General features: G+C 41.9%; 3 protein-coding genes, 1 long non-coding RNA gene and 1 other non-coding gene across 5 annotated transcripts in view; 3 read left to right on the top strand and 2 right to left on the bottom strand.

Annotated features, from left to right (window-relative positions):
- Positions 1-273: 273 nt before the first annotated feature.
- On the bottom strand, positions 274-6,065 carry LOC124138838 (protein CFAP95-like). The gene is made up of 5 exons (XM_046505721.2): positions 5,847-6,065; positions 4,540-4,645; positions 3,549-3,673; positions 1,634-1,763; positions 274-924 (listed from the first exon to the last, which is right to left on the bottom strand). Exons 1-5 carry the CDS (start codon positions 5,954-5,956, stop codon positions 730-732), a joined length of 666 nt encoding a protein of 221 aa, XP_046361677.1. The 5' UTR covers positions 5,957-6,065; the 3' UTR covers positions 274-729.
- A 505-nt stretch (positions 6,066-6,570) lies between these two features.
- Positions 6,571-6,642, top strand: Trnap-ugg. Its single transcript has one exon. It is a non-coding gene; the product is annotated as a tRNA-Pro (tRNA).
- An 11,335-nt stretch (positions 6,643-17,977) lies between these two features.
- Positions 17,978-60,506, top strand: LOC124138837 (excitatory amino acid transporter 3-like). The gene is made up of 9 exons (XM_046505720.2): positions 17,978-18,114; positions 20,959-21,894; positions 46,860-46,902; positions 48,252-48,414; positions 49,054-49,231; positions 56,924-57,157; positions 57,736-57,930; positions 58,677-58,811; positions 59,644-60,506. Exons 2-9 carry the CDS (start codon positions 21,383-21,385, stop codon positions 59,807-59,809), a joined length of 1,626 nt encoding a protein of 541 aa, XP_046361676.2. The 5' UTR covers positions 17,978-18,114; positions 20,959-21,382; the 3' UTR covers positions 59,810-60,506.
- Positions 60,507-68,255: 7,749 nt separating this feature from the next.
- Positions 68,256-102,977, top strand: LOC124138834 (excitatory amino acid transporter 1-like). Its single transcript, XM_046505715.2, has 9 exons — positions 68,256-68,434; positions 78,643-79,122; positions 90,414-90,456; positions 92,363-92,483; positions 97,219-97,399; positions 98,010-98,243; positions 98,654-98,848; positions 99,221-99,355; positions 100,224-102,977. The coding sequence occupies exons 1-9, from the start codon at positions 68,262-68,264 to the stop codon at positions 100,477-100,479; spliced, it is 1,818 nt and encodes a 605-aa protein (XP_046361671.2). The 5' UTR covers positions 68,256-68,261; the 3' UTR covers positions 100,480-102,977.
- Positions 98,095-121,896, bottom strand: part of LOC124138836 — a 128,237-nt gene continuing 104,435 nt past the window's right edge. Inside the window, exons 2-3 of the long non-coding RNA XR_006861693.2 lie at positions 98,632-98,900; positions 98,095-98,387 (exon numbers count right to left, since the gene is read on the bottom strand). This is a non-coding gene — a long non-coding RNA (uncharacterized LOC124138836). The remainder of the gene's footprint in view (positions 98,388-98,631; positions 98,901-121,896) is intronic.

Raw genomic sequence — 121,896 nt, 5'->3', positions numbered from 1 at the left:
GTTACTCAAAAAGGGTTGATTGGGGGATATGGCTGGCAAACCAGAGTACTGAGATCATGGGTTTCACCAGGGTGGTAAACGCCTAGGACCTGCATCACTTCTTGCTTTCCTCACACACCCTGATGTGTATTGTTTGAATACGTGTTAAACCACACACACTCGCTCACTTCATGCTGGCTGTTTTACATGCTCTCAGACCTTTCTAAATGAAGTTATACTGGTCATTCAGTCACGGAGGAAACAAAGTATTATTGAAAACAAAGTAAATGAAAGTAGAATTTTGCATTTATTTATATACATTCCTCAACAAACATCTTCATATCTGCAACACATTTAAATTTAAAAAGAATTCTATTTTGCTTCTAGAGACCTCCCAAAATCAATGTCTTTAGTAAAACACGGTCGGAAAGTGATCAAGTAAAATTAAACTATGGTGATAGACATTCCTAAAAGGTTGTGCTGACTCACTGAGTCACGTAAATATGCAAGATTTTCATCTTCATCAATTTAAACATTTCAGACATTTCATGACTATAACATTTATCCTATGCAAACTTGCACCAGATGACCCAAATACACCTATGTAATATAAACAGATAATTCAATACAACCCCTTGGTGAGGAGAGTATATCTCTACATGATAGAGCTGTAGTGTTGACTTAGACAAACAAGAGGTTTTGTGTAAATATGTTTCATATATACATTAGCACACACATGTGATGCTGACACTACTCCAGCTGTACTGTACTTGGAATGGTGTTGGTAGGTTTGTACACTTGTCTCTTGTAGTGGGTGTTGCTGTAGATTCCGCTCTCATCTTGCCATGTGTTGCGTCCAAGACGCCGGTAGTCGACCTTGTCTGTAAACTGGGAGTTGCACTTTCTGTATGCTGGAGATAGATCTTCAAAATCTGGAGGCCTCTCCTGTTAAAGTATATTGAGGTGATGCAGTTGAAGAATATAATTGAAGAGACAATGGTTTCAACATGGTATGACTTCCCCATAAGGTGTTCAGGTTCCCGTTCCACAACCAATCTAAGCGCTACAATTATGAAAAAGTCTTTGTTAGATAATTGAAGTTGCCATAGTCATAACTTGAGCTGTAAAAGTGTACTTCATTGGGATACAATACATATCTCAATACCTGAAAACATGATATATTACATGTGTTTAGGAAACGTTTCTATCAAAAATGGAAGTGAATAGTAGTAGCTCAACTAAAAACCTATTTAGCAGATTTGAATCAACAAAACACTGGCTTGAGACCTCAGGTATACACAAGCAGAAAATAGTATTTTTACACCATTACATACACTTGTATTTAATTTTTTATCGATAGATGATCTAATTGCCATAATAGTTAACACTAATATCACTTGGTCCTATGATTTATAAAAACACAATTTGGCAGAATCCAAATTCAGCATCATACTCAATTTTGCCCCCATTAAATGACTTAATCATTACAAAATATGTTTCTTCTAAATTATAATCATATGATGACAAATATGGGACAAATAGAACCCAGGATCCTGGCACAGCCAAGGAACAATAATCCTGCACTTTTAGTTAACTGGGCTCCAGTGCCGCCATGGTAAATTTTGATGTATCTGGAATAATTGCATTCACATACCGGTGCAGGTTCATAAGGAAATGGTGCTCCGAAATCTGCCTTGTGTGTGGTTTCCATGTACATCTTCTTGTGTTCTGGGTCATGAAGAGGAAGGACAGAACCAAATCCTTCCTTCGGTGTGCCAGTGTCCCTAGACATGCAACAAATGAGCATTCAGAAATAATTAACTGATGGTTATCGTGAAGTGTGCTCTTCAGGCATTAGAGTGAGTGAAGTGGAGGCAGTGCCACTTTAAACAGTACTTCAGCTTTATCATCTTGTCTTAATGTCATCTTCCCAAGGCAAGTTAGTTAACTGACTATAAAAGAATTTCCAGGCTCGATCGTAGTGCCACCAGTAGCTGTTACGTTTAATATCCCTCCTATTGACAAAACAGATCTGTGAAGATCCGGGTTAGAATTGGTCTTCACCAACCCATGCTTGTCAAAAGGTGTGACTAATGGGATCGGGTGGTAAGGCTCGTTGACTTTGTTGATGCATGTCATCATACCTCAATTGTGTGGATCGCTGCTCATGTTATCAATCACTGGATTGTCTGGTCCAGACTCAATTATTTACAGACCACCTTCATATAACTGGAATATTGCTGAGTGCGACATTAAAGAAACAACCAAGACAAACCAAACAGATTCCATCACTCATATCACTTGTATTTGCTTAAAACACAATGGAGCGCCTAGTGAAAACAATCTGACTGATAATCAAGATCTATACGATTACAAACCCAAGAGTAAAGGTTTGATGCTGAACCTGAGGATCACAAACGGGGCAAAAAAATCTCATCCTTAATTATCCAGTGTTTACTATCTCCATTCTAATATGACATATACCCATCTATACATAACTTCTATTCTATACCCCAAAAGACGTTAAAAGATAGTACTTGTTGTTACCCTGTCTGGCGCTCAGCATTAAGGGGCTAAAACAAGGACTGGTCGGCTCGGAGTCAGTATACTGTGTCTGAGTGGGGTATTCATGTTAAACTGCGGCACGGTATCTCAGTGAGCTAGCACTTTAAATCGGCATCAGTCCGAACTAGTACAAGCAGCCAGACAAACACGTACATGCACGTCGCTATATAAGTGCAATAATCTTGGATGCGATGTTAAACCCCATGTCACCTCACCTCTATTCTATACTAACCACCAAAAGAAACGCAAACCATAGTAACGTATAGAGTAGTATGTACGGTAAGAAGAGATTAATGAGAACACTAACAATCCGTCAAGTGTTACCACAGAGTGATTTTATTCTTAGCACGATATGCTGCATATGATTCCAAACTTTACACACTAATCTTACACGAGCCTAATGGTGCATCTCCAGTCATGGATGACGTTACATGTGATGCATTCATAAGCATTGGTTCACACAACATACCGGTCTGTACGTTTCTATGAGGAACCAATCTAAAAACTCTTGAATATGAGTAAGTCTTCATATATTAACCAACATATATGATATTCGCGATACTTTTGGCAGTGAGTGTACATGGTATATGCCAGCCAAGACCTGCGTCAGTTCAAGCTCTCCTCCCACATTAAGCTGACATGCTGTGATATAACTCGAATTCTGTTCAAAGTGGTGTTAAACCCTAACTCACTCAGACTACCTCACAAAGTTTGTTTGTTGTTTTACACCGCACTCAGCAATATTCCAGCCACATGCAAATAATTGAGTCTAGACTAGGCAGTCCAGTGATGGACATCATGAGAATCAATCAACGCAATTGGGATGCGATGACATGCATCAACCAAGACAGTGAGCCTGACCACCTGATCCCGTTAGTTGCCTCTTTGAACAAGCATAGTCGTCTTTTATGGCAAGCATGGGTTGCTGAAGACCTATTCTGACCGGATCTTCATGGGTCCCTTACAAAGTACATACATGTAGCTTCATCATCTTGTCTAATTACCTGTCAATGTGAGCGTGTTCTAGTGTCTCCATTGTTATCATTGGTTTGCGGGTTTCCCTCTCTTCAAAGTTCTTCCTCAGGTTAATCTGTTGTGCATGGTCCTGGTAAGTTGTCATAGGCAGGGACTGAAAAATCAAGCATAGATCTAGAAATCATTACACGACGGGTACATGCCGGTATGCATGAAAACTGGCTGGTGAGTATTGTTTTACACTGCTTTTAACAATATTTCATCAACATCTTGACACAAGGAACAGGCTTTAAACATTTTACCAATTTGGGGAATTGAACCTGTGTCTTAAGCATGACTATGACAAGCCTATTTTCTTACCACCTAGAGTGCATGAGGGGCCCAGTCATCGAAGGTGCTACAATTCAAAGTGCAGACTTGCATCCCTTGGGCATGCCAGATATGTATTATCTAGGGTTTGAATCATGGTCGCCCTGATAATGTTTCTAGGTTTGTCAACACCATACCCATGCTCGTGGGTTTCACCAATGTGGGTTTCATCAATTAGGGCTTTCCCCCACATAAATGACACACAATGATAAAACTGCAAATCCGCATTAAACCCTACTCACTCACTGTTCCACTAGACTTCCCCACTATAAGCCTCCTAAAGTAGTATTTTCACGTTCTTATGTCAGTTAAGTACAAACATTAATGCTTAACTGGAATCACTTCAGTCAACAGGTAATGTCCACAGATGCCGTGAACAGGTTTAAATAAGATGAATTATAAAAAAATATAAACATGTGAATTAAATTTACCAAGTTTTCATTTCAAAGGTCTCATAATACTGTTTTTTGTTTGTTAGTTGATTACATGTTTTACGCTGCTAGATCACATCATCCTGTTAAAATGGTGTAATGAGCATCATCCCCGGCTGTTTGGGCATGTTGAGATGAAGTAAACCAATCCTGTCAACCCTAAACAAATTAAGTGATGTCTAACCACAAACAAAAGACTATCTGTGGTTTAATGACTTACCCCATCTGTTACGTCTCCGATCCTCCTGTATGTGGCTTTACACAAGTCTCTCTCAGGATTTTTGCTGATGTCATAGTCTTTGGGTTCAGCTTCCCTGGCTTGATGCCTGTCAAGATAAAAAAGAGTCATCGGCCACACATAAGGTTTGTAAGCTTTGGAGGATGAGTAAAAACACAAGGTATTTACATAGAGCGAAACACCCAGCTCCTATTGAAGCCCATCTGTGGAAAGAAACACAACTTATTGGCTCGGCAAGAGACCATTTATGTTGTATATTTCCATTTACCAACACAGGTATGTATACACTATAAAGCCTAAGCCTAAGTTGATCAGCGGCAGGAAACTACAGGCAGTGCATTGTCCACTCACCAGGAACAATTCTACTTGTATGAAAAATATACCCTTTGGACATACATCTTTTTATATTATTGATAAATCTTTGTTTTGGTGAATCTGTTAGCACTGACAATAGCTCTTGGCTACACTAATGACCGTTTGGAAAATTTAGTTGTTTTCCAAGTTAACTTACTAACCTCTTAGACATGATGACTTTTGGTGAAAATCTGATTGAAAACACAAATTATCATATCTTTTACTCGTTTAGAACAATTGTAAATACATGTAGTTAAAGATTGGGCTCTTGGATTATACCCCACAGTCTGACTGATAGTGTCAGATCTGGGTACCATCGAAATGTACCCTGGGTACAAATTGATATATTAAACTGTACCCACACTTCGGCAACCATGTCGTTTTATACCCTGTCCATATCTATTTGTAACCAGATTTCCGAAATGTCGCGACAGGCTATGTTGTAAACTCATACACATCCGGTTTACAGCATTGTCCATCATGTCCACTCCTGCACGTGTAAGACAAAAAGAACTTGCAAATACTTTACGATCAATAGAGGATTGATGTCGTAAAAGTTTCCCGCAGAGAAAAAACAACATGGGTACAAATAGATATGGGCAGGGTACAAAACGACATGGTTCCTGAAGTCTGGGTACAATTTAATATATCGATTTGTACCCTGGGTACATTTCGAAGGTACACAGATCGAGAGTGACCCTACAGGCCACAGTCTGTTGTCAATTTTTAATAGTATGAAAATGAGACTTGTCTCTATGTTATGTATTAACACTTAGTTTGATACACAGTGTATCAGATAAACAAAGTGATGTTTCAACTACTTCAATCCAAATTGATTAGGACCCTCAATTTACCCGAAACTACATAATCCCCCTTCAAGCATAATGAATAAAAACAACACAAAGGATGAGGATAGCAACTTTTCAATGTCTTACCAGTTTGAGGTGAGTGTGGCCCTCCCATAATTCATATCATTTGAGCGGAGAAATAATGACCCTTTTCTTTCTACACCAAAATCTGGTATATCCCATGTTTGGGAGGCCATCCTTTCTGTATAGGTTGTTGCAGAAATAAATAACTGGAAAAATTCTGTGGTGGTTTACATTGACAGCGGAAGTAACCCAACAACACACTTTTCACTCTTCATATGACTCCGACTGTAACATAGTTCCCTATTTAAAGGGATGTTCTTTACATATGTTATCTATTCTCGAACAGATATCTATCCAATTCAGTTAAAAGTAAATAGAAAGTAGATGTTAATGCAATCAAAACATTTTGAATACTTATATATTATTGCGCGGATAATAGTTCGTCCCTTAGCAACAAACACCCAACTAGGATCCCGTCTGTGAAACAGATCAAATGGCGCAAGATTTTTGGCGTATAGTACTAAAAATATCCAGTTTCATCAGCGCTCTTGTAAGTGATGTCGTTTGCACAGCGGTATTATGTTGTTTTCACTGAATTCAAGCTTTAAACATTATTGTGTTGGGGATATTAAATAATTAAAAGTCTAAGTCTTTGTTATGGTTGGTAAATAAATTCTATTACAACTGGATAAACTCCAAGACTATTATTAGATTTTTAGTTGCGTGTGACGGAAGTAGACTCCATTGTGTAGCTAAAATCCTGTGTGAACTAAAGCGTTGTAAGAGCGGCTCGTTGGTCTAGGGGTATGATTCTCGCTTTGGGTGCGAGAGGTCCCGGGTTCGAATCCCGGACGAGCCCTCATATCTTTTGCTCTTTTTGTATAATAACACTGTTGAAACCCTGATAACGTTATCAATACAAATTGAAGGGCCCCAACAAGCGTGAATTAATTGCCGACCGTTTCATGACAGACTAAAACAAACGTACTGCAGTGATAGACACCAAAAACAACAGCTCTTATCGTCATAATGAAAATGAACAGAATCAGTAGCGAAATATATGAAAGATAATTCCAGATTTAAAAATGACCTCCAAGCGTAAATGACATGTAAATATTTCCCTATGAGGATTAATTACCTTCTTCGTTGGACACTACGAATTCATCCCATTTATTTCCGTCCCTTAGTAGACACTGTTTGATAATCATCCGAGTGCAGAGCGTTTATTTGTATACACATAGCAAATGTGTTCGTGTGTATACACAGTAAATGTGTTTACGTGTATACACATAGTAAATGTGTTTACGTGTATACACATAGCAAATGTGTTTATGTGTATACACATAGCAAATGTACTTACGTGCATACACATAGCAAATGTGTTTGTGTGTATACACATAGTAAATGTGTTTACGTGCATACACATAGTAAATGTGTTTGTGTGTATACACATAGTAAATGTGTTTACGTATATACACATAGTAAATGTGTTTGTGTGTATACACATAGTAAATGTGTTTATGTATATACACATAGTAAATGTGTTTATGTGTATACACATAGTAAATGTGTTTGTGTGCATACACATAGTAAATGTGTTTACGTGCATACACATAGTAAATGTGTTTATGTGTATACACATAGTAAATGTGTTTACGTGTATACACATAGCAAATGTGTTTATGTGTATACACATAGCAAATGTGTTTACGTGTATACACATAGCAAATGTGTTTATGTGTATACACATAGTAAATGTGTTCGTGTGTATACACATAGTAAATGTGTTTACGTGCATACACATAGGAAATGTGTTTATGTGTATACACATAGCAAATGTGTTTATGTGTATACACATATCAAATATGTTTACGTGTATACACATAGCAAATGTGTTTACGTGTATACACATAGTAAATGTGTTCGTGTGTATACACATAGCAAATGTGTTTATGTGTATACATATAGTAAATGTGTTTACGTGCATACACATAGCAAATGTGTTTATGTGTATACACATAGCAAATGTGTCTATGTGTATACACATAGTAAATGTGTTTATGTGTATACACATAGTAAATGTGTTTACGTGTATACACATAGCAAATGTACTTACGTGCATACACATAGCAAATGTGTTTATGTGTATACACATAGTAAATGTGTTTACGTGCATACACATAGCAAATGTGTTTACGTGTATACACATAGTAAATGTGTTCGTGTGTATACACATAGCAAATGTGTTTATGTGTATACATATAGTAAATGTGTTTACGTGCATACACATAGCAAATGTGTTTATGTGTATACACATAGCAAATGTGTCTATGTGTATACACATAGCAAATGTGTTTATGTGTATACACATAGTAAATGTGTTTACGTGCATACACATAGCAAATGTGTTTATGTGTATACACATAGCAAATGTACTTACGTGCATACACATAGCAAATGTGTTTGTGTGTATACACATAGTAAATGTGTTTACGTGCATACACATAGTAAATGTGTTTGTGTGTATACACATAGTAAATGTGTTTACGTATATACACATAGTAAATGTGTTTACGTGCATACACATAGTAAATGTGTTTATGTGTATACACATAGTAAATGTGTTTACGTGTATACACATAGCAAATATGTTTATGTGTATACACATAGCAAATGTACTTACGTGCATACACATAGCAAATGTGTTTGTGTGTATACACATAGTAAATGTGTTTACGTGCATACACATAGTAAATGTGTTTGTGTGTATACACATAGTAAATGTGTTTACGTATATACACATAGTAAATGTGTTTGTGTGTATACACATAGTAAATGTGTTTACGTATATACACATAGTAAATGTGTTTATGTGTATACACATAGTAAATGTGTTTGTGTGCATACACATAGTAAATGTGTTTACGTGCATACACATAGTAAATGTGTTTATGTGTATACACATAGTAAATGTGTTTACGTGTATACACATAGCAAATGTGTTTATGTGTATACACATAGTAAATGTGTTCGCGTGTATACACATAGTAAATGTGTTTACGTGCATACACATAGGAAATGTGTTTATGTGTATACACATAGCAAATGTGTTTATGTGTATACACATATCAAATATGTTTACGTGTATACACATATCAAATATGTTTACGTGTATACACATAGCAAATGTGTTTACGTGTATACACATAGTAAATGTGTTCGTGTGTATACACATAGCAAATGTGTTTATGTGTATACACATAGTAAATGTGTTTACGTGCATACACATAGCAAATGTGTTTATGTGTATACACATAGCAAATGTGTCTATGTGTATACACATAGTAAATGTGTTTATGTGTATACACATAGTAAATGTGTTTACGTGTATACACATAGCAAATATGTTCGTGTGTATACACATAGCAAATGTGTTTGTGTGTATACACATAGTAAATGTGTTTACGTGTATACACATAGCAAATGTGTTTACGTGTATACACATAGCAAATGTGTTTATGTGTATACATATAGCAAATGTGTTTGTGTGTATACACTTAGTAAATGTGTTTACGTGTATACACATAGCAAATGTGTTTACGTGTATACACATAGCAAATGTGTTTACGTGTATACACAGCAAATGTGTTTATGTGTATACACATAGCAAATGTGTTCGTGTGTATACACATAGTAAATGTGTTTACGTGTATACACATAGCAAATGTGTTTATGTGTATACACATAGCAAATGTGTTTGTGTGTATACACATAGTAAATGTGTTCGTGTGTATACACATAGCAAATGTGTTTACGTGTATACACATAGTAAATGTGTTTACGTGTATACACATAGTAAATGTGTTTACGTGTATACACATAGTAAATGTGTTCGTGTGTATACACATAGTAAATGTGTTTACATGCATACACATAGTAAATGTGTTTGTGTGTATACACATAGTAAATGTGTTTATGTGTATACACATAGCAAATGTGTTTGTGTGTATACACATAGTAAATGTGTTTACGTGTATACACATAGCAAATGTCTTTACGTGCATACACATAGCAAATGTGTTTATGTGTATACACATAGCAAATGTGTTTATGTGTATACACATAGCAATTGTGTTTATGTTTATACACATAGCAATTGTGTTTATGTGTATACACATAGCAATTGTGTTCGTGTGTATACACATAGCAAATGTGTTTACGTGTATACACATAGTAAATGTGTTTGTGTGTATACACATAGCAAATGTACTTACGTGCATACACATAGCAAATGTGTTTACGTGTATACACATAGCAAATGTGTTCGTGTGTATACACATAGTAAATGTGTTTACGTGTATACACATAGCAAATATGTTCGTGTGTATACACATAGCAAATGTGTTTGTGTGTATACACATAGCAAATGTGTTTGTGTGTATACACATAGGAAATGTGTTTACGTGTATACACATAGCAAATGTGTTTACGTGTATACACATAGCAAATGTACTTACGTGCATACACATAGCAAATGTGTTTATGTGTATACACATAGTAAATGTGTTTACGTGCATACACATAGCAAATGTGTTTATGTGTATACACATAGCAAATGTGTTTACGTGTATACACATAGTAAATGTGTTCGTGTGTATACACATAGCAAATGTGTTTATGTGTATACATATAGTAAATGTGTTTACGTGCATACACATAGCAAATGTGTTTATGTGTATACACATAGCAAATGTGTCTATGTGTATACACATAGTAAATGTGTTTATGTGTATACACATAGTAAATGTGTTTACGTGTATACACATAGCAAATGTACTTACGTGCATACACATAGCAAATGTGTTTATGTGTATACACATAGTAAATGTGTTTACGTGCATACACATAGCAAATGTGTTTACGTGTATACACATAGTAAATGTGTTCGTGTGTATACACATAGCAAATGTGTTTATGTGTATACATATAGTAAATGTGTTTACGTGCATACACATAGCAAATGTGTTTATGTGTATACACATAGCAAATGTGTCTATGTGTATACACATAGCAAATGTGTTTATGTGTATACACATAGTAAATGTGTTTACGTGCATACACATAGCAAATGTGTTTATGTGTATACACATAGCAAATGTACTTACGTGCATACACATAGCAAATGTGTTTGTGTGTATACACATAGTAAATGTGTTTACGTGCATACACATAGTAAATGTGTTTGTGTGTATACACATAGTAAATGTGTTTACGTATATACACATAGTAAATGTGTTTACGTGCATACACATAGTAAATGTGTTTATGTGTATACACATAGTAAATGTGTTTACGTGTATACACATAGCAAATATGTTTATGTGTATACACATAGCAAATGTACTTACGTGCATACACATAGCAAATGTGTTTGTGTGTATACACATAGTAAATGTGTTTACGTGCATACACATAGTAAATGTGTTTGTGTGTATACACATAGTAAATGTGTTTACGTATATACACATAGTAAATGTGTTTGTGTGTATACACATAGTAAATGTGTTTACGTATATACACATAGTAAATGTGTTTATGTGTATACACATAGTAAATGTGTTTGTGTGCATACACATAGTAAATGTGTTTACGTGCATACACATAGTAAATGTGTTTATGTGTATACACATAGTAAATGTGTTTACGTGTATACACATAGCAAATGTGTTTATGTGTATACACATAGTAAATGTGTTCGCGTGTATACACATAGTAAATGTGTTTACGTGCATACACATAGGAAATGTGTTTATGTGTATACACATAGCAAATGTGTTTATGTGTATACACATATCAAATATGTTTACGTGTATACACATATCAAATATGTTTACGTGTATACACATAGCAAATGTGTTTACGTGTATACACATAGTAAATGTGTTCGTGTGTATACACATAGCAAATGTGTTTATGTGTATACACATAGTAAATGTGTTTACGTGCATACACATAGCAAATGTGTTTATGTGTATACACATAGCAAATGTGTCTATGTGTATACACATAGTAAATGTGTTTATGTGTATACACATAGTAAATGTGTTTACGTGTATACACATAGCAAATATGTTCGTGTGTATACACATAGCAAATGTGTTTGTGTGTATACACATAGCAAATGTGTTTACGTGTATACACATAGTAAATGTGTTTACGTGTATACACATAGTAAATGTGTTTACGTGTATACACATAGTAAATGTGTTCGTGTGTATACACATAGTAAATGTGTTTACATGCATACACATAGTAAATGTGTTTGTGTGTATACACATAGTAAATGTGTTTATGTGTATACACATAGCAAATGTGTTTGTGTGTATACACATAGTAAATGTGTTTACGTGTATACACATAGCAAATGTCTTTACGTGCATACACATAGCAAATGTGTTTATGTGTATACACATAGCAAATGTGTTTATGTGTATACACATAGCAATTGTGTTTATGTTTATACACATAGCAATTGTGTTTATGTGTATACACATAGCAATTGTGTTCGTGTGTATACACATAGCAAATGTGTTTACGTGTATACACATAGTAAATGTGTTTGTGTGTATACACATAGCAAATGTACTTACGTGCATACACATAGCAAATGTGTTTACGTGTATACACATAGCAAATGTGTTCGTGTGTATACACATAGTAAATGTGTTTACGTGTATACACATAGCAAATATGTTCGTGTGTATACACATAGCAAATGTGTTTGTGTGTATACACATAGCAAATGTGTTTGTGTGTATACACATAGGAAATGTGTTTACGTGTATACACATAGCAAATGTGTTTACGTGTATACACATAGCAAATGTACTTACGTGCATACACATAGCAAATGTGTTTATGTGTATACACATAGTAAATGTGTTTACGTGCATACACATAGCAAATGTGTTTATGTGTATACACATAGCAAATGTACTTACGTGCATACACATAGCAAATGTGTTTGTGTGTATACACATAGTAAATGTGTTTGTGTGTATACACATAGTAAATGTGTTTGTGTGTATACACATAGTAAATGTGTTTGTGTGCATACACATAGTAAATGTGTTTACGTGTATACACATAGCAAATGTGTTTATGTGTATACACATAGTAAATGTGTTCGTGTGTATACACATAGTAAATGTGTTTACGTGCATACACATAGGAAATGTGTTTATGTGTATACACATAGCAAATGTGTTTATGTGTATACACATATCAAATATGTTTACGTGTATACACATAGCAAATGTGTTTACGTGTATACACATAGTAAATGTGTTCGTGTGTATACACATAGCAAATGTGTTTGTGTGTATACACATAGTAAATGTGTCTATGTGTAAACACATAATAAATGTGTTTATGTGTATACAGATAGTAAATGTGTTTACGTGTATACGCATAGCAAATGTGTTTATGTGTATACGCATAGCAAATGTGTTTATGTGTATACGCATAGCAAATGTGTTTATGTGTATACACATAGCAAATGTGTTCGTGTGTATACGCATAGCAAATGTGTTTATGTGTATACGCATAGCAAATGTGTTTACGTGTATACACATAGCAAATGTGTTTACGTGTATACACATAGCAAATGTGTTTACGTGTATACACATAGCAGATGTGTTCGTGTGTATACGCATAGCAAATGTTTTTATGTGTATACGCATAGCAAATGTGTTTACGTGTATACACATAGCAAATGTGTTTACGTGTATACACATAGCAAATGTGTTTACGTGTATACACATAGCAAATGTGTTTACGTGTATACACATAGCAAATGTGTTTACGTGTATACACATAGCAAATGTGTTTACGTGTATACACATAGCAAATGTGTTTGTGTGTATACACATAGTAAATGTGTCTATGTGTAAACACATAATAAATGTGTTTATGTGTATACAGATAGTAAATGTGTTTACGTGTATACGCATAGCAAATGTGTTTATGTGTATACGCATAGCAAATGTGTTTATGTGTATACGCATAGCAAATGTGTTTATGTGTATACACATAGCAAATGTGTTCGTGTGTATACGCATAGCAAATGTGTTTATGTGTATACGCATAGCAAATGTGTTTATGTGTATACACATAGCAAATGTGTTTACGTGTATACACATAGCAAATGTGTTTACGTGTATACACATAGCAGATGTGTTCGTGTGTATACGCATAGCAAATGTGTTTATGTGTATACGCATAGCAAATGTGTTTATGTGTATACACATAGCAAATGTGTTTACGTGTATACACATAGCAAATGTGTTTACGTGTATACACATAGCAAATGTGTTTACGTGTATACACATAGCAAATGTGTTTACGTGTATACACATAGCAAATGTGTTCGTGTGTATACACATAGCAAATGTGTTTATGTGTATACACATAGCAACATGCCTCTCAAAAGAAACATAGGCTCACACACACACACACACACACACACACACGCACACACACACACAGACAGACAGACACACACAATCACGCAATTTATCCTTGTTGACGCAGAAATAAAGTTCCTCAAAATTTGCTAACTATTTTGTAACCAAATCAAACAAATAATGAAACATTCACATTATATCAGGTTGGACATTGATGTTAGTAATTCGAAAGAAACAGTACTCATCTTTATATCACTTGGAATGTAGATAAGCAGCTTGTGTTTTACGACGCTTTGGACATTATGTTAGTTACAATGCATAGCGCGGCATGTTACCGTGACGGGATGACAAACTAAAAATTACCGACATACACGACCACACAGCGGCTGATGTCGCTAAAAAGGGACGCAACTCTGCAGACCGATTTACGGCCAACCCTATCCCGAGCTATTACATATCCGCTGTTCCACGCCGTTGTTTTGTTTGGTTGTTGATGTTTTACGCCGCTCTCAGCTATATGACGGCGGTCTTTAAATAATCAAGTCTGGACCAGACAATCCAGTGATTGATATCATGAACATCGATCCACGCGATTCAGATACGATGACATGCATTAGCCAAGTCAGCGAGCCTGATATGACCACCCGATACCGTTAGTCGACATTTTGATGTAGATTCTTACAGCGTTATCAAGTTGGACTGACTACAACCAAGTGAAGAGAGGTATATATGAATAACAATCTCATTAAAATCAGATCTTAGTTCTCGCTGCGCTAAACAAAGATCTGAGAACATCCCATTACGGGTCACATCAGACCGACCTTGCGCGAACTTTGACCGACCAAGTCGACATTAGCCAATCAGAAGGCAGCTTTCTTTACGGATTCATTTGTTAAGCCCGTAACTATCGTTCTATTCGGAATATCCCGTGTTACAGTTTTCGAGGTTGCATGATTTGAAATCTCATTCCGACTTTCACTTTCATGATCTGGTAAGCGACGCTGTGGTTGGTCGGATGAAAGGTCGGCCTGACGTTATCCCCAATGGGATGTCCTCAGATCTTTGTTTAGCGGTAGTGAGAACTAAGATCCAATTTTAATTAGATTCATATGCATAAAGTTTTGTAATTAACAGACTGGCATTAACAACAATAGGTAATTGATAACGAGTAGCACACAGACGATTGGCTGAAGCCAGATGGAAAACTAAGTCTGGATTCATCTCTACACTTACCGAAAGAGCCAAGAACTTCTGCTCCAGCAACCTTGACCTTCACCATGAACTTCCAATCTCAACCAGTATCCTATACCAAGCTAGTCGAGAAGGACCATCTCCAAACGCCGTGGCCATATATTTGCTGCTCAGGTTTTGCTATCAGAACAGAACAGAACTTTAGGGCGAGAACCTCGGCACAGGGGGTACAAAATACAAGGAGATTGTATTGGTGGACATAGAGGTTAGCTGGATTGTTTTACAATTTTCATAATAATAACTGTAAATTTACATTACAAGTTGCAGCAGGACCACGAGGGGTACAATATAAGTTGCAGCAGGACCACGAGGGGTACAATATAAGTTGCAGCAGGACCACGAGGGGTACAATATAAGTTGCAGCAGGACCACGAGGGGTACACTATAAGTTGTAGCAGGACCACGAGGGGTACAATATAAGTTGCAGCAGGACCACGAGGGGTACAATATAAGTTGTAGCAGGACCACGAGGGGTACACTATAAGTTGTAGCAGGACCACGAGGGGTACAATATAAGTTGTAGCAGGACCACGAGGGGTACAATATAAGTTGTAGCAGGACCACGAGGGGTACAATATAAGTTGTAGCAGGACCACGAGGGGTACAATATAAGTTGTAGCAGGACCACAAGGGGGACAAAATCTCTCAGAAATAGTTTTTGAGTTTACAAATGTCTTCCATCTAAAAATATACCAAAGACACAGTTAAATGTGTTCAATCATACTGCATAATTCCGCACGTCCCGATGTGCTTTAAGTTGCATCTGAAATGTATGTAATATATTGGGAAAATGTGTGATCCATTACGCAACGAGTTGACAATTGTTTTAGGTATGCCTGTTTGCGCTGACGGAACCCGTTCGCAAAAAATGGCCACGAGAGGGGCACGAGTCGCTTTTCGGCTTGTCCCGGAATAACACGAGTAGGTTAAGAATGAGAATATAATATGACGCCGCTTTCCAATACTCGTAAATCTTTCACGGCGGGAACACCAGAAATGGGCTTCACACATCTTACCCCAGTGTTATTCAAGCAAACTACAATGTAAAATTATCTACATAGAATGAATCTGTATGTGGGTTCGAACGTAGTTGTACAGCACTAGGATCGTGCTATAATTAAACACTAATTAATCCTATGTAATTAACTGCAATTAGTACTGCAGGACTTATCGCTGATGACAGCAAGATATTAGTTAACAACTCTTTATTTGGTTTATATTGTTGTGCAGTGTATTCGTGGGTAGGGCGATGGGAATCAAACTGGATTCCTCGGCATGACGAGCGACCGCTTAACAACTAGGCCACCCTCCCGTCCCCGGTGTTCCCTGTATAGTTATATATACCTGGCTGTTTGAGAATTTGAACAATGGATGTCTCTTTTAATGCGCACAAACCCATCGTTATGAGCGTTTGTTTGTTTATTAACGCAGCACTCAGCAATATTCCAGCTATATGACGGCGATCTGTGAATTATCGAATCTGGACCAGTCAAACGAGTGATTGACACCATCGATCCACGCAATGTTGGGATCAACCAAGTCAGTGAGTTCGACCACCCGATCCCGTTAGTCGCTCTTACGACAAGCATGGGTACTGAAGACCTTTTCTAACCCGGATCTGCAGGGTCTGCTATATGCGTTAGTCCAGCAAAATTCCAAAAATATCACGGGCTTCACAAATTTTGCATTTTGACGATAATCGAACTCGGATTTTCGGCATGACAAACGAATACCTTCACCACCAGGCTACCGAAATGCCGGCTGTTACGTGGTGTTTTGATGAATAAGCGGTTTGTCTCAAACTGCGGTCGTCCCGTACAGGAGGCTTCTTGGCTGACGAGGCTCAAGTGTTTACAGCGACTCGTGCTTATGACATAGTACTATCGAGTCATTAAAGGAGCCCCAACGCTTAATCCGATCCATTGTTTGAACACGAACATAACGATATCGTAAATCATTCACACGTATTTTCACACATTTGTGATGAAAATAAATGCTTGAACATTTTGAGGACCACAAGATCTCTCATTGTTTCTCGCTTCATTCAGACTTGAATGCGCATTGTATGTTACTCCAAAATACACCTTTGCTGCTTTGTTAAATGAAAATATACATTAAAACATGGCCCTGTACACGATATGAATATTAAACTTTCACGTATATTGAGTAAATTAAAATACAAATACAAAAAAAAGTGACGAAATTCGTTTTATAAACATGATAATTCCAAGAAATGACGAAACCCACACTCCCTTATATTTACGAAAGTGCTCATGTGCAAAAACCTGGGGGGAAAAGATGTCAAAAATCCCGCACTTATTTCTGGCCACGCGTCTATCACCTTTGACCCAGGTTCTTGCAGCAAGGGGCCATTTTAAGGTATATTTAGGGTTCCTTTAGCTTCAACGGGACGTGCTCGTTATCCCAAATAAAACCGTGAAAAGTCACATCCTACAGTGTGCCCCAGCAGGTTCAGTATTGTAATAAGGATTGTCAGGTCATGACTGACATTGTACGCAGGTTTATGGCAAATACAAGACGCAATTAGACACGGACGTCGGATCCTTTTTGTCATCACTTCATTCGGTCGCTGCTTGAGGTGGACGTACTTGCAAGTAAGTGTTCTGCTTTGTCTAGTATTCAGATTAATGCTAAATGGTTCACTGTCAAAGTCAGAATATAATTGGTTCAAATCATGTCGAAGTTCAACAGCAATACATTACATGTCCAGTGATCATATACTTTGTGTTTTGAGAGTGAAATATTATTGGAAATAACTTCCGTTATTATTCGAGAAAATATCGATCATATACGCGAGTCGACATAATGTTTGATCTCGTTATATAAACATGTAGATATAATCATATTAGAGAGTTTTATACACAGCCTTTAATACCGTTATATATTGTGTGGTGTGTGATCTGTTTGTTATGTTCACGTAACACAACTGTGGTGTGTAGGCCTGTTCTGGCCCAAGGTGGTGATGTCTGTCTTGAATGCACACAGTAGACTTAGTCACGGTGTAGTTCAGGGCAGATGACAGAGCATGCAGGTCTAGACGTTCCCGTCCTGTTCCCTGCACAAGGAGTAGTCGTATTTCAACGAATTATACCGGTTGTATAAAACAAAGACGTGACACTGATTTATAACGCAGAAATACACTATGTATATGAAACACACAAAAGAAACCAGTTGTATACAACCTAGAAACACTGAAATGACACAGTTTTAAAATGACACAGTGGGGTGAGACAGGATTGTCTTCTCAGTCCGTAACTCTTTCTGGTATTACAGAATATGTGTCATCAAGGTACTGACCAAATTTGATTTGTATGGGTTGTCTGTACTGTGTTTAGAGAGCAATTTATCCTGTATCACGTCTACTGATGTGTGTCTGCGCTGTATCTAGACGCTAATATATCCTGTATCACGTCTACTGGTATGTGTCTGTAACATGTCTATAGGTCAATATATCCTGTATCACGTATACTTATGTGTGTCTGTACCACGTCCAGACGCTAATATGTCCTGTATCAAGTCTACTAGTATGTGTCTGTACCATGTCTATAGGTCAATATATTCTGTATCACGTCTACTGATGTGTGTCTGTCCTGTACTACTGATCTGTAAGTGAGTGAGTGAGTGAGTTAAATTTTAACGTCACATCGGCAATATTTCAGCCATATCGTGACGAATGATCTGTAAGTACCATGTCTATATATATCCTGTATTACGTCTACTGATGTGTAAGTACCATGTGTATAGGTCAATATATCCTGTATCACGTCTACTGATGTGTATGTACCATGTCTATAGGTCAATATATCCTGTATCACGTCTACTGATGTGTAAGTACCATGTCTATAGGTCAATATATCCTGTATCACGTCTACTGATGTGTAAGTACCATGTCTATAGGTCAATATATCCTGTGTCACGTCTACTGATATGTATGTACCATGTCTATAGGTCAATATATCCTGTGTCACGTCTACTGATGTGTATGTACCATGTCTATAGGTCAATATATCCTGTGTCACGTCTACTGATATGTATGTACCATGTCTATAGGTCAATATATCCTGTGTCACGTCTACTGATGTGTATGTACCATGTCTATAGGTCAATATATCCTGTGTCACGTCTACTGATATGTATGTACCATGTCTATAGGTCAATATATCCTGTGTCACGTCTACTGATATGTATGTACCATGTCTATAGGTCAATATATCCTGTATCACGTCTACTGATGTGTATGTACCATGTCTATAGGTCAATATATCCTTATCACGACTACTGATGTGTATGTACCATGTCTATAGATCAATATATCCTTATCACGTCTACTGATGTGTATGTACCATGTCTATAGGTAAATATATCCTTATCACGTCTACTGATGTGTATGTACCATGTCTATAGGTCAATATATCCTTATCACGACTACTGATGTGTAAGTACCATGGCTATACGTCAATATATCCTGTGTCACGTCTAGTGTCTGACTACACTTGATATATAGATCTGAGATGTTACAGACCATATCGGTATTTTTTAATATGCAGACTATATCTGACTTAATTAAATTTGGAGTCTGTATCTAACTTTTTTGAATATGCAAGCATACTGTTGGAGTCACTTTCGAAAGGAAGTTATGTGGAAATGAGTCTAAGGTTATTAACAAAACCGAATGGGGATATAATACCCTTGACAATCGAAGATGAATACAGGGAAACATTAAAGTACATTTTGCTCAATACTAGCCCGAGGCATATTTAAACATGCACTTAAAGTTGTCTGTTAAGACATCATCAAAAGTATATAACATGCTCGAGTGCGCAATAATAGTCGTGAACGCTAACCCACACAAAGAGCAATTTCAACGCAGTACAATATGTCGCTGTGATCTAGCGCATGCAATACACTATCTTTATATTTATTCTTATTCATATGTACATTGTGAGGTTATGCAGATGTAAGCGAATGAATATATAGTTTTACGGCTGGTGGATTGCTCATAATATATCACTGTTACTTGAGGCGTTAGCAACTCGTTAGCTTATACTGTTATTTTGTATTGTACGTGTTGCAATGATATCTTTCACTCTCTCAACCAAGAAACTTGCAGACATTGAAATCATGTATACGTACTGGTGGATTCGAATAACGGAACAATGCAAAATATAGGGAAATAAGCTTTACTGTCAGTTCATTTGAAATAGCGCATACAAATGTCAGCATGAGACGTGTCTGTGTGCAATGTTGTCAAAGCGTGTTTGGTAGATGAGGCTGGGAACCCATGATAGCATATCATTTTACGGTGTCTAAACCTAAGTGTGCCCTTATTCATTTCCATCAGTACAGGTAGGTCCTATTTCACTTTATATGACAGGTTATTCCTTATCGGAATGTAGAAAAGGAGATATTAAATTATAATGATAATTTATTGTTTACAGCTTCGCACTTTGAATCCTCCTCTGCCTTGAAGCCGGCGTGGTCAGCCTATCGTACACATATTTACATTTGCAAGCCCTTGTGCTTGTTCTCGACAGGGGCAATATTTGCTTCAGACTTAACAATCCAAGCCGAGGGCCAATAAAATGTGGCCATGATGTTTCCTTGCGTGTAGACCGACATACATTAGAAACCCTTACTGTCGATTGGTTGGTTTCACCAGGTAACGGCTTTACCCAGGGGTTACCTGTGACTGTTGACGGTTGTCACTCCACTTGCTCGCCTCTTGTCAAACGGACTTAACTCGGGGAACAGTTCCGATCCACGGAAGGAGAACCGAGATTCAGGTCTAGCTGACCTGAAATTTCTTTACTGTTAGAAAATCAGACACAAATCATATTAAATATTAGACTTCACAACTCCAAAATGGAAGACAGTAAAATCAACGGTGAGAAGGGGAAGTTCTCCCCAGCGTTCGTAGACATCCAAACTGCCGAGGTTGTTGAACCCCCTCCCTCAATGGGGAGAAGGATTTTGCGCATCTTCAGGAAGAATCTCTTGATATTCCTTCTGATCCTGGCTTTATGTCTTGGAGTGGGGATCGGGGCAGCGCTGCGGACCGTGGAACCAAAGTTTGATTACCGACAGTTGATGTACCTCAAGTTCCCCGGAGACTTACTGATGAACATGCTAAAGATGTTGATTCTTCCTCTCATCGTGTCCAGTCTCATCTCTGGACTTGCCTCCCTGGACACTAGATCGTCTGGCAAGATGGGGGGTCTGGCCGTGGCCTACTACCTCATCACCACCTTCGCCGCCGTCGTGCTCGGCATCATCCTCGTTGTCAGCATCGGGCCTGGTTACAAGGGGGGAGATGCAAAGAGATCTGGTTCGTCAAAAATAGTCAACACCGCCGACACCTTCCTTGACCTCCTCAGGTAAGATACACATTTTACACTGGAATTTATTGTTTATGCCTTTCATTTGTATGCATTTCTATGACTTTACTGAAATTCTAGTCATGCCACGAAGGCATGGTCATGGCATGTTATGTATGTGTAATGTACGTGTCGCATGTCATGTAATCCAGCTGCTGTTGTGGCGTCTGGATACGTCTCCAGTTATTCATTGATATCACTTATAAACTGGGGGCACGGGTGGCCCAGTTGTCTAAGGCGCCGCGATTCGCTGTGCAGAGTTGCGTCCCTTGGGCACGCCAGAAACTTATGATTGTGGGTTCGAATCCCGGTTCGCCCCGATTATGTTTCTATGTTTGTCAGCACCATACCCGTGCTCGTGGGTTTCACCGAAGTGGTAAACGTCTGAGACCTGCATCACTTCGGGCTTTCCTCCCACATTAAACTAACACGCCGTGATATAACTGGAATACTGTTAAAAGCGGCGTTAACCCAACTCACTCACTTATAAACTAATCTGAAAATGCAAGATGCTTCTTTACAAGATACATTTCAGCGGCAAATAACAGCTTACACATTCAATGGCTGCTGTATGAAATATGTATATAAGATGTCATCGCCGTGATATTGCGGGAATATTGCTAAAATACGTCGTAAAACAATAACCACTCAGTCACTCATTGAAAGCGCATTTCGATAAACTAGGCACCTTTAATGTCTGTGTCAGGGGTTGCTAGATTTGTACAGTAAGTGTCAAACTATATATGCTCCGTTTTACAATCTTAACCACAATGGCGTACGAATGTCTAGGACTGCAAAAGTATGGCGTAATGAAACAAAGCGAGCTTAGCGTTCGACTAGTCACGGACCTCTATATAAAACCGAGGAGATGTGTAAGTCCATGTCAAGCGTTACACCAGTCTAGTCTTAGCTAAGATCAGTTTGTTCTCGTAGGTTGTCTGTGTATAGCAAACTCCGCCATGTCGTAATATTAGTTTGTATTGTTCGTTAGGTGTTAAATGTGGGCAAACATATTGTATGATTACCCAAAGATCGCATAATGAGGTCTCAGTGTACAGGTCGTTTGTTTGATGACTTTATTTGTCCCCCGAGATCTTCTTATAGATCTTCACTCTTCCTGGAACAAACAGCAACTTCAAAATTCAAGCTGAGAAAACAATATGTGACGATTTTAACGTTAGATCCACATTAAAATGACTTGCGCGCTGTACGTGTATGGTGGTCTTCATTGAAGTCACCTTCAGAATGTTTTACCTTACTATATGTAACTTTATGTTAACCCCAAACACAACTAACGCAAACAGTTACTTTTACTACGAATCTGGTGCTTACACTGACGTCCAGTCTTTTATTCAGTAAATGAGAAATGCCATTATTGTGGAAGCAAGCTAATTGTTTGAAGCCTATTTGTCCACACTTGACATAATAGTATCAAAATTAGAAGATGTAAATTATTTCTGGATTTTCACACTTCGTACACCTGGACAAATTTTCCCATAATTTCAATGAAGACTGGGGTTAGAAACGAATTTGCATCCATGTAACCCTTCACGTGTTTGAAATGTACATTTGTACCAAAAAAAATCCAAATATATTAATTTCAAAGCTATGATCTCTAAGATACCTATCAGCAGTTGTGTATCATGCGAATTATGTATTTTAACATTTAAAAGTTTTAAATCAAACTATATTATGAAACATAAGACTACAAGCAACAAACAAAACCAAAAATATGTAGAAGTATTCTTTGAGTGCTGACCAAGCGCCAGTACAGTTCCTTTTTAAGATAAAATATCCCTAACTTAAGATATTCTCAACTGACAATCAATCATATAATAAAATCAACTGAAGAGTGTTTCTGTTGCTCCCTGGTTTATGTGCAGTAGACAATCTGTAGCCCCGTGGCAATGACCTGTCCGTTTCTTTCTTGGTGGTGATTTATGTATGTGTTGTTCACGTTGTTGATAATATTACATCCGGCTTGATTATACTCTGTTGTTATGTCCGAGAATTTATGCGTCTTCTATAGTGCCTGGTTATATTGATAGCACTCTCGTGGTCCCACCACCTGTTGGTTTTAGGGCTCATATTTAGATCAAAATACTTTCAAACTTTTCAGCACACCTTTTATCGCCGCATTTTACTTTATGATTTCGCAATAATCCATAAATATTGCAATTTATTTAAATTCGTGCTATAAACAGTATATGAAAAACCTCGATTAAGTAAGTTACAAGAAGGCAATTTATATTATAAGAGTTACGTCCCCTAGTATAATTATCATCCGTTCGGTCAAATATCCCGAGTAGACCCGATTGAGGTGAGGTGAAATGGGGTTTAACGGCGCTTCGAAGATTATTGTACTTACATTATATAGCGACGTGCGTGCACGTGTGTGGCTGTGGCTGCTTGTACTACTCTGTACTGATGCCGATTTATAGTGCTAGCTCACTCAGATGCCATGCCGCAGTTTAACATGAATACCCCACTTAGACACAGTAAACTGTCTCCGAGCCGACCAGTTCTTGTTTTAGCCCCTTAATGTAGAGCGCCAGACAGGGAAACAGCAAGTACGTCTTTTGGTAGACCCGATTGAATACATTTAAACTAAACAGGGAGGCCAGTGGCACCCAAATTATACAGGGAGGGCGGTGACGGTGTCACGTGCCTTGAATACATGTGCACACTCACTCATTCACTCTCTTACTATTGTGTGTGTTGAGCAAACCATACCCTTGACCCCTTATTTTAAACATATGTATATGAGTGTCTGCTACGTATCCACTCAAATGATCTGCAAAATCGTATCACTTGAGAAGCAGGCTACATATGTCTTATCGCTAGCAAAACTAAAAAACCGATACAATTTCAGATTTCTGTCAACAATCAGGGCACCACCACCCCTATAGCTAATTGTTATTTTCTGATAAGAGCAGAAATTTTGCAAAGTTTATACGGATTTTGCTGAGCTTAGAAGTTTCTTAACGAACATAATTTTTTTTTACCGTTTCAGCATGGTGTACAATTTCTCATGATTTTCACAGCACATGCAGAAAAAACCTGTTTGCGCTGATTTCGGACACTCATTTCTTGTCAAGGCCGGAGTAGTTAATAGATTGAAGTGCAACTCTCGGCTGGGCGCGTCTTCGTGTTCGTATTCCTGAATTAAGGGCTCATCGGGCACAATTATTAGCTTTAAAGGACGAGTTGCGTAAACTACTTTCTGATTGGCAAATGTCGACTTCCTGTTAGTCGTTTCATTGGTCGGTCAAAGTTCGCGAAAGGTCGTTCTGACGTGACCTGTAATGAGATGTCCTCATACTTTTGGTGTAGCAGTAGCGAGCGCTAAGATTTGAATTTAACTCACACACTCATCATAATCGGGGCTTTGATGGCCCCTGCATTATCGAGTATACACACATACGTGTATATTGAAATATGACAGAAGTGAAATACTGTGGCGTTAAACCCGATTCACACTCGCACTCACTCGCCGATTGCGGAATCCCCAGTAGCACTGAGACGCGACTGTCCCTACAGGTATATGACCTGGTCATTTCTCCTGACGGGACCTCGTGGAAGGAATGCCATTGTCAGTTTGTATGGACAGCACGTTGAGAGAGGAGAGCTTAACTTTAACATTTTTTGTTTGAGGTTTGGCGACGCACCTAAGTAAATGTCGCTGTTTTCTGGCCTCGGGAAGCACCTAGGTGTAAATCCTGTAGTGTGATGTCTGACGGTGGGTCAATTAGCACAAGATGACACCAAATCTTTTTACAAGAAACGAAGAACACCTTATCAGCTTACATCGACAGACTGAGCATTTAAATATATCATGCCGGTTTTGCATCCTGGGAAATATGGTAAAGAGATATTCTCAATAAACGGGAGTAAACATAGGATCAAATAGTAAAGATATGTTGAAATAGTAAAGTATGTTGAAAAAAGAAATAGAAAACAGATGTTAAAAAAAGTAAGCAGATGTGAAAAGAGAAACATGTTGAATAACTTCTTTAAGTGATAATTAGAAGAAGGTTGGTTCTCTTGGAAGTGTTTCGGTGTAGATACTAACACCGTTACTATGCAAGTGTTTCGTTGTAAATACTATCACCGTTATCATGCAAGTGTTTCGGTGTAGATACTAACAGCGTTATCATGCAAGTGTTTCGGTGTAGATACTAACACCGTTATCATGCAAGTGTTTCGGTGTAGATACTAACACCGTTATCATGCAAGTGTTTCGGTGTAGATACTAACAGCGTTATCATGCAAGTGTTTCGGTGTAGATACTAACACCGTTATCCTGCAAGTGTTTCGGTGTAGATACTAACACCGTTATCATGCAAGTGTTTCGGTGTAGATACTAACACCGTTATCATGCAAGTGTTTCGGTGTAGATACTAACACCGTTATCATGCAAGTGTTTCGGTGTAAATACTAACAGCGTTATCATGCAAGTGTTTCGGTGTAGATACTAACACCGTTATCATGCAAGTGTTTCGGTGAAGATACTAACACCGTTATCATGCAAGTGTTTCGGTGAAGATACTAACACCGTTATCCTGCAAGTGTTTCGGTGTAAATACTAACAGCGTTATCATGCAAGTGTTTCGGTGAAGATACTAACAGCGTTATCATGCAAGTGTTTCGGTGAAGATACTAACACCGTTATCATGCAAGTGTTTCGGTGAAGATACTAACAGCGTTATCATGCAAGTGTTTCGGTGAAGATACTAACACCGTTATCATGCAAGTGTTTCGGTGAAGATACTAACACCGTTATCCTGCAAGTGTTTCGGTGTAAATACTAACAGCGTTATCATGCAAGTGTTTCGGTGAAGATACTAACAGCGTTATCATGCAAGTGTTTCGGTGAAGATACTAACACCGTTATCCTGCAAGTGTTTCGGTGTAAATACTAACACCGTTATCATGCAAGTGTTTCGGTGTAGATACTAACAGCGTTATCATGCAAGTGTTTCGGTGTAGATACTAACACCGTTATCATGCAAGTGTTTCGGTGTAGATACTAACAGCGTTATCATGCAAGTGTTTCGGTGTAGATACTAACAGCGTTATCATGCAAGTGTTTCGGTGTAGATACTAACACCGTTATCATGCAAGTGTTTCGGTGTAGATACTAACACCGTTATCCTGCAAGTGTTTCGGTGTAGATACTAACACCGTTATCATGCAAGTGTTTCGGTGTAAATACTAACACCGTTATCATGCAAGTGTTTCGGTGTAAATACTAACACCGTTATCATGCAAGTGTTTCGGTGAAGATACTAACAGCGTTATCATGCAAGTGTTTCGGTGAAGATACTAACAGCGTTATCATGCAAGTGTTTCGGTGAAGATACTAACACCGTTATCATGCAAGTGTTTCGGTGAAGATACTAACACCGTTATCCTGCAAGTGTTTCGGTGTAAATACTAACACCGTTATCATGCAAGTGTTTCGGTGAAGATACTAACAGCGTTATCATGCAAGTGTTTCGGTGAAGATACTAACACCGTTATCCTGCAAGTGTTTCGGTGTAAATACTAACACCGTTATCATGCAAGTGTTTCGGTGTAGATACTAACAGCGTTATCATGCAAGTGTTTCGGTGTAGATACTAACACCGTTATCATGCAAGTGTTTCGGTGTAGATACTAACAGCGTTATCATGCAAGTGTTTCGGTGTAGATACTAACAGCGTTATCATGCAAGTGTTTCGGTGTAGATACTAACACCGTTATCATGCAAGTGTTTCGGTGTAGATACTAACAGCGTTATCATGCAAGTGTTTCGGTGTAAATACTAACACCGTTATCATGCAAGTGTTTCGGTGTAAATACTAACACCGTTATCATGCAAGTGTTTCGGTGTAGATACTAACATCGTTATCATGCAAGTGTTTCGGTGAAGATACTAACAGCGTTATCATGCAAGTGTTTCGGTGTAAATACTAACACCGTTATCATGCAAGTGTTTCGGTGTAGATACTAACAGCGTTATCATGCAAGTGTTTCGGTGTAGATACTAACACCGTTATCATGCAAGTGTTTCGGTGAAGATACTAACACCGTTATCATGCAAGTGTTTCGGTGTAGATACTAACACCGTTATCATGCAAGTGTTTCGGTGTAGATACTAACACCGTTATCATGCAAGTGTTTCGGTGAAGATACTAACAGCGTTATCATGCAAGTGTTTCGGTGTAAATACTAACACCGTTATCATGCAAGTGTTTCGGTGTAAATACTAACACCGTTATCATGCAAGTGTTTCGGTGTAGATACTAACAGCGTTACTATGCAAGTGTTTCGGTGTAAATACTAACACCGTTATCATGCAAGTGTTTCGGTGTAAATACTAACACCGTTATCATGCAAGTGTTTCGGTGTAGATACTAACAGCGTTATCATGCAAGTGTTTCGGTGTAGATACTAACACCGTTATCCTGCAAGTGTTTCGGTGTAGATACTAACACCGTTATCATGCAAGTGTTTCGGTGTAAATACTAACACCGTTATCATGCAAGTGTTTCGGTGTAGATACTAACAGCGTTATCATGCAAGTGTTTCGGTGTAGATACTAACACCGTTATCATGCAAGTGTTTCGGTGTAGATACTAACAGCGTTATCATGCAAGTGTTTCGGTGTAGATACTAACAGCGTTATCATGCAAGTGTTTCGGTGTAGATACTAACACCGTTATCATGCAAGTGTTTCGGTGTAGATACTAACACCGTTATCCTGCAAGTGTTTCGGTGTAGATACTAACACCGTTATCATGCAAGTGTTTCGGTGTAGATACTAACACCGTTATCATGCAAGTGTTTCGGTGTAAATACTAACACCGTTATCATGCAAGTGTTTCGGTGTAGATACTAACACCGTTATCATGCAAGTGTTTCGGTGTAGATACTAACAGCGTTATCGTGCAAGTGTTTCGGTGTAGATACTAACAGCGTTATCATGCAAGTGTTTCGGTGTAGATACTAACACCGTTATCATGCAAGTGTTTCGGTGTAGATACTAACAACGTTATCATGCAAGTGTTTCGGTGTAGATACTAACACCGTTACAATGCAAGTGTTTCGGTGTAGATACTAACAGGATAGTAATTGATGTTTATACAAGCTTGAATGACGACAGATTGATGTTGAATGGGCATCGATTGATGTTAACACAACAGTTAAGGTTGAAGTATAAAGCCTGATTGATATACATATTTGGATTAATAAGGCATGAGTCAGTAAAACAATACAGTGACTGAACATGGACAATTTAATTGGAAGCCAGTACTTATAATACTTATATATTTACATATATATTTACGGTGAGGCATAAAACAACATACACTTCCCGACTCTATTAAATTACTGAAGTGGGGAAAACTATACAGTGTAGGTGATGTTTTCAGCTGGTCAGGAAAAAGTGATGGCAAAATAACTGTTCAGAATAGAATTGATGGTTTCATGGTAGGCGCTGGGATGGTATAACCTTGATCTATGTTGATGGCTGGTTGGTGTCTTTTGATGTTGATGGCTTCTATAGTTACCTGAAATAGTTGAAATAGGAAACAGAGGCTGGAATAAAAAACAGAAGGTTAAATATATTAATTTATGCAGTGTAAGATTAGTATTTGTCCCGAAGGCGTTTTAAGTTTAAATCATAAAAAAGAAATTAACATCCTATATGTTAACAGTCAGATTATTATGTGAGTCACCTATATGGGAGATACACCGTACGGCCGATACGCCTGTTAGAATGAGCGAGTTAAAATTTAACGACGCATTGGTAATACTGCTGCCATATGGCCAGGTCCTTTCAAAATGAATTATTTAAATGAGAAGACTGTAACAACAACGACAGTAATAATTTTGTTCAGACCAATGTGTTTCCCAGAAATGCGTGTTTTGATTGATAGTAGCATAAAATAACAGATTTAAGTCCGATTGGGCCAAGCCAGTTTATCAATTCTGGAACCTACTTGATACACGACCTGTTGTCACCAATCGCCCCTTTCCGTAATCTGCAAGTAGAGATTCACTTGTCCCGAAATGACACGAGTGAGGACATGACTTTTCCAAGGATCAACTCACCAGTTCAATATCGGACAATATTCCCCTTTGAGATTCCCGAGCATATAGTAAGTATCGACTAAAGTAATTGGGTGCTTTCAGTGGGTGACCTTACTGATTGCATGTCGCCGAACCACGACGGTGTGGATCGATGCTCATACTTTCAACCATCGGTTCGCCTGACCCAGACTCGTTTATTTACATGCCACCGTAATATGCAGCTGGAGTAGAGTTGCGTACGTTAATATCACTGGAACAATGTTAGAGCAGCGTTAAAGTGAGTTTAGCAAGTGTTTTTAACGTGAATATTCCAGCCATATTGCGACGGTGACAATTTCAAGCGGCGTTTAACTCGATTCATACACTCGTGCCAGTTACATCGACTCATCAACGCTTATGCCTAAATATAATTTTGATTTTGTTCTGGTTTCAACGAATATGACACTTTTGTTCTATTTTGAGTCTGGCTGACGATGGACTGTAGAGCATGGTTGACGGTGGACTGTAGAGCATGACTGACGGTGGACCGTAGAGCATGGTTGACGGTGGACTGTAGAGCGTGGTTGACGGTCGACTGTAGAGCGTGGTTGACGGTCGACTGTAGAGCATGGTTGACGGTGGACTGTAGAGCATGGTTGACGGTCGACTGTAGAGCGTGGTTGACGGTGGACTGTAGAGCATGACTGACGGTGGACTGTAGAGCATGGTTGACGGTGGACTGTAGAGCGTGGTTGACGGTCGACTGTAGAGCATGACTGACGGTGGACTGTAGAGCATGGCTGACGGTGGACTGTAGAGAATGGTTGACGGTCGACTGTAGAGCATGGTTGACGGTGGACTGTAGAGCATGGTTGACGGTCGACTGTAGAGCGTGGTTGACGGTCGACTGTAGAGCATGGCTGACGGTGGACTGTAGAGCATGGTTGACGGTCGACTGTAGAGCATGGCTGACGGTGGACTGTAGAGCATTGTTGACGGTGGACTGTAGAGCGTGGTTGACGGTCGACTGTAGAGCATGGTTGACGGTGGACTGTAGAGCATGGTTGACGGTCGACTGTAGAGCGTGGTTGACGGTCGACTGTAGAGCATGACTGACGGTGGACTGTAGAGCATGGCTGACGGTGGACTGTAGAGCATGGTTGACGGTGGACTGTAGAGCATGGCTGACGGTCGACTGTAGAGCATGGTTGACGGTGGACTGTAGAGCGTGGTTGACGGTCGACTGTAGAGCATGACTGACGGTGGACTGTAGAGCATGGCTGACGGTGGACTGTAGAGCATGGCTGACGGTGGACTGTAGAGCATGGTTGACGGTCGACTGTAGAGCGTGGTTGACGGTCGACTGTAGAGCATGGTTGACGGTCGACTGTAGAGCATGGTTGACGGTCGACTGTAGAGCGTGGTTGACGGTGGACTGTAGAGCATGACTGACGGTGGACTGTAGAGCATGGCTGACGGTGGACTGTAGAGAATGGTTGACGGTCGACTGTAGAGCGTGGTTGACGGTCGACTGTAGAGCGTGGTTGACGGTGGACTGTAGAGCATGGTTGACGGTCGACTGTAGAGCATGGTTGACGGTCGACTGTAGAGCGTGGTTGACGGTCGACTGTAGAGCGTGGTTGACGGTCGACTGTAGAGCATGGTTGACGGTGGACTGTAGAGCATGGCTGACGGTGGACTGTAGAGAATGGTTGACGGTCGACTGTAGAGCGTGGTTGACGGTGGACTGTAGAGCATGGTTGACGGTCGACTGTAGAGCGTGGTTGACGGTGGACTGTAGAGCATGACTGACGGTGGACTGTAGAGCATGGTTGACGGTGGACTGTAGAGCGTGGTTGACGGTCGACTGTAGAGCATGACTGACGGTGGACTGTAGAGCATGGCTGACGGTGGACTGTAGAGAATGGTTGACGGTCGACTGTAGAGCATGGTTGACGGTGGACTGTAGAGCATGGTTGACGGTCGACTGTAGAGCGTGGTTGACGGTCGACTGTAGAGCATGGCTGACGGTGGACTGTAGAGCATGGTTGACGGTCGACTGTAGAGCATGGCTGACGGTGGACTGTAGAGCATTGTTGACGGTGGACTGTAGAGCGTGGTTGACGGTCGACTGTAGAGCATGGTTGACGGTGGACTGTAGAGCATGGTTGACGGTCGACTGTAGAGCGTGGTTGACGGTCGACTGTAGAGCATGACTGACGGTGGACTGTAGAGCATGGCTGACGGTGGACTGTAGAGCATGGTTGACGGTGGACTGTAGAGCATGGCTGACGGTCGACTGTAGAGCATGGTTGACGGTGGACTGTAGAGCGTGGTTGACGGTCGACTGTAGAGCATGACTGACGGTGGACTGTAGAGCATGGCTGACGGTGGACTGTAGAGCATGGCTGACGGTGGACTGTAGAGCATGGTTGACGGTCGACTGTAGAGCGTGGTTGACGGTCGACTGTAGAGCATGGTTGACGGTCGACTGTAGAGCATGGTTGACGGTCGACTGTAGAGCGTGGTTGACGGTGGACTGTAGAGCATGACTGACGGTGGACTGTAGAGCATGGCTGACGGTGGACTGTAGAGAATGGTTGACGGTCGACTGTAGAGCGTGGTTGACGGTCGACTGTAGAGCGTGGTTGACGGTGGACTGTAGAGCATGGTTGACGGTCGACTGTAGAGCATGGTTGACGGTCGACTGTAGAGCGTGGTTGACGGTCGACTGTAGAGCATGGTTGACGGTGGACTGTAGAGCATGGCTGACGGTGGACTGTAGAGAATGGTTGACGGTCGACTGTAGAGCGTGGTTGACGGTCGACTGTAGAGCATGGTTGACGGTCGACTGTAGAGCATGGCTGACGGTCGACTGTAGAGCATGGCTGACGGTCGACTGTAGAGCATGGTTCACGGTCGACAGTAGAGCGTGGTTCACGGTGGACTGTAGAGCGTGGTTGACGGTCGACTGTAGAGAATGGTTTACGGTCGACTGTAGAGCGTGGTTGACGGTGGACTGTAGAGAATGGTTGACGGTGGACTGTAGAGAATGGTTGACGGTCGACTGTAGAGTGTGGTTGACGGTCGACTGTAGACCATGGTTGACGGTCGACTGTAGAGAATGGTTGACAGTGGCCTGTAGAGCATGGTTGGCGGTGGCCTGTAGAGCATGGTTGACGGTGGACTGTAGAGCGTGGTTGACGGTCGACTGAAGAGCGTGGTTGACGGTCGACTGTAGACCATGGTTGACGGTCGACTGTAGAGCGTGGTTGACGGTCGACTGTAGAGAATGGTTGACAGTCGACTGTAGAGAATGGTTGACGGTGGACTGTAGAGAATGGTTGACGGTCGACTGTAGAGCGTGGTTGACGGTCGACTGTAGAGCATGGTTGACGGTCGACTGTAGAGAATGATTGACGGTCGACTGTAGAGCGTGGTTGACGGTGGCCTGTAGAGCATGGTTGACGGTGGACTGTAGAGCGTGGTTGACGGTCGACTTTTCGAGCGTGTTTGACGGTCGACTGTAGAGCATGGTTGACGGTCGACTGTAGAGAATGGTTGACGGTCGACTGTAGAGAATGGTTGACGGTCGACTGTAGAGCGTGGTTGACGGTCGACTGAAAAGAGCATGGTTGACGGTCAACTGTAATGAGAATGGTTGGCGGTCGACTGTATAGAGAATGGTTGAAGTCCGACTGTAGAGAATAGTAGACGGTCGACTGTAGAGAATGGTTGAGAATGGTCATTTAAATACATTTCACTTACAACAATGTTTAAACGTGCACGATCCACTTCCCTTATATATTTTAAGTTGTATTTCTTTCATTTCATGTCTATATTATGAGTAAAAGCTGAGAGATTGGTTACTATTGGCAGTGAGAAAATATCGAGCGTTAGACCAAATTGTAATCTCCAAAATATATTTATCTGAACAGATCGTGAAGGGACTCCGTCTCTAAACTTCACAAAGAGGGCGTAGATACTCAGAACCAGTTTATGTGGTCATGCCTTTTTTGCACTGATAAAAATTCATAACACTATCTGTGTTAAACGCCAATTCGCTGTGTGAAGCTTTGCCAATCTCTGTTATAACATATACACCAGGATGGGTGGCTGTGTATAAATGATAAAAGCCATTGGTAATTTTGTTACTCAGTATGACGTATACGATTTGCATACCATCTCACAAATTCAATGTCTCTCTGTCTCGGGCTAGCCAGGCTGAAAATAGTTAAATGTTTATTTTACATTTGTTTGCAGTGTAAAATGATAAGCCAGTCTATGCGACGCACTTAAATGTATAGTCAAGTTTCAACAAGCAGACACATTATCCCTAGAATAAATAGAAAGTTTATTTGCAAAGCGTCTTACAAGAATCTTGGTCGCCTGTGGGGCATCCGATTCTAGATAGGTTCCCCAGTACCCACTCTTGTAGTTAGAGCTGGCTAAAATGTGGATTGGGTGGTCAGGTGTGACGTGATTGACAGAGTTGAAGAATTCTCTGACGATGTGATACGTCGATCATGCTATCAACCACTTCTTTGCCTGAATCAGACACGAGCTTAAACATTCCACTGTCATATAATTCGAATAGTGATGCCTTAGGCATGAAACAAACAAACAAACAAACTAAACAAAACTGTAGGGCAAAAAGAAAGTACAGTAAACTACGGTTATAACGAACACGCTTATAACGAACTGACGGATATAACGAATTTACTTTTTGGTCCCGACTACTTGCTGTAGTCATGCTGTATATGTACTTATAACGAACTACGGGTATAACGAACTAAAATTAGTAGTCCCTTTGAGTTCGTTATAACAGTAGTTTACTGTATACAAATACCCATAGCAAATACACCACCATCGAATAACCATTTCTTATTTGTTTCAGTTTAGCCACCATCATAACATGAGAGTACAATTTCATTTGTCCGGTAGTGTACTTACCAAAGATGATCGGGTTATGACGCAGCCCATTGCTCCATCGTTTTACACTACATAGAGGGTTGATTCTCAAAACGTCAATACGTGAAGCCCATTTAAATGCGCACCTTGTGAAATCGATGTAAGATAACCACCTCACTTTTATCAAATTCTTTTGGAGCATATGTTTATTGCAATGAACAATTCGTTTAGGAACGAAATTAACCCGTTACATTTTGTTCTCCCGGGCGACCGTATTTGGTTGTGAAAGACAACAACCAAAATGCGAAAAAATACATTAGATCGTGATATGTGAATTAACATTACAATGGGACATTCATTTCTCGGTATCCCACTGATTCTGTTTTAAGGTCATGAGTCAATCGCGTTTTCCTGCGACAAATTCCAGTTTCAACCGATTCTCTTCGCTAACGGTAACTTTGTGTCGCATTATTGACCAAAACACAATTGTGGAAACTTTGACACCAAGGGATCCAAACAGCATTCCAAGAATTTCAAAACATTGTTTTTAACGGTCCCGCAGAAGGCATGACGAATAATGGTTGTTATTCGTTACCCAACGAACAGCATTTATGCAACGCCTTTATCAAACACTGGGTGTCGCTCGTGTTGACCAGAGCGAGGCTGCCACAGTCGGCGGCCATTGTGATGTTTCATGAGGAGTCTGTCATGGTAGACATGTGTAGACGCAAGTGCTTGTTAAATCGTGTTGTTGAAACAGAAAAAAACACTAATCTGCACCCGTTCAAAAGCATCTGTTGTTGCTGTGTAAACTATCCGCTATTATTGAAAAATCTCCTGCATGAGTAAATAGAGCGCCGGTTTCTACATATTGCGTTTATTGAGATCAAGAATTCGAATAAGTGATATCTTAAAATGGAATCTGGGATATAAATAACTGTCTCAAGTGTTCAGTGATATCATTAAATGGAGTTTCAGATACCATAAAATAATTTATTTATATCACTAAATTAAATTTTAACTTCTATGAACGATTTTGGTAGGAACAAATTAGCAGCTATCAAAGGTCACTGCTCCAAGACATACATATTTGTTCTGTGAAAGGAGGAGAAAAACAAAGTTCAGCACATTCAGCATGTCCAGTGAACAATAATTTATATTTTGTTAGGCCAAATTATTTTGTTCCAATATTAACTTGAAAAAATTATTGTTTTGCACAACACCCCATCACCCACATTGCCAGCCCCCACTTTATTCCTCGGCTTGTGCAGAATACGTACAACTTTCAACCTTTTTAACAATTCAATTTCATCGGTTAAAAAAGGGATCTGGGCCAACTCGTACATATGAGTTGTTTGAAGGATAAAGTTACGTTGAAATATTCATGTACTTTTTAAAATGTAATTTTTTTTAGCTAAATATTAATTTAAGTTTCACCTGTTTTGAAATGGGTTTCAGAGATGGTTCTAAATGCACTTCATATCAATACCTCTTGGGTTATAATATACATGTATAATGTTTCTAAAAACGTTTGAAGATGGTTATCTCTCCTTTGCCCTGAAAGAGGTGATTCAATCCTTAGTCAAGATACAAAGTAATATGTAGAAGCCATTTTGTATGAAAGTCTAAACCAGAACTCCAGAGCCTGATTTGGCTGCACCCGCCCCTCTTACAAAGACTGACCTTGTCCAAGCAGTGTTTTTGAAATAAAACGCATATTCTGTATTAAAGTTCAAATTGTCAGGCTGTCATGCAGGAAACGCCTTTACTTTTGAATTGTCAAAGTAAAACAATGACCATATGTATAAAAATATATAAAGATGTAATGATTATATTTGATCATATTCACGCATATTCTGTATCCGAGTTCAAATTGTCAGGCTGCCACGCAGGACACAAATAACTTTAAATGCTGCAGGCCCCTACTAAACTGTTCAGGCCCCCATTTAAAACAACTGTAGCTTAGTGACAAATACATCGACACGTAAATTTACTGCAGGCCTTAAGGAAAAATTTGAAACTACGGGCCCGACTCGTGCTCCAAATGCCACGGGCGTACGGGCAGGCGCTTATTTCGAACACTGTGTTCAAGACGATGACCTTATGTGTGGACGGCAGGCCGTCATCAAGTTACCGTATCGTGCCTTAACCATCAGACAAATATTGATACTATTGAGTCTTATGTCTTCCCCGTGTTTTAACGATAAGCCAATATGGCAAAAGGTCAAGGTCAGGAGAGACGATGGCTTGCATTTCGCCACAAAAATGCGAACACCGACTTTGGTCTCAAAGTTTGTTTGTTTGTTGTTTAACGCTACATCCAGCAGTATTCATGTTATATGACGGCGGTCTGTAAATATTCAAGTCTGGACAAGACAATCCAGTGAATGATATCATGAGCATCGATCCACGCAATCCCGTTAGCCGCCTCTAACGACAAGCATGGGTTGCTGAAGACCTATTCTAACCTATTCTAACCTATTCTAAGAATTGAGCGAGAGGAGAAACGCCTTTACTTTTGAATTGTCAAAGTAAAACAATCAAAGTTCCAGCTCATTCTATCTTTTCAATCGCAATCCAAATCATTCAGATTCTTGTTTAGCAAGAATCGGAATCTCACGAAGATTTCGATTTCATGTTGATTAAGCGACATCGAATTTTACAGGTTTCCGAAATAAGGAAAAGTGATTTTTAAAGCAGAAATTGGACGTTCAAAATAAATAAAACTCCATGAAAAACCCAATTGCTCCTGTAAATTTTTATACGCATTACACACTGGACCAAAATGGGTTCCAATCCTCTCGTGGTTTTCTGTCTTATTGTATAAACCAAAACTTTGTTTGTGTCTTGTAAAAGCTAGTCAAAAGGATCTGCGCTCAAACATGTGTCCCTACATTTCAACAGAGCCAAAACCGATGACGTGCGGATTGGATCTTACGATTAATGATTGACGGTATGTTGGCAACAGTCGCGACTTGGCAGACATTTGTATCACAATGCTTGTTTCAGACCTCTGCCAGCACTGAAAAGACTCCATATTGAAACTATCACGTGACACAACACAATCTGGCGACAGTCGTCAATCTTATCAACCCGTTTGCTTTTGCCACCATATCCAACTGTTTGCCTAACTTCTCTAAAAACAGAAAATAGCAATTCTTCATGTTATACCATATGCGGCTGGATCTGGCGTTACAACGTGGCTTACAGTGAGTGAGATAATATTTAACGTCGCATCGGCATTATTTTAGTCAATTTGCGATCGCGTAGAGTGATATCATGCTTAATCACTACTGCAAGAGGTACTGTGTATGAGGCGGATTAAGCCGAGGGGGCCCTAGGGGCATGTATTTCTCTCTCTCTCTCTCTCTCTCTCTCTCTCTCTCTCTCTCTCTCACTCTCACTCTCTCGCTCGCTATCTCCTCATCTTCCTGCCATAGATGAAAGGTAAACATCGAGCGCTCATTCCAATCGCAACGAGGCTTTCATTCTCATGCTGTTTCTTAGCATCATTGGGTTTAACACTTAGTCCTAACGGGTGGTTATAACACTGATGCCTTGTGCAAAACGGGAATTCCATTGTGACGGAGTTAGGTCACATGTTACTTTAGGTCTTTCAGCCTTCGGGTAACGATCGATGACTACCTTGTAATGCATTCTTTAGGGGAAGTAAATCTGTCTTCGTCACGTGAACAGAACGTGTCCATTAAAGACATAAAGTACGAATGACGCCATATGTTCAGAAGTAGTTGTAAGCTTACAATGTTTTGGCCTGAACAGGTCTTGTCCTCAACCAACCTTAGCGATATCAGTCTAGCAAGGGGTCTCGATACATTCTTCTAGAACCCTCTCACTGACGAGTCTGAACAAGGTGTAACACATTAACACAATAACACATTCTGTTTGAAGTATAGAGATGTAGGATTTAAAGCAAGCCATACATGTCACAGAGTGAAACAACTTTAAATATGAAGGCAACGAGGCGTGACAAAGGGCTATAAATACACCTCGATATTTGTTTTGCATGTAGGCATATATACTGTATAACAACTCCTTGTAGGTCGCCAAAAGTGGGGCGAAGCAACCCAGTGTTCCTGTCTCTCACAACGACCTACTTAATGTGAATGCAGATCAATATTTGTAGAGGTCCTGGCAATTCAAAACACGCACTTTGGGCGCCAATGGTTTTATGGTGAATATAGAGTGAAGCAAACATATATTACATTGGAGAGGGGGCACGGATGGCCCAGGCGCCTAAGGCGCCACAATTCGCTGTGAAGAGTTGCGTCCCTTGGGCACGCCAGAAACCTATGATTGTGGGTTCGGATCCCGGTTCGCCCCGGTTATGTTTCTAGGTTTGTCAGCACCATACCCGTGCTCGTGGGTGTCACCGAAGTGGTAAATGTCTGAGACGTGCATCACTGGAATACTGTTAAAAGCGGCGTTAAATCCAACTCACTTACACTGGAGAGAAGATATTATTTTATGCTTTTTACGTATTCTCCCAATAAACCATGCATGGCTCAGTGGCTGAAATATTGAGAGTTAAAATTGTGTAGTCGAGGTAAATAACAGCTAAACAATAAACTTAGGTTTGCTTCTCTTTCAAACTGCAGTTTTTGTCATCATTATAATTAATTAGTTAGCTGACTCGGTGCGACGAAATATGGATGTCAGTCTCACATCAGCGTTCAACCCTTACTGAAGTAGCGTATTGTTGTTATTTTATTTTATGGAGGGAACAGATTTCATTTTCAAAGAAAATATTGTTATAAAGTGCATGCAAAGAAGAAATTGTAACATAAAATCAGTGCCCATTGAAGCTAGCAGGGGACATAACTCTAAAAACCTTATGCACAGTATGTCTCAATTCTACCCGTGTAACACATCTATCCGTGTGAACGTTTGAAACAGAGAAGACCGTGTCTACACACTACGCAGTTCACTTTTCCATTTTCCTCTCCAAAAACGACTTCATTATGAATTTCTGGCCAATTAATTTTGTGTAAATTACGCTAAACATTATCACCTAAATTATATCCACTTTGAAACATCCGTCCAGATTCACTGTACATTTGAATACATTATTACGTTAAAGTGTCTAAATCACTTCAGCATGTTATCGTCTTGATCTTCATTGAATACAATCATATTGTATACTGTATATATACCTACTCTCGTACCAACGTTGGTGCGTTTTCGGAGAAAATAAACTGAACTGAACTTGAACTGAGAGTTGTCAGTTACCGATCTTGTAGAAAATGCAATCGAAACGTCAAACAAAACGGGGAAAAAAATACTGTGTTTTTTCACGAATGGCTTACAAGCTCTTTGATGTTAATTACCAGATTACAAATAAACCATGCTGTGTAAAAACAATTTAAGGGCTATTTGCTAATGTCTCAATGTGCGTTTTTTTTCAAAGCGTTAACAGATGCAATCAGTGTAGAATGTCCCTTTCAGCAAAGACTGTGTGACGCAACGATAATTCGGACTTCTGTTGGAGTACAACAAGGTATTCACATAGTCCCTTGTTTTTTGCTACATGGAGAGTCAATACAACCGCAGTCAGGCGGAGCCTGTATTACCTTTAAAACAACTCATTTTATTCGCAAGCGATTAATTTGCAGTTGATAACTCGGATGTAGAGTTGCTCTATAACCATGACCATTTGTTTCTGTATCATTGCCACCCAATCCACACGGCCCCACCCCAAAACCAGTATATACAAGATAACTTTGATCCAGATGATCAACAAGGCGCAAAGAAACTTTGTGGCATACCTACCTATTGATGCAAGTACCTATATTGTCATAAAGCGAACACGTGTGAAACTGAAGGTAAAACAAATCGTAATTTGCATGTGGTACCTTCAGAATCAGGAATGAGAATATGGCACATTTCAGTTTAAATATTTATGTAATATAAAAGTAGAAAACAAATATATATTGAAAACGAAATACGTTTTCACAACATTGACTTCCTGAAACATTTGTTATGGTTTTCAAGATAGAGAGGTACCCTGCCCTTTGCCACCTCGTGGCCTCCTAGCGACCGCAGGATAGGAACGCAAGCGCTGAGGGCAGGAAAGCCAGTTTAGGACAGTACGTGGCTCCCTCTCACCACTAGGAGGAGGGTTGGAATGTCTTGAAATATATATAAGATAAAACTAATTTCATAAGTTTCTCAATGAGATGGAGATGCCACCCATGAGGACGAGGTCACCCACTGTCTATTTGCCAGATGATACCACAGACCGAGTGCCCTGGCCTGGGTGCCCATCAATACAACTTCAGGCCAAGTAGTGCGGCATACTGCGTACAAAGGATGCGCGTTCTGTCTATGTACAACGCGGAGCCAGGGACGATCATAAAACTGTATATTTGATATATATCTGCTCTGTTGACGGTCTGACTATTCTTTGTGTTTGTGTTGACGGAGGTATGGACAATGGCGGTGTCTTGGCTACAGCGGGGCTGAGACGTGAGGACCATAAAGCAAATAAAACGCGATCTGTAAATCTGTTCTTATGAAAAGGAGTTTCGACAGTGGTAAAGCGATCATAACGCGGCTACTGAAGTAAACCTGTACTAATGTGTCGGAGTTATGAACGTGGTAAAACAACCTTAACCTTACGATATTCGTACATCTGTACTTATGAAAAGGAGTTTCGACAGTGGTAAAGCGATCATAACGCGGCTACTGACGTTAACCTATACTTATGCAATCTCATTAAAATCAGATCTAAGTTCTCGCTGAAGCTAAACAAAGATCTGAGGACATCCCATTACGGGTCACGTCAGAACGACCTTTCGCGAACTTTGACCTACCATTGAAATGACAAACATTCGAAAGCAGCTTTCTCGAGCTTTACAGTACTCGTTTCAACCTGGCGACTTCCATTTCAGACAACGTTTGAAAAATATGTTGGCACGGTTCTCGATTAAAATTTTGAAAACTGAACAAACGAACATTCCGGAATGTCTAATATATGGTTGAGATTGTATGACAGTACTTCCCATGTACTGTGTACTGTGCAACGTTCAAATGTTTATCCCACGAAAGCGAGAGATAATTTCGGAATCAGTCGTACGGCCGTAACTGTCGTTCGGAATACCCCGTGTTAACGTTTCCGAGGTTGCATGCTTAGAAAAGACATTCCGACTGTCACTTTCATGATCTGGTAAGCGACGCTTTGATTGGTCGGATGAAAGGTCGTTCTGAAGTTACCCGTAATGGGATGTCCTCAGATCTTTGTTTAGCTATAGCGAGAATTAAGATGTGATTTTAATGAGATTGTGATTGGTTGGATGAAAGGTCGTTGTGAAGTTACCCATAATGGGATGTCCTCAGATCTTTGTTTAGCTATAGCGAGAACTAAGATATGATTTTAATGTGATTGATACTTATGCGTTGCAATATCATGGCGGTAGACACCAGAAATGGGCTTCACACATTCTTCCCATATAAGGAATCTACGCGGGCCTTCGGCGTGACGAGCGAACGCTTCAACTTCAAAGCTACCCCACCACCCCTGCGATTGCTATTGGAGTGGTTTATTGTCAACCCGTTACAGTTAGGGGAAATTCGTCATAATTTCGAAATCAGAGCGAGGTTTTTGATACGAAGATGACTTAGCACACGTCATGCTCTGATGGCCGGCCTCCGAATGAACTTTAATGCACTTGTGTCGAGATCTGCTGCATAGATGGGCACACAGACAAAGATTAATGTGAATACGTTACCTATCAACTTTATACAAACTAAGTGATACATGACCAACTTCGACAATTCGAAAATATAAACCAGACATTTATATGAGACAGCTGTAGAGGTTTTGTATAGTAATAATGCAAATGTTAAGCAGTCGTGCACAAAGCATGTGTACAAACAGCGTCTGGTGGAAGTATGTTACATAATATTTACAACAAGACGTGCGTGTGTACCTAGAGCAACCAAAGTAGGCCATGTCATCCATGGTGTATAACATTTCATTCAATTGAGTCATCAAAATTTGAGTCACACTTTCTAAAACAACTAGTTAAGCTGAGTCACTCTTTCAAAATCAACCAGTTAATTTGAATCATTTTTCCCAAAGCAACTTAACAGCATAACCAAATCAACAAATTAAATTGTGTCACTGTAACCACGACAAACCATTGTGTTACAAACGAGTAACAATGTTTTCCAAGGACGAGTATGTATTCATGAATGCCTTTAATTTGTCTGAATTTCATGTCTGAACGTGGCTGCAGCAACTGAGTACTCTATTAAGGTTGTGTTTGGTGGAAACCACTTGAACATAATAAATAATTTATTCATTATTTTATCGGTAGTTAACCCGCGCAGTTAGTGTCATTCGCTTGTATTTTCTTAACTATGGAATCCTAGGAGGGCCATTGTCGCTGTTACAAAACCAAGTAATCAGTGACAAATGTAACCAAAGCGCAATATCGCGACATTTGTGCAGTTGTCGCGTTTTGAATCATATATTTTTCTTACGAAAGGGTAAAAACGCGACATTATGACAACGCGAAATCCTTTCTAGGATTCCATACCATAGTCACACTTATGAGGCGATCTAGGACAGTAGTTTAGTTATTATAAGTCATATCGCCCCCCGTCACGATCTCACCTTACTTCAATGCCGATATATGCGAAACACGGGTATATAAACAGGTGTCAGATTGAAAAGCCCTGGCGTAATGTACACACTGTTCTGTGGGTTGGTGTAACGTATACGCGATACGACCAGAATAATCATTCCTCCTTTTATTTGACATGTTTGTATTCAGAAACATGTTTGCATGAAACAAACTGCTTTCGCCACTAGGTTTCTGTTCTGGGACGGAAGGAGTTGCCATCGGAATTGATAAGAGCCCCCTTCCACAAAGCAATCTTAACGATCGTAACTCCCTCACATCAGCATTGGATAACGATAGTCTTAGCACTGAGATCACTTAGTGGAACGGGGCAAGGAACGTTTGACTTACAGTAATTTACACCTTAAGTAAAACTCTCGAAATAATAGGTCTCCAGTACACTAGGCTTGACTCCCCGTGGGGATACCCGGGAAGAACAGGTCTCCAGTACCCAATGCTTGTCTCACCGTCTTGATTCCTGGGCAGAACAGGTCTCCAGTACCCATTGCTTGTCTCACCATCTTGATTCCTGGGCAGAACAGGTCTCCAGTACCCAATGCTTGTCTCACCATCTTGATTAATGGGCAGAACAGGTCTCCAGTACCCAATGCTTGTCTCACCATCTTGATTCCTGGGCAGAACAGGTCTCCAGTACCCAATGCTTGTCTCACCATCTTGATTCCTGGGCAGAACAGGTCTCCAGTACCCAATGCTTGTCTCACCATCTTGATTCCTGGGCAGAACAGGTCTCCAGTACCCAATGCTTGTCTCACCATCTTGATTCCTGGGCAGAACAGGTCTCCAGTACCCAATGCTTGTCTCACCATCTTGATTTCTGGGCAGAACAGGTCTCTAGTACCCAATGCTTGTCTCAACATCTTGATTCCTGGGCAGAACAGGTCTCCAGTACCCGATGCTTGTCTTAACATCTTGATTCCTGGGCAGAACAGGTCTCCAGTACCCAATGCTTGTCTCACCATCTTGATTTCTGGGCAGAACACGTCTCTAGTACCCAATGCTTGTCTCACCATCTTGATTAATGGGCAGAACAGGTCTCTAGTACCCAATGCTTGTCTCACCATCTTGATTTCTGGGCAGAACAGGTCTCTAGTACCCAATGCTTGTCTCACCATCTTGATTTCTGGGCAGAACAGGTCTCTAGTACCCAATGCTTGTCTAACCACCTTGATTCCTGGGCAGAACAGGTCTCCAGTACCCAATGCTTGTCTTACCATCTTGATTCCTGGGCAGAACAAATCTCCAGTACCCAATGCTTGTCTCACCATCTTGATTCCTAGGAAGAACAGGTCTCCACACACACACACACACGCACGCACGCACGCACGCACGCACGCACGCACGCACGCACGCACGCACACATGCACACGCACACGGACACGTACTGTCTTATTGAAGACCACACACTAAGCAACATGCACTCACCTGTGTGTCACCAACATACAAATATCAAAGACACTACCTTACACTCTGGCTGTGTCTTAGCGGACATTTACCCATTACCTACCCATACGAACGATTTGATCATACACAAAATGTATTTCATATGCGCGAGATGGTCTCCCGGGGAGACGCAGTTGTTAATGCCACTAATGCCCTGAATAGCCCCTCGCCTCTCCCTTACCAAGAGCATCACTGATAAACCTTTCATAGCAGCATAATACATTTATTCATTACTACCTACCAGTGTTAAAGCATGTATTGATACATACGTGAATGCTTGTGTACATGACACAGTTTCTCATAATACACACAGGCGTGTCCTTACATGACAAACGCGAATACGTGTCGGGCCGAGAGTTCATGTCTGTGTATACGTATATAACAGTTGAATAACATCATTTTTTAATGATTAAGCTCTATGGACCGTTGGCACATACGAAAAAGTCAATGGCACTTTATGAGACGTCCTTGAGTCACCAGAGTCATGAGGTTCAGATTTAAGCATGACATGTGTTCAGTTCAGTATTGCCGACACCAAGATGAGTTATCCTTTCTTTGGGAAATGTTGATGTTACAACATTGATGGAGTTAATAAGATGGATAAGTTATTTAGGCAAGAAGTAGGTATCCCAATTTGCGATATCGATGATCTGATATGTACAATAATGGCAAAATAGCCAATTCTCTTCCAGACCAAAACAAACAAAACAATGCAAGATCTCTTATATGATTGACGGGAACTTTTGCTGGAAGTAAGACACAAATTAATGCCTAGTAGACGTGTCCATGTCTTAATATCTGATAAGTTATGAGTAAAATTGTAAACAGTGGCTGAGGTTAGAGGTCAACCAAACAAACCCCGCAACAGGTAATGTATGCTGTATCTTTAACACGAGGGAACAGCGTGACAGGATGTTACGAATGTCTTGCAATCTGATGAGCAGAAATGGATACTGATCCGTAAACAGAGTTAAAATCCCTGGTGACCTTGACCTTTACTTTATCAGCCCTATAGAGACATGCTACCCACGTGGGTCTTCCGGGTTACGATTGGTCCCCGGCTGCATCTCTTTGTTGCAGGTCACGTGGTTGGTTGAGTTTCACCGTAAACTGACGGCGTGGGTGGCTGCGCATAATATCAATCATTGGTATGTCTGGTCCAGACTCGAGTATATACAGGCTGACATTATATAGTTGGAATATTGCGCAGTTTAGCGTTCAATAACAAACAGAACAAACATATATTCACTCGACATGATATATTCCGTAGTTACGGACTAACCTTATTTTCTGTTATGTCTCGATTGAAGTTGAATTACATAGCGGTATTACATGATTTCACACCATGTAAAACACAACTATTGAAGCTATCCCAAATAACCGACGAGCTCCGGAGAAAAACTTTCTAAATCCATGACCAAAAACTTACTCTATATGTATAAAACGTTTCATGACGATACCTTGAAGGTTTTAATGTTTCCCCTAACCGTCGTATTACAGCTTATTTACAGAGTAAAAAATAATGAAATATTAAACTTCTAATCATCGCTGTGATGTTGTAAACTGCCGGGCAAAAGAAAGTATATACTTGAAAATTTGATTTGGCCCCCAAAAGACAAACGTGATCAAAATGTTACTAGGGTGAAAACAGTCGCCAAACCACTGTAAACCTAAGTCCAAACCACAACTATGATACCCATACGATATACTTACCCACCGAACCAGTTTCATTTTTAGCCACCATCAAACATGGGTGCTTACTTTCTTTTGACTGGCAGTTTATACACTTGCATTTTTGTAAAGAAAAACAAATGGGTACTTGACCTAACACTATATACTTAATCATATTTAGCTTTGGTTTCTCAAATCTTTCAATTGTATTTTTGTTTATTTCAGACAATGCTTCCCGGACAACTTAATCGAAATCGCCTTCCTGAAGGTAACATTGATGCTTCGCAGGTGATACGCAAACATACCGATGAATTTAAGACAAGTCATACAAACAATAACACCTGTCGACAAATATTAACATTCACTGGATTAACAGTTTTGTGCCAAAAGAACTCGGCGTTAGTGAAATAACGTGTCGTCCAAGAAAGAAATGTGTTATTAATATCAAATGTTATAGTTTACTCCACACATATACTCCAATTATTCTACTCCGAAGTTGAGAAAAGTGATATTTTCATTGCAGTGAACATGACACTTGATATTTCACTGTAGTGAACAGAACACTTTGCCGGAACTATTGTCATACATCCCCTCAAATTGTCTCCCTTTATCGTAAGTGTCTTGCCCGTACACAAACTGTTGGCGTCCTTTTTACGTTAGTTCCACATTGATAAGGCAAAGTAATGACAGATGATCATTTGTGGAGTTAATATCGCTTCATACCGTTTGTTATTCTAGAGAAAATGTTTCGTTATGAACTGTATATTTCTCATTTAACTCGTCAATCGAGACTTCGTTTCGCAAAGCGCCATTTTTTGTTACTTGACCAACGTGTATTCTTTAGCTTCCAACAGCGGTCTCGTAGTATTCAAGAATATTTTTGGAGTTGATTTTGTATATAATCATATCTATATGTATGATTCAGAATTATCGTGACCCTTAATAGTCTTTGTTATATTTGTGTTTATTATTTAAGATTTTGCAAACACGAAACATCTTTTTTTAAGATTTTGCAAACACGAAACTACTTTTTAAGTCGCAAATACAAGGGGTGGTGAACCGTCCCCGTGTGTTAGGTAGGGAGAATTTACGTTTCAAGGTTTTACATTTATAATGAAATAATTTAATTTTCCTGTAGGGAGACAATAAAAAAGATTATTCAAAGTGCGACAACGTGGAAATGCGATAAATGGCCAAAATGTCACTTTGTCCCACTTCTGTAGATTTGGATACTTTTTGCTTGTTTTTATAAGGGAGACAATGCATGCGACAATGTCCCTTCCAGGATTTCATGCATAAGCGACTCCCCGGTTCCTCTGCCAGCCGAAAGAGGCAGCTATACTCGGGTTGGCGGACTCTAGAACATGGGCGATTGCGTACGCCTCGTTTGGTGGGAGGATTGTTGCTCATGCTTTCAATCACTGGTTTGCCTGACCCAGGCTTTATCATGTACAGGCCGATATATGTCCAATATTGCTTAATATGACGTTAAACATGTTGATAAAAACATTCACTCCTATCTTGAGTATTGCTCAAAGCGACGCAAAACCACCCCATCCCACTGACTCACTCTAGACTAGCAGCTCATTCCCGGACATGCGTGAATGTTTCTTGCAGCCCGTGACCGAACAAAAGGAAATACCCTACGAGGAGGAGACGATGACAACGGCGATAATGAACTCAACCATGTCCACAATGACAACGGCGATAATGAACTCTACCATGTCTACAAATACAACAACGGAAATGACGACGTCCAACACTACCACAACACCAGCACGTAGGTGTCCCTTCCGTGGGGATTTTGGGTAGATTGGGTTCCCGTAGTCCCAGTTTTTGTAACATGCTTATGTTATTTATCTGGAGTATCTTGCCATTGCTCTGCATAATCCCCACACCTTCCTGCATATAATGTTATCTTCTTCCATAAGATCGTTTCAGTCCTGCTTTAATTGACATGTTCTTCTTCTATAAAAAAATATGGGGTGGCCCAGACGACGTCATTTGGGCACGCCAGAAACCAATGATCGTGGGTTCGAATCTCGAATTATATTTCTAGGTATGCTGGTAAGAGGCGACTAACGGGGTCGTGTGGTCAGTCTCACTGACTCGGATTATGCATGTCAAGTGCGTAGATTGATGCTCATGATGTCAATCACCTGACTGTCTGGTCCGGACTCGATATTTTAGTGCGTAGATTGATACTCATGATGTCAATCACTGGATTGTCTGGTCCAGACTCGATTATTTACAGACCGCCGTCATATAGCTGGAATATTACTGAGTGCGGCGTTAAACAACACACCAACCTCTAATAGTGTGTTCTTCAATAATCTCCAAGTTCCTCGACACACGTTGTCCTCTTCCCCCCTGTGATGTCATGACGCTGCTCTGTATAAATTCTCCCGTTCTTCTGCAGCCAAGAAGTACTTACCCGAGGTGGGGAAGACGAGTGGCATGAACGTGCTCGGTGTCGTCACTTTCTCCATTTTCTTCGGCATCATCGTCGGCAGGCTGGGGGAGAAGGCCAAGGCAATGAAGGATTTCTTCGACGCCCTAAATGAGGTCACCATGAAGCTGGTGTCCCTTGTCATATGGTACATCACCCAAACACGTCCTTATCATAGCTGTAGCCGTGATCGTCTCGGTGGTCACATCTGTATCATAGCTGTAGCCGTGATCGTCTCGGGGGTCACATCTGTATCATAGCTGTAGCCGTGATCGTCTGGGTGGTCACGTCCTCATCATAGCTGTAGCCGTGATCGTCTCGGTGGTCACATCTGTATCATAGCTGTAGCCGTGATCGTCCCAGTGATCACGTGCTTATCTGTTGCCGTGGTCGTCTCGGTGGTCACGTGCTTATCTGTAGCCGTGATCGTCTCGGTGGTCACGTCCCTATCTTTAGCCGTGATCCTCTCGGTGGTCACGTCCTTATCTGTAGCCGTGATCGTCCTTGCAGTCACGTCCTTATCTGTAGCCGTGATCGTCTCGGTGGTCACATCCTTATCTGTAGCCGTGATTGTCTGGGTGGTCACGTCCCAATCTTTAGCCGTGATCGTCTCGGTGGTCACGTCCTTATCTGTAGCCGTGATCGTCTCGTTGGTCATGTCCCAATCTTTAGCCGTGATCCTCTCGGTGGTCACATCCTTATCTGTAGGTGTGATCATCTCGATGATCACGTCCTTGTCTGTAGAACTGAACATCTCAGTGGTCACGTACTTATCTGTAGATGTGCTCGTCTCGGTGGTCACGTCCTTATTTGTAGCCGTGATCGTCTGGGTGGTCACATCCCTATCTGTAGCTGTGATCGTCTCGGTGGTCACGTCCTTATCTGTAGCCGTGATCCTCACGGTGGGCACGTCCTGGTCTGTAGCTGTGAACGTCTGGGTGGTCACGTTCTTATCTGTAGCAGTGATCGTCTCGGTGGTCACGTCACTATCTTTAGCCGTGATCATCTCGGTGTTCACGTCCTTATATGTAGCCGTGATCGTCTGGGTGGTCACGTCCTTATCTGTAGCCGTGATCGTCTTGGTGGCCACGTCCCTATCTTTAGCCGTGATCGTTTAGTAGGTCACGTCCTTATCTGTAGCCCTGATCGTATTGGTGGTCATGTTCCTATATGTAGCCGTGATCGTCTGGGTAATCACGTCCTTATCTGAAGCCCTGATCGTCTGGGTGGTCACGTCCTTATCTGTAGCCGTGATCGTCTGGGTGGTCACATCCTTATCTGTAGGTGTGATCGTCTCGGTGGTCACATCCCTATCTGTAGCTGTGATAATCTCGGTGGTCACGTCCTTATCTGTAGCCGTGATCGTCTGGGTGGTCACATCCTTATCTGTAGGTGTGATCGTCTCGGTGGTCACATCCCTATCTGTAGCTGTGATCATCTCGGTGGTCACTTCCTTATCTGTAGGTGTGATCGTATCGGTGGTCACATCCCTATCTATAGCCGTGATCCTCTCGGTGGTCACATCCTTATCTGTAGGTGTGATCGTATCGGTGGTCACATCCCTATCTGTAGCTGTGATCGTCTCGGTGGCCACGTCCCTATCTTTAGCCGTGATCGTTTAGTAGGTCACGTCCTTATCTGTAGCCCTGATCGTATTGGTTGTCATGTGCCTATATGTAGCCGTGATCGTCTGGGTAATCACGTCCTTATCTGAAGCCCTGATCGTCTCGGTGTGATCGTCTCGGTGGTCACATCCCTATCTGTAGCTGTGATCCTCTCGGTGGTCACATCCTTATCTGTAGGTGTGATCGTATCGGTCGTCACATCCCTATCTATAGCCGTGATCCTCTCGGTGGTCACATCCTTATCTGTAGGTGTGATCGTATCGGTGGTCACATCCCTATCTGTAGCTGTGATCGTCTCGGTGGTCACGTCAATATCTGTAGCCGTGATTGTCTGGGTGATCACGTCCTTATCTGTAGCCGTGATCATCTCGGTGGTCACGTCCTTATCTGTAGCCGTGATCCTCTCGGTGGTCACGTCCTTGTCTGTAGCCGTGAACGTCTGGGTGGTCACGTCCTTATCTGTAGCCGTGATTGTCTGGGTGGTCACGTCCTTATCTGTAGCCTTGATTATCTCGGTGGTCACTTCCTTATCTGAAGGAGTGATCCTCTCAGTGGTCACGTTCTTATCTGTAGCCGTGATCCTCTCGGTGGTCACATCCTTATCTGTAGCCCTGATCGTCTTGGTAATCCCGTCCGTATCTGTAGCCGTGTTCGTCTCGGTGTTGACGTCCCTATCTTTAGCCGTGATCCTCTCGGTGGTCACATCCTTGTTTGTAGGTGTGATCGTCTCGGTGGTCACGTCCTTATCCGTAGCCGTGATCGTCTGGGTGGTCACATCCCTATCTGTATACGTAGATGTGATCGTCTCGGTGGTCATGTCCTTATCTGTAGCCGTGATTGTCTGGGTGGTCACGTCCTTATCTGTAGCCGTGATCATCTCGGTGGTCACGTCCTTATCTGTAGCCGTGATCCTCTCGGTGGTCACGTCCTTATCTGTAGCCATGAACGTCTGGGTGGTCACGTTCTTTTCTGTAGCCGTGATCCTCTCGGTGGTCACATCCTTATCTGTAGCCATGATCGTCTTGGTAATCCCGTCCGTATCTGTAGCCGTGTTCGTCTCGGTGGTGACGTCCCTATCTTTAGCCGTGATCCTCTCGGTGGTCACATCCTTGTTTGTAGGTGTGATCCTCTCGGTGGTCACGTCCTTATCCGTAGCCGTGATCGTCTGGGTGGTCACATCCCTATCTGTATACGTAGCTGTGATCGTCTCGGTGGTCATGTCCTTATCTGTAGCCGTGATTGTCTGGGTGGTCACGTCCTTATCTGTAGCCGTGATCATCTCGGTGGTCACGTCCTTATCTGAAGGAGTGATCCTCTCACTGGTCACGTCCTTATCTGTAGCCGTGATCGTCTCGGTGGTAACGTCCTTGTCTGTAGCCGTGAACGTCTGGGTGGTCACGTTCTTATCTGTAGCCGTGATCGTCTTGGTGGTCACGTCCTAACCTGTAGCCGTGATTGTCTGGGTGGTCACGTCCCTATCTGTAGCCGTGATCGTCTTGGTAATCACGTCCTTATCTGAAGCCCTGATCGTCTCGGTGGTCACGTCCTTATCTGTAGCCGTGATCGTCTGGGTGGTCACATCCTTATCTGTAGGTGTGATCGTCTGGGTGGTCACGTCCTTATCTGTAGCCATGATCCTCTGGGTGGTCACGTTCTTATCTATGCCGTGATCGTCTCGCTGGTCACGGCCTTATCTGTAGCCGCGATCGTCTCGGTGGTCACGTCCTTATCTGAAGCCGTGATCGTCTCGGTGGTCGCGCCGATGTCTGTAGCCCTGATCGTCTCGGTGGTTACGTCCTTATCTGTAGCCGTGATCGTCTCGGTGGTCGCGCCGATGTCTGTAGCCCTGATCGTCTCGGTGGTTACGTCCTTATCTGTAGCCGTGATCGTCTTGGTGGCCACGTCCCTATATATTTAGCCGTGATCCTCTCGGTGGTCACATCCTTATCTGTAGGTGTGCTCGTCTCGGTGGTCACGTCCTTATTTGTAGCCGTGATCGTCTGGGTGGTCACATCCCTATCTGTAGCTGTGATCGTCTCGGTGGTCACGTCCTTATCTGTAGCCGTGATCCTCACGGTGGGCACGTCCTGGTCTGTAGCCGTGAACGTCTGGGTGGTCACGTTCTTATCTGTAGCCGTGATCGTCTCAGTGGTCTCGTCCTTATCTGTAGCCGTTATCGTCTCGATGGTTACGTCCTTATCTGTAGCCGTGAACGTCTTGGTGGTCACGTTCTTATCTGTAGCCGTGATCGCCTGGGTGGTCACGTCCTTATCTGTAGCCGTGATCATCTCGGTGGTCACATCCTTATCTGTAGCCGTGATTGTCTGGGTGTTCACGTCCCTATCTGTAGCCGTGATCGTCTGGGTGGTCACGTCCTTATCTGTAGCGGTGATCATCTCGGTGGTCACTTCCTTATCGGAAGGAGTGATCCTCTCAGTGGTCACGTCCTTATCTGTAGCCGTGATCATCTCGGTTGTCACGTCCCTATCTGTAGCCGTGATCGTCTTGGTGGTCACGTCCTTATCTGTAGCCGTGATCGTCTTGGTGGCCACGTCCCTATATATTTAGCCGTGATCCTCTCGGTGGTCACGTCCTTATCTGTAGGTGTGCTCGTCTCGGTGGTCACGTCCTTATTTGTAGCCGTGATCGTCTGGATGGTCACGTCCCTATCTGTAGCGGTGATCGTCTCGGTGGTCACGTCCTTATCTGTAGCCGTGATCGTCTGGGTGGTCACGTCCTTATCTGTAGCGGTGATCGTCTGGGTGGTCACGTCCCTATCTTTAGCCGTGATCGTCTCGGTGGTCACATCCTTATCTGTAGCTGTGATCGTCTCGGTGGTCACGTCCTTATCTGTAGCCGTGATCGTCTCGGTGGTCACGCCCTTATTTGTAGCTGTGATCGTCGCGGTGGTCACGTCCTTATCTGTAGCAGTGATTGTCTGGGTGGTCACGTCCCTATCTGTAGCCGTGATCGTCTGGAAGGTCACGTCCTTATCTGTAGCCGTGATCGTCTCGGTGGTCACGTCCCTATCTGTAGCTGTGATCGTCGCGGTGGTCACATCCTTATCTGTAGCCGTGATCGTCTGGGTGGTCACGTCCCTATCTGTAGCCGTGATCGTCTAGATGGTCACGACCTTATCTGAAGCCATGATCTTCTCGGTGGTCACGTCCTTATCTGTAGCCGTGAGCGTCCAGATGATCATGTCCTTATCTGTAGCCGTGATTGTCTGGGTGGTCACGTCCTTATCTGTAGCCGTGATCGTCTCGGTGGTCACGTCCTTATTTGTAGCCGTGATTGTCTGGGTGGTCACGTCCCTATCTGTAGCCGTGATCGTCTGGGTGGTCACGTCCCTATCTTTAGCCGTGATCGTCTCGGTGGTCACGTCCCTATCTTTAGCCGTGATCTTCTCGGTGGTCACGTCCTTATTTGTAGCCGTGATTGTCTGGGTGGTCACGTCCCTATCTGTAGCCGTGATTGTCTGGGTGGTCACGTCCCTATCTGTAGCCGTTATCGTAACGGTGGTCATGTCCCTATCTGTAGCCGTTATCGTCACGGTGGTCACGTCCCTATCTGTAGCCGTTATTGTCTTGGTGGTCACGTCCCTATCTGTAGCCGTGATCCTCACGGTGGGCACGTCCTGGTCTGTAGCTGTGAACGTCTGGGTGGTCACGTTCTTATCTGTAGCCGTGATCGTCTCAGTGGTCTCGTCCTTATCTGTAGCCGTTATCGTCTCGATGGTTACGTCCTTATCTGTAGCCGTGATTGTCTGGGTGTTCACGTCCTTATCTGTAGCCGTGATCGTCTGGGTGGTCACGTCCTTATCTGTAGCGGTGATCATCTCGGTGGTCACTTCCTTATCGGAAGGAGTGATCCTCTCAGTGGTCACGTCCTTATCTGTAGCCGTGATCATCTCGGTGGTCACGTCCTTGTCTGTAGACGTGATTGTCTGGGTGATCACGTCCCTATCTGTAGCCGTGATCGTCTTGGTGGTCACGTCCTTATCTTTAGCCGTGATTGTCTGGGTGGTCACGTCCCTATCTGTAGCCGTGATCGTCTCGGTGGTCACGTCCTTATCTGTAGCCGTGATTGTCTGGGTGGTCACGTCCTTATCTGTAGCGGTGATCGTCTCGGTGGTCACGTCCCTATCTTTAGCCGTGATCGTCTCGGTGGTCACATCCTTATCTGTAGCTGTGATCGTCTCGGTGGTCACGTTCTTATCTGTAGCCGTGATCGTCTGGGTGGTCACGTCCTTATCTGAAGCCATGATCTTCTCGGTGGTCACGTCCTTATCTGTAGCCGTGATCCTCTCGGTGGTCATGTCCTTGTCTGTAGCCGTGATCGTCTCGGTGGTCACGTCCTTATCTGTAGCCGTGATCGTCTCGGTGGTCAAGTCCTTATCTGTAGCCGTGATCGTCTAGATGGTCATGTCCTTATCTGTAGCCGTGATCGTCTGGGTGGTCACGTCCTTATCTGTAGCCGTGATCGTCTCGGTGTTCACGTCCTTATCTGTAGCCGTGATCGTCTAGATGGTCACGTCCTTATCTGTAGCCGTGATTGTCTGGGTGGTCACGTCCCTATCTGTAGCCGTGATCGTCTCGGTGGTCACATCCTTATCTGTAGCCGTGATCGTCTGGGTGGTCACGTCCTTATCTGTAGCCGTGATCGTCTCGGTGGTCCCGCCCTTATCTGTAGCTGTGATCGTCGCGTTCGTCACGTCCTTATCTGTAGCCGTGATTGTCTGGGTGGTCACGTCCCTATCTGTAGCCGTGATCGTCTGGAAGGTCACGTCCTTATCTGTAGCCGTGATCGTCTCGGTGGTCACGTCCCTATCTGTAGCTGTGATCGTCGCGGTGGTCACATCCTTATCTTTAGCCGTGATTGTCTGGGTGGTCACGTCCCTATCTGTAGCCGTGATCGTCTAGATGGTCACGTTCTTATCTGAAGCCATGATCTTCTCGGTGGTCACGTCCTTATCTGTAGCCGTGAGCGTCCAGATGATCATGTCCTTATCTGTAGCCATGATTGTCTGGGTGGTCACGTCCCTATCTGTAGCCGTGATCGTCTGGGTGGTCACGTCCCTATCTTTAGCCGTGATCGTCTCGGTGGTCACGTCCCTATCTTTAGCCGTGATCGTCTCGGTGGTCAAGTCCTTATTTGTAGCCGTGATTGTCTGGGTGGTCACGTCCCTATCTGTAGCCGTGATTGTCTGGGTGGTCACGTCCCTATCTGTAGCCGTTATCGTAACGGCGGTCATGTCCCTATCTGTAGCCGTTATCGTCACGGTGGTCACGTCCCTATCTGTAGCCGTTATTGTCTGGGTGGTCACGTCCCTATCTGTAGCCGTTATCGTCACGGTGGTCACGTCCCTATCTGTAGCCGTTATCGTCACGGTGGTCACGTCCCTATCTGTAGCCGTGATTGTCTGGGTGGTCACGTCCCCATCTGTAGCCGTGATTGTCTGGGTGGTCACATTCCTATCTGTAGCCGTGATTGTCTCGGTGGTCACGTCCCTATCTGTAGCCGTTATTGTCAGCGTGGTCACGTCCCTATCTGTAGCCGTTATCGTCACGGTGGTCACGTCCCTATCTGTAGCCGTTATTGTCTGGGTGGTCACGTCCCTATCTGTAGCCGTTATCGTCTCGGTGGTCACGTCCCTATCTGTAGCCGTTATCGTCACGGTGGTCACGTCCCTATCTGTAGCCGTGATTGTCTGGGTGGTCACGTCCCCATCTGTAGCCGTGATTGTCTGGGTGGTCACATTCCTATCTGTAGCCGTGATTGTCTCGGTGGTCACGTCCCTATCTGTAGCCGTTATTGTCAGCGTGGTCACGTCCCTATCTGTAGCCGTTATCGTCACGGTGGTCACGTCCCTATCTGTAGCCGTTATCGTCACGGTGGTCACGTCCCTATCTGTAGCCGTGATTGTTTAGGTGGTCACGTCCTTATCTGTAGCCGTGATTGTCTGGGTGGTCACATTCCTATCTGTAGCCGTGATTGTCTCGGTGGTCACGTCCCTATCTGTTGCCGTTATCGTCACGGTGGTCACGTCCCTATCTGTTGCCGTTATCGTCACGATGGTCACGTCCCTATCTGTAGCCGTTATCGTCTCGGTGGTCACGTCCCTATCTGTAGCCGTTATCGTCACGGTGGTCACGTCCTTATCTGTACTTTATCTGTCATGTTGTTCCTGGTACTGATACCGACTGTCTCTGCAGGTACTCCCCTATCGGCGTGTTGTTCCTGGTGGCCCACAAGGTTGTAGAGATGGAAAACCCAGAACAGACCTTCCAACAGCTGCTGTACTATTTCCTCACCGTCATGGCCGGACTTTTCGCTCACGGCTTTATCACACTTCCGCTCATCTACTTCATTTTTGTCCGGAAGAACCCGCTCAAGTTTATTGCAGGTGTGGCCCAGGCGATATTCACAGCCCTCGGCACATCCTCCAGGTAAGTGGACGATCGCAACGTACTGAATATCCATACTGATCCCCGCATAGGTTCCGGGCTAGAATAACTCCAAAGCAACCAGTGATTGGCGTAAAAAGCAACTAAATGGATCTCCATCGGCCAGGCTTGGTGACTTGGCTCATTGTAACTCGTCGTACCCCGACGACGTAGGAGTGTGTTTACCAAAGATCGAAACACTAAAAATTACATATTCATCTTAACGAGCCGACCGTTTAAACAACTCTACCACCCCTGATATCATTGATGAATTTGTGATTTATTTCTCATATACTGATATAGGCCAAAATACAAGTACGTAATAACTATACACGAACATGCTTAGTTACAACAGACAGACAGACAGACAGACAGACATCAATATCCCACCCCACCCCCGCCTCAAACCAATTCAACACATTAAGACCTTCGATGTCTGACAGTATTTTCATGAACGGTTTAAATTATAATTCCTAGGATATGATACACCATTTGTGCTTATATATAAACAATTTGTTGATGACATGGTATTAATTACACGAATCTGAATCAAATCTAAACATAAACCTTCCTTGACACAGCTCTGCAACTCTGCCAATCACGATGCGATGCTTGGAGCAGAACAACGGAGTGGACCGCCGTGTGACTAAGTTTGTAGCCCCCGTAGGTGCTACTATCAACATGGACGGCACCGCATTGTACGAGGCTGTGGCGGTCATCTTTATTGGTCAGATGCAGGGATACGACCTCAGCATCGGTCAGATCATTATCATCAGGTAAGTGGTCTAATAGAATATTGCTTCAATGCATGGATACGATCTCCGCATTTGGTGTGATCATAATCATTATCATCATCATGTATTATCATCTTGGTTTGATGACACACCTTTGAACCACTTGAAACTCTTAAAACATCCATTTGAAAATATGTTTTGTAATGTGTAATTAAACATAATTGTGAGCAGCAGGTTGTATTGAGATTATCATCCTTTCAGGTCAGGGGTTCGAAAACCGGCCGCGTCATACCAAAATACGTTAAAAGATGGTACTTGTTGTTACCCTGCCTGTCGCTCGATATTAAGAGAATAAAACAAGGACTGGTCACCTCGGAGTCAGTATACTCTGTCTGAGTGTGGTATTCATGTTTAACTGCAGCATGGTATCTCAGTGGCCGAAAACTATAAAATCGGCATGAGTCCGGACTAGCACAAGCAGCCACACACACATACACGCACGTGTATGCACGTCGATGTATAGGTGCAATAATCTTGAACGCGACGTTAAACCCCATTTCGCCTCACCTGTCCTCATATCTCACCACCGAGAGCGACTTACTTCAGAACTTAAGGAAACATATCACCATCGAGACCCAAGTGACGACAAAACTTATAGAACACAGATATTGAAACAGCGTCTTTTGAGCTAATGTAACTGTTACATAACTACGTAAGTTTAAGGATGTTGTTGCAAAGTGTATTGCCGGCAGCTGATATGGTTGTATAATATCACTTCTTTATTACAGTATAACGGCAACAACGGCCGCCATTGGTGCTGCAGGTGTTCCCCAAGCTGGTCTGGTTACCATGGTGATAGTGCTGACAGCAGTTGGATTCCCCACAGAGGACGTAACGCTCATCCTGGCTATTGATTGGCTATTGTAACTATTATTTCCATCTTAAGATACTACGACTACTGTAAAACTTAACAGTACCCTTGGGCGCGGGTGGCCTAGTCGTCTAGGGCGTCCCTTGGGCACGCCAGAAACCTATGATTGTGGGTTCGAATCCCGGTTCGCCCTGTTTCCTAGGTTTCTAGGTTTGTCAGCACCATACCCGTGCTCGTGGGTTTCACTGAAGTGGTAAACGTCTGAGACCTGCATCACTTCGGACTATCCTCCTACATTGAGCTGACACGCCGTGATATAATAGGAATACTGTTAAAACTTGACAGTACTCCAGAAAATCAATACGATGACTCGTCAAAACTATTTATGTGGATCTGACCCAATCCAGGGTATTTAATCTCCATTTTATTTTGATAAATACTCTGGCCCCATTCGCCATCATAGTTTAGTTTCGGAAGTGACGTCACCACGCTCCTATCTCGTACGTAGCACATACTGTATGTCGCTCGTGAGAGTAGTTTTATTGGACGGTTACTTTAAGCATGGTGATTTTCAAATCGATCTCAAAACGAAGAAATACTAAAGGGTCAGAATGGAGACATAATACCCTGGATAACTGAATATGATCTAAGCCAAGGTGCCAATAGTTGATAAGGGCACAGTTTCTGCAAAATTATTTTTTCGCCATTTTTTCGCCACATTAGCTCAAACATCTCTAAAGAAAATGACAAGGGATTTGTTTTAAAGATCATGATATAAGAATAACACTATATAATGCCATAGATGTTTAACGTGATTCTCATTTCGATAACAGCAACACAGAAACACTGCATGCAAATGCTGACAAACCATCCTCGTGTTTCAGGGATCGGTTCCGTACCGCCATCAACGTCCTTGGTGATGCATTCGGAGCGGGAATTGTGGCTCATCTGGCTAGAAATGAGCTGAAGAATATGGACAATGATATTGAATTTGGCGACGGACAGACCAACAACGGATATATATCTAGTACACTCGACGAGAGGCTATAAACACTCGATCCTTACAACATGCTTGTCCGAATCATTTCCTTTTTACAGCCGTGTCCCGATATCTCTGAGTCAATGGGAAAGTGAGGTAGCCTGGTAGTTAAAGCGTTAGCTCGTCACTCTTAACACCTGCGTTCGATTCCCAAATGAGTATACTCTATTCTGATCATCTGTGTCCCATGTCGTGAGAGTGCTTCAACTGTACTCAATTGTTGAACAAGTTCAACAAACCGGATATGGCATTCGTGAAAGAAAGAAATGATATTTATACAGGTTCCCGTTAACTTCGATATAAACACCATTTGTAGATACTCGTGTTTGAGGTAACGGGGGATGAGTGTAGGAAACATTGTCGTCTAGCATCTTGTTCTTATCCTTGCGTTTCTATGACGAATAGTGAAACCCCGTTTAACCGGACACCGTTACCGGACACCGTTAGTCCGGAAAAGTAGCCACCCAGAGGAGTACTGTTAGAAACGTTTTGTTCTAATGACATTTTTCGTGACAATGATTCGTCAACCTGGACATTTGTTAATCAGGATGATTTTAATTTGAAGAGCAGTGTCCGGTTTAACGGGCTTAGGCAATACCCAGTACTTTTCAATCTCATTAAAATCAGACCTTAGTTCTCGCTACCGCTAAAACAAAGATCTGAAGACATCCCATTAGGGGTCACGTCAGAACGACCTTTCATCCGACCAATCAGTGCGTCGCTTACCAGATTATGAAAGTGACAGTCGGAATGAGATTTCTTATCATGCAATCTCGAAAACTTTAACATGGGGTATTCCGAACGACTGAATCCTTACAATCTAGACCATCTATTAGCCGTTCCAGAATGGTTTTTTTGTGTTCAGGTTTCAAATTTGTAATCGAGAATTTGTCAAAATATGTTTCGAAGCGTAGTCGCCAATTTGAAATTTGTGCCGTAAAGCACGAGAAAGCTGTCTTCTGATTGGTCATTCCATTGGTCGGTCAAAGTTCGCGCAAGGTCGGTCTGACGTGACCCATAATGGGATGTCCTCAGATCTTGAATGATCTCAGATGTATTGAATAGGTCATGATGAACCCTCTTGTTTTCCTGGTGCTTTGAATGGATACATATTTGATGTTATTATATTAAGTACTTGACAACTGTATACAATTATCATATTTGGTTTTCATTATCAAAGTTAAAAGAATACTTAGAAAGTTAAGTTCAAAGAATATTGCCAGATTAATCGTCATAAGTGGAATGTTTTGAAAACGGTTTATAACGTTAGTTGTTGCCAATTGAAACAATCTTTTTAAAATCAGATCTTAGTTTTCGCTACCGCTAAACAAAGATCTGAGGACATCCTTTACGGCTCACGTCAGAACGACCTTACGCGAACTTTGACCGACCAATTAAATGACTGACAAGAAATCAACATTAGCCAGTCAGAGGGCAGTTTTCTCGAGCTTTACGACATAAGTTTCAAACTGGAGACTACGCTGCGAAACATATTTTGACGTATTCTCGATTAAACATTTTAAAACTGATAAAAAGAACATTCTGTAATGGCTTGTAGATGGCATAGATTGTATGGATATAATCATAAAACCCGTAACTGTCGTTCGGAATACCCTATGTTAAATATTTCGAGGTTGCATGATTAGAAAACACATTCCGACTGTCACTTTCATGATCTGGTAAGCGACGCCCTGATTGGTTGGATGAAAGGTCGTTCTGACGTGACCCGTAATGGTATGTCCTCAGATCTTTGTTGAGCCATAGCGAGAACAAAGATCTGATTTGAATGAGATTGCAATTGAAAGGATACCCGATGTTCAGTTCTGTTCACACCCCAATGTCTTTCAATACTGTTTTCTAAAGTCTTTTGACAGGTAAAAAACTATTAAAGACGTCACAGGGTTGTGGTTTGTGCATGTAAATAGTGTATATAGTAATGAACCTTGTCTGATCGGCGTATGGCTCCGTTCACATAATCTGGAAACAGGTAAACCACATTTATAATACTGAAACATACGCGGGTTTACTTAAACTTGTTATACTTCGATTGTCATGTTTGTCTACACGCTGTAGAGCTACCTTCTTTGAGAGGCATTTTTAAGTTGGAGTACTAAGTAAGGGTAAGATATATTAATGAACAACTTCTTTATTACAATTAGGAGCGACGTTTCGGTGTAAGTGTAATGAAGAAGTTGTTCATCCATATATCTTATCCTTACGATGTAAAACCACGGTCATAAGACCTCTACACTGAAAACCACATTTGCTACCGCCAAGTACAGGGTCAACTCAGTTACCAGATGTAACCGCTGTTCATTCCAGGTAATGTGCAATCAGGAAAACCACAGCAGTTACCATCAAACAGGGTTACTTAAGCGGGGATATGGATGGTGTTGTAATCGTCGTGTGTGACCATAAACTATGTTCACAACCCCCCCTCGGGGCCCGTTCTAATTATAACCACAGACGGAGAAGCAGGGTTTTTTCAAGTTATACTTGTCATCACAGGGGAGTGCCCAGCTGATTCATGTACATGTACCTACACGTTTCGGATATTGAAGCCGAACCAAGCCTAAATGAAATTATTCTGAGATATGTTAAAAGCCGGACATCCTGATGAACCGACCACGCAACAGGCGGTTTATTCAATCTCACTCACACACAACACACAGACACACACAAACAGACACACACACGCACGCACGCACGCACGCACGCACGCACGCACGCACGCACACACACACACACACACATTCATTCCGGATATAACATGCATCGTGTATTGTCTACTTTGACTACCTAATTTTCAGTTAGTTGTCTAGCAACGTTTAAATGCCCTGGTTCAAACTATTTAATGGAAAATAGTTCTATGATGTGGGGGTCTAGAGGGAGCGTAAGGACGTGCTATGCTATATACAGCAGGAAAGACGTTCATCACGTGGGGGCTAGGAACTCCAGACATTGCATGTCCGAGACTAATCTATACCCATACAAATACACAGTAGGATATTGCTGCAAGGAAAATGCAGTGCTATAGTTCCCTGTCTCATCCTTTAATTTTGACTACCTCAGAAGTTTAAGAATACATAGATTACACAGATCTTAGAATCACACTACACGACTTGTCAATCGTAGTTTGGTACACAATACTTAAATGTGAATAGAAATTTGGTTATTTGTGGTTTTTAGTCGAGGTGAGGCGCGGCGCGACTTTTGTGACCAATCGCTTCATTCCGGACCGCGAACAGTTCGCGTGGAGTTTCATCTTTGAAGTACAAGCAAACATGACAAAATGTAACCTGCGTAATGGCTGGATACTTTTACGTGAATATTTGTAATAGCAGTTGTTGGTTACAGTACACTGTATTGGGAGTCTTGGAGATATCCAGTATCAATTCAACACTTAATATCTAATGTATACATTTGGATGAAAGGAGGTATATCCAAAGACAAAAATATGGGGGCGAGTATCCCGACTAGTTACGGAAAGGGGCGAGTGGTCACGATTGCAAAACATGCTAAACGACGGAAGTACATCATCGCGCAGATAAAAACTTTGTGCTAAGTTTTTATTCTAAGATCATTGTTGACAGGTGTAATATTTAGAGTGTGATATAACTATATAAGATATCAATTTCTTTGCTTTTTGTCCGCTTGCAAATAATTGTTTTAAACGTACATTTTGGCATAGTGTACCAAGATTACTACAATCAATTATTTGCACATAATCGAGTTCAACCTTCAGATAAACCCCACTTCTTAAACCGTACTCCATTTCTTATGCTCGTTGTTATAAGGTCATTCATAGTTTACGTATATTGAAATTTGAAATCTATTTAAGAAATTATGTTTTTACATATATTTTTCACACAGTTCCAATACAGAGCACATGTATTGATCTATTATCATACTGCATGTTATTTTTAATAATGATCCAATTATGATTAATACATTTTATGGACTTTACAGAATCATAAATATATTATTATTAAATATCTTTTTATGTTATGTGTGTGAATCAAGGAAATTTCCATCCACAAATGAGTATATGTTATTTCAATTGTATATTTATCCAATTTTATAATTTTATAATTGAATAGATGAATAAAATATTTTCAAGTAATGTTTGTGTGTCTGTGGTAGATCATCAATGTCGAGTCAAACACAACGTGAGAATCTTGAGACAAGCCCTTGAAATGGTTGGACTTGTATAACCTGACCATCCATCGCAAATTGTGCTGTTGATATGTTTGGAATCTCGATATCAGCGGGAGATGTACTGGTATATTCAGCGGTAGCAGCAGCAGCAGCAGCAGCAGCAGCAGAAGCAGCAACAACAACAACAACAATAGCAACAGCCACAAGCATTAACAACAAATCTTTTACTCCCCGATACGATGCCTCTGTGGGTCAAGATCTCACAACCCCGTCATTGAAAAGTCGCGTCTGGTGAACTCTGGGCGAACTCTGAAGGAAGCTTTGGTTTCTTTTCAGCTAGACTCGGGAATCTCGACGTTGATTGGTTTATTTGAAAGATAACCTGGCATGACCTTCAATGGGCGGTTTGACATCTTCACTCCGCGTCGTATCGTACAGGTGGAGTAAAAGGTCTGATTTGTAATGAGATTGCAACAGTAGGATTTGTTTGTGTGTTGTTTAACGCCGCACTCTGCAATATTCCAGCTATATCATGGCGGTCTGTAAATAGTCGAGTCGGGACTAGACAGTCCAGTTACTGACATCGTGAGCATCGATCTACGCAATTGGGATACGATGACATGCATCAACCCGATCCCGTTAGTCGCCACTTACGACAATCATAGGTTGCTAAAGACTTATTCTAATTCGGATCTTCACCGGTCGCAACAATAGGACCAGGATCAATAATAACGACAACAATGACGACCAACCACAAAATACCAACAACAACATTGAAGGAATGGCATTGAAACAAGTGACAAAGTGAATGTCGTCTGACGCCGAAGTCGGGAATAATCCTGCTCACGTCGGCTAGATCGTGTTATTCTTCATCTGAATAATCGAGTTTGGGTCAGGTAGGCCAGTGGGTGACGGCATGTGCATCGACCTATATTACGTAGGGAGTAGGCTATATACAAGTAGTAGAGTTGTGACCAGAAAACCCAGACCCCCAGCACGAACAAACAGCCACATAATCGCGGCTCGATTACACGTCATCAGCCACGTGACAGACCCTGACCACTCGATCAACTTTAGTCGACCCTTACAAGCATGGGTTACTGGACACCCATTCCTACCCACAAGGACCCTGATAATGAGAGTATACCAGTATGTATTTCAGCTCCGATGGGTAGGTAGGTGTCTCTGAAAATGTATAATTTTGATAGAAACAAACAACTCCATATCAACTGAAAAGTGATATGTGAGATTCAGAGAGAAACATCTACACTTGCTTCATCCTTGGGTCATAGCGTTGCAGGCATGGCTGGGCGGAAGTGAAAATCCCTCTTACAGTACCATCCCATGACTTGCAGAATATCGTGGAAATGTGTTTAATTTAAAACCTTACCTTTAAGTACCCCACATATTTCGTTTGAATTTGTAGATTGCCAAAAGTAATACGTAAGTGACGCCACTGGGGTGCATTATTTTCGGCGGGACGTTATTCTTCCTCGAGCGTTTAAAATCCCTATTGCCCAAAAGAACATATTATAATACTATATTAAGTTAACCTATTCACCCGACGTTTACTACGATCACGATGACTTTGCACGTTTACCCCCCAGTTACAAATTAAAACAACTTGCTGAGCAACAATGGTGAAACAATCTTATGGAAGAGGGATACGTAACTATGTATGAGCTACATGTACATGTCAGACAGTTAAATACCATTTATTATCATCAGCAACAACAATACAATATAATGCATATGGGAAAGAAACAACGTCATTTGTGTACGAGACAAGAATTGCAACACCAAATGTTTCTGAGACGACAAATGGATTATGACAACTATGTGGGGTATTCAGAGGTCAGCGGTGTCTATACGAGGCGATTTGTTAGATAGGTCAGTCAGGATCAGTGACCTTGTTCACTGCGTGTCATCGTAGCCCGAGAGCGTTGGATGCAGCTCATAAAATCAATCACAAGATTGTCTACACTCGTTTATTTACAGACCGCCGTCTCATACCTACAATACTTGGTACTGTTGCCCAGTTTGTCCTGAGAAGAAACCAGAAAAGTAAATTCATTGAGAATAAAATATGTTAAAAACTAAAGAAGTAATCCTTTAAGCGAAATATTTAAATTGTTAAAATGGTACGTCATACTTTGCCCGTCTCACAGTTCCTGAACCATGTTATATTACCTTCCGCCCAGCCATTTCTGTAATGCAACAGCTTAAATGAAGCAAGTCTTGATTTTCCTCGGGTTCAGCATGTGTGGCCCAAATGCAGATGTTTTAGTCTCTGAATCTCCCATCTCGTTGGGGCTCTTTTTCAATTTAAATGGAGTTATTTATTTCTATCAAATTATACATTTTCAGAGACTAGGCACAGATCACACAGATAAGACTTAGAAGGCATGTAGGCTGGCTTGGTTTCACAAACGATTGTATATATTGAGGTCAATCACGCAGGGAGGGGTCTTATCGGGTCACTTACCACCAATACCAGTTTTGTCAAGCGACAAGTGCCAATTGATTCCCTGAGATTTTCGAGTATGTTTATCTGCTCTGTGAGAGCCTGGTACTGCTGGGTCCTGGAAGATGGGGATCAAGGTGTGAGTCATGGAGTGCGTCTTTGTATGGCGATGTTCCATTGAGCTTTTATGAATACCAATGTTATACAAACTGACGGAGAATATGTAATTATAATGTTGGTAGGTTACACAGGGCGATCTAAAGAAGAAATTACCAAAAATATCGCGAAGTGCGCATTTTAAGAAATATTAATTTTGCTGTGGATAAACATCGTCATTGAGTTTTGATCACGTCGGTACAATCCGGGTAAGGGTCGGCAATCAGGAGTCTTTGCATAGTCTCCCTGGTTTAAGTAATGCTCTACGGCCGGGTAGTTAAATCGTTCGCTCGTCACGCCGAAGACCCGGGCTCGATTCCCCACATTTGTACAATGTGTGAAGCCCATTTCCGGTGTCACCCACCGTGAGATCTCTGCCATATTGCCAAACGCGACTTAAAACCATACTCACACACTCACATACTCAGGAAGAATGTGAATATCAAGTAATCTAATAGGCATTAGCCCTTCTCCTGTTTGCAAGCGATGTCTCTAACAATCCAGCTGGTCAGTTTGACGAGATTGTAGATTTTGTCAAGGGAATACCGTATGTTTGAGATGCAAACTTAGTTCCTCATAGACTAGCTAGGTGCCAGATTTGGTTGTTTATAGTTATATATTTCCTTTTGTCAAGTTCGGCAATGGCTTACCGCGAGTTACTGACCTACTGACGGTTTTCAAACCAAGATCCTTCTAGATGGGGACATTTTCTTCCAATTGCACTGGAGTACACTACTTCTGAACTGACTTGACCTAAGCCATTCAGCTCTGCTGAACCGCGTGTGTTAACCCGGTAACGATTACCCCGAGTGAACCAGTGAGGGCTCAAAAGAAAAAACGCCAACTTACATAGGAAGGGGTTTATAACTTATGGCAAAAAAATGACTTTGTTCCTTGCGTCTGGTTATCCTAGGAGTGTATGTTACAAACAACATGTACATATTACAAAGTATACACAATGTTTCATAGTCTCTCGTTACTTCATTAAGATTGGCTCAGTTCTGATATTACCAGGCAACCAATGGTTAAACGCCCTATGCCGTCCGGGCACGATGACTCACAATGGCCCACTTTAATAACCCCATCCTCCTTAATTGTTAGATAGGCATTCCTCAGAAGCTGACGGATGACAAAGCGAATACGTTACTCAAAACGATATATGGTGAAATATTAAAACATTGTGAAGCATTGTAAATTCAAGATTACGGAATCAGATACAAATATAAATGTTATGGCGAGATGTTTGACAATTGCTTTTCGTGATAACTTCGATGCATTAGGAACATTTTGTATTTTATTCCAAAACTTGTTCTTGTGATCCTGCAGCTACATGGCTGAAACAGGGTGGATGCCAATTTCAGTAGGAACTCACTTTAATTCAACACTGTCTTCGCACTTCCCAATTTCTGTAACAAAAGGAAACTATTTTGGACATGGACATTCCCAAAACGTTAATAGCACTATTATCTTGCTTCACGTCCATTCAAAAGGATATGCCTAACATTTTCCGCAGGCAAGGCAGCATACATATTAATAATAAAGCTCATTATATATGCTTTATACTCTCAGTATTGTCACTCATATACCTTATTGGAAAGAAAAAAAGCTATGAATGCATTCAAACTCCACTGATAAAACAATAAACCAGGCTTATTCTCTGCTAACCTTGCATAAGAACATCCATCATGGCCATGTTTCTCCTCCGAATGAGAATTTCATTTCTTCACGCTCGGATAACTGCGCATGACCGACGAGCTCGGAGAACGTACCTACTGATGCATATTCATAACATCAAGGTCAAAGTTCACCAGATCGCTGTTCGGTATCAGTTGTGGATCTACACTGCGCGTGGCAACAGGTAGGTGCTTTGTTTAGAATTTTGTAACATTTCACAATACCAGGCTTCATTAGCAGGTCAAAACATGATCATTCAAGTCAAACACGCATGTTGTCACATTGCTTCGAAGGTAAAACACCAGTTTAAAAGGCCAAGCGTGGGACAAGAAACAGAAACAACGGTTAACCATGCGAAACAGACACCAGAAAGGTTGCAATTTTCATTTAATCAATAAAATGTTTATAATATCTCGTTTGTGTAATAAAACATTATAGAAGACATAAGTAATATTTAGATGGGATAGAATGTACACAACCAGTCGAGCGAGTTATGAGAGACGGTAAGAAGTGTAGACTCAAACACAGATATACAAAAATGTCACATAAAACTATAAACAACATGCTAAAATTGTCTAAATTAAAAAACAAATCCTACACAGTTACCTGTATAAAATGTCCATACGTTTAAATAAATAGAATAGAGGTCCTCGCAGAATAAAATATAAGATCTGGGGTTTCAAAAATTAAATAGTTAATAGATAATAAATAGATAAAAAGATGCTCTGGTTATATTATCCCAAGTTGCGCATAAGTTACCAGCGAACTGATATTCAGTAGCTTCGTTTCCCTTCTCGCGAGTTAAAACATGGACGACACACCTCTCCACCATGGAGTCAGCCATACGTAGCCTGTTTACATGTCGAACTTGTTTTCTGACCAGTTGTGTTTCAGTGTCTACGGTTACCTTCCGCATCGCTCACCGCAGTGAGAATACAAACGTACTGTGACAAACAAAGGTCGTTCGTGAGCACAATACATTGATATTGTCTTTTTCTTAACAGTTTTTCCTGTATAGTTGTACACAATTTCCCTAATGTCACTTATGTCATACACTGACGACTGGTAATATGGGCGGAGCTGGTTTATATGTACATTAGGTGGTATGGTTTGCAAAACATGACTACGATTTCCATTCTTGTCGGTAATTACAGAGCGAATGTATGTAGGACAAATTCGCAATATATTATTCCCAAACCAGTCACGCTAGGTTGTCTCACACCCATACGTTCTGTATAAACCCCTCTGCATCCTTCTCACGTTTGCGTCATGCGGGCGTAGGTTTTTCTAACTGAAGGCCTATAAACTCGACAAGTTAAAGCTGCTTAAGCCAGATTGCATTTTCAGTGTAATGAATACAAAAATTTATCCATTGGGATATTCCCTGGTTCCATTCGCGTCCACCCTTCTCTGCTTAAAGTAACTTAAAACTTTAATTAATTTGATTGGAGGGCTATTGTGAGCGTTGTGCAATTCGGATCGGACTCAAAGTGATGTTATCGTGGCGAATTGGTTTAGGCTATCTATCATAATAGAATGAAGATATATTACGCGAGGATGGTTAAAGGAGAACGTATAAATGACACGTTTTGTCTGATAGCAAGTTAAAGGCTGATCCATTACCATACGGGGTTTCACAAAGCGATGTCAGCCTTAACACGCCATAACAGGAATTTCTTAACATAGCCTGACATGACTGTGCCCGGTTTACAAAAGCGATGTTAACACTCCGACTGTCGCATGTTAAACAACCGCAGCTAGGATCTTTTATACCTTACTTCTACCTTTCAAGTAAATACGTAGAAACCGGCGACCCGTTGCTTACTATCAAAGATTAATATTGCCACTTTTCCATGGTCAGAAGGAGAAACCATGCATGACAAACGACCCAGATATTTGGACGGGAAAGGTTTGATGAACACATCTGATAATATCAAGCAATGTTTATGTGAACATAAAATAAGTTTTACAACCGCCCCTACATACACGTGTCAATTGTTATTGTGATATACGTATGATGCATTTCCTTTAGATTGTTTGTTGTTTACCGCCGCACTCAGCAATCTTCCAGCAACATGACGGTGGTTTGTAAATAATCGAGTCTGGACCAGACAATCCAGTGATTGACATCACGAGCATCGATCCACCCAATTTTGGATACGATGACATGCATCAACCAAGTCAGCGAGCCTGACCATCGGATTCCGTTAGTCGCCTCTTACGACAAGCACAGTTGCCTTTTACGGCAAGCATGGGTTGGTGAAGGATCTATTCTACCCCGGAATCTTCACGGGTCGGTGCATTTCTAGTTTTCTAGTTAATGGTTTCAAGCACAAAACCGTGGTTGGTTGCCGTAGTAACACGATGGCGAAAAGGGACCGACCATTGGATGTTCTCTTGCGTTTATGGATGGTTTCTTTGGGATTGTTTGTACTTTGTTTTCAAGAAACTGAAAAATATTGATCGCTGATCTGGATGGATGTTTTGTGACAAACAATATATATTCTTCTCTTCTTATCATAAAAATAGCGTATTTGAAGCAGTAACAAAAAAGAATCATGTCCAGGACAAAATCCCAGCTCCCCAATCTGATTCAAATCAGATCTGAGCCAGAACCAAGACTCAGTGATTGTAATGAGATTGCCCAACTCCCATAGTCCCCAAAGGCGTATTAAATGGTGGGGCCCCTACTACGCAACAGGTAGTCATTATAATGTAGACACATCTACTTTGTCATCCGTCAACTTCTAAGTAATGCCGATCAAACAATTCAGGTAGTCATTACGTGTGAATGTACAGGATGCATATGTCTGCCCATCAATCACGAATTAATTAGGATATGCCCGGGGGTATGGAAGTTTATGTCTGTCGGCGATGCTAATGTACGTTTGTAGGTCAGATGAGTTTTGTGTTCGCACCTAATTACACAGTAATGTATTATCTGTGATTATGCGCAGTTGGGATACATCATCGATTGTTGTAGTAATTTCCCTCTCCCCTTCTGTTCATACATGACAGACCTTGATTGGCTTTCTGAATGTTTACACGGGTTGTTACAAGATACAGAGAGGCCGCGGGGTCAACTTACACGGATACTCGCTCCCATTTACATCTAGCCTGACGGATGAAGATGGTGGCACCTGTACCTGACTGATGATGGTAGCACCTGTAACTGACTGATGGTGATGTTGTCACCTCTCCCTGACTAATGACGGTGTTGTCACCTGTACCAAAACGATGACGGTGCTAGCACGTGTACCTGATTGATGACGGTGTTGTCACCTGTTCCTGATCAATGACGGTGTTGTCACCTGTACCTAACTGATAACGGTGTTAGCACCTGCTGCTGATTGAGGACGGTGTTGTCACCTGTTGCTGATTGAGGACGGTGTTGTCACCTGTTCCTGACTGATGAACGTGGTAGCACCCGTACCTGACTGATGACGGTGTTAGCACCTGTACCTGACTGATGACGGTGTTGTCACCTGTCCCTGACTGATGACGGTGTTGTCACCTGTTGCTGATTGAGGACGGTGTTGTCACCTGTTCCTGACTGATGAACGTGCTAGCACCCGTACCTGACTGATGACGGTGTTAGCACCTGTACCTGACTGATGACGGTGTTGTCACCTGTTCCTGACTGATGAACGTGCTAGCACCCGTACCTGGGTGATGACGGTGTTAGCACCTGTACCTGACTGATGACGGTGTTGTCACCTGTCCCTGACTGATGACGGTGTTGTCACCTGTTGCTGATTGAGGACGGTGTTGTCACCTGTTGCTGATTGAGGACGGTGTTGTCACCTGTCCCTGACTGATGACGGTGTTGTCACCTGTTGCTGATTGAGGACGGTGTTGTCACCTGTTCCTGACTGATGAACGTGCTAGCACCCGTACCTGACTGATGACGGTGTTAGCACCTGTACCTGACTGATGACGGTGTTGTCACCTGTTCCTGACTGATGAACATGCTAGCACCCGTACCTGACTGATGACGGTGTTAGCACCTGTACCTGACTGATGACGGTGTTGTCACCTGTCCCTGACTGATGACGGTGTTGTCACCTGTTGCTGATTGAGGACGGTGTTGTCACCTGTTGCTGATTGAGGACGGTGTTGTCACCTGTTCCTGACTGATGAACGTGCTAGCACCCGTACCTGATTGATGACGGTGTTAGCACCTGTACCTGACTGATGACGGTGTCAGCACCTGTACCTAATTGATGATGGTGCTAGCATGTGTACCTGAGTGATGACGGTGTGGTCACCTGTACCTGATTGATGACGGTGTTAGCACCTGTACCTGACTGATGACGGTGTCATCAACTGTACCTAATTGATGACGGTGCTAGCATGTGTACCTGAGTGATGACGGTGTGGTCACCTGTACCTGATTGATGACGGTGTTAGCACCTGTACCTGACTGATGACGGTGTCAGCACCTGTACCTAATTGATGATGGTGCTAGCATGTGTACCTGAGTGATGACGGTGTTGTCACCTGTACCTAACTGATAACGGTGTTAGCACCTGCTGCTGATTGAGGACGGTGTTGTCACCTGTTGCTGATTGAGGACGGTGTTGTCACCTGTTCCTGACTGATGAACGTGCTAGCACCCGTACCTGATTGACGACGGTGTTAGCACCTGTTGCTGATTGAGGACGGTGTTGTCACCTGTTCCTGACTAATGACGATGTTGTCAAATGTCCCTGGCTGATGACGTCGTTGTCACCTGTCCCTGACTGATGACAGTGTCGTCACCTGTTGCTGATTGAGGACGGTGTTGTCACCTGTTGCTGATTGAGGACGGTGTTGTCACCTGTTCCTGACTGATGAACGTGCTAGCACCCGTACCTGACCGATGACGGTGTTAGCACCTGTCCCTGACTGATGACGGTGTTGTCACATGTTGCTGATTTAGGACGGTGTTGTCACCTGTTGCTGACTAATGAACGTGCTAGCACCCGTACCTGACTGATGACGGTGTTAACACCTGTTGCTGATTGAGGACGGTGTTGTCACCTGTTCCTGACTAATGACGATGTTGTCAAATGTCCCTGGCTGATGACGTCGTTGTCAAATGTCCCTGACTGATGACAGTGTTGTCAAATGTCCCTGACTGATGACAGTGTTGTCAAATGTCCCTGACTGATGACGTCATTGTCATATGTCCCTGACTAATGACGGTGTTGTCAAATGTCCCTGACTGATGACGTCGTTGTCAAATGTCTCTGACTGATGACGGTGTTGTCAAATGTCCCTGACTAATGACGGTGTTGTCAAATGTCCCTGACTGATGACGTCGTTGTCAAATGTCCCTGACTGACGACGTCGTTGTCACCTGTCCCTGACTGATGACGGTGTTGTCAAATGTTCCTGACTGATGACGTCGTTGTCAAATGTCCCTGACTAATGACGGTGTTGTCAAATGTCCCTGACTGATGACGTCGTTGTCACCTGACCCTGACTGATGACGTCGTTGTCACCTGACCCCGACTGATGATGGTGTTGTCACCTGACCCTGACTGATGACGGTGTTGTCAAATGTCCCTGACTAATGACGGTGTTGTCAAATGTCCCTGACTAATGACGGTGACGTCCCTGACTGATGATGGTGTTGTCACCTGACCCTGACTAATGACGGTGCCAGCATCTGTCCCTGGCTGATGACGGTGTTGTCACCTGTCCCTGTCTGATGACGGTGCTAGCACCTGTACCTGGATGATGAAAGTGTTGTCACCTGTCCCTGAGTGATGGCGGTGCTAGCACCTGTCCCTGAGTGATGACGGTGCTAGCACCTGTCCCTGAGTGATGACTGTGCTGGCACCTGTACCTTGATAAATGACGGTGCTAGCACCTGTTACTGAATGATGACTGTGTTGTCACCTGTACATGAATGATGACAGTGTTGTCACCTGTCCCTGACTGATTACGGTGCGGGCACCTGTACCTGACTGATTACGTTGCTGGCACCTGTACCTTGATTGATGACGGTGCTAGCACTTGTCCCGGACTGATGACGGTGCTAGCACTTGTCCCTGTCTGATGCCGGTGTTGTCACCTGTCCCTGTCTGAAGACGGTGGTAGCACCTGTACCTGAATGATGAAAGTGTTGTCACCTGTCCCTGAGTGATGACGGTGCTAACACCTATACCTGACTGATGACTGTGCTATAGCACCAGTTAATGACTGATGACGGTGTTAGCATCTGTACCTGATTGATGACAGTGTTGTCACCTGTCCCTGAGTGATGACGGTGCTGGCACCTGTCCCTGACTTATGACTGTGCTATAGCACCAGTTAATGACTGATGACGGTGTTAGCATCTGTACCTGATTGATGACAGTGTTGTCACCTGTTCCTGAGTGATGACGGTGCTGGCACCTGTCCCTGACTTATGACTGTGCTATAGCACCAGTTAATGACTGATGACGGTGTTAGCATCTGTACCTGATTGATGACAGTGTTGTCACCTGTCCCTGAGTCATGACGGTGCTAGCATCTGTCCCTGGCTGATGATGGTGTCAGCACCTGTACCGGACTGATGACCTTGTCAGCACCTGTACCAGACTGGTGACGGTGTTGTCCCCTGTCCCTGACTGATGACGGTGCTGCCCCTGATTGATGAAGGTGCTAGCACCTGTACCTGACTGATAACGGTACTAATCATGTCCTTGTTTGATGACCGTGTTAACTGATAATTGACTGCAGCTGTAAAACATTTCTTGAACTAGGACATGTGTTAAAGAGGGGTTTTATCATTTGTATATGCAAATAAACCAATTGCCATATTTAAAAAGACATAACCTTGTGACAGTGCTATGAAACCGGAAGAACAGATATTGGAGATGGAAGCCAGACTGTGCAGATGAATACACCAGCAACATGACTACCCAAACTCTCAGTCTATCCTTGTCTTACTTTAAATCCTATATATCGGATCGTTCTTCAATCATAGTATTACTGATTTCACAGCAGATAACCACAAAAGCGCAACGTATAAATGTCACCCTCTAGACGCCAGGTCGGCGTAAGGTCAGGCAAGTGAGGAATGTTAAATAGTGCACGGTGATTTTAGGATGAAACGCAATGCCCGTAATGCCAGACCCACGAGAATGCATTACACCTCGCCCTTGGGCATGATCAGACTTGTTTACTTGGAAAACAGCATTCGTCACCACTCGACACTTTCCGTAACATGCAACAAGACATCCGGCTTGTCCAGAAATAAGTAGGTGAGGTGGTGAAGTGAAATTGGGTTTAACGGCGCGTCCAAGTTTATTGCACTTATATAGCGACGTGCATGCACGTGTGTGTGTTTGTGTGGCTGCTTGTACTAGTCCGGACTGATGCCGATTTATAGTGCTAGCTCACTGAGATACCATGCCGCAGTTTAACATGAATACCCCACTCAGACACAGTATACTGACTCCGAGCCGACCAGTCCTTGTTTTAGCCCCTTAATGCCGAGCGCCAGACAGGGTAGCAACAAGTACCATCTTTTAACGTCTTTTGGTATGACGCGGCCGGGGACCGAACCCTGGACCTTCCGCTCTCCGGGTGGACGCTTTACCACAAGACCACGGAGGCGGTCCCAGAAATAAGTAGCTCTGAATGAGTCATTCATTAAATTTCGTTACAAACAAGTTGTCAGACTGGAACAAGATGCGTCGTGTGAGATGTCTTTGCAATTATATTTGGGAATTATATCATCTCATTCGTTTATTGTTTAATTCCAGTTTTATTATGTCACTGACTACTGGCTACTGATCGTCTCGTTATAAAATTGTGTCTATAAACCCTACAGCGCACTTCTACGTCTCCGATTGGATAAAAATCATAAACGAGTTTTAAAATCTTCAAACCCATGTTTTTCTTTATGATGTTGTAACGGCCATAAAATTTCCCGAGATTGGATTTCCCGTGATGGGATTTCCCGTGATGGGATTCGAACCACGGACCTTCTGACCCAAGGTCGGACGCCATGACCAAAGAGGTTAACCCCGTCAGCAAGCTGACATCTGTTGGATGACTCCACGCCCTGCTACATACTCCCCCGTCAACAGAAGGCACGTCCCGGGCCGCATAGTAGGGTACTGAGGCTTAATTTGCTCAAATTTAATATGAACGTGCTCAGCCCCACGTTGGGCGCCAATGTAGCGGCCATAAATTTTCCGAGTCCCTTGATGGAATTCGAACCACGGACCTTCTGATTCGGGGTCGGACGCCTTGTCCACATGACGAAAAAGGGTAACCCCGTCAGCAAGCTGCCTCAATACACGCAAAAACTCTTCGACGCACAGAAAAAGTCAGTCGTCTGATGAGGTCACGTGGGATTTGACGCCATTCGTCTTGGAGGGCCAAGATCAGTTCTTGCCGGTTGGCTGGAGAGTGTGGTCGTTGTCGAACACGACATTCAATCAAGTCCCAGAGGTGTTCTATGGGGGACATGTCGGGTGAGCGTGCAGGCCACGGCAGGACGTTGACGTTGTTGGCTGCGAGGAAGTTAGTGACAATTCTGGCTGTATGGGGTCTAGCGTTGTCATGCTGATCAATGACACCACGTGGCTGCTGTTGTAGAAATGGTAGGTCAACTGGACGAAGAATGTTATCCATGTACCGCTGAGCTGTCAAGTTTCCGTCAACGATGACCAGCGGTGTCCTCTCCTGCCCACAGATCCCTCCCCACACCATGACACTCCCTCCACCATATGGTACGACCTCCTGCACGCAACACGCCGCCGTTCGTTCACCCCTTCGGCGGTAAACACGTTGTCTTCCATCAGCCCTAAACATACAGAATCGAATTTCGTCAGTGAAGACAACCCTCTGCCAGTCACGTCGTTGCCAACATCGTACAGTCCGGGCCCATCTCAATCGCAGACGACGATGTTGCGCTGTCAATATCTGTCCTCTGTATGGTCTAAAAGCCCTGATTCCATGAGTCCTGAGTCTCCTGGCCACTGTTTGTCGACTAACCCTGTGACCTAAGGCATTTGTCGCCGATGACGTCACTGTCAGGAAGCGATTTCGGAGGTGCAAGGTACGCAAGTACCGGTCATCATGGGGCGTGGTCACCCTGGGTCTGCGTGTTCTTGGCCTGTCAGCGGTCCGTCCTGTCTGTCTGTAACGTTGCATCAAGTTGGTAACGGCAACACGGGAGCAACCGAAGATTCGTGCAATATGGGCGTGGATGGCTCCCATCTGTACCATACCCAAGGCTCGTTCACGTTGTTCCACTGTGAGTCGTGGCATTTCTTTTGTGTTTTTTTTATCACTATGGATGTCTGACTTGCCGTTGCAATCGTTTTATACCCTTACCCGCACGTGCATTTGCAGTTGTCCGTGGTGCACGTGTTTTTCACTTTTTCGCGTGTTATCTCGCAAACATGTAACAGACGATTAACATTTTCTGCATACACTATTGTTGTATTTAGGTGTAGATAGACTTCATCGAAAAAACATTTATACTTTGTCTGAAATTTATATTTTCAGTCCGTAAAGTTTCTTTTGGACGTCAGTTTATTAAGGCTATTTCATGTGTCTCGTGAAATATCATGTTTTTCTCATCTCGTGACGGGGTAAAGGAGATATTTTCACGAGTGGCGTACGAGTGACACATGTTACACATAACAGTATTATCCTATTTATTATATACTTCTTTTGTGTAGTTGTCTACCGGAAAATTAGATTATTTCATTCCAAATGCAAAACCTTGAAACGTAAATTATCCATACCTCACACACTGGGACAGTTCACCATCCCTTGTCTTTGCGACTTAAAAAGTAGTTTCGTGTTTGCAATATCTTAAAAATATATATATATACAAAAGTATCAAGAAATATTAAGGATCACGAAAATTCATTACCATACATTTAGATATGATTATATACAAACTCAACATTAACAAAAAGTATTCTTGAAAACTGCGAGACAGCTGTTGGAAGCGAAAAAATACACGCTGGCCAAGTAAAGAAAATGGCGCTTTGCGAAACCAACAGTCTCGATTGGCGAGTTAAATGAGAAATTTACAGTTTGTAACGAAACATTTTCGAGGGAACAACAAACGACAAGAAGCGATATCAACTCCATAAAAGAACATCTGTCATTATTTTGCTTTGTCAATATGAAACTAACGTAAAAAGGACGTCAACGGGATGTGTACGGGCCGGACATTTACGATAAAGGGAGACAACTTCAGGCGAGGTATTGTATATCAAGTGTTATGTTCACTGCAATGAAAATATAACTTTTCTCAACTTCAGAAAACACAGTCTTTCACACTGAAGTATATAATAAAACAATTTCAGTATCTGTAACTTTGTACAAAATCTACTTTAACCTAACCGCGCTATTTCAAAGACAAATCTAACTCGTTCTATGTATCTCCAGGTTCTACACTACCGTTACCATGGAGACGGATACGCCCCCAATAAAGAGACGAAAAACCAGGAAGCAGATGCTGCGGAGTGTCCTTATGGATAACCTTCTGGTGATCCTCCTCATCCTGGCTGTCGCCATCGGTATTGGCATGGGCTTCGCCTTGAGGTTAGTCTGGTCCCCCGACGACAAGCGCAAGATCTTCTACTTGGCGTTCCCTGGGCAACTCCTGCTGAACATGCTGAAGTGCCTCATCCTCCCCCTCGTCGTGTCCAGTCTCATCACCGGCCTGGCCGCGCTGGACAAAAGTGTGACCGGCAAGTTGGGCGGCGCTGCTGTCCTCTACTACCTCACCACGACGTTGTTGGCCGTCGTTCTCGGCATTATTCTTGTGCTGTCCATCCAGCCTGGATTCAAGGGAGGTAATACCATTGAGCGGACAGGGAAAGCAAAGTTATCGCAGCCAATTGAATCCCTGCTGGATCTGATACGGTTAGTAATACATTTAAGAAATGTAGTACTTGAGAGACACAGTTCATTTTCTCTTATTACACTTAAGGGACCCAACATATTTTATGGCTCAATTCATTAAGCAATATTAGACTTAGAGATTGCATCAGGAACAACATTGATTATATTGTAGAAATGAAATATAACCATACATTCTGTATTGACTTTCAACTATTTAACAGTTTTCCTTTTTTGTTTGGTCTGCCTTTTCATGGAATGAGTTCATACTTTTCAGAAATGATGTAGTGATTACTTGCTGTTTTAATATATAAACTATATCATGAAGCAGATGGGTAAATCATCTCATTTCCATAACTTACTTTGCTCTTGTTTAAAGACATTTGATGTGTTTGGCGCAAATACACCTTTAACGGTCGAGGTCGCCCCAAACCCAAATACCATACCATACTAGGGAAAGCCAAGATATCGCAGCCCATCGCAACAGGGCTGGATCTGATATATTAAGTGCTCCATAGGGACCGAGTTTTTTTGGTCACTGTTTAAGGCTATTGAAAGGAGAATCTCCCCGACATAAACTCATAACACATCTTTGTTAGGATGTCCAACGAATAATTTATAGTTTATTGTAAAAGTCAATAAAATCTTAGAATTATCTCCAGTCAAATACAACCAAAGAATTAGCAATCAACCAAGTTACCGGGTCTTTCCACCTGGTCCACCTAGTGGACACCTCTCACTACAAGCATACAAGCATATAGATTACTGAAAACCTGATTCTAACCTGGAATCACGTCGGTAGGTGGAACTCGTTAAGTCAGTAAGTAAAAGCTAATGGTCTTTGCTTTAATGTCGAGCTTTCTTTTGGAATTACCGTGGAATGTCAGAGCAATGAAACACTCGTTGTCTCCGTCCAAACATTCTTGGCCATCAGTCCAAGACGTGATGATCAGATAGGGCTGTCTTACCTCCTCATCCACCCGTTCAAGGTGGACATAGGCCACCACCATAGAAGAGTTCAGTCATGCGACGAGAAGTGGTTTGCTCAGATTGGAAAGCCGCCTAACCAGTTTTACAACAGGGCATATTTCAACTTCGTCAGTTATAATTCTGGAACCGATCTTGTTTTGTTTATTACATTAGGTATTTCTTATCAAATACATCCCGCGCCCACGCCCTTGATGTTTACAAAATTCCATGACTGCCAGTTACACAGCCGATGGTTGCCTAATAGTTAGAGTCTTAACTTAGCCATGTCATCGTGTTACCTATAAGTCCACTCACATAGTAATAAAATGAACAAAGATACAAAGACGATTAGTGTTCCATGCGGATGGAGGCAAGAAGATGCAGAGGAAATGTTGAAAGTCACAAATTCGACAAAGGATTCAATGACAGTAAGACGTCCCCTGTGGGACTACTTTTTCTAAACTTTTAGCTCAGCTATCGTTAGATAATTGCCCTTTCAAGCATATTGCATTAATGGCACAGATAAAATACATATACATGCACGTAATTATGCATGTATGAATAATATTTGAAAATATTTGTCGACTGACGTGTGTTTGTCGAGTAAATTGTCTCAACTATCAGCTCAGGTTAATTCCATCAAGCGTTACGTAGCTGCTCTTTCAATCCCGATACTGTAAATAAATATTTCAATGTTACGCCATGCAAGTATTCATACCTAGTTGAAGAAGTTTGCTGATGAATGATACTGGTGACCAACGCTAGGTTACTTACGATCGGTTCGAGCAGTAATACTTGGATTAAGTGATTTGGGTTTTACTCCGCTTTGAACAGTATTTCATAATCACAGTGTGATAGCTTGATTTACTTTGAGGATTTATTAACCCCAGCGTTGTTGTTGTTGCATGAAGAGGTGAGGTGAAATGGGGTTTAACGTCGCGTCCAAGATTTTTGCACTTATATAGCGACGCGCATGCACTTTTGTATGTGTGTGTGGTTGCTTGTACCAGTCCGGACTACTGCCGATTTTATAGTGCTAGCCCACTGAGAAAACATTCCGCAGTTTCACTCAGATATAGTATTCTGACTCAGAGACGACATGTACTTGTTTTAGCCCCTTAAAGCCGAGCTTCAGGCAGGGTAACAACAAGTAGCATCTTCCAACGCTCTCCGGGCGGACACTCTAGTACTAGACCACGGAGGCGGTCGTTGCATGAAGAAACAGCTCTCTGTGAGATGCTGAACAAGAAGCAAAGAAGGTGTGAAGGTCATCACGTGCTTCGAGTGTCGCTATTAGTTAGGAAAATGACCCACATATATATTTACAACCTACAATATACTGGGACTTAACCACATACCGTAACTTACCAGTATTTATACAAATTCCGAACAGTTGAAAATATTTGATCATTAATGTCAGCACAGTCATCTTTTAGTGTCCACTGACCTACTTTACTTTCCTGAAGATGTGTATTCGGAACCCAGTCAACTATAAAACCAATTCGCGGCAACAAAAGCTCTTCTGTCTGAGCCTAATCCAGAATAGCCCCCCGATTTGCTCTAAAAAGTGTATGTACATAACGCGCAGGTGTTTCAAAACAGTATATGAAAAGATCTGTTCAGCAGGACGAATATGCGAACATACAAAGTCACTCCCGTGATGTACAGCTACTTCAAAATACGACGGGTGGCAATACATATCTGAGCCTAGCTAAGGGTGGATAGAACACCGTTAACAGTTTGCATGTATTAAATACAATCAGACTTCTCATGCTTACAGGCTGCTATGAACCAAATACACAACCTGGCAGCATATATGTCATCAATGTGACTATACCTAGTGTCACGTTTTATTATACATATCTATAAGGAAGTCATTCGAGCGTGGCCAATACTAGTTCACCTGGTCCAAGTGAGTTGATGATATCGCGCAAAGCCCGTGTGTGACTAGATATTTTCTGTTGAGGAAAACGGACAAAAGTGGCAACCGCACTCTCATTTGTGTTGCTCCTTCCTTTGTCAGTGTTAAAACTTGAGCAGCGCAGTTCAAACGGGGAAGGGGCGCCTCGAAGATGATCCTAGATTAGGAAGACCTTCAAATGCCACCACTAAGGAAAATGTTGATAAAATACATGTGATTATGGACCCTCGACGAATCCTCACGCTTAACATAGCCAATACGGTAGGCATCGAGAGAGAGAGAGAGAGAGAGAGAGAGAGAGAGAGAGAGAGAGAGAGAGAGAGAGAGAGAGAGAGAGAATGAGGGGAGACACACACACAGAGAGAGAGAGAGAGATAGAGGGGGAGAGAGAGAGAGGGGGGGGGGAGAGCACGCTGGTCTCCAAGGCTCCTGATCAGAAACACTCCAGGTTAACAATCTACGTCGTTTGGAGCTATTTGTAAACATGGTTGAGTGTTGGGTTCATCAATGTTAACCAGGGACTAAACAATAGTCAACGCAGCAGAAACATCTAACGTCTCCACTGAATAAAGCAACGTCTTTTACATCAGCAGACAATGTGGTGGCTACGGTTTTCTGGAATTCCGATGAAACTCCACCATGGTGGATTACCTCCCGAAAGGACAGACTATTAATGGCAAATATTAAGCTAATCTGCTGAGGCAACTCCGTGAGACTATCAAGGCTTAACGTTACTAAACGCGTGTTGTTCCACAAATCTGTTGTAGCCATGGCTGCATTCCATGACTGAGGCTTTGAACTCAATGAACATCCTCCGTATTCACCAAATATGCAACCGTGTGATTTCTTCGTGTCTCAAGATTGAAGAAAAAACTGTCTGGCAAGCATTATCCAAATGATGAGGAAAGCTTCTACACCAGTAGGACCCAGGCACTCCAGCATCGTTGACAGAAGTGTGTGGACCTCTGAGTGGATCATGTTGAACGATAATTAGCAATCAACTTCATCAACACAGTCCATAACATAGTTAGGATCAGAACTTTTCACCCACCCCTCCCACCTCACTAGCATGCACACAGTGCACCAAACCTACGATCCCGAGTGCGTCCTCTTAAGAAGTCGTACTTGGCCGCAATGGGCGGGGGATGCTGGGCTGTGAGATTAGGTAAAACATTTCCTTGCACATCGTCAATACTTCACGGGTTTGTATACACGAAGTTCCATGAAGGCAGGCAGAGTATACAAACACTTGAATGCATTACCTCCATTTTCAATCCAACATAGTACAAGTACAGTAAACTACGGTTATAACGAACTCAAAGGGACTACTATTTTTAGTTCGTTATAACCGTAGTTCGTTATAAGCATATATACAGCATAACTACAGCAAATAGTCGGGACTAAAAAGTAAGTTCGTTATATCCGTCAGTTCGTTATAAGCGTGTTCGTTATAACCGTAGTTTACTGTATGTGTATATTAAACCATTATTATGTCGCATCTTTATTATATTGTAGACGTATTTCTGTAGTATGCAGCATATATATACGTAATAAGCGCCCCGCTCTAATAAGCGCCCACGGCGATATTTGCTAATATATTGGCTAGTGAACAATATCAATTAGCACCCCTTCCGATTGATCAATGTACACAACACTTATTTATTCGCGTATAATACGCACTCGTGTGTTATATGCCCCCTTTATTATGGGCAATTAAATTCTGGAAAAATGTATCTCTCGTACATAAACATTTCAGGCTGTCAGCATAAACCACAAAATTTATCTTTCAACTCTGTTTTTTTCCCCACCAAAATAATATTCTAATCAAAGCCCCCTATTTCTAATTTTGAGAGCACCCTGGGCGCCTATTACGTCGAATACGGTACTTGTAGGTCTCTGTCACATGAAGAAATTTTATACACTTTATATTCTTTTATCTCATAAAAACTAATTATATTTGTAATTAATAACAGCCAATATAATAATTGACGTGGGTCGTTGGTCGAGCTCACCTTCCTCAGCTGTAATTGTTTAGCCTTACCTCTGTATTAGATACTGATAATCGTCCAAAATATACAAGCGTCGAAGGAAAATAGTTCTCACGCGTGGAAAATAGCTTTCCGTTCCCGGGCAGTTCCAGTGGGCAAATATGATTTTAAGTATTGTCATATAATTACAATAGTTGCAAATGGGAATCACATCGATTATGGTCGTTATAATATGTCGTATATGGGGACTGAGGGAGTAAGTTGGGTTTATCGCCGCTTTGAATTGTATTCCAGTTGTATCACGGCGTGTCGGTTTAATGTTGGAGGAAAGCCCGAAGTAATGCAGGTCTTAGACGTTTTCCACTTGAATCCCACGAGCACTGGTTTTGTGCTGACAAACCTAGCAACATTAGAAGGGTGAATCGGGATTCGAACCCACGATCAGAAGTTTCTGGCATACCCAAGGGACGTAACTCTGCACATCGAATTGCGCCGCCTTCGACGAGTGGGCAACCCGCGCCCCCTGTAGGGATTAGCATTCCTGTTGGTTTTAATCCCAGATTTGCCAATTAAAGAAACGTGGTCAGTCGTCAATCCTCGCTTATCCAGAATGAGCGTATTATATATATATATATATATATATATATATATATATATATATATATATAAACATTTACACTATGTAGCCCATGGGCCTGCCCGCATGGGCGAGAATATGTTCCTTTACTTGAAACTCATGGTTTTTTTTCGCAAATACATAAATGTATTTCTTTCAAGTATCATGACACAAAATTTAACTCATTTTAACTTAATTCAACGATTTTATAGCGATATTGAAATAGTTCGCCCATAGGCGAGAATATTTTCCTTCGCTCAAAACTCGTGTTTTGGTTTCGCAAATACATACAGGTGTTATTACAAGTTTCATGGCACATAATGTAGCTCATTTTAACTTAATTCAACTATTATACGGCGTTATTGAAATATTTCGCCCTGGACGAGAAAGGTTTGGCTCATGGGCGAGAATATTTTCCTTTGCACAAAACTCGTGGTTTTGTTTCGCAAATACAAAAAGGTGTTCTTAGAAGTTTCACGACATATAATTTAACTCATTTTAACTTAATTCAAATCCTTTACGGCGTTATTGAAATATATCGCCCTGGACGAGAAAGTTTGACCCATGGGCGAGAATATTTTCCTTTGCTAAACAGTTTTAGTTTTGCAAATACATAAAAGTGTGTCTACAAGCATGACACATGATTCAACTCATTTAAACTTAATTCAACTAATTTGTGGCGTTATTTAAATATTTCGCCCATGTTTTCGTCAGTCCCGTTAAAGCATTAACTAATTGTGTGCAAAGTATATTGTATCATGTGAAATATACTTTATATTATATCATTACATTACTATTTAAAAAGGGCCATTTGTTGGATGTTTCCTTTAAGGAAGTTTTACAAATTTCACCTTTTTTACATATTGTAATATAACGATCTTTAATGTACCCGGCCTTACTTCTCAAAACGTTTTGATAGTTTATCATACGAATTCGTGCGCGTGTACTCCAATTCATTGGCGTTATTTTCCACAACATTGAAGATTAGTTAGTTTCTTTTTCATTTCCCATTTATGTCTCGTTGATACCTTACACTGGGCAATTAAGTGACACTAGGTATGCAATATACAGGTACGCGTGTGCGTATTTTAATGGAAAAAAACCCGATTCGTCTTTCACTGCGTAACGTCTGGCTGAATAACTCTCATTCTAACGAAATCTCGAAATGATTATTTAATTATATGCGATGTCGAACTGACCAATGGGAATTATGTTTAAAGGCGATTGAGTGAATATTGTAACACGAAAGCAACTTTTAAATGCATTGCCACTTTTGGTATGAAAAATGGGAACAGTTCAGAAAAAACCACCAGGCTTCTTATGATAATTCTCATTAGTACGTTGTATCTAATTACAGTGTTGGCCTTATTTACAGGTGATTCTACAATATCTGCTCTCGTTCAATTACAATCTGCCACACCACGCGTGAATAAACAGTTATGCAGGTGTCGCTGTGGGCGAATACCTAGCCTGTATATGTACATATTTTTTGTGTGGATACATGTATTACATATTTTCGTTGATGTGTGTACATATAAAACACACGGAAACAAAACGTTTATGGAAGATGAATTGGTGCCTTGATATATTCAACGAGAACGAATCTTGTATTTTCTCCGCGATCCTGATGTTTATCATCGTTTAATGGGTCATTCATTAAAAGTATGTTGTGAAGCGATATCAAAGGCGCCGCCCAATTTACACAGTGAACTACAACCACACCCTGTCAGTAAGAGTTATGTCATCGGTACACAAATATATTTGATGCGGTGTCAGTGTTTAAGGAGTTTGAATTACGTCCGCCACTGGCCACAGAAATCCTCAAAGTATAGTTACAATCAACAAGGTCAATGCCGTACTAATAACCTAGTGACGCGCGTAACAACGGCTGTCTGCTACAGCTACCATACCATCATCCCTGTCATAACTGCCGTATTAACGGCTTATTCAAAATATGAATTGTAAAAAGTTCGTTAACAGACTAACGTATGTCGTATACAGTCCTCAACTGGATGTTACATTCCTTATATCAACTAACGGCCCTGTTTGTGAAAATATGCACAAATCAATTTCAAGAACGCGTCAAAGTAACTCAAAGCCTCTGTACATAATTTGAAAGAGTTTGCACTGACTATTTCAGAGGCGAGATATTCATAAAGACATCCAAACGCACTGGTGGTTGAGGTCGCCGGGATGTTTGGGCTACGTGTGTAAGAATGTATGCGTTTACTTGAAGCGGCTTTATATTTAGCCATGTGCATGTAGTAGAGAGCACGTCATATGACAGGACAAATAATGTCGCATATTGTATGTATTTAGACGAATATATAGAAAGTATATGATATAGTGCTTGTGTCTTACTGATTTCATTACAACACTAGCTGACTATATTCTCGAGCGACATGATTTTTTTAACTAGGAACTTAGATAATAGGCAAAGTTTATGTAAATTAAAAACTAAATTACTAAATTGTGTTTTTTTAGATTTGTATACACAATGCAATATTTAGCCTATGTTATTCAAATCGTGTTATGAACCGCCTCCGTGGCCTAGTGGTAGAGCGTCCACCCGGAGAGCGAAGGTCCGGTGTTCGATTCCCGGCCGCGTCATACCAAAAGACGTTAAAAGATGGTACTTGTTGCAACCCTGTCTGGCGCTCGGCATTAAGGGGCTAAAACAAGGACTGGTCGGCTCGGAGTCAGTATACTGTGTCTGAGTGGGGTATTCATGTTAAACTGCGGCATGGTATCTCAGTGGGCTTAGCACTATAAATCGGCATCAATCCGGACTAGTACAAGCAGCCACACAAACACACACACGTGCATGAATGTCGCTAAATAAGTGCAATAATTTTGGACGCGAAGTTAAACCCCATTTCACCTCACCAAAGCGTGTTATGGTGTTGTACAGGCTAACAGTGTACATTGTATGGCGATATGTTCAATATTGTCTCTCCACACCAATATACATGTATGTAACAATTCGTAACACCCAGCATTGTGTTTTATGCTGTCAACCGTATCTATCCCCTCTCCCTGGAATAAATGGAGCACGGTGTGGAGGACCTGTCATAACACAGTACGTGTATATGTTGTAGGTCAAATACAATATACAACCAATATGTGAACTAAACGAATTAGTCTGAACATTTCTTCAGAAGGAACAATATCACTCTGTATGATCAAGGTTTTACAGTCGGTAGGTCAGCAGATAAACATACTCTGTTTGCAGTGTAGATCTATGCTACTGGCGGATGGGACAGCGCTAAGTTGAGAATTGCTCCTGGCGTGATGTTCACATTTACATTCTGGGTATAACAGTCCGTAGTCACTTAACAATAACGTCATTGGTGCACGGAATAGAACCTGAGACATTAAATTCCTATCACCGAGTTGCCAATGGCACAGCCAAGTGTTGTCTGTGGTTGCCCGGATGTTTGGGCTACGTGTGTAGGAATGTATGTGTTACTTGACGCTGCTTTACATTCAGTCACGTGCCTGCAGTAGAGAGCGCGTGAGCAGCTGTGTGAACAAAACGTGCACAAAACGTGCACCTGACAGCATGTCAAAACAAGCATCGATAAACCTTTAGTCCCATATATATATTTAGACGTACATTTAGAAAGTATCACATAGTGCATGCGTCATACTGAAGGGAGTGGCCACACAATGTTACAGTGTGTGTATTGTATGTCTATGTGTCCACAGAACACATGTAACCATGTGTAACACCTAGCAGTCGAAGGAGTACAACCAGTAGGTAGGAAGCAACGTTGAGAATATGTTACAGCACAGGGGAGACAATCCGTGCATGTCTGTTTATGCGCAGCTTCCACCTTAGTTGTTTCATAACATAACATTTACACTACTTTATATAAAGCACAGTTACTGTTTTTTATACTACTTTATATAAAGCACAGCTACTGTTTTTTCCGGCTTTATATACAGTTGTGTAAATGTTATGTTATTGAAAATAGCAAAAAAACACGTCCCATTTTAATTCTGGAAACCCAATCGTCGAAATCGAAATATTTAAATATCGCTATAAAATCGTTGAATTAAGTTAAAATGACTTAAATTTTGTGTCATGATACTTGAAAGAAATACATTTAAGTATTTGCGAAACAAAACCATGAGTTTTAAGTAAAGGAACATATTCTCCCCCATGGGCGACTTTGTGTAAATATTGAGTTTTTGAACAATTTTTTTTTCATTATGTTTAATTTTGTAAATACCTTTGACCGAGACTGGGCAAAGACCGTAGAGTTTCTGGACTATTGGGTTAATTAAAATTGAACAGAATTAAAATGGGACGCGATATATGTATGTGAGAATGAGGTGGTGATGTCACTTCCAAAGGGAAGCTTATGCAGCGAATAGATCCAGGGTATATTATAACAGAAATGAGAAATGGATAATCGAGGATGTCGTGCCTTTAAGTTTCACCAAACTGATAAACATCTAGGACTTTGAATTTGCTTCTGTATCACCCTGACACGCCGTGATATCACTGAAATATTGTCCTTGCGGCGTCAAACACAACTCACTCACTCACGACCAAAGACACATGTTTAAAACATTACCAGGAGAGTCTATGTGGATAGTGAACTGTTTGCCTTGTACGACTAGCGCCACGACACAGGTACTGTTTAAACATATCTTTGAAGTACCTTTACTAACCGTTGTACTAATTTCCTCCTACTTTCAGTGGGTGACCTCAAAATGTTAATGAGAATCCTGGCCGCTGGAATGTTTGCTTAATATCCACATTCTCTGGGCTCTATACATATACTACACGGAAACTAATCGTTCAGGTGTTAGTGTCACATTTCATAGTTCAACCATCATATTTTCCAATAACAACAATTCATGACATGCCCATAAGGCAGTCATTCGAGCGTGGCTAATTCCAGTTCACCACGACAAAAGCCCAAGTGAGTTTATGATATAACGCAAAGGCCGCCGTAGTCAAATCTCATTAAAGTCAGATCTTAGTTCTCGCTACCGGCTCGTTGTTTAGCGATAGCGAGTATTAAGGTCTGATTTTAATAAATTTGGTCGTTGTCTTTTCGCTAACTTTCCCCCATTGCTAAATTTTAAAACTCTGGGAGGATATATCGAACCATAAAAACTCAGTTATATACATGGCATTAAAGTAATTTGTTTAATGAAAATAAATATAATTTGTGAAAGGGCTTTAAGGACCGAAAGGTTTAGGAATCTAAAAAAATGCCAGCAACACATTGGGACCAGGATATCTTTATTCATTTAAACTGCATATATACATCTTGGAACCTGCCGACATATTGATGTTATTCTCCCCTACAATTGCTCTTTGAGGATTCAGCAATATGACATGAAACAGATCACATTACACAGCCAATTAATATGAAACACTTCGTAAATTTCATTACAATAATTAACTTTCAGTTCATTCTGAATTTCTTCTTATTTACTGATGAGAGTTTCCCGATTATTGTTTTCTTATTGTGAAAAAGAGAGATAGCGGTGCGCTGGCGTGAGTCAAAGTCGCACCAGTGAGACTTCACCTTGCAATGCCGACATGTTAGGTACTGAAGCTGAAGATACGCACGTGCTAAACTGACATGTTTATTTTTTCAGCACGCGCAGCAACAGAATGCCTTCCGCACGACAAATAAAAGCAGACTGCAGTACTCATTTTGGATTTGATTAGGTCATAAATGATATTCTAGAAACAAATGTTTCGTCCAACCCTATACTTATAATAATCAAGAGGTGGCCACGACAATGCATCAAATGTCAGTGTTTATATAGGTTAATAGTTTCTTTTATTTTTCAGGAACTGTTTCCCTAACAACATAGTCACAGCATGTTTCGAAAGGGTAAGACACACTTTTGGGCTCCAATTAAATATCTTGATTTTAAATTATCATTTGTCTTCATATATTTTCGATTTTGACATTCTTGTGGGTTACAACTGATTTTGTTGTTCGTAATTTCTTTGGAGCTGTGAACAAATAACGACAGTATTTGAAACAACACTCTGATGATCGTAACTCCCATACTCTAACATAGACTTACGATAGTTGTAGCGATGTGGTCGCCTTGTGCAAGTGGATATTAAGGATTCTGTGTATATCGTCATGCATTTTCATGGTCGGTTGTTTGGCATAGTTTAGGGTATATCTGTCAATGCCTCACAAACGGATAGACACTTAAAAATGATGTATTTTAACAAATGATCGGTAGGTGACCAGGTCGGTTGACCAGTAAGTTATCAAACACCGAATTAGATTTCTCTATCACTGGGGAGGTGTACTGCAGTAGCATTGGTTAAAACGATCCCACGTTTGAGTCCCCATGAGTACAATTACCCCATTACTGGTGTCCCCCCGAAGTTATAGAGCTGGATTATTCCTAAAAGCGGCGTAAAACTCAACTCACTCGTCCTTTGTCACGGAGCAAGAGATTTACGTTACATGCCCAATATGGGTACAAGAGTTATCTCCCTTGCATTTTATATCTCTCATGATGAACGCTTCCTCGAAACTCAGACACATTGGTTGAATTAAATTCCAGGAATATATTACATTAGGAGTATAATAATAAACAATACAGATGATATGCTATTATTATTTGTCTTATTCTTTTTCAAGAATGCAAAACAAATATATCGAAGCACTGTCGCCAGTGTCGGAAGCGTTGCATATTTCCGTCAGCTTCGAATCTTTCCTAAACAAACCTAATTTGCATTTTCATTCAAGATATCCACACTAGTATATGATCAATAAACTAACACAAGGCGTCCTCAGCAATCACATTTTATCAGGTGTATGGAGATATATGGGCGGTCAGTGTGTCCGATATAAAGCCATGCGTGCGGCCCGGCCCTGGTTTGAACAGCAATCCTAGACCAAGTTTAAGTGAGTAAATTAGTATGGTTTAGCAATGTTCCGGCAATATCACGGCGGGGGAGGCCAGACATTGTTTCCCCTTGACGAGCGAATACTTCAGTCAATAGGCTACCCTGCCGCCTCAGAACAATTTTAAACACAACGTACCGCCTCCGTGGTCTAGTGGAAGAGTGTCCGCCCGGTGGTGTAAGGCCGCGTCATACCAAAAGACGTTAAAAGATGTTACTTGTTGTCCAAACAAAAGCTGGTCATGGACAGTTACAACTTTCGCGAAACCCGAAAGGACCCTAATCAGGAAGAACATGTGAATTGGAACCACGAACAGCGCGATAGGACCCAGCTGATGAACGGGATTTTCCCGTGATTGATATTATGAGCAACGGCGGCGGTTGGGGTACTTTGAAACGCAAACAACCAAATCACAGATCCCTACCACGCGATCCATTGAGTTGTCGCGCATTGGCGGACTATGACCACTTCTGACCTGGAATAACAATTCCCTATGCAGAGTTACGTCCCTTATGCACGCCCAAAACCTGTGATTGTGGGTTCGAATACGTGTTCGCCCCGATTATGTTTCTAAGTTTGTCAGCACCATATCCGTGCTCTTGGGTTTCACCAAATTGGTAAACCTGAATCACTTCGGACTTTCCTCCAACATTAAGTTGACACGCCGTGATATAACTGGAATACTGTTCAAGCGTCGTTAAACCCAACTCACTCACTCTACCCAGAATCTACTCGGTGACCCTGCCCAAAGGCGCCATCCGTGGCCTCTCAAACCCACTGTCTCAAAATTCACGACTTCTTGAAACCCAATAGGTTTCTTCTGGTTGAATTGGTACGAATAAAACAACATATTTACCATTTGTAGGGCGAAACCGTCATCAGCTTGGTGGAGAAGAAACTCCCAGCCATTACAACGGTTGCCCCAGGCAACATGACCACAATGGGCACGATGACCACCACCGTCACATCAACAATGGCACCTGATCGTAAGTTCAAACTTTGTTAAGAAGTATAGCTGATTTGTTGATATCCAATTCATAATCGCCGTTGTTTCACGTGAACATGTTTTTACACAATCGACACCCATCTCTATTAATTGAAACACCAGTAACCTAATGCAGTCACAAAACGTTTGCATCTAACTAGCATCAATGGTGTATGTATGTACTTCACCTGTACTTTAAAATATTGCTACGAAAATAATGCAGTCGGGAATTTACATGTTTATACAATCTCAGAATGAGTGAGACTTTGCAACCACTTCATTAAACACTCCTTACGTGGAGGAAGGGCAGGTTGCGGTGGGTTGGTTGGTTGTTTTTTTGTTTTACGCCGCACACAGCAATATTCCAGCTATATGACGGCGGTCTGTAAATAATCGAGTATGGACCAGACAATCCAGTGATTGATATCATGAGCATCGATCCACGCAATTGGCATCGATGACATGCATCAACCAAGTCAGCGAGCCTGACCACCCGATCCCGTTAGTCGCCTTTTACGACAAGCATAGTCGCCTTTTACGGCAAGCACGGGTTGCTGAAGACCTATTCTACCCTGGATAGGTTGCGGTGGGGTGGGTACTGATAAGTGGGTACTTACAGACGCAAATCTCTTCCACAATTATATGGTAGCATTTTTTGTATTTAAGTGCATTCTTTTTTTCCACAAAACGCTGTGCAAACACAAAAAATACAAATAATCAAATTGTATTAAAAATGCCTTGATAACAAGATTTTGTTCCAGAAGAGCTGGGAGAAAAACTGGTAAAATGTCTAAGTAAGAGAACAAAATTGCCCTTACATGGAGACATCATCGGAATATGACTATACATGTTTGTTTGTTGTTTAACGCTGCACTCAGCAATATCACAGCTAAATGACGTTGGTCTGCAAATAACCGAGTCTGGACCACAAAATGAAGGGACTGACATCATGAGCATCGACCCACGTAATGGGAATACGATGACATGCAGCAACCACGTCAGTGAGACTGACCGCCCGATCCCGTTAGGCGCTTCTTACGACAAGCACCATCGCATGACTATACATGTAAATGTAACGAAATTCTACTTATGGGTACGAACCATTAAGAAGAGGGACCTGAGGTCAATGGCGATAGCTATCATCTTACAATCAGTAACAAAATGCATGTTGTTGGTTGGTTTGTTGTTTAACGCCGTACTCAGCAATATTCCAGCTATATGACGGCGGTCTGTAAATAATCGAGTCTGGACCAGACAATACAGTGATTGACATCATGAGCATCGATCCATGCAATTGGGATCGATGACATGCATCGACCAAGTCAGCGAGCCTGACCACCCGATTCCGTTAGTCGCCTTTTACGACAAGCATAGTCGCCTTTTACGGCAAGCATGGGTTGCTGAAGACCTATTCTACCCCGTATCTTCGCGGGTCAAAATACTTTGTATATGTGTTCAGTATTGATTCATTTTATCGGGAACTTTCATTCACCCAGAAGAAGAGACGTACAAATAAATATACTCTTAAAATAAGTAGGTGATCATGAAATATAATTGTTATGGTCGGTCGTCAGGAGAAAGATTAGTTTGATAAATGGCTGCCAGAGATAGAAAGATTTCGGAGACAAAACCTAACGCCCCAACAAAACTGAAACACTGCACGTGGACCATTCCTCCGTGCACTTGGGTAGGGGGTCATTCTTGACTGACACCTCAGTGAAAGATCGTGAAACCGAACATTGTCATTTTTATTACCCACACTAACACGTAAGCTCTCTACTTTACTTTAATGCAGTACCAGTGATCAGATTGGGAATGCGCTGTCTACAATGATATGATCGCATCTGGATTTTTGGTATGCTTCAAACTGGAAGAGCTCAGCGAGAGGTATAGCCAATATGTTCAATGTGTCTCGGTCTGTTATTTGCAGGCTTTGGAACAAGTTTCTGCAGACACAAAATGTTAATGATCAGCCCGGCACAGGGCTCCCAAGGTCAACAACATAAGTCCACATCCGAAACCAGGCTTTAAGAAATCGAGCCCAAACAGCCAATCAAAACGTTTGCGCCAGGCCACCTGAGTTCAGGTTACTGACTAGACGATTACAAATCCTTTGCATGCAGCTTATCAGAATGTTCGGCGACCACGTGGTGTACCAACGTTAACAAATCGACCCATTCTATTCAGATGCAAACGGTGTTTAGAGCATAGAAACTGGCCGATAGTTTCATGCAGTCTTCAGGTGTTTGTTTGTAGTATTGTTTGTTTGTAGCAATATGACGGCGGTCTGTAAATAATCGAGTCTATCCAGTGTTTGACATCATGAACATCGATCTACGCATTTGGGATACGATGACATGCATCAACCAAGTCAGCGAACCAGACCATCCGATCCTGTTAGTCGCCGCTTAAGCCTGCGACAAGCAGTCGCCAAGCATGGGTTGCTGAAGACCTATTCTAACCCGGATCTTCACAGGAACGATTTCTGATTTGTCCATATTCACTCTGGACTTTCTGGATTCGCGTGGACGTTACTGGGGGAGTCCTAACGAACGTCATGCGAATGTCAACGTAATAGCCTATAAGACAACATACCAGATATATCACTATGACATCCAGAACGCCACTTCGTATTGTCGCTGGAACTGCACAGGACGCCAATAATTGTGACGTTTGGGCGTCATGTTGGTCCACGTTTTGTCATTCAAGACGATAACGCTCGTTCTCTAGGCCAGTCTCTACTGGGCCAGTACAGGCGCTACAAGAGTGTCTGTCATAGGGAGACGCATGTTTGGTACATCGTGGGGACATGATCCATTATTGATCAAGTCATCACCAACGTGTATATTGTTCTTAGAACACACCTTGTCGTCTTTCGTGGTTGTTTACACCCTTACATTACACCGCAAACATGATCTTTTCCATCTATTGTCCACACCTATTTATATTTCTGTAATTATCTTGCTGAATTCTAATATCCCCTACTTTTTTGGAGAGTATATTTTTCGTGAAAACAGTATGTTTCGAAACTTATGTTGTCCCTGTAAAGCTGTCTTTTGACCTTTACCACTTTGGAGAAAATCGTGCTGACGAAACTAGAAACATAACCAGGGCAACGCTCTAGTTTACTGGTACGCCAAAGGGACGCAACTCTGCGAAGCAAATTGCAGCTGCAGTCTTCAGATCAAGTGATCACATTTTGAGAAAAAATATTCAAAACGTTTATTTTTTGTAACGCTGCAGAAATTCTGTAAAGGAATGACATTTTTAACAATTGTTTCAGTTAAGAATTAACTTTTCTATTCAGATTTCATTGTATTTCATTATTGCAGAATCAACACTTAAATCTCTTTGAGGTCAAACAATCCTCTTTTCTTCAAATATACACACAAATACATATACCATTACCCAATTAATTTTGAGTTTGTGGCTTGCAAATTTTAAAAATACAATTGTATAAAAATGTGTGAAATTATCCAACGTGACCTTTAAAGAGTGAGTATGGTCTTACGCCGCTTTTAGCAATATTCCACCAATATCACGGCAGGGGACACCAGAAATGGGCTTCACACATTGTACCCATGTCGGGAATCGAACCCGGGTCGTCGGCGTGAGGAGCGAACGCTTTAACCACTAGGCTACCCGACCGCCCTTGACCTTTAAAGAGTGAGTGTCATCTTGATTTCGAGGGAAAGCCTGTGATGCAGGTCTCAGAGCTTTACCACTTTGGTGAAACCCATGTGCATGGGTATGGTTGTTTACAAACTAGAAACATACTTCGGGCAAACTTGGATTCGAAACCCATGGTCATATGTTTCTGGCATGGCCCAAAGGACCCAACTCTGCACAGCAAACTGATGTGCCTTTGATGACTGGGTCACCCGTGCCCCAATTGATCGAATTAACAATACTGCTTGGAATAATGCACAAGAGTGTCACATCATGCTTATTTGAAGTACTACATCATTATTGTGAGCTTATTCCACATGTTGCAGCACACAAACAGATGAACAATACATGTGAAACAGCATTTAACGTAGAGTTATCTTAATAAAATGTCTATAAGTTAGTTTAGAATACGGAATACACTGGCTCCAAGGAGATCAAAATACCCAGGGAAGTGTAGAAATATCCAGTAAAAATGATTTTGTGTGAAATAAAATTGTATAAATATTAAGGCTCAAAACATTATCTGAAGCACTGGATGTTTTAGGCGAATATTTGCCAACTGGAGATTTCCAGAGGGTACATCATTGTTAGCGACAAACCCTTAAACTCCTAAGTTATTTCTACATTATGTTATGTGATCCTTATTGGATGCTTCAGAAAGATGGGCCCCAGAATAATTTATGTCTGGAAAAATGAAAATGGTCCCCCCTTTCCGAGAAATATGGCCCCGAGCGCTGTATATCTAACACAATTCCAATAACATTTTCAGACAATGGGCAAATTAACACAAAAGTGTTCTAATCCCAGATTCACATCATCCTGTTTCTCGGTCTGTCGGCAGTCCCTTGTGGGTTTCACTGAAAAGATAATCATCTAAGACCCCCACTTTGGGCATTCCTCACACTTCAAGCTGCCATGCCCTGATACAACTGAAATGGTGTGAAATTACTCACTCACATAAGTATTCAAATCAATCTGAAGCATTGGTACTTAATATTGTCAAAATATACATTTAAAAGCAACAATTGCATACTTTTGAACAATTATGGTAAATTTAACTATTTCAGCCATTTTCATCGAGACCCCCAGTATCAAGATGGGTGGTGGCACCAACGTCCTGGGAGTGGTTGTGTTTTCCATTGCCCTGGGCTGCGTCATCAACTACCTAGGGCCCATGGGAGTACCCCTGAAGAACTTCTTCGAGTCCCTCAACGCCGCCACCATGATCCTGGTCAAGCTGGTCATCTGGTTAGTGTCTCTTCCTAGCCCTTGGTGTTGCAATGCAAATAGAATTTTCACTGCCAGATGAACACACTCATATCATTAAGACCAAATTATTAATATTTACATTACATTAAATAAAACAGAAATAGTTTGAATTTATTTTTATTTGCCCAATCACCCAATGTTTTAGAGATGAGAAAAATACTAAGATTTAACAAGCAAACTCATATAAAATAAAAGTAACTATTTATATATTTATAACTATATAAAACTGATATTTACATGGAACATGATTGATTTGCATTAAAGTCAAAATGAATACCAAACGTAATACAAAGGAAATATATCTAAGACTTTTGTACTACAAACAAACTCCATTAATCCAAATTAAATTGTCCAGATTTGCCAATGTTCGGATTAACGAAATCATGGTTTCAGTGTCATATTGTCTGCCTTCTCCTGAAAGGTGTGATGTCCTGGTTAACAGGATCAGGCCTGATGAGACTTCACTGTACATATTATGGCAAAAGTGTATCGTTATAGATATATTTCAAAGCAATGTTCCCCTCCACTTTATGAATTATCATTACTGATACAAAACTTGTTAATTTGCATCTGCATATTTCCTCCACAGGTACTCTCCATTCGGTATCATGTTCCTGATTGCAACCAAGTTCATCGAGATGGAGGACCCCACGCGTGTGTTTGAGCAGCTGCTGTACTACTTCCTGACCGTCCTGGCTGGTCTTGCCATCCACGGCCTCATCTTCCTCCCCCTCATCTACTTTATCGCCACCAGGAAGAACCCCTACCTCTTCATCTTCCGCCAGATGAAGGCCATCATCACAGCATGGGGAACAGCATCAAGGTGAAGGTCATCTTTAGGAGAATGCATCCATATTTATCTGGTGTATCGTATGTCCATTCCACGTAGGGATCTCGTGCACACTTGAGTATTTGAGCATGTGTCAGGCTTAGACAGACTTAGGGCCTACATCTGGGACTTGAGTACCTGTTCAGGTGAGATAACTCATATGTTTACTTCTCTAACATTGGTGTCGCAGACATTATAAAACGGTACAGTATCATATGAAACCTAAAAAAGACAATATGTCGAATGTGTGTCAGTCCTAATCTCATTCACTGATTACATCTTTCATTTCATCTTTCAACTTTCATAACAATTTCTAAAGGTTTTGTCTACTCATTTGTTAAAAAAAGCTACGTCAGCAGGTACCAGTGATAATGTTTCTCACCACCCTCTCCTTCCACTCCCAGCTCCGCCACTCTTCCCATCACAATGGAGTGTCTTGTGAATAGAAACAAGATCCACCGCAACATTGTTCGCTTCGTCGCCCCCGTCGGCGCCACCATCAACATGGATGGCACTGCTCTGTACGAGGCTGTGGCGGCCATATTCATCGCTCAGTACAATGGCCGGATTCTCACAATAGCTGAAGTGATCATCATTAGGTATACGTGGAACTCAAACAGGCTCATTCTTATATATCAAATATAGCATAATCTGCAAATAAGATATTTGGAGTTAGCCAATGATATTCTAATTTAATTCATGAAAGAGAATTCAGAATCAACAGAACACAAAGTAAGACAAACACAACTGCCAATGTCATGAAGACGGAGGTCAACAAGGGCAGGTAACTCTAAATGGTAAACCCCTTTCAATGGCAAGCAAGTTAGTCAAAGAGCCTCAGTTTGCATTGTCAGACGGAAAGAAATGGTTTTCCTTTTTTATTAGAAATTGCGGAATAATTTTAATCAAAAACAATTTCATTTATAAAACGAAGGTAAATTCAGAAATGCAACAGAATGTGTTTTTTACAGTTTAACAGCAACAGCGGCAGCTATTGGTGCTGCTGGTGTACCCCAGGCAGGTCTGGTTACTATGGTGATCGTGCTGACAGCTGTCAATCTGCCCACCAATGATGTCACACTCATTCTTGCTATTGATTGGTTCCTGTAAGTTGTACAATTGAAATCAACCAAAGAAACATATCCCACATTCCTCCAAATGATGATCATTAGACTGTCTGCACCAAACATGCACGTGCTTGTAGATTTCACAATTTCATTAAAAACAGATCTTAATTCTCGCTACCACTAAACAAATATCTGAGGACATCCCATCACGGGTCACGTCAGAATGACCTTGCATCCACCCAATCAGAGCGTCGCTTATCAGATCAGGAAAGTGACAGTCAGAATGTGTTTTCTTATCATGCAACCTTGAAAAGATTAACGTGTGGTATTGTGAAGGACAGTTACGGGCTGTACGACTGATTCCATCAAAATCAAGTGTCCCCCTCTCCTTCAATGGGATAACATCTGAAACAGAAGAGACTTTCCATAGCCCAAGGAAAGTGTACTGCCATACAATCTTGGTTATCTGTAGACATTCCAGAATGTTTATTTGTTCATGTAGCAAATATGGAAACAATATTTTTCAAAACTAGTCTTGAATGGAACCTGCCAGTTTGAAACTAGTGCTGCAAAGCTCTAGAAAGCTGCTTTCCAATTTGCAAGTGTCAACTTCTTGTTAGTAATTTCATTGTTTGGTCAAAGTTCACAAACCATCGTTCTTGATATGACCTTTAATGGTATATCCTCAGATATAAATGTTTGATAATCGTATTCTGAAATCAGAGTTCCACCAAAGTGTTAAATTTTGAGATATGTAACACTTTAGGTTTTCTCCCACAGCCAACTAAATAAAATACTGTTCAAAGCAGTGTTAATCCAATCTCTCTCCCTACCTCAGACAATTACAAACAAATGACAGAAACTGTACTTGAGTGTACATTACATGATTTCTAATACTATTTCACAGGGACAGATTCAGAACAGCCATCAACGTGCTGGGAGATTCCTTTGGGGCAGGCATATTAGGACATATCTTCAGGCACACATTTGCCAACATCCCCGATGTGGATGGGGATTTGCAAGCGTATACGGACATGGAGAGTGACTCAAGTGACAAGCCCGCCAATGGGGATGTCAAGGGCACAGACATAACCAAAATATACCCTAATATTGAAAAGCAGGGACTTGATAACGCTGCCTTTCAAATGAACACACGTATGTAAAGAAATAACATTCGATGAAAAAAGAAATTGGTAAGACGTTTTGGAAAAAGGTATTTAATTCTGTACCACCATGTTAAAATAAAATAACCTTTTATGGTAAGAATTTGAGATAAAAGGTTTTTATTTTTTTATTCTGTCTCACCTATCAATTCTAAGGATTATGTTTATGTCCAATTGAAATATCAAATTTGACATCACTGTATTACTCATAAACCACAGAGCTGGCAATGTAGTGTTTTATTATTTTCCATTTGGAACTATACATTTATGTTTGTTTTTGAGATATGGAATTCAGATATGCTGTAATGAATGTTATGCAGAGTCAAGCTCATGAATATCATAATTATTTTCCATTTGAAACAGGCGATATATGTTTGTTTTTAAGATACTTATTAGTAAAACAGATATACTGCTATGAATGTAATGTGGGGGTCAATCTAATTAATGTCTTTATTATTTTCCATTCAGAACTATCCATTTATGTTTGTTTTTGAGATACAGAAATCTGATATGCCTGGATGCAGATTTACTTATTAGTAAGTTCAACTAATGTGAGGATCTGATTTAAATAAGCATGACTTGACCCACTATTTATCTCTTTTTGTCACACATGTTCATTTGCTTAAAACAGTTAAATAATTTCAAAAGACATAAACACTGCCATATATTCTTGGAGAAATGCATGAAAATATAGAAATTTATACTGTACATAAATATATGTAATCTGCAGAAAACTACAATGATGAAATACAACCTGATATTACTTCTCAAAGTTTGTTCCAGACTATGCATTACGTAATGTGTTGTAAGTATTCATGATACTGTTACTGATGAGGGCACTGACCACTAATATACCCTCACTACTTCAAGACATCCATCTCTGAAAGGATGAGCAACCAATTTTTTCAACAATCAATTTTTGCAGGACATCTATAATATCCAGCGATCAGTTGTTTTTTGTAAAAGATTAGGCAAAATGATTTCTTTCCAGTATTAGATGGAACAATTTAAGTAAAAGAACAACAAAACCAGAATAAGAATCTGAATGGTAGGTCCCTAATGCTATAGCTGTTGTGATAGTCCCAATAGTTTTAGCCCTAATATCCATAGACTACTTAAGGCTTGAACAATCAGATCACACAACTAACCCACTAACATTCGGACGCATCATTTCCCAGCTGGGTAATGACAGGGAGGGAACACTGGAGACAGGGGAGTCTAGTTCCAGTGCTAGTTTGTGCAGGTAGCATAGAGCTTTTCACCAATATGCAGCAGCAAAGAAATGTGTTAAAAATACCACATCCAGTTTTTGGTGCTCAATTATGAATGTAAATAAACATGGAGTCATGTCGACACCTGGAAAGGCCTTTTTGGCTATACAAATAATATATTTCTTTTCTGCTTATGTTAATTTTGGTGAGTGTTTTACTTCACAAATAAACTTTGTGCAGTTTTCTATTTGTTTTCATTTGATATCAAGGACCAACGCTATGTTTACCTAGACAGGAGCTATGTAAAGGGTATGGTAGGATATGTTGTATAAGACTGAATCGACAAAGGTCACATCAGAAAATATGAGAAAATATGAACCACTTCAGGAATGGTCTTCATTAGAGTCATAAATACACATACAAACACGGAGGAGGTTTGTAAAAACCAACTATGGCATATATTTTAGGAAGTGTAATCTCTTTTACATTGTCCACAAATCATAAAACCCAAATTCAATAGATGCAATTTGCGAATGAAACATAACATCAAACTTGTATAACCATTCTTAACTAATTCCCGTGTTTTTGGAATACTGATCGGAATCTGTAAAAGGAGGAACAAAATATTCAATTATTGATGGCTGCTTTGGTGTAAGGGAGATAACTCTTCTGACACTACATAGAGGATGTATTGCTGACATGAATGGTGGAAGCTGGTAGCTTTAATCTTTACTAATACAGACTAAACCAAGGGTCTAGCAATAATGTAACATACAGCATAATTCAGTTGTATAAAGTTTATATTTTTAGATAATACTGCCATATTGAATGCAAACAATTCACAAGAGTGTATCATAAAGACCACAATATTGAACAATGATGTAATGTGTAGTATTTGTTTAAAGGTGTTGTGCATGTATATTCATTGTTTTTAGTGTAAAAGTGTTTTGATGTCAGAATTCCCATCCCAAGAACTGAAGACCCAGGTTCGATTCCCGACATGGGTACAATGTGTGAAGCCCATTTCTGGTGTCCCCCGCCGTGATATTGCTGGAATATTGCTAAAAGCGGCGTAAAACCATACTCACTCACTCACTCATTCACTCACTCACTCACTCACTCACCCAAGAGCTGAAATGAAAGTATGTCAGTTTGGATTGGACCTTCCGGGATAGGCCTTGACATGAATATTATGTTTCAACTTCTGTATCATATGTAGAACCTATACCGCTATTTCACAGCAATAAATGTATGTTTTATACACTTTTCTAATAAAATTTCATGATCGTCTGGTTTTCATTACCAAGCAAATGTTGATGACATATGTGTTAGTTTATGTTCAAGTGTTGAAGTGGCACGGGTGTCCCAGTCATCTCAGGCACTGCAATTCCCTTGGGCATGCCAGAAACCTATGATCGTGGGTTTGAATCAAGGTTCGCCCCCATTTTGTTTCTAGGTTTGTCAGCATAATACCCTTGCTCATGGGTTTCAACTATGTGGTAGATGTCTGAGACCTGCATTACTTCGGGCTTTCCTCCCACATTAAGCTGACACGCCATGATGTTACTGGAATACTGTTCAAAGTGGTGTTAAACCACACTCACTTACTCAAATGTCAAAGTTTAAAAAATATTTTTTATCAGGGTCAATAGAGAGACATAGATTAAAACATGATAATGTACAAACTTAAAAGGGCTGAATCTTGCACTCGGTGGGTGGGACTGTACTAGGGCTGAATCTTGCACTGAGTGGGTGGGTTGGACTGTACAAGGGTTGAATCTTGAACTGAGTGGGTGGCGTGAACTGTACTTGGGCTGAATCTTGCACTCGGTGGGTGGGACTGTACTAGGGCTGAATCTTGCACTGAGCTGGTGGGTTGGACTGTACAAAGACTGAATCTTGCACTGAGTGGGTGATTGGAACTGTACTAGGGCTGAATCTTACACTGAGTGGGTTGGTTGGACTGAACTTGGGCTGAATCTTGCACTGAGTGGGTGGGACTGTACTAGGGCTGAATCTTGCACTGAGTGGGTGGGTTGGACTGTACAAGGGTTGAATCTTGAACTGAGTGGGTGGCGTGAACTGTACTCGGGCTGAATCTTGCACTCGGTGGGTGGGACTGTACTAGGGCTGAATCTTGCACTGAGCTGGTGGGTTGGACTGTACAAAGACTGAATCTTGCACTGAGTGGGTGATTGGAACTGTACTAGGGCTGAATCTTACACTGAGTGGGTGGGTTGTGCTGTACCAGGGCTGAATCTTGCACTGAGTGGGTGATTGGAACTGTACTAGGGCTGAATCTTGCACTGAGTGGGTGGGTTGGACTGTACAAGGGTTGAATCTTGAACTGAGTGTGTGGCGTGAACTGTACTCGGGCTGAATCTTGCACTCGGTGGGTGGGACTGTACTAGGGCTGAATCTTGCACTGAGCTGGTGGGTTGGACTGTACAAAGACTGAATCTTGCACTGAGTGGGTGATTGGAACTGTACTAGGGCTGAATCTTACACTGAGTGGGTGGGTTGGACTGTACTTGGGCTGAATTTTGCACTGAGTGGGTGGGACTGTACTAGGGCTGAATCTTGCACTGAGTGGGTGGGTTGGACTGTACAAGGGTTGAATCTTGAACTGAGTGGGTGGCGTGAACTGTACTTGGGCTGAATCTTGCACTCGGTGGGTGGGACTGTACTAGGGCTGAATCTTGCACTGAGCTGGTGGGTTGGACTGTACAAAGACTGAATCTTGCACTGAGTGGGTGATTGGAACTGTACTAGGGCTGAATCTTACACTGAGTGGGTTGGTTGGACTGTACTTGGGCTGAATCTTGCACTGAGTGGGTGGGACTGTACCAGGGCTGAATCTTACACTGAGTTGGTGGCTGTAACTGTACTAGGAGTCAATCTTGCACTGAGTGGGTGAATGGAACTGTACTCGGGCTGAATCTTACACTGAGTGGGTTGGTTGGACTGTACTTGGGCTGAATCTTGCACTGAGTGGGTGGGACTGTACCAGGGCTGAATCTTACACTGAGTTGGTGGCTGGAACTGTACTAGGAGTCAATCTTGCACTGAGTGGGTGAATGGAACTGTACTAGGGCTGAATCTTACACTGAGTGGGTGGGTTGGACTGTACTTGGGCTTAATCTTGCACTGAGGTAGTGGCTGGAACTGCACTAGGAGTCAATCTTCCACTGAGTGGAAGGGTTGGACTGTACCAGGGCTGAATCTTGCACTGAGTGGGTGATTGGAACTGTACTAGGGCTGAATCTTGCACTGAGTGGGTGGGTTGGACTGTACAAAGACTGAATCTTGCACGAGTGGGTGATTGGAACTGTACTAGTCCTGAATCTTATGCTGAGTGGGTGGGTTGGTCTGTACTTGGGCTGAATCTTGCACTGTGTGGGTGGGACTGTACCAGGGCTGAATCTTACACTGAGTTGGTGGCTGGAACTGTACTAGGAGTCAATCTTGCACTGAGTGGGTGAATGGAACTGTACTAGGGCTGAATCTTACACTGAGTGGGTGGGTTGGACTGTACTTGGGCTTAATCTTGCACTGAGGTAGTGGCTGGAACTGCACTAGGAGTCAATCTTCCACTGAGTGGAAGGGTTGGACTGTACCAGGGCTGAATCTTGCACTGAGTGGGTGATTGGAACTGTACTAGGGCTGAATCTTGCACTGAGTGGGTGGGTTGGACTGTACAAAGACTGAATCTTGCACGAGTGGGTGATTGGAACTGTACTAGTCCTGAATCTTATGCTGAGTGGGTGGGTTGGTCTGTACTTGGGCTGAATCTTGCACTGTGTGGGTGGGACTGTACCAGGGCTGAATCTTACACTGAGTTGGTGGCTGGAACTGTACTAGGAGTCAATCTTGCACTGAGTGGGTGAATGGAACTGTACTAGGGCTGAATCTTACACTGAGTGGGTGGGTTGTGCTGTACTAGGGCTGAATCTTGCACTGATTGGGTGATTGGAACTGTACTAGGGCTGAATCTTGCACTGAGTGGGTGGGTTGGACTGTACAAAGACTGAATCTTGCACTGAGTGGGTGATTGGAACTGTACTAGGGCTGAATCTTACGCTGAGTGGGTGGGTTGGTCTGTACTTTGGCTGAATCTTGCACTGAGTGGGTGGGACTGTACCAGGGCTGAATCTTACACTGAGTTGGTGGCTGGAACTGTACTAGGAGTCAATCTTCCACTGAGTGGGTGGGTTGGACTGTACCAGGGCTGAATCTTGCACTGAGCGGGTGATTGGAACTGTACTAGGGCTGAATCTTACACTGAGTGGGTGGGTTGGACTGTTCTTGGGCTGAATATTGCACTGAGTGGGTGGTTTGAACTGTACTAGGTGTCAATCTTGCACTGAGTGGGTGTGTTGGACTGTACTTGGGCTGAATCTTGCACTGAGTGGGTGGGTTGGACTGTACTTGGGCTGAATCTTACACTGAGTGGGTGGCTGGAACTGTACTAGGGCTGAATCTTAAACTGAGTGGGTGGGTTTGACTGTACTTGGGCTGAATATTGCACTGTGTGGGTGGTTTGAACTGTACGAGGAGTCAATCTTGCACTGAGTGGGTGACTGGAACTGTACTAGGAGTCAATCTTCCATTGAGTGGGTGGGTTGGACTCTACCAGGGCTGAATCTTGCACTGAGTGGGTGATTGGAACTGTACTAGGGCTGAAGCTTGCACTGAGTGGGTCGGTTGGACTGTACAAAGACTGAATCTTGCACTGAGTGGGTGATTGGAACTGTACTAGGGCTGAATCTTACACTGAGTGGGTGGGACTGTACCAGGGCTGAATCTTACACTGAGTGGGTGGTTTGAACTTTACTAGGAGTCAATCTTGCACTGAGTGGGTGGTTTGAACTGTACTAGGAGTCAATCTTACACTGAGTGACTGGAACTGTACTAGGAGTCAATCTTGCACTGAGTGGGTGATTGGAACTGTACTAGGGCTGAATCTTACACTGAGTGGGTGGGTTGGACTGTACCAGGGCTGAATATTGCACTGTGTGGGTGGTTTGAACTGTACTAGGAGTCAATCTTACACTGATTGACTGGAACTGTACTAGGAGTCAATCTTGCACTGAGTGGGTGATTGGAACTGTACTAGGGCTGAATCTTACACTGAGTGGGTGGGTTGGACTGTACTTTGGCTGAATCTTACACTGAGTGGGTGGGTTGGACTGTACTTGGGCTTAATCTTGCACTGAGTGGGTGGGTTGGACTGTACTAGGGCTGAAGCTTGCACTGAGTGGGTGGCTGGAACTGTACTAGGGCTGAATATTGCACTGAGTGGGTGGCTGGAACTGTACTAGGGCTGAACCTTGCACTGAGTGGGTGGGTTGGACTGTACTAGGGCTGAATATTACACTGAGTGGAAGGGACTGTACCAGGGCTTAATCTTAAACTGAGTGGGTGGTTTGAACTGTACTAGGAGTCAATCTTGCACTGAGTAGGTGGCTGGAACTGTACTAGGGCTGAATATTACACTGAGTGGAAGGGACTGTACCAGGGCTTAATCTTAAACTGAGTGGGTGGTTTGAACTGTACTAGGAGTCAATCTTGCACTGAGTAGGTGGCTGGAACTGTACTAGGGCTGAATATTACACTGAGTGGGTGATTGGAACTGTACTAGGGCTGAATCTTACACTGAGTGGGTGGGTTGGACTGTACTTGGGCTGAATATTGCACTGTGTGGGTGGGACTGTACTAGGGCTGAATCTTACGCTGAGTGGGTGGGTTGGTCTGTACTTGGGCTGAATCTTGCACTGAGTGGTGGGACTGTACCAGGGCTGAATCTTACACTGAGTTGGTGGCTGGAACTGTACTAGGAGTCAAACTTCCACTGAGTGGATGATTGGAACTGTACTAGGGCTGAATCTTACACTGAGTGGGTGGGTTGGACTGTACTTGGGCTTAATCTTGCACTGAGTGGGTGGCTGGAACTGTACTGGGAGTCAATCTTCCACTGAGAGGGTGGGTTGGACTGTACCAGGGCTGAATCTTGCACTGAGTGGGTGGCTGGAACTGTACTAGGAGTCAATCTTGCACTGAGTGGGTGGGTTGGACTGTACCAGGGCTGAATCTTGCACTGAGTGGGTGATTGGAACTGTACTAGGGCTGAATCTTACACTGAGTGGGTGGGTTGGACTGTACCAGGGCTTCATCTTGCACTGAGCGGGTGATTGGAACTGTACTAGGGCTGAATCTTACACTGAGTGGGTGGGTTGGACTGTACTTGGGCTGAATATTGCACTGTGTGGGTGGGACTGTACCAGGGCTGAATCTTACACTGAGTGGGTGGTTTGAACTGTACTTGGGCTGAATCTTGCACTGAGTGGGTGGGTTGGACTGTATTGGAGTCAATCTTGCACTGAGTGGGTGGGTTGGACTGTACCAGGGCTGAATCTTACACTGTGTGGGTGGTTTGAACTGTACTAGGAGTCAATCTTGCACTGAGTGGGTGATTGGAACTGTACTAGGAGTCAATCTTCCACTGAGTGGGTGGGTTGGACTGTACAAAGACTGAATCTTACACTGAGTGGGTGGGTTGGACTGTACTTGGGCTGAATCTTACACTGAGTGGGTGGTTTGAACTGTACTAGGAGTCAATCTTGCACTGAGTGGGTGGGTTGGACTGTACTTGGGCTGAATATTGCACTGAGTCGGTGGGACTGTACCAGGGCTTCATCTTGCACTGAGTGGGTGATTGGAACTGTACTAGGGCTGAATCTTACACTGAGTGGGTGGGTTGGACTGTACGTAGGCTGAATATTGCACTGTATGGGTGGGACTCTACCAGGGCTGAATCTTACACTGAGTGGGTGGTTTGAACTGTACTTGGGCTGAATCTTGCACTGAGTGGGTGGGTTGGACTGTACTTTGGCTGAATCTTACACTGAGTGGGTGGCTGGAACTGTACTAGGGCTGAATCTTAAACTGAGTGGGTGGGTTGGACTGTACTTGGGCTGAATCTTGCACTGAGTGGGTGGGTTGGACTGTACTTGGGCTGAATCTTACACTGAGTGGGTGGGACTGTTCAAGGGCTGAATCTTACACTGAGTGGGTGGCTGGAACTGTACTAGGGCTGAATCTTACACTGAGTGGGTGGGTTGGACTGTCCTTTGGCTGAATATTGCACTGTGTGGGTGGTTTGAACTGTACTAGGAGTCAATCTTGCACTGAGTGGGTGATTGGAACTGTACTAGGAGTCAATCTTCAACTGAGTGGGTGGGTTGGACTGTACAAAGACTGAATCTTGCACTGAGTGGGTGATTGGAACTGTACTAGGGCTGAATCTTACACTGAGTGGGTGGGTTGGACTGTACTTGGGCTGAATATTGCACTGTGTGGGTGGGACTGTACCAGGGCTGAATCTTACACTGAGTGGGTGGTTTGAACTGTACTTGGGCTGAATCTTACACTCAGTGGGTGGGTTGGACTGTTTCTAGGGCTTAATCTTGCACTGAGTGGGTGGGTTGGACTGTATTGGAGTCAATCTTACACTGAGTGGGTGGGTTGGACTGTACTAGGGCTGAATCTTACACTCAGTGGGTGGGTTGGACTGTACTAGGGCTTAATCTTGCACTGAGTGGGTGGATTGGACTGTATTGGAGTCAATCTTACACTCAATGGGTGGCTGGAACTGTACTAGGGCTGAATATTGCACTGAGTGGGTGGCTGGAACTGTACTAGGGCTGAATATTGGGCTAGAACTGTACTAGGGCTGAATCTTACACTCAGTGGGTGGGTTGGACTGTACTAGAGCTAAATCTTGCACTGAGTGGGTGGGTTGGACTGTATTGGAGTCAATCTTACACTGAGTGGGTGGGTTGGACTGTACTAGGGCTGAATCTTGCACTGTGTTGGTGGCTGGAACTGTACCAGGGCTGATTATTGCACTGAGTGGGTGGCTGGAACTGTAATAGGGCTGATTATTGCACTGAGTGGGTGGCTGGAACTGTAATAGGGCTGAATATTGCAGTGAGTGGGTGATTGGAACTGTACTAGGGCTGAATCTTACACTCAGTGGGTGGGTTGGACTGTACTAGGGCTTAATCTTGCACTGAGTGGGTGGGTTGGACTGTATTGGAGTCAATCTTACACTGAGTGGGTGGCTGGAACTGTACTAGGGCTGAATCTTACACTCAGTGGGTGGGTTTGACTGTACTAGGGCTGAATCTTGCACTGAGTGGGTGGGTTGGACTGTATTGGAGTCAATCTTACACTGAGTGGGTGGGTTGGACTGTACTTGGGCTTAATCTTACACTGAGTGGGTGGCTGGAACTGTACTAGGGCTGAATCTTACACTCAGTGGGTGGGTTGGACTGTACTAGGGCTGAATCTTGCACTGAGTGGGTGGGTTGGACTGTATTGGAGTCAATCTTACACTGAATGGGTGGGTTGGACTGTACTAGGGCTGAATCTTGCACTGAGTGGGTGGGTTGGACTGTATTGGAGTCAATCTTACACTGAGTGGGTGGGTTGGACTGTACTTGGGCTTAATCTTACACTGAGTGGGTGGGTTGAACTGTACTATGGCTGAATATTGCACTGAGTGGGTGGCTGGAACTGTAATAGGGCTGAATATCGCAGTGAGTGGGTGATTGGAACTGTACTAGGGCTGAATCTTACACTCAGTGGGTGGGTTGGACTGTACTAGGGCTTAATCTTGCACTGAGTGGGTGGGTTGGACTGTATTGGAGTCAATCTTACACTGAGTGGGTGGCTGGAACTGTACTAGGGCTGAATCTTACACTCAGTGGGTGGGTTTGACTGTACTAGGGCTGAATCTTGCACTGAGTGGGTGGGTTGGACTGTATTGGAGTCAATCTTACACTGAGTGGGTGGGTTGGACTGTACTTGGGCTTAATCTTACACTGAGTGGGTGGCTGGAACTGTACTAGGGCTGAATCTTACACTCAGTGGGTGGGTTGGACTGTACTAGGGCTGAATCTTGCACTGAGTGGGTGGGTTGGACTGTATTGGAGTCAATCTTACACTGAGTGGGTGGGTTGGACTGTACTAGGGCTGAATCTTGCACTGAGTGGGTGGGTTTGACTGTATTGGAGTCAATCTTACACTGAGTGGGTGGGTTGGACTGTACTTGGGCTTAATCTTACACTGAGTGGGTGGGTTGAACTGTACTAGGAGTCAATCTTGCACTGAGTGGGTGGCTGGAACTGTAATAGGGCTGAATATCGCAATGAGTGGGTGGGACTGTACCAGGGCTGAATATTGCACTGTGTGGGTGGCTGGAACTGTACTAGGGCTGAATATTGCAAGGAGTGGGTGGAACTGTACCACGGGTGAATATTGCACTGTGTGGGTGGCTGGAACCGTAATAGGGCTGAATATTGCACTGAGTGGATGGGACTGTACCAGGGCTGAATCTTGCAGTGAGTGGGTGGGACTGTACTAGGGCTGAATATTGCACTGAGTGGGTGGGACTGTACTTGGGCTGAATCTTGCAGTGAGTTGGTGGGACTGTACCAGGGCTTAATATTGCACTGAGTGGGTGGCTGGAACTGTACTAGGGCTGTATATTGCACTGAGTGGTTGGGACTGTACTAGAGCTGTATATTGCAGTGAGTGGGTGGGTGGGACTGTACCAGGGCTGAATATTGCAGTGAGTGGGTGGGACTGTACCAGGGCTGAATATTGCACTGTGTGGGTGGCTGGAACTGTACTAGGGCTGTATATTGCACTGAGTGGTTGGGACTGTACTAGGGCTGAATCTTGCACTGCGTGTGTGGGACTATACCAGGGTTGAATCTTGCACTGGTTGGGTGGGACTGTACCAGTACTGAATCTTCCACAGGGTGGGTGGTATTAAATGTACTAGGGCTGAATCTTGCACTGGGTTCCTGGGTTGGATTTTACCAGGGCTGATTCTTGCACTGAGTGGGTGGGTTGGACTGTACTAGGGCTGAATATTGCACTGAGTGGGTGGGACTGTACTAGGGCTGAATCTTCCACAGGGTGGGTGGTATTAAATGTACTAGGGCTGAATCTTGCACTGGGTTCCTGGGTTGGATTTTACCAGGGCTGATTCTTGCACTGAGTGGGTGGCTGGAACTGTACTTGGGCTGAATATTGCACTGAGTGGGTGGGACTGTACTAGGGCTGAATATTGCACTGAGTGGGTGGCTGGAACTGTAACAGGGCTGAATCTTGCACTGAGTGGGTGGGACTGTACTAGGGCTGAATATTGCACTGTGTGGGTGGGACTGTACTAGGGCTGAATATTGCACTGAGTGGGTGGGACTGTACTAGGGCTGAATATTGCACTGTGTGGGTGGCTGGAACTGTAACAGGGCTGAATCTTGCACTGAGTGGGTGGCTGGAACTGTACTTGGGCTGAATATTGCACTGAGTGGGTGGGACTGTACCAGGGCTGAATATTGCACTGTGTGGGTGGCTGGAACTGTACTAGGGCTGAATATTGCAAGGAGTGGGTGGAACTGTACCACGGGTGAATATTGCACTGTGTGGGTGGCTGGAACCGTAATAGGGCTGAATATTGCACTGAGTGGATGGGACTGTACCAGGGCTGAATCTTGCAGTGAGTGGGTGGGACTGTACTAGGGCTGAATATTGCACTGAGTGGGTGGGACTGTACTTGGGCTGAATCTTGCAGTGAGTTGGTGGGACTGTACCAGGGCTTAATATTGCACTGAGTGGGTGGCTGGAACTGTACTAGGGCTGTATATTGCACTGAGTGGTTGGGACTGTACTAGAGCTGTATATTGCAGTGAGTGGGTGGGTGGGACTGTACCAGGGCTGAATATTGCAGTGAGTGGGTGGGACTGTACCAGGGCTGAATATTGCACTGTGTGGGTGGCTGGAACTGTACTAGGGCTGTATATTGCACTGAGTGGTTGGGACTGTACTAGGGCTGAATCTTGCACTGCGTGTGTGGGACTATACCAGGGTTGAATCTTGCACTGGTTGGGTGGGACTGTACCAGTACTGAATCTTCCACAGGGTGGGTGGTATTAAATGTACTAGGGCTGAATCTTGCACTGGGTTCCTGGGTTGGATTTTACCAGGGCTGATTCTTGCACTGAGTGGGTGGGTTGGACTGTACTAGGGCTGAATATTGCACTGAGTGGGTGGGACTGTACTAGGGCTGAATCTTCCACAGGGTGGGTGGTATTAAATGTACTAGGGCTGAATCTTGCACTGGGTTCCTGGGTTGGATTTTACCAGGGCTGATTCTTGCACTGAGTGGGTGGCTGGAACTGTACTTGGGCTGAATATTGCACTGAGTGGGTGGGACTGTACTAGGGCTGAATATTGCACTGAGTGGGTGGCTGGAACTGTAACAGGGCTGAATCTTGCACTGAGTGGGTGGGACTGTACTAGGGCTGAATATTGCACTGTGTGGGTGGGACTGTACTAGGGCTGAATATTGCACTGAGTGGGTGGGACTGTACTAGGGCTGAATATTGCACTGTGTGGGTGGCTGGAACTGTAACAGGGCTGAATCTTGCACTGAGTGGGTGGCTGGAACTGTACTTGGGCTGAATATTGCACTGAGTGGGTGGGACTGTACTAGGGCTGAATATTGCACTGAGTGGGTGGCTGGAACTGTAATAGGGCTGAATCTTGCACTGAGTGGGTGGCTGGAACTGTACTTGGGCTGAATATTGCACTGAGTGGGTGGGACTGTACCAGGGCTGAATATTGCACTGAGTGGGTGGGACTGTACCAGGGCTGAATATTGCACTGAGTGGTTGGGACTGTACTAGAGCTGAATATTGCACTGAGTGGCTTGGACTTCACAGGGCTGAATATTGCACTGAGTGGCTTGGACTTTACAGGGCTGAATATTGCACTGAGTGGGTGGCTGGAATTGTACTAGGGTTGAATATTGCACTGTGTGGGTGGGACTGTACTAGGGCTGAATATTGCACTGAGTGGGTGGGACTGTATCAAGGTTGAATCTTGCACTGGGTGGGTGGGACTGTACCAGTGCTGATTGGTTGTTGATTTCAAAGATTGCAAGAGAAATGGCGGCAGTGACATCACTTCTGAAATGAACAGTGACAAATGGGTCCATGGTTTGCAGAATGGAGGTATAATACCCTGGACAACCAAGGATGCAGCAAATAATGAAGGATACACAACAGTTCTGGAGACCAAGGTTCAAATTCCAACACAAGGACAAATGTCTTCATTTAATATGTGGTCTTCATCTGGTGATAGGGAGACTACCTTGCTGTCAGTTGATGTCCAATCTGATGTAGATAAACAGAAGGTCTTAAATTTCCAGATTCAAATGCATTAGATTGGGTGTGGGTGTTACTGTTGATCAAATAGAATGAATTCACAAGGCAGTGCTTATAGTGTAATATGATGACATTCATGGAGATTAAACAAGTGGGAGGCAAGGAGACAACTGGGATATTTCATGTACACCTAGATTTATGATGGACAGAGAGTGAAGGTTGTATACTACCAACGAGCTGAGAATGTTTTTGAATAATATTATCATAACTAATTTTATTACTTGTTCCATATTATACAAGAAATCTGTAAAAATATGAACCAAAAACCATTAAATTAATATTTGGGTTTTAAAACTTTCTGGATTACAATGTGTGACTAATTATAAAAATATGAGTAAGTACATGAGAACACCTACCCCAAATGTAATGGCTAACAAAAGTGATAGAACCTTCTCCATATTCATAAGAAATATCTGCTTAAAGCAAAGACAACAGTACGATTCTGACCACATCATGAGAATGTGTTTATAAATCAAACAAATAGTGATGACACCAGGTGTTTATAAAAAGGTGAGCATATCTTGCTCCACCAGTGGCACCCATCACAAAGATGGGCAAAAGCAAGTCAACTGATTACCTGAAAAAAACAAGGGAACATGTGGCACAAGTCAAAATAGGAATAAAACTGACACATTCAAGGAGCTCCAGGAGATTTTGGAAATTTTAGTTTATCAAGACACATTGGAATGTCAAAGGGCACACAGCAGGGTCGGAACATTTCCGATGTCCTTCTGATCTGAGGTCAGATGCCTTGTTCACATGAGTGGTTAACCCAGTCAGCAAGCTGACAAGGTAAGAATGTTATCTATGGAATGACTCTACTCTGTGCTACATACTCCCCATCAACAGAAGGCACATTCCGGGCCGCTTCCAGATTTTTTATTCAAATCTTATATGAACATGCTCAGATCCCCATTGGGCACCATAAAATGTCCAGTCCTGTGATTAGATACAAACAAAGGAGCATCTGATCCGAGGTCAGACACATTGTCACCAAAAACGTTGAGCCTGTCAACAAGCAAGGATGTCATCTGTGGGAAGACTCCATGCCCTGTTGCACAAACATAATGTTTATCATATTATGTCATACACGACTCACTCATGTCAATGCTTGAATATTGCTCAAACTGACATTTGTTAGCTTGGCTGTTCTAGTGGTTATCCATTCTTTGTTAACTAGTGTATTATATCTGTGTTCTGTCATAACAAATAACCTGGACCCTTTCTCCACAATAGCTTTGTTTTGGGAGTGATGTCCCCATCTCTGTCGCTCCTATCTCTATGGTAGCACCGCACACCCATGAAGATCTGGGTTAAAATTTACATTCAGCAACCCATGCTTTTCGTAAAATGCAACTAATGGGATCAAGTGGTCGGACTCACTGACTTGCATAGATCGATGCTCATGATGTCAATCACTGGACTGTCTGGTCCAGGCTCGGTTATTTACAGACAGCTGTCATATAGCTGGAATGTTCATGCATGCAAGTATACTGACTCATTTCTCCTGGATTCATAAATTTCAAGTTTCAGCGTCATACCACTTGTTGTTTCAGAGGCCATTTTTACATTCTTGCCTTGTCATTTATATGTACAGCGGGTGACACTATAATAAAATCTTCTTCTTCTTCTTCTATATTTGTTAGCTTTCATGTGTGAGAAACATTGAATTACACAGTTTGAGCCTTAAGCATTTAGGGGGCACGGGTGGCCAAGTTGTCTAAGGTGCCGTGACTCGTTGTGCAGAGTTGCGTCCCTTGGGCACGCCAGAAACCTATGATTGTGAGTTTGAATCCCGGTTCGCCCCGATTATGTTACTAGGTTTGTCAGCACCATACCCGTGCTCATGGGTTTCACCGAAGTCGTAAACATCTGAGACCTGCATCACTTAGGGCTTTCCTCCCACATTAAGCTGACACAGCGTAATATAACTGGAATACTGTTAAAAGCGGCGTAAAACCCAACTCACTCACTCACTTAAGCATTTAAGCATTGTTTCATTATACAGAGATGCGAAAAATATGTCAGACAACATTAGATGTTATCAGCTGATCAAAGTTGGAGAGCAATACATGAACTTAACTCATGTGAGATGGTACAAAGGTATGCATCTAACCTCAGCTTCAGTTTGTAGTACTTTCGAGGTTTTTAAACTGTTTTTGAATTTATTTTAATGATTTTAAAAAAATATTTGGAACAACTCAATTTCTTTTTTATATATTAAAATAATAAAAAAAATATTATAACAGCTGAAGATTTAATAATGCTCATCATGGTAACTACATTACTTGAGATATTTTTAATTTGATCCAAAACCTTTCATCTTCAAAAATCTGCAATTGGAGACCCACCTCCCTCTTTGTCCCTTTCAAATTTCATTAAGGGCAAATATGTCGTCTGAAGGATTTAGTCAGTTAATCCTTTGAGCTGCTCTATATCCAGCAAATTTAATTAAGAAGTATGGGGAAAGAGCATTTATTGGTATTTTTAAATCCTGTAAGGTGATATGGACTTTCAGTCATAAAGATTCTTCAGACACTGGTCATTTATTCCTTGCTTTAACAATAACGCCCTGCTTATTATAAAATGGTATGAATTACTTTTCAGACGATTTTCATTACGCCTTTTACAGATTTTTATCCAAACAAAACTGAAGACAGGCGGGAGAAAAAATGAAATATCTTTTTAAAATAAACATATCAGTGACTATATATATTACTGCATGTGCCTCTTTAATACCTAAATGTCTTGTGTATGATGCTGTATATACACATCCACCTTTGGGGGATTCATGTTTTTGCGGGGAAGGGGGGAATGTTATCCTTTGGCTTTATGTGAAGAAGACTTTGCTGGAGGGAGTAGCAGAGAGGAAAGCAAGTAAAAATGCTGGGGTAACTTTAAATTTGAGATACGAGTTTACTTAACATGATTATTCCAGTTACAGTTATCATTATAAATATGATATTTTTATATCATATAACATTCATAGATTGACATAATGCAACATGTAAAAGATTTATATCAAATAACAGATCTATAATATGCAACAATAGCTTAATATCATGTAACATTAATATATTCATATGTAACATACAATTTATATCATGTTACATGTAAAAGATATATATCATGTAACATACAATTTATATGAAGTAACATGTACAATAATAACATGCACCATTACTTGATTTATATACCATTGCTAGATTTGTATCATGTAACATTAGACCGCCTCCATGGTCTTGTGGATAGAATGTCAGCCAGGAGAGTGGAGAGGCAAAAGATGGTACTTGTTGTTACCTGCCTAGTGCTCAAAAGTAATGGCATAAAACAAGGACTGGTCAGCTCAGAGTCAGTATAATGTGTCTGAGTGGGGTATTCATGTTAAAAGAATGGCATGGTATCTCAGTGGCCTAGCAAAAGATATCTGGCATAAATCTGGACTAGTACAAGCAGCTACAGACACACAGACACACACGCACGCACACACAGACGCACGCACGCACGCACGCACGCACGCACGCACGCACGCACACACACACACACACATTACTATAAGTGCACAAATCTTCTCACCTCAACTCACCTCACCTCATGTAACAATAGATTTACATCTGTGTAGGATATTCTAAGTTAGTTTTCAGTTGATTTTTAATCAGATCTCAACAGATTTTTAAAAAAAAATGGGTATATCCTGATATATGATTTATTCCATGTATGGACTTGAGATACTAGTATCAGTTCATAAGATATATATTAATTAATTTCAATATATATTTCATCAGCTCTTAAAACATTTATCAGTTCTCAATATACTCTTATCAATTATCTTGATAGATTTGTATCAGTACTTGAAAGCTGATACAGAGGAAATGGTATACAGCCTCAATTTTCCCTATAAAGCCCACACAACAGAATCAGAAGGAACTGCTATTGATTTCATGAACATGGCCATGCTATCTGCCGCCTGTATCACGCCAGACTCTTAACGAGTGGTCGTCGTCGCCCCCAGGGTGAGCGCTGAAATGGTAAGGGTCACATTGCATATGGGATATCGGAATTGTTCACAGGTACCAACATCCCCAATCAGGTGGGCGAGCACATTAACAACGATGGACATCGTCAATTTCACCTGTCTGTATGATGACGGCAATAGATCACAGTAATTATCACGTGCCAACAAAGAGAAGTGACGACAATTTTTATCATAAATAGGTCCTGGTGACGTTCTTGCCCACATAAACATGAATAACAATCATGGGTGACACCAACTCAGACAAAACAAGTCTGTGATGTCGCTATAATAGTTCCAGTTTGCTATTCCCAGATTTATATTCAGCCACTGGGACAGGTCAGTGTTAATAGGTGCGGTTAGGCTGCTAGAAAAATAGGGCCTATTTTTAAAGGGACAAATAAAATATCTAAGTAAAATTAATTAGCGTTATGTTATCACTTAGAAATTTATATAAATTAAGAATTATCATACAGTTTAGGAGTTTAAGTGTTTTAGATTAATTAATTCATAAAATATGAAAATTTGTCAACTTCCTATTATATATGATATATCTATATATAAAATGTTTGTTTCAGCTGCTGTTACAATGAAACGTCAAGTGATAATTCTATCATTGTCCATGAAGACTTAATTAAATTTCTATATCTATCTATCTATCTATCTATCTATCTATGTATCTATCTATCAATATTTGTGAAAATATTTCAGAATATTGGAAGAAAATAAAACTGAAAAAGGTTTTACCCTTATAATACCTATGATGTTTAAAATGTTCGTTTCGGATGCTGTCACAGTGAAGTATCAAGTGATTGTCCTATTATTGTCCATGAAAATTGAATTAAACATATCTTTATCAGATAGATGTACATTAATATTGAGGAAATAATTACCAATATTTTGGAAAAATAAATGCTGAACAATATGGAAATTGACACTTAAAAACCACCATGAATTTGAAAAGTTTCATTGAACATTTGAAACTAGTACGAATTTTCATTTAGTAAAACTTCTCAAATCAAGTTTCCATATACCGGTAGTCAATATTGTGGTATTTCTGAGTACTGTTACGAAAATGAACAAACTATTTTATCTTTTGACTTTTCAAGGTAGTGTTATGGAAAATATGATCTTTCCTCATAACCTTTTCTTCAAAACTGATGTCACTGTGTGGAAATGTCCAAGAATGTCATATGGCAAATGACAGCCGTTTATTGATCACTGAAAAATCTGCTGATTATTTTGGCTACATTATGAACTCAAAAGACATCAAATTCTCCCAAAATATCCTGCAATGGTAAACAAGATGACATTTGGGGGTTGTACAAAAAGAACATGATTAACGCAAAATGTATTTAGAGCTTCTTTGTGGCCTAAGAGTCAATTAACGTGTGGTTTGAGGGTCCTACTTTATTGTAAAGGAGTTGTACTATACATCATCCATGGTGCCACCATTCCACCTCTTCTGACCTTTTGATAGTAAGGATCTTCAGAAATCAGGCTTGGATTAGCTATAGAAGGGCATTTGGGAGTTATTGAGGTTTTTGTGAATTCAAACACTGAATTAATCAGGCTGATAGATGTATAGGTCAAAGTTCGTTAGCAATTTTTTTATATTCACCTTGGATGTGTGCACATCAAACAATATACTCTTTTATCTTAATTAAGAAGCAGGGACCCATTTCACAAAGTAATCTTAGCATTAGGTGATCATAACCATACTTAAACATAGGTTTATCATCGTCATAGCTAAGATCGTTTTGTGGAACGAATAGGATTTTTGTGGGGGTTGTCTCTTTTATTTTTAATTTCCTCTCAATTTACTTTTGATTTGTTTACAGTTTGATTGATTTAGAACTAAACACACATTCATTTAATAATGTGTGCCACTGATTGTGGTGAATCCTCCAAGCTCCACACAATAATAAGTTGTTTGTTACTTAAAGCTTAGAAAACACAAGACAGACTGGTTCCTGGATGTCTGTGTACTGCAACACCTTTATCATGTTAAGTATTTCCCAGACTTTACTATTTCTGTAATTAGCTGATAACTGTTATGCCCATAAGTTTAATGTTTAGTATTGAGTAGAACTCAATAACTATTTCCAATTTCTATAAAAATTGATGATTCTTAAATGTTTGGATCCCCTCTTGAATATAGGCCAACATATTCTTTAAATGTGTTTGTGAAGGTTTTAATACAGAAAGTTTAAAAAGTGTATAAAATAAAGCAAATATCTTTATTGTTTTGTTTGTTTGTTTAACACTGCACTCAGTGATATTCCAGATGTACGACGGCTGTCTGTCTCTGAGAAGAACCAGACAATTCAGTGATTGATATTATGAGCATTGATCCACACAATTGGGATACAATGACATGCATCAACCGAGTCACTGAGTCACACCACCCTATCCATATAGGGGCGGTCGGGTAGCCCAGTGGTTAAAGCGTTCGCTCGTCATGCCGAAGACCCGGGTTCGGTTCCCAACATGGGTACAATGTGTGAAGCCCATTTCTGGAATATTGCTAAAAGTGGCGTAAAACCATACTCACTCACTCACTATCAATACCCTTGCCTCTTACAACAAGAACAGGTTTCTGGGGACCTTTATTCTTACCCAGGATCTCCACATGTTTTCAAATATCTTAAACATAGAATCCTATTAATATAACATCTGATTAATGATTTATCCAAAGTTTGAAAAACAGGATAATTATCACCTAGACTACAAAATACTCTCTATATTTATTTCATGATATTTTACATTATACTGAAGGAAAGAAACATGGATATTGGGGAAATAACAATGTGAAAGAAAACATTGTTTTCCCCATTTCCACCGTTTTGTCAAGGAATTAAGAATTGAAACATCATTTGTAAATGAATTTTGGCGTAGATTTTAGGTTACATGATGCAAATAATAACAAAAATTGTTATATATTTTTTACCCAATATGCTGAAATACAGATAAAAATATTGCAACATATATTGTTTGAAAAGCATATTGTGGGTATACCGTGCAGTCCTACTATTTGAGGTTTACACAATTTTCATCTACCTGTACAAGTTTGGATTTTGACCTTGAACTTGTGGAATTACAACTTGTGTATTGAAAGTGTGGGTTGGACTGACTGATTAAGATCGCGTGGGTTGAGTCAAATGTGGGTGTGAATGACAATCAAAGGATAAAAAATATCCTTCAAAATCCAACCAGACTTTTTTCTGTGTTGGTTTACCAATAAATATTATACAAAAGGTTATGAATTAAGGAAACTACAAAATATCATACTGTGGATTCAAAGGGCTTCCTCACCCCATACTTGCCACACATGGCACAAAGTGATTTCCACCTGTTTCCTAAACTGAAATAACACCTTTGTGGAAAGCGCTGTTACCACAAGCTGCCTTGAATAGGTTTTTCAGGGTGGCTTCAGAAAATATTCTTCCAGGCCTGAATTGAAAAAGCTTCATTAACAATATGAGAAGTGTATTTAAAAGCAGGGAGATTATGTTGAAAAATAAATTTAAAAACACTTTCACAATTGTTGGTTTAGTTTGTTAGGCTTAGAACTTTTTGACCAGCCCTCGTACATCATCTCTTCAATGCAACAAGAAGGGTTGCTGCCACCTTTAATTTCCTCATTATCGAAGAGCCCTTGAGCTCAATCTCCACAATCCTGATTGGCTCACCCCCACAGAGTTTTGATGCCTGAGACCGTAACTAACCACTCCCACACTTTCCTGGCTCGTGGACAGATGACATTTAAAGTTGGGCCTTGTGTATCTAAATACCTCTATGCTTTATAACATCACAAACAAGCATCAATACACGGGATTTGTTGCAGGACAAAATTAGCTTCAGGAAAAATGAAATTTAAAGTTTTATTCCGCAC

Source organism: Haliotis rufescens, unplaced genomic scaffold, assembly GCF_023055435.1.
Source record: "Haliotis rufescens isolate VD_foot unplaced genomic scaffold, xgHalRufe1.0.p SCAF_2, whole genome shotgun sequence".
NCBI classification, from domain to species: Eukaryota; Metazoa; Mollusca; class Gastropoda; order Lepetellida; family Haliotidae; genus Haliotis; species Haliotis rufescens.
The sequence above is the reverse complement of the archived record's forward strand: the minus strand, read 5'-3'. Positions and strand labels throughout refer to the sequence as shown.

Bases quoted from the DNA above. Each gene is read 5' to 3' on its own strand.
- LOC124138837 (XM_046505720.2), top strand. From the start codon at position 21,383: ATGGAAGACAGTAAAATCAACGGTGAGAAGGGGAAGTTCTCCCCAGCG. The intron at 48,415-49,053 runs GTAGGTGTCCCT...GTTCTTCTGCAG, and splicing joins CACTACCACAACACCAGCAC to CCAAGAAGTACTTACCCGAG. The intron at 58,812-59,643 runs GTAACTATTATT...CTCGTGTTTCAG, and splicing joins CTGGCTATTGATTGGCTATT to GGATCGGTTCCGTACCGCCA.
- LOC124138834 (XM_046505715.2), top strand. From the start codon at position 68,262: ATGGCCATGTTTCTCCTCCGAATGAGAATTTCATTTCTTCACGCTCGG. The intron at 68,435-78,642 runs GTAGGTGCTTTG...ATGTATCTCCAG, and splicing joins TACACTGCGCGTGGCAACAG to GTTCTACACTACCGTTACCA. The intron at 90,457-92,362 runs GTAAGACACACT...TACCATTTGTAG, and splicing joins TCACAGCATGTTTCGAAAGG to GGCGAAACCGTCATCAGCTT.
- LOC124138838 (XM_046505721.2), bottom strand. From the start codon at position 5,956: ATGGCCTCCCAAACATGGGATATACCAGATTTTGGTGTAGAAAGAAAA. The intron at 1,764-3,548 runs GTAATTAGACAA...TTGCATGTCTAG, and splicing joins GAACACGCTCACATTGACAG to GGACACTGGCACACCGAAGG. The intron at 925-1,633 runs GTATGTGAATGC...ATACTTTAACAG, and splicing joins TTCCTTATGAACCTGCACCG to GAGAGGCCTCCAGATTTTGA.